General features: G+C 39.6%; 3 protein-coding genes across 4 annotated transcripts; 1 reads left to right on the forward strand and 2 right to left on the reverse strand.

Annotated features, from left to right (window-relative positions):
* The first annotated feature begins 66,978 nt into the window (after nt 1-66,978).
* Nucleotides 66,979-69,882, forward strand: LOC131255159 (receptor-like protein 7). The gene has a single exon (XM_058255857.1). It carries the CDS (start codon nt 66,979-66,981, stop codon nt 69,880-69,882), a length of 2,904 nt encoding a protein of 967 aa, XP_058111840.1.
* Nucleotides 69,883-72,996: 3,114 nt separating this feature from the next.
* LOC131255711 (uncharacterized) lies at nt 72,997-94,834 on the reverse strand. Of its 2 annotated transcripts, XR_009176261.1 has the most exons (9): nt 94,616-94,834; nt 84,481-87,629; nt 82,269-83,871; nt 79,716-80,053; nt 79,416-79,616; nt 77,967-78,145; nt 77,287-77,378; nt 77,070-77,210; nt 72,997-73,146 (listed from the first exon to the last, which is right to left on the reverse strand). XR_009176261.1 is itself a non-coding variant. In XM_058256508.1 (8 exons), exons 1-8 carry the CDS (start codon nt 94,809-94,811, stop codon nt 77,179-77,181), a joined length of 5,790 nt encoding a protein of 1,929 aa, XP_058112491.1. In that variant the 5' UTR covers nt 94,812-94,834; the 3' UTR covers nt 76,749-77,178. The 2 variants fall into 2 exon arrangements, 1 of the variants encoding a protein (XP_058112491.1); XM_058256508.1 differs by lacking the exon at nt 72,997-73,146 and having other exon boundaries at nt 76,749-77,210.
* An 8,052-nt stretch (nt 94,835-102,886) lies between these two features.
* Nucleotides 102,887-111,510, reverse strand: LOC131255712 (tRNA (guanine(9)-N1)-methyltransferase). The gene is made up of 4 exons (XM_058256509.1): nt 110,870-111,510; nt 106,327-106,686; nt 103,266-103,482; nt 102,887-103,164 (listed from the first exon to the last, which is right to left on the reverse strand). Exons 1-3 carry the CDS (start codon nt 111,500-111,502, stop codon nt 103,291-103,293), a joined length of 1,185 nt encoding a protein of 394 aa, XP_058112492.1. The 5' UTR covers nt 111,503-111,510; the 3' UTR covers nt 102,887-103,164; nt 103,266-103,290.
* Nucleotides 111,511-121,896: the final 10,386 nt, after the last annotated feature.

The raw sequence follows: 121,896 nt of genomic DNA on the forward strand, positions 1-121,896 counted from the left end.
TAGACCACAACATGTTCTTGGCAAATTTTTCATTTTACCATTAGCATGGCCTATTTAAGTGTTTCCTTGGACTGTTCTTTTTCCCTTTTTTTTTTAGAGCGATTAAATTTTTTGGGAAAACAATTAATATTTGTTTTTGGGAAAGCAATTAATGACCTTTCTTGGACTGTTCTTTTAATGTTGAGTGAGCATGAGTGTTCTCGGCTAACCGACAAGGTTAATTTCACATACACAGCGTGGTAGGTTCCATCGATGCTAGTTCGAAAGATGTTGTCTACGTAATGGTACGATGCCACATGCTATGATGGTACCTTCCCTGTCGACGAGATGGTAGGGTGCCACATGCTGTGGTGGTACTTCCCTAAATGTGGTTACCTCTCTTCCTTGTACAAGAAGTACAAGAAAAAGATAGCCGCTGACCAAAAGCTCTGCACATGACCACAGACAGATGAGCAATGCCACTACAATCTTTCAAAATTGTCATTTTTTCATGTCATGTAGATGAGCATGTGACACTTCATCAAGTTTGGGCCAATCATACATGCTTTGCGCTGTAAGATGTGATTTTAATCAGCAAATCATCCCACGATGGTCATGTGGTTTCTTAATCATGCAATTGATGATGGTTGTTGGTGACATCTCCATGTGCTAGATGTCTCTTATAAGGCTGAAAATAAGGCGGGTTGAACCCGGCCAACCCGTGACCTACTCAACATTGGGTTGGGCTCGGGCAGGATGTATTGGGTTCGGTCTTAGGCTTGAGCTATACAAACACCAACCCAATTAAACTTGGGTCAGGCTTGGGTTGAGATCTTGAGTTACCCGACCCAACTCAACCCGAACCCGATCGACATATAAGTTACTTATAAATTATAATTGAGTGTGGATCATCTATGTTGAAGGCACCTGAAATTCCAGTGTCGTTGGGTCTCATTGGTCTACGTCATTTTAGGCTCAAGCTAATAAGACACACCAGATTTCTCAATCCCAAATAGATTGTGTGCTACACAACACAACTTTTAAAGAAGTATTTGTCCTATATTTTAGCTTGTTTGTTTAGAAAAAAAAAAAAGGTTTTTTACGATAAATAATTACATATATAATTAATAAAATTATAAATACAAAAAATAAAATGTGTATTGAAATATAATATACTAATGTAATAATGAAAACATTAGCAACCGACCAACCCGACCGAGCTTGCTTGAGTTGGGCTTGGGTTGAGAATTCCTAACCCGAGGTTGGGTCAGGGTTGAGGTATAGGAACCTTGGGTTGGGCTAGGGTTGAGCACCAACCTGACACAACCTGCCCAACTTTCAGCCCTAGTCTCTTATGTACGTTGTGACGTGCTCTCTTTCTCTCTCTAATAGCCTTGGTTGGCTAAGTAGTGTAAGGACCTTGTCACTATTTTAAATTTTTTTAAAGAAAGAAATTTGTATCAACTAAAGGAAAATTGTACAACCATACAACCCTAATTTGGGCAGACCCTCGGTATATAAAAAGACACAGGCCCACCTATCCTTTGCGCCTCTCCCAAAATCTGCCCCTCTTAAAATCAGAAACAAAAGAAAAGTCAACAAAACTATCGGAGCCAAGTTTTCCATTGAGAGCTCTCAGGACAACCCGATTAAGGAATAAAGCCCCTATGCTAGCTGGAGAAAGGCTAGAAGATTACTAGAACAACCTCGTTAGGCCGTCCCTCTTGTATGTGTGTGTGTGTATAGCCCAATGCTCAGCTGTGCACTGATTCTCACAAGTTCTTGTGAGAACTTTTGGAGAACTCATCACATATGATGTGAGCCCAAAATCTTAACAATCCACGTGATGCAACACCAAATAAAACCCCCAAGGCCCAACTTTTACTTTAATCTAAAACTTTGGTGGGCCATGACAAAAGAAAACAGTTTCCTCCCTTGATTTTCATCACTCTTTACCATGGCCCACCAGAGTTTTTGGATCAGGGATGAAAATTGGTCCTGAAGTTTCATGGGGTGCCACATCACATGGAGCATTCAGATACAAACCTGCAATCAAACAAGGAAAAGCTACATGAAGCACTCCAATAGCGAAGAAAAAGAAATGCATTCATGGAGTAATAACCAATTAGTTCCAAGGTCCACTGCCATCCCCCCGTCCATCCCAAAGAGTTGAACTAGTTCACAAGCAATGGATGGAAGATTCTTTTTTTGTTTTCCTCATAACAATCAGTCTGGATTCACAATATCTTGGAGCCTTAAGTTTGAACAAGTGTGGACTATGGCTCAGTGATCCATACCAACTGTCGATGGGAGATATCCCAAAGTTTTCCCTGACTGAACAATCCTCTCTTTCTGAATAGATGAATGGTCCATATTCAAAATCAATGGGAAAACAAAGATTGGATGGTGAGCGTCCTATATGGGAGATTTTGGGTCACGGTCTTTCACCCACTTGTCCCAACTCAAGGCCCGAGCTTACTGAGCATATCCTCTACTTGGGAGCCATATAATTCTGTCGGTTTAATTGATCTTAAAAATCATTCATTTAGTCTAAATTTCATAGTTGCTGGAAATTGTTGAGTCTCAACATAGTGTCGTGAGGCTACCAATTCATGAAAGTGGGGCCATGATGGTGAGCGTCCCATATCAGAAATTCAGACTGTTGCTTTGATGGGCACCATGATGGTCACGCCCAAAAAAAAATAAAAAAAAATAACTGTGGTTAGAATATCCTAGCTGAGCTTTGGCTTTTCCCCATTTGATGTGGACCATTGCAGTATTGCTAACTTAGTGAAGGGTTTTTCATTATCTCATTGGAGGGATTTTTGTGTTGGGTTTATTAGATTATTGCTCTGGACTATCAAGCCCTGAGCCCCACTCTTTACTCAGATTGGGCATCTCAGGACATCCTTGTGCTCATCGCATATTTAAGTCGTCAAAATCAAACCTAATAATCAGGGTGATCCAAAACTTGAGAGAGAGAGAGAGAGAGAGAGAGAGAGAGAGAGAGAGAGAGAGAGAGGTGGGAATGGGGAGGCGTAGAGAGAAAAAAGAGGCTGTTGGTTTTGGGAGAGGAGGGAATAGAGAGAGAGAAGGAGAGAGGGGGTAGGTTTTTTTTAAAAAAAAAATACAGGACCTTCGTGGGCGGTTGGTTTTGTTACTATTGGCTCGTTTCTTTCAACTGCAGGTGTGGCCCATACGAACTGTCGGCGGTGCATGTTAGCCAGGTCAAAAATGTGCCGGCAATGCAGTCGTTTCTTGTAGTTTTTCATACATCTTTCAATGTTTGACCACCTTGCAGTGGATGAGATGAGGGCAAACACAGTATTCTGGCTACACTGCTGCATCGCCTGTTATCCAATGGTTTTGGGAGGTGGTCCAAGGTTTCAGCAAGGAGGATAAAGCTCATCTCTTGCAGTTCGTCACTGACACATCAAAGGTAACTTGTTCTGCACTAAATCTCTCAAAAGTTTCTGTGAACATGGATAGTCGTGTTGGTGGAAAGCTTTTTGGGCTGACCTATGCTTTTGGAGCCTTTACAAGTTTGTCATAGGACTGGCATGAATATGGATTAAGAAATGATGTATTTTATTAAGGGAGTTTGATGTATTTTAAGGCGGGAGTTGATATCGTCCACACCCGACATTTTTCCATTGTGAGAATTGAAATATTATGCTTTTGTACTATTTCAATTCCCAAATGGACAAATTGACAGTATGCTAGTGACAAAGGTGGGTGTAAATTGTGGCTGCTCAAAAAGTATTGCTTGGTAGCTTCATCTGTCAAACATACTTCCTTAACATGGATTTTATAAGATAGTTCCAGAATATACTTGTACTATACTGCATTCGGTTCCACAAGAAAGAGGCATACAACTATCGGGCCTATCTTTCTCTTAGTTTTGACGTGTTAAAAACTGAATCAGCAAACTGAACAATGCAACCAGCGCAGTAAACTGCAGTTAATTTGAATGGAAAAAAAAAAATCTGTTTTGTATACAAGAAGCCAGGTTGTATACACTAAAATGATTATAAAAAAATCTGTGCATGCACTAGATGATAACTAAACTGAATTGGTGCTAGTAGAGAAAATACTCACAAATGTATTAACAGTAAGGTTCTAAAAAGCGATTATACGAGTGAAGCACTCAGCTGCTACAAGGGAATGGAAACAAACCTACTATTTGAGAGATTCTTCAATGCATTAGGTACAAAACTCCTGTACAACTTAATGAAACTGTCATGTTCCACGATACTTGCATTCACATTGGGCAATCAAAAGATTGCTTTCCTTCGCAATAGGCAATTTCTATTAGAAGCAAATTAGAGATCAACAGTTGCACAACAAAAGACTACACGAACTAAACTGAGAACTGCAGTATCATTGTACACAGGCTGGATACAGGACTGTAGAATATTGGTTGAAGCATTTCTTCAAACATGTAGGGGGCCATGGACAGCGGCAGATATGGGTGCCGCTACCCTGGCTGCTGCCCAATTTCTGGCCATCAAAAGAGGAAATGAAAGAGAAAGAGAGAGTACCTTTGATTGCTCACCGTTGATGACCACGCCCGCAAGTTACCAGGCCTACTCAATCTGTAGCTCTAGATCTGATTTAAGAACCCGAGAATGAGAAGAAAGGAAGAGAAATAAGAGAGTAGAGTTGTAAACGAGCAGCCTAAGCTCGGTAATTCACACGACTTGATCGGCTCGAAAAAGCTCGATTCAACTCGGATCGAAACACTGTTCGAATTAAGTCGAGTCATATTTTGAGCGCTCAAAACATTTCAAGTTGAGTCCGAGCTGGACGTAGCTCGATTCGGTTTTAAGCTCGACTCGACTTTAAGTTAGTATATAAAGGATTTTTAAAAAAAATACTACCCAGTCGCCCGACCCTACCTAGTACGCCCAAACCAGCAACCCTACCCATTCTCCCTCCCTTTTGCCCAAATCGCCCCATTTCTCCCTCCAAATCGCCCAAATTGGTCGTTTGGCCAGCTACATTTTCTTCTTCTAGCGACTATCTGGTGACATATTTTTCTTTCAACGTCTATCCAGATGAGCATTTCCTTGTTCCAGCGTCTATTCGGATGAGCTCTGCCCAATACTCTCTGCCCGGTGACATTCCCTCTTCCAACGTCTATCTAGATGAGCTTCTCTTCGAAAGTGAGTCCTATCCTCCACTCTCGCCATTTTTTCCAGCCGTCCGAGTAGCGGAACCCATCCGACCAGCGACCACTGGCCGTGCTCGAACTCGACCAAGCTGAGCACAAGCTTCTGTTCCGAGCTCGAAGGCCGAGCTGAGCCAAGCGAAGCACAAGCTGAGACTCAAGCAGTCCGAGTCGAGCATGAGCTGGGCAAAGCTCGGCTCGGCTCATGTACACCTCTATAAGAGAGAGAATGAGATTTTTTTAATGAAAATCACTTTCTTCTTCATCTTTTTCAGAAAATTGACCACAAGAGAATCTCTCTCTCTCTCTCTCTCTCTCTCTCTCTCTCTCTCTCTCTCTCTCTCTCTCTCTCTCTCTAAGACAAGTTCAAGAAATCTAGTAGCCGTTTCTCCAAAGCAAACGCAAACAAGGAAAAAAAAAACCCATTTCTGGAAAATCAAACGCACCTATTTCTCCAAAAGCCAACGCAAAGAAGAAGACATAACCCATTACTGATATTAAGATAGGAAAAGATTTAATAAAACAAAATCAACACCCAGGAGAATTGAGATAGAAATCCCAGTACAAAAAGCTACCTCACCTACACTCCTTGCTGAAAAGAATAAAAAAGAAAAACTCCATATACAAGAAGCGAAAAGAACCCACCCAAGACAAAACCCATTTACCCTATTTCTACCATTTTCAATCTCTGTTATCTAATTCAACAGAGTAATCCAGACCCAGCATCATCAAAATTCAATGCATAGCTGAAAGGGTCGTATCTGAAGCTAAACCTCCTCCTCGACCATGCTTTCACCTGCCTCCTTATCTCTTCCCGAAATTTCCAAAAGAAACTCCTCTTCCCATTGCTAAATGCCAGTGTCATCAAGAGATCGAGATTTGGAGGCAAGATGGGAGATCGAAAGTTTCAAATCTAAGATGGGAGAAGTGCACAAGACGAGAGAGATAGAGAGATGAGGAAGGGAGAGCGACAAAAGAGGGAACATATAGAGGGAAATGAAAAACCCCTCTGGCACCTTTTTTTTAATAACCAACATTTTACCGTTGGCCATGCCCCAAAATCAGGGGTGGTTTTGGACGGCTGCCAGTGATTCTCATTATCACCAGCAGTTATACATGGGCGCTGGTAAAAATTGCGTCGGTAAAGCCACATTTTCTTGTAGTGAGATTTTGGGTCCATGACATGTATGCAAAGGTACAAAACATGCACAAGTATGCACACATATACATGTATGTATGTGTACACACACACACACACACATATATATATGAGAGAGAGAGAGAGAGGAATGATCACCTACGCACTGGTTCGCACGGCCTTAACTGCGAACCTTAACTTCAAACGCAGATTGCATATTGACAGCATTGTTAACGAAGTAGCTACTGACAGTGCTCTGTGGGCCCCATCATGATGTATGTATCATATCCACGCCTTTCATCCATTTTTCGAACTATTTTATGGCATGAGTCCCAAAAATGAGTAAGATCCAAATCTCATATGGACCACACCAAGGGAAAGAGTGGTGATTGAACACTTACCATTAGAAACTTCTTAGGGTTCACCAAATTTTTTAATAGATCTTTAACTTTATCCAAAATCTTAGATGGATCTGAATGTCGAATGGTCCACAACAATCAAATGATAATAATGATGTTAAAATATGTCACGTGATTATCATAAATCTTAGATGGCCTAGATCCGAACAATTCATTAGCCATCTCCTAATTTGATAACGTGGGAATCAATGGATGTACAGCTTTAATCCATATGTATGATAGATTTGTAACTTTATCCAAAATATTAGATGGATCTGAATGTTGGATGGTCCACAACGATCAAATGATAATAATGGTGTTAAAATATGTCATGTGATGATCATAAATCTTGGATGGCCTAGATCCGAACAATTCATTGGTCGTCTCCTAATTTGAAATCGTGAGAATCAATGGATGTAAAAGTTTAACCCATATATATGATAGATTTATAACTTTATCCAAAATCTTGGATGGATCTGAATGTCGGATGTTCCACAACGATCAAATGATAATAATGATGTTAAAATATGTCATATGATGATCATAAATCTTGGATGGGCTAGATTCGAACAATTCATTGGCCACCTCCTAAGTTGATAGTGTGGGAATCATTGGATGTACAGATTTAACCCAAATGTATGATAGATCCTTGAAATTTTAGAAATAAGGAAAATCCCCAAAATATGCAGAAACGAATCATGTAATCAATTGAAATCACACCTCTATCGATTCGATTGAAGGAAGTTTCGATCAATCAAAAGGGTCAAAATATGTCCAAAGACTTAAACTGTAAAATTTCATTTTTTTTATTCGATTAATTATGGTCAATTCAATCGATAGATCATTCATCGAACTCAATCAATCAAAAGGCTTGAAAATGATCCGATGACCAAACTGTTTTAATTATGATTTTCTCAATTTGATTGATCAGTGATCAATTCGATCAAGGCAATCAAGGGACATTCGATCTGATTCAATCGATCAATAGGTTCGATGGACATATTCCTATATTGATCTATCATATTCTAAAATCTAATAATTGAATTAACAAGTCTATAATACATGTTATTCACCTACTTTAGACTAATTACAAACTGACTTAAGTAAAGGTGGGCCCCAGTATATGGAATTATTGAAACAAATAATAATTACATTTCAATAATTTATTAGGAATCTTAAATCCGAACCGATCCAACTATCCTATGGAATCATCTTTACCGAGCACAGATGAGTGATCCTAACATATCTCCTCTTCATTATGAATAAGATAGATTTGATGTGATTGCTATAATTGTTGTATTGTTTGCTAAATTGTGTAAATGTTGAGTGAATGATTACGTGATTTGTTAAACACCATGAATCATTAGAATTGAAATCTTATATTAATGAAGGCATGAAATCAGAGTTTCCTCTCATAATTAAGGAGAGATGTATGTGATAACTTGTGCGTATTGATGCATTCACGATTAAGCATTCATCACTTGAATTGTATAGTTGTAAGACTCTCGTAACTTTGTGAGACCTTTTGTACGCATCAACTTCGTCACCGGCATGTTTTGGGCAAACCAGATCGATGAGTTTTGATCATGACCCTATTTTAGTACCGCAACACTCCGAAACTTGTACCCTAGCAACCACACGAGCGATATGATTCCAATGTTGGTTAGCACACCTCATTGTTACCCCAAATTAGAAGTTGCGGTTTTGGCACAATCTAAGGTGGGCCTCTCTTGCAAAAATCCAATGTTGTCTAATCAATCAATCAATCCATCAATCAACTCATCACCTTTCTCTCCCCATTAGTCAAATAAGCCGATACACATGCCATGCAACCCACGCCTTGCCCATGTTAAGCCATTCCTCTATGCTTCTCTCTCTCCCCATTCTACCCCTCTATATATTGTTAATGCCCTCTCTATCCTAAAAAATTATACCACAAATCCCCTTAACCCTTCTCATTTCCACACATTTCCTAGCAAGAGAGTAGAGAGATTAGTAGAAAGAAAGATATTAGAGTGATTAATTAGGGAGACATCAGAGAGAGAGAGAGAGAGAGAGAGAGAGAGAGAAGGAAGAAAGATTAGAGAGAAAATTAGAAAGATGGTTCGAGAAAGAAAGAGCTTGAGAGAGATTAGGGAGAAATCTAGAGGTTATGAGGAAGAGATAAGAGAAAAAGATATTAGAGGATATTAGGAGTGGAGAAAAGCATGGCAGGCTATCCAATCGTCGATCCGATTGTTCATCCGTTGTTGTGAGTGCATGGGTGGATAAAACCCTCCATTTCTTTGTGATATCCCATTTTTGTTGGGCCCATAAGAGAATGACCTACCTTGAGCATGTATGGAGTGTATGGTGGACCCCATAGTGGCGTGGGGCCACCCCACTGGCCGGATCTTGATGCAAGGATGAACGTGATGAGGTCGATCACCATCTTCCTCAAGGATAAGTACTCTGAATCCATAGAGCTTCTCTGGACTCCTCACAGAGACTTCTTGAATCCATGAGGAAAAGAAATAGAAATAATTTTAAGATATATGAAAGAAACTTCTTGAATGATTGATTGATGAATGAAATAAACGAGTTCACAACCCTTTAAATAGGGATACCAAGCAATGTGAGAAAATTCAAAAGCAAACTATAACTAAAACACCCCAAAATTTGTAACGTACTATAAATAGTAAATTTAATTTTATAGTAAGTGTCCTATGTAACTTAACCATGTTATTCTCCTAATTATTCTAAGCACCTTTCATGTTGGACACAACTCTTAAAGCCCAACGGATGAAGAGTTATAATCAAACTAAAACTTACTATTTATAGTAAAAACAGAACTAAACATGGAATTCAGCCGTTAATAAGATGGAATCTCACAAATTTGGTGTGGGAAACCCATCATGGTTGGCTAAAGTAGCTCATCCTCCCCAAAATCATATATGGTACGTCGAGTAACTCATTCTGGTTTGTGAGATATGTCTGTTTTAAGGTTCTGACAGTTGACTTCTGCCTCTGATCGGGCCTTCTCTAGTCCATCTTGGATATAAAAGTGTCTGCGACCCGCTCTACATCAGTCCCCTCTACTTCAAAAGAAGTCATCCTCAAGTTCTTGTGCTGCTTTGGTTCTTGATACTTGGTCTGGTGCGCCGTAACGATACCCGGATCAAAAGTTATGATCAATTTACGGTCCACCTTCTTTTGTTCCAACCATGCTAGGAATGTATCTGTGACACGTTCTACATTAGACTCCTCAACTTGAAAAAAACTTGTCATTGAGTTACTCAGGGAACTTGGCTCATGATTCTAAGATAAATTTTGACGCCAATGTTTATTATTCCTTTTCTAGTACTTGGCATTAGGCTCTTGAGTTGACACAACACATGTACTAATGCTCTCCTTGACTTAGCTGGTATGGATCAGTTCCTTCACTTCTACCTTCAAGATCTCACATTCCTTCTGATAATGTGGGCAATTGGGCAGACTTATCCCTGTGACAAGATCAATGTGGTTTTGTATATCTCATTATTGAGGATTAAATATTGCATATTATCCCCCATTTATATCTTGGTTTTATGAACATGATACTATTTTACTCATGTTTGAGTTGCAAGGTGAATTTAAGAGCTTAGATTGAAAACAGTGCTAAATGCGTGGAATTAAAGTTCAAAAGTCACCAAGGAAAGGGGCAGATCTTAGGAAACTAAGATTGAAGAATTCACATGCTAAAGATCCAAGGAAACTAAGTGATAAAGGAAGAGAATCGAAAATTTGAAGTGAAGAAAAAGAATCCTGAATATTGTCCTAAAAACAGATTCCGGAACCAGAAAAGTATAATTCTGAAAAATTGCCAGAATAGATTCGATAATATCGAAGACTACTAGATAGTATCGAAGAACATATCGACGATACTTTGATAGAATCGAAAATTGCAGGATTTCAGGCCAAACTCGCTGGACAGTCTGGACTTCTTTGTCGATAATATCAAAGACTATTCGATAGAAATAAAGGACATATCGAAGACACTTTAATAGAATCGAAACTGCGTAAATTTAAGGCAGTTTCTAGATTTTTCCAAGTCGGTGTGAAAGGAGGTGCTGCAAAACTATAAATAGGAATCCTTAGGACGTTCTTAAAGATTATCTAGGGCTTGGAGGAGCAAAGCACAAGGGTGGAGAGTCGTCACCAAGCATTTTCTTCCTTTCTTCCTTAGTTTTTCATGCTTTCTTCTAAGGTTTTAAATCCAATCATGTTTATGGTTAGCTAAACCTCTTAACTAGGGCTAAGAGGTAAACCTTGTAGCGTGATGGGATGTTTCCATCTATTTTGTTCATAAGGTTACATAGACATAGATGAAGAGAAATACAAAATATTGTATTGATCTAAAATTTCTGTGACCCCAAAAGGGTTTCAATGGCAGATGTCCATTCTTCCAGTTCCTTTTACAATGTGGTCCACTTGATTTTTGGATATGTCTTATTTCTGGCTCAAGCCTTACAACTAACCAACCAAGTGGACGAACGGTTTAGATATAACTCATACCTTATGATTGGACCTACAGAACTTAGTGACATCAACAAATCAACTAGGTTGCTGGTGTGTGGTACACCAGTCCATCCATCGCCGAACTGGGCGCAGGGCAGAGCCAAAGAAGGGACGGTCCAGTAAAGGGTTCGTGGAGCCCACCTTAATGTGTGTTGTTAATTCACTCCAGCCATCCAATTCTATAATTTATTTTAGGACATGATCTCGAAAAGGAGGTAAATAGAAGCTCAGAGTGGAACACACCGCATACAATGGTAGATGCTTAATCTTTATTGCTCCCTAAGGTGTGGTCCACTTGGGCCTTCGATCTACCTCCTTTTTTGGCTCATTCCTTAAAATGAGCTTTCAAATTGGATGGATGACTTAAATCAAACACAAACATTATGGTGAGTGTCATAGTCTACTTTTTTTCTAGTGCACATGCAATACATGATTATTAACATGTTGGGTCTGCCGATGGCTTATTATGATTCGCGACGGCTTTTATCCATCGGTGATGCCGACGACTAAAATCCATTGGGGAAACCACTACATGACCATCGGCGTTGGTCATTTTTTTGGTAGTAATGGATTCTAATTTGATATTTAAGGAATATTTTCAATTTTTAATGGTTTATTGTGACTCAAATTACAATAGATCTATAATAGATTTGAGTATTTTCTTTTCCTGATTTGAGATTGTAAAATTAATAAGTCTTATTATTCATCATCGTCCCATGGGCATGATGGGGTGATGGAATCCTTCCTAATCTTCATAATTTTCCTACTTTGAGATTATGGGATTGGTAAATCATATTGTTTGCTATTGTCTCCTGGGCATGGTTTGGTGATGGAATCCCTGCCAATTATCATAGTTCTCCTTCATTGAGAATTAGGTTAATAGAAGTTCAGATTTGGTGTTATTGATATATCTTCCAATTGGATAGGATAGGACTCCAATTCCAATTGTATTACTTGAATCAAGCAAGAGGGTTCCCTGATCACTACAAGTGAATCCTTAGCACCCTAGTTCCCAACTTTAAATTTATTAGTTTTAATTACTCTAATCAAAATTCTTTCACAATTCATTCAGATTTAGGTTTGTAGCTTCTAGTTCTACTTCTAATTAATTTCAAAAGCATACAAAGATCAATCCCTATGGATTCGACCTCAATCTTACTGAGATTATTACTACATCACAACCTACACTTGCGGTTGTGAACAAGTTTTTGGCGCCGTTGCCGGGGATCTACGGTTGCATCTTCTAAATTTGATTAGTTTTGGAATTATGTTAAAATTATGACTAACTTTTTGTCTTGTTTTTAGGTTAGGATTTTTTCTGAATTTTTTTATAGAAACTAACTGACTTTCTATTTTTAGAATTAGAAACTTTCCTAATCTGTTTTTAGAAACTTTTTTTTTCTATTTCAAGGTTTAGAAACTTTCTTAATCTGTTTTTAGAAACTAACTGTTTTCTCCTTTTTATTTTGCAGGATATTAATATAGAAACTTCTAATTTAGTAACCTCTTTCTAATTCTCTCCCTTTCTATTTTTAGATTTCTTATTGCTGTAGGATTTTCTTTTATTTTATTTTAGAATTGGGTTTAGAATTAGGGTCTCACCATGCAAGAGTGGGAACGTCAATATGCTGAGATAGCTAAGAGATATTGTGAAGGGATGTTTGATGATTACATTAGGAAACAGCCTATGTCCTAAAAATATTTTGAACCCATCATCGAGATCCGACCAGAATATAACGATCCATGGGTTAAAAAGTCCTTTAATGATTATAGGTGGGAGAATAATTGCACTCTACGGATTAGGCAACTGGTACATGATTATTGGAATGAGAATGATTATCACCCATCAGGCAATAAGAAAACATTCCGTGATCATATTACGAGTGATAATGTATACCAACAAACATCTAACTTTCCCACCTATGACCCGTATAATTATGAACAGTAAAAATAGAGATATTGGGAAGATGAAACAGCAACACATCGTAGTGACAATTCTCTTAAATCTTCCTTTGAAATCCAATCAGAAACGATCCAAGAGGATTCACTTCAGAGTTACATGGGCTATCTTGCAGATATTAGAAAAACATTAGAAGCAATTGATTTGCGCATCGATAAGATAATGGAGGCTCGTTCATCCCAGCCACAACCCAATTCAGAAACATAATATGAGGAAAGTGATCCTAACTCACATGTGGAGAACTTGGGAATTTGGAATGAGGAGTTGGATTCTGTTAATAAGCACATGGTTCAATTTTTCGAAGAGTTGATCTCGATGATGGTCTAATATAATGATACTGACACACCTAGTTTCAATGATAAGGAAGAGGTTAGTTTATTTGAACCTCAACCCAATCTAGGAATAGAATGTAAGAAAAGTAATCTCATTCCACGTGTGTACTATACTGAATTGGAAGATGATGAGTATTAGGATGACAATCATGAATGTATAGCTCATATTCCCGTGGATTCAATATCAAGTTTGGCCCATATCAATGATCAAGAAATTCAGGAAGTTGTCATCCATAGTGATCTTCTCCACACATTTAACATGTCTGATTTAAATGTGGAAGATGAACCACTTTCAACCAACCCTTCCAACCTTTGTGAGGCATGTTTAGACCACTCCCTTAAATTGAATAATGATGTGATTCGGGAGATGGACGAGTTGCTCTAAATGACTCTGGAATTTGAAACCATCCGGTTTAAGGCCACCATCTGAGTTGTCAACCCTTGACAATATAATGCCTTTACTGAGTAGTACCGATGAACAGTGTTTTCACATTAATTCTTTGCCTATTGATCTTCAATCTATCTATGTAAGGCAAGACAATATACATCCGGTGACGATTTGTTCTCATCGTGATGAAGAGTAAGAGATCATGCTTCCATCCACTTCCAGAGACGATGGAATCCTTGGACAGATTAATACATACCTCAATGTGAAAAATGAGCCTCTCTCAACTGACTATCTCAACTCTCTGAAAGATTGCTTGGTATATTTTGTGAATTCAAATGATCACATGATAAAAGAAATAATGGATGCATTGTAAAACAATACCTCGGTGTTGTTACTGACCGAGAGAACTCTTATTCAGAAGTCTCTCCTTCTTCAAATCTTAAATGTTTACCATTAAGAGAGGAGGAGATGAAAGTTGAACTGAAGACTGAAATTTATGAATATGTTGAGACTACATCACCTACTGAGAATTTCTCTGAATTTTATCTACTTGTAGTCTCTAATTCACCATGTTGCGCTAACTCTAAGACTTTTTCTGTCTTAGGTGAATCATATAAACTTTGGACACCTCAAGAGATTAAAAGAACACTTTATGTTGAGGTACACAAATTTCTCTAGAAATTCATGCTTCGGGACATCCAAGCTTATTCCAAAAAGGGCTTTTGAATCATTTTGTTGAGAAACCTACTGAGAAATTTATCAAGATATTGGCGGGAGGAGGAACCTTACGACATGACTGAGTAGCTTTTCCCGTGCTTTCCACTATTTAGGATAGTTTTCTTTCTGCTATTTTGGATAGTTTGTTTTCCGCTGTTTTAGGATAGTTTACTTATCATCTGTTTGAGTCTTTAATGCTAACCCATTTTTCACACTGAGATCATTGGAAAAGCCTCAAAATTTCTTCTTCAGGTATTATCTCTCCATCACTTCTCTTTTCTTTCCAGTGCCTCTTTTGCATTACATGCGTATTTCTTTTACATTGAGGATAATGTAGATTTTAGGTTGGGGATAGGAAATTAGGTAAGCTAATCAGTTATTTTCTTAGTATTTGGGCGAAATTGTGAAAAACTAAGAAAATTTTCTGAAATTTCTGTAAATTTAAGTGATTTCGAAGTTAATCCATGAATTAGAATTACAAGATACTTAATGTTAATGCCTTATGTCTCTTGGATTTTGATCACTTGGGAGATCTCAAAATTAAGTCATTGATCCTCAATTAGAAGTTTTAAATATTGATTGAATCATAATTTCATATGTCACATCTAGCTTACACATTAAAGTGTCAGTTTGATATTGAATTGATAACTTGATGATTATTAAGTATGGAAGGAATCAACCTAGGGAATTTGTCCATCATGTTCAATGAGAAGAATTAAAAAGAAGGAAAAAGAAAATACCCAGCTAAAAAATAATTGTCATCGAAAAGGGCTACCTACTGAAGATCATTGAAAAGATTGAACATAGCATGAAAGCCAACGATGGAAAAATTAAAAGTTGGAAGAATAAAATGTTAAACTATAAGGCAAGTTTTGGTTTAGGTTTTGGTTGTCCTGAATGCTCTTTTGATTATCAATATTATCATGAAAGTGAAGAATTGAAGATTTGATTATAATAAGTCTAGACTTTATTATACACCCATGGAACTCAATATTTGAAATTGTTCTAATTATAGGATTAATGTTTTGAACTTGATTATGAAATTTACTGAGTGCTAAAGTTTAGGAGAAGGTAATGCATAACATTAATGTATTATAATATTCTATTATGTAGATTGATTTTAAAACCACTTGAGCTTATAGAAATTATCCAGTGATTCTCGAATTATTTTTCACATACTTTGCTCAGGACTAGCAAAATGCTAGTTGGGGATTGTATTGAGGGTCAAATATTGCATATTATCCCCCATTTATATCTTGGTTTTATGAATATGATATTGCTTAATGTCTTATTTTACTCATGTTTGTGTTGTAAGGTGAATTTAAGAACACTCATCACTGTGGGGAGGCAGATTGAATGAAATGGAGGAACGAGAGCGAGAGCAGGTTCGGCAAGGGGATCGAGATCAGGAAGGTTTGTGGGAGAGGGTTTTTGCCCAAAAATCTCGGCCTTCAAAAACCCATTTCTCCCTCTTTGCAGCAAACCTAACTTTTGATACCACGGAAGAAAATCTGCTCCATATTTTCGGCCATTTTGGGAAAATACGGGATGTTTTCATTCCATGGAATCATCATCTGAACCGATCTCATGGATTCGCTTTTATCTGTTTTTGTTGTGAATAGGATGCTCTCAATGCAATCCATTGTCTTCATGAAAGAAGGATTGATGGTAGGGTGGCTCATATAGCTTGGGCGAAAGGGCAATCTGACACTCGGGTATCAATGCCATCAATTTCCTACCCTCAATACTAGCAGAAAAAGCCTGACTTGGATCGACCATTTGTGGATGCAATTACCCGATCAAAACCAGGATGACCCAATTTCACGGAAGGGAGTTCGGGGGTCACTACCATCGCAGACTCTAGAGCAGTGGAGAATCGGCTTTAAAGGTTGAATCTCGCCATGGTAGGGACAGCAGTAGACCAGGATGTTCGCATTAACAAATTATCAGGACCTTTGAAGAATTCGAATCCAAAGTTCTCTGATGTGGAGATTGTGCGGATCTCAGCAATGAAATTCCTGCTTGTGTTCAAATCAGAGGTAGAGATTGACGCCTTCAGTAGAAACGCTGCTTTACATAAGGAAATGGGGCTCCAGTTGATTGAAAAGTGGTCTCCGGAAGAGGTAATTGGGGGAGATGGTGTCTGGGTCAGGCTGTTTGGTATTCCAGCCCATGCCTGGATTGAGTCTTTCCTTCTTGATCTGGCTAGCTATTTTGGTAAGATCAATCAAATAGATTCTAACTCTAGATTCGGATACTTTCAGGCATTTGCACGGATTAAAGTCATTCCCAGACCAGGAGTTAGCTTCAACCATGTTTTGCGGTTAAAGGTTCTAGGGAAGGAATATCCCATTATTGCAGAGATGGAACCTCTGTTCAAGTTTGGATGCTCTTCATTCATCAGACAAGCTAGAAATGAGAGCACCAAGGAATGGGTTCTCAGAAGATTCCATGATAGTTTAAGGCCCCCATCAGCTGTTTGTGGAAATGCTTCAGTAAGGGTGGAAGATACTAGCAAGGGTATATTAGGCAATCCGTCAGACGCTTACATAAATGTCACTGTGGGTAATGGTGTTCCAATAAATTCAGTTGATTGTGGAATTGTTAATACAGAAGTTTGTGAAAATGTTAGTGCAAGGGGAACAGTTACAAAAGGTGTTTGTGAAAATGTCACTACTCGACAACTTGTCAGTGTAGGTGACAATGTCAGCACAGGCGGAAAGGCTGCTACGGGTGTTGGTGCGACTACCATAATGGGAAATAGGGGAGGAAGAGAAACTTCAAGTCAAGTCCTTCTGATTGGTCCACCTTTTGTTATACCTCCGCTTCCCAGAACCGAAGACACCCATAGGTAGGATGATAATGCTAAAGGAGAACTACGAGAGGTGTGCCAGCTGGCTAACACACACGGATGTTTACAGCCTCTTCATGTAGATTTAAATATGGACCAAGTTACTGTCAGTCAAGGTGAAGTAAATATGCTGGGTGGAATGCAGCCATATGTTCAGCCACAACAGAACATAATTCTCACAGTAAGCCATTTGGATATGATACACCTGATGACTTTGTGGAAAGGAACGTCACAACAGCTCCAGTGAACACGAGGAAACCGCGGCAACCTCATGTTTAGCTTCAGGAAATGATATATCTGTGTGGAAAGGAGAATTGTCCACCACAGTTAAGGAATGTTTCTACATGCAATTCGGTTGAGGTGACGGAGAATGGTGATAACAAAACTGAAGTGCGTATTCTCGGCGAATGCAGAGCTATGTCAAGATGTGGTAGACATTCCTATCCAGCTACAGAATCTGATCGAAGGAAAAACTTGCAGGGGAGAGCTGCCCTCGAGGTGGACCTCTCTCCATATTTCTCCTCTGTTATCAGACCAGTTAGTGAATCTGATGGGAATTCGGAAGAAGAGTATGAGAGCCCAGCTACCAATCAGTGTGTGGGACAGGATCAGAAACAAGATTCAGAAATGGGCCACGATTTTAACTGGGAGTTCAGGCATCAAGCTTTGGCTGAACAAGGGCTGCAAGAGGGACAGTCAATGCTTACTGTGGACAAAACTATGAAGCTGTCAAGAAGACACAGAATTCTTTACGCTAAAGGGAACTGGAGTTCAAGGCTTTGAAGGTTGAAGAGAAGGGCTGTAAATACAGGATGTCTGACGGATAAATAAGACTATTGTGTGGAATGTCCGTTGCATTGGCAATCAAAGATCGGCTAGGACTGCTAAAAGGATTATCAGAAACCATGATCCCCGGATTGTGGCGCCTCTTAAACCAATGCTTGGTGATGAGAAAAGGGTGTAAACAGGTCTATCTTTGGGTTTTCACTCATCCTACTCAAATTGTGATGAGGGAGGCAAGATTTGGTTATTTTATAAGTCTCAAGTTTCTGTTTCTTTACTGTTCAAATCTGACCAGTGTTTGTCGATTGTTACAATAGTACAGAATAGCGCTGCTCTGTTATATATTACTTTTGTTTATGCCAGGTGTGCTCGTGTGTTGAGATGAACTCTCTGGCAGACCTGGCTTCCCTCTCGTCTTCGATTCAAGGCCCATGGGCGGTATGTGGGGATTTTAATGCAATAGTTGACGACTCCGAAAGAAGAAGCAGCAGGGTTGCAGATAGAGCTTCCTCTGTAGAATTTGCTGATGCAATTAATTGCACGGGTCTCCTAGATGCAGGCTTTTCTGGCAATAGATTCACTTGGAATAATAATCATGCGGGTACCTCTCGTGTTTGGGCGAGGCTTGACCGGGTCCTCATCGATGTCAGGTAGTCTATGCTTTTCCCTCAATTCTAGGTTTCCCACTTGCCTCACATTCATTCGGACTATGCACCACTCCTGAGTTTCCCAGAGTAGCAGAACAGTGTTTCAAAACCTTTCCGTTTCCAACGAATGTGGACGAAACATGAAAATTTTATCAGTGTGGTCAAAGCAGCATGGAACAAGGTGGAGTCAAAACATCCAATCTACAATGTGATCTCCAAACTAAAGCAGGTGAAAAATGATCTAAAATTTGGAACAAAGATGAGTTTGGGAACGTCTTTGAGCAAATAAGGACAGCAGAGCGGCTTGTGGTCGAGCTGGAGGTCCAAATTCTAGATTTTAAGTGGTCTGACGGATCAGCTTGTAAGAATGCATAGGAGCTCAACACCAATTAGGCCAGGTTAGCCTCTTTGGATCTTATGCAGGAAATATTCTGGAGCAGAAATCAAGGGTGGATTGGCTGACGGAGGGGGACAAAAATACGCAGTTTTTTCATGCTACTATTATGGAAAAACAGAGGCGTGCAATCATCTGTCAGGTGCAGTTGGAGTCAGGGCAAATTGCAGAAAATCAGGCTGATTTAAAAGATGCAGCGGTAGCTCATTTCCAACAGATTTTTAGTGTTGAGCCGTGTCAAATTGATCTGAATATCCTTCAAAGCATTCCCCAAACCATAACGCAGGCCCAAAATGACATGTTGATGGTGATTCCTACGATGTTGGAGGTTCATTCTGCTATTCAATCCATCCCGACTGATAGTGAGGGAGGGTCAGATGGTTTCTCAGCTAGCTTTTTTCAGTCTTGCTGGGAGGTGGTTGGTCAGGATATTCATAGGGCGGTCGCCTTCTTCTTCCAAGGTGGAAATCTCCCAAGGTCAGTTACATCATCGATCATCTGTTTAACCCCGAAATCAGCCTCTCCTAAGCGTTTCACTGATTTTCGGCCAATCAGCTTGTATAACTATCTATATAAAATTTTCTCCAAGCTCATTGCATCAAGACTTAGTCAGATTCTTCTGTTGATTATTTCACCGTAACAGGGGGCTTTTGTGCATGGCCAATCGATTGCTGAGAATATTGCCTTAGCTCAAGAATTGTTTAGGGAATTGAATAGTCCAGTCCATGAGGGAAACATTGTCTTAAAGTTAGATATGGATAAAGCCTGTGACAGGGTTAGTTGGGAATTTCTAATTCAGGTTTTGATTCTCTTTGGGTTCAGCGGGCCTTGGATTGAGATGGTCGAAAAATCTTAGGCGAACAGTTAGTTCTCAGTTCTTATAAATAGAGAAATGGCTAGCTTCTTTAAGTCTTTAAGGGGTTTAAGGCAGGGGGACCCGATTTCTCCCAGCTTGTTCATTATCTCAGCCAAGGTCCTTAGCATGGGTATTAAAAGCATCTTAACCAGTCAGGTTAGCTGGCCTTTTGCATTATGTAAAGGATGCCCTCTAATATCTCATTTACTATATGCCGATAATACTTTAATTTTCACAAATGGAAGCAAATCATCTCCCTAAGAGATCAAGAAATTCTTGGATTCCTACCAAATTTCCTCGGGTCAAAGAATAAACCAGCAAAAATGTTCCTTTTATTACTCTAACAAGATGTCACTTTCTCGACTCAGGTCAATCGAAGGAATTCTCAGTTTTAGCAAATTGCCTTCTGCGTTAAATTATCTGGGGGTTCCAATAGCGGAAGGGCGTCTAAAAGCAAGAGTGCTTAAGCCTTTGGTGGATAAAGTTGTGGGGCGAATTAATGGGTGGAAGGCCCATATCCTAACCTAGGCAGGGAGAGTGGTTCTCATAAAGAACGCCCTCTCTAGTATTCCGGTTCACTCTATGACGGCGGTCCATATTCATGCTCAGGTGCTAAAGTCAATAGAGAGGCACATGGCAAATTTCTTTTGCGGCTGGATAGAGGGGAAACAGAAGTGTCATTGGAAGGCTTGGAATTTGATGACTACGCTTGATGAGGGGGGTATTGGTTTTAGAAAAATTGCTGACATAATGAGGGATTTTCACCTTAAAATGGCTTGAACAGTTAAATTCGGGAAGGAGGGGAATGTCTGAAAATCATTTACGACGGCGAAGCATCAACTTGACATGTCATTAGGATGTTTGGATACGTCAAGCCGGCAAGTTTCTCCCATGTGGAAGCGAATTAGGGAGCTTATTTCTACGGTGGAATCCTGTGTTCAATGGCAAATTAGTGCAAGTAATGCAATTTCTAGATGGTGAATTGGACTGGGCTGGGTCCTCTCCATCTGCTAGCTGAAGCAGAAGTGCCGGTCGATTTGCTGGATGCCCACATGTGTGACGTGGTGGGACCACTTGGTCCTCTGCCCCCCCTCAGCTGTGTTTCTTCTTCTCCCTCAGAGTGTCATTGATCAAGTCTTTCAGGCAGGTTACTGTACCTCAGAGGAAGTGGATTTGCCATTCTAGCCATTAACCCTTCAGGGGTGTTTTCCTTTAAATCAGCTTAGTCGATCACCAAGGTCCCTAATCCGAGTCGGAGCTGGTCACGATGGGTATGGCATACGAAACTTCCTCCTAAAATTTCCCTCCTCATTTTTAAAGTGATTCAAGATGCAGTCCCGATGGATAGTGCGGTGCAATCCCGGAGAGTTCAGCTTGCGTCTAGGTGTGTTTGTTGTAATTTTCAGATCTCCCAATACTTTGCCATCGAAACTCTTTTTCCCCTTTTCGTAAACAGTACATTGGCGCAGACAGTATAGTTGGCTATTGGGTCTTGGCTAGGGATTAGTGTCATGCCAGCATTCTCGATTGAAGCAAGGCTTCATCAGTGGTGAGCGGTATAGTTTCTTCCATGTAGCGAAGATCGGTAAGCAAAATGCTGATTCCTTGCATTATTATCTGGGAACTATGGAAAGTACGAAATGCTGCTATTTTTGAAAGTCGACCAGTGTCCTCAGATCGTTTAGTTCACAAAATCAAATGGTAGACTGCCCTGCTCAACGGATCAAGCAGTGGCGGTCGTTCGACTAGGATAGGGTGGCCAGATATAGGTGGTGTCTCTCCTTTTATTTCCAGAACCAATAGCCGACAGTTGTGATCAAGTGGGAGAGGCCATTGAGTGGATGGGTGAAAATCAATGTACATGGATTAGCCAGAGGAAATCCGGGGAATTTAGGTGGAGGTGGAATTGATAGAGGGGAAAGAGGTGATTTCATTTTTATATTTTTCTACTGGTTATGGTATCAGTTCAAACACAATTGTTGAACTGCACATGGTGCATAATGACCTATCGATTGGTCTTCAGAGGGATTTTACCCAAATCATTATTGAGTCAAATTCGCGGCTGGTTGTAGACCTGATCAATGGTGTGGCGCAGACAGGTTGGAAATGGAAGGTGTGGTTGTATAGGATTAATCAGTTGAGGAGGAGGGCTACAACTAATGTTGTGCACGTCCTAAGGGAAGGAAATTCGCCGGCAAATTTTATGGCTCGCATAGGAAGTGCCTCTCAGTCTCGTGCTTGTTTTAACAATCAATCAAAGCTTCCTTGTCAGGTTCGTGGTTTCATTTTTCTTGACAAAGTTGGTTTGGGATCAATTAAAATGGTGTGATCCCAGGTGGTGCCATTCTGTAAGTATTTTGCCATTTTCCATGTTGGGTCTCCTATTTTATGTAAAGGAGTTCCCAGTTGTATAGGACGTTTTTTTGGAAATGAACAAAGTCATATTTTTTGGAAACAAAAAAGGTGAATTTAAGAGCTTAGATTGAAAACAGTGCTAAAAACATGGAATTGATGCTCAAAAGTCACCAAGGCAAGGGATGGATCTTAGGAGACCAAGATTGAATAATTCACATGCCAAAGATCTAAGGAAACCAAGTGATGAAGGAAGATAATCGAAGATTTGAAGTGAAGAAGCGGAATCCTGAAAATTATCCTAAAAACAGATCCCGGAACCAGAAAAGTATAATTGCGAAAAACTACCTGAATAGACTTTGGTACTATGAAGACTCTTAAATAGTATCAAAGAATATATCAACGATACTTCGATAGAATCGAGAATTGCAGGATTTCAGGCCAAACTCGCTAGACAATCTTGTTCACAAACCCAAGTGTAGGGTCACGAAGTAGTAATAATCTCGGTAAGACCAAGGTCGAATCCACAGGGACTGAACCTTGTACGTAATTTGAAGGTAACTAGAATTAGAACTATAAGAAGATATAATCTAAATCAGGAGAATTTAAAGAACAATGGTAAATTAAGTAACTAAAACTTGTAAAATTCAAATGTGGGAAACTAGGGTTTCCAAGGATCCCCTTGTAGAGATCAGGGAGATCTATGCTTGATTTATAAACACAACTGGAATCAGAGTCTCATCTTCATCCAATTGAAAGATAATTCATTACAATCTAAATCTGAACTTCCTTTAATTTAGTTTTTAAAAGATGAGAGGTATCAGAATTAGAATTGATTCCATCACAAAACTATGCCCGTGAGATAAAGCAAACAACAGAATGTACCAATCCACAACCAATCTGAGAGAATTATGAACATTAGGAAGGATTCCATCATCCAACCAAGCCCAGGGGACGATGGTGAACAACAGGGTTCCCAAGTTCATAATCTCTATAATGAAAAGAACATGCTCAAATCTATCGCAGATCCATTGTAATTTAAGTCACAACAAACCATTAAAAACTAGAAGCATTCCTTATAATCAAACTAGAAGCAAAGATAGTTCAACTCAAACATGAATTAATTTAGAAAACGCTCCATCACGCTACAAGCTTCACCTCTTAGCCCTAGCTAAGAGGTTTAGCTCATCATAGACATGATGAAACAAAAGGCTCTTAAAACATCAAAGGAAATAAAGAAATTAAAGAATAAAAGGAAAGGGAAAAGAAAATTCCACGCTGATGGTCGTCCACCCTCTCTCTCTCTCTCTCTCTCTCTCTCTCTCTCTCTCTCTCTCTCTCTTCACACATCCCATGATGATCATCTCTCTCTTCTCTTCTCCTTTTATAGCCAAGGGAGGTCGGGTGGAGTCGGTTGTGTGCGTGCGTAGCCCTTACGCACCTTGCGTAGCAGAAAATGCAACTCGATTTACGTTGGATCCCATTTTTTGGATGGCTGAACGTCTCAGCTTGGAATCTGACTTCATGGTAGGGTTTAAGACCCGCTTTCTGAGCGTTTAGATGGTCCAGATCACTGATCTGATCATGGTCAAGATCACACAGTGGCCCACGTTGGTCGGCAGCGTTCGGACGTGCGTAATTGTGCATGCCTTGCGCCATAATGATCGGTGGGCCCCTGATTGGCGTTAACAGAGAAATCCACTCCATCCATTGGATTCATGGCGAAATCTTCTAGCCGTTCATCCTGCATTTGATGGTGTTCTTCATGTATGCACGTGCATGGGAGTAGATGATCACCTTGGGTTTGGTTGGCCCCATGCTCTGGATCGAATGGAAAGTTCAGATCGACCATCGAAACGAAGGTGGTGGGCCACTACACGTCCCAGTGGGGACCCCTACACACATCTGCGTAAACAAGAAGACGAGTCGGGTCAAACTACATTTGACCCGACCCCTAGTCTCGTGTGTTGACTGTGCACGTGTGTTGTGCGCACGCACACCCTCAAGGTGGGGTCTGTGGTGATGTTTTGGTAAATCCACACCATTCATCCATTCTTCTATCCAATTTAAGGGGTTGAGCCCAAGTTTGAAGCATATCCAGAGATCAGGTGGGTCCCAAATCGGTGATTTTGTGGCTGATCTTTTCGTTGGGCCACTTCTACAAAGATTCAATGGCTGAAATTTTACAAGTACGGTTACTTTATGATCCTCAGGCCAGATATAAGGTTTCGAACCAAACGGATGGTGGGAACCCTGCGATCTTGCATTCAGGATGATTTTCGGGCTTTTTCATCTTCAATTACTTGATTTTCTCAGATCTTTAGCATGTGAATTCTTTGATCTCGGTCTCCTATGATCCGTCCCTTGTCTTGGTGATTTGTGAGCATCAAATCCATACCTTTAGTACCCTTTTCAATCCAAACTCTTAAATTCACCTTGCAACAAAAATATGATTAAAATAGGATGTTAAGCATTATCATGTTCATAAAACCATGTGATAACTAGGGTCTAATATCCAATATTTGACCCTGAACACAATCCTCAACTAGCATTTTTCTAGTCTCGAGCAAAGTATGCAATAAACAATCCAAGAACCACCGGATAAATTTTTATAAACTCAAGTGATTTTTGAAAAGCAATCTAGATAATAGAATTCCAAGATACATCAACGTTGGGCATTCCCTTCTCCTAACTCAAGCGCATGGTAAACTTTATGGTCAAGTTCAAAGTATTAATCCATCAATTAGAAAAATTCTTAACGTTGAGTTCCATGGGTGTATAGTGCAACCTCGACTTATCACAATTAAAGGTCTAATTCTCAATTTTCATGACTACATTATAACCAAAAAGAGCATGCCGGATAACCGAACCTAAACCAAAACTTGTCTTACAGTTTAGCCTTTTTATTCTTCCAGCTTTGATATTTCCATCGATGGCTTCACATTGTATCAACCTTTTTCAATATCTATAATAGGTAGCCGTTTTCAATGACAACTGTTTTTTAGTTGGGTATTCTTCCTTTTTTTTCTTTTTTTTTCATTAAACGTGATGGACAAAGTCCCCAGGCTGGTTCCTTCCATGCTTAATAATCATCAAGTTATCAATTCAATATCAAACTAAAACCTTAATGTGTAAGCTAGATGTGACATGTGAAATCATGACTCAATCAATATTTAAAACTTCTAATCATGGATTAATAATTAGAAATTAACTTTGAAATCTAACAAAAAACTGAATCCAAGAGTCATAAATCATCAACATTAAGTATCTTTATACTTCTAAATCATGGATGACTTTCAAAATCACTCGAATTCACAAGAATTTTCAGAAAAAATTTAAAAATTTTCACACAATTTTTGCTTAAGACTGAGAAAACTTATTAGGTCACCTAATCTTCCATCCCCAACCTAAAATCTACATTGTCCTCAATGTAAAAGATATAAGCATGCAATGCACATGAGACAGGGAGATCTATGCAATGCCTTAACTGGGTGGTTCCAAACTCCAGAGTCATATTGGGCAAGTCGTCCATCTCCCTAATCATATTATAATTTAAATCAGGGGAGTGGATTGAACAAGCCCCAAAAGAGTCCTGTGATTCACCTGGAAGACACTCTTCGTCATTTAAATCAAACATGTCATATGGATGGAGTAGAACTTCCTGTGCCTCATGATCACCTTTTTGGACCATAATTGAAGTTGATTCCAATGAAATTTGGGTTGTGCTCTCATGAATCTCATCCCAATACTTATCATCGTCCAATTCATTGTAATTCACAAGTGAGATGAGATTACTTATCTCACACTGTTTTTCTAGATTGGGTTGAGGTTCGAATAAACTAACCTCTCCCTCATCATTGAAACTTAGTGTATCATGTGAGTGAAGTGTGTCATTATCATTATATTTGAAAGATACCCATGTCTCTTGATCATTCTTTTGAATAGTCATTGAAATTGACTCTTCAAGGAATTGAACCATATGCTCATTAATATAATCCTACTCTTCATTCCAAATTTTAGAGTTCTTCAAAAGCGAGTTAGGATCACTTTCCTCGCATTGTGTTTCTAAATTGAATTGTAGCTAAGACGAATGAGCCTCCAATGTCTTATCGATGCGCAATGCAAGCGCTTCAATCATTTTTCTAATGCCAGAAAAATCGTAAATGTCATCCTGCAGTGACTCATCTTGAATCATTTCTGATTTAGTTTCAAAGGTAGAGGACCCAAGAGAATTATCAGTATGATTTATCACTAGTTCATCTTCCTAATTTTGATGTTTCCACTGATCATAGTCATACAGATCATAGGTGGGAGAATCTGATGGTTGTTGATATATATTATCACCCATAATATAATCACGCATTGTTTTCTTCTTATCTAATGGTTGATAATACTTTTCACTCCCATAATTCTGACAACCTCAACATTCACATATTGTTTCCTTAATCCGTGGGGTGTAATTGTTCTCCCGCATATAATCATGTAAGGACTTCTTAACCGTTGGAGCATTATATTCTGGTCGGTTCTCGATGATGTTTCAGAAAAATTTTGAGACGTAAGTTAATTTCTATCATAATCATCATACATCCCTCATCAATATCTCTTATCCATCTCAGCATACTGACGTACCCACTCTTGCATGGTGAAACCCTAACTATAAATCTAATCCTAAAAAAAGAAAAATCTTACAGCAATATGGAAAGTAAGTAGTGGGAAGAAGTTAGAAAGAATTTACCGGATTGAAGAGTTCGATGTTAGGATCCTACAAAAGAAAACAAAACAAGTTAGTTTCTAAAATTAGAAATTCTAAAATTAGAAAGTTTCTAAAAACAAAAATAGAAAGTAAACTAATTTCTAAAAATAAAAGAAATCTTAAAATTAGAAAGTTTCTAAAAACAGAAAAATAAACCCTAATCCTAAAAATAAAAAAGTAGAAAAATAGAAAAATTAGGAAGAGATTACCAATGTAGAGAGTATATATCAGAATCCTACAAAACAGAAAAGTTAGATTAGTTTTTAAAAATCAAAAAAAAAAAATCCAAGCCTAAAATTAGAAAACCCTAATCTTAACCTAATTCTAAAACTAGTCAATCTCAGAAAAATGCAACCATCAATCCCCGGCAACGGCACCAAAAACTTGTTCACAACCCCAAGTGTAGGGTCGCGATGTAGTAATAATCTTGGTAAGACCGAGGTCAAATCCACAAGGACTAAACCTTGTACATAATCTGAAGGTAACTAGAACTAAAACTAGAAGAAGATATAATCTAAATCAGGAGAATTTAAGAGAATAATGGTAAATTAAGTAACTAAAACTTGTAAAATTCAAAGGTGAGAAACTAAGGTTTCCAAGGATCCACTTGTAGAGATTAGGGAGATCTATGCTTGATTCATAAACACAACTGGAATCAAAGTCTCATCTTCATCCAATTGAAAGATAATTCATTAAAATCCAAATCTAAACTTCCTTTGATTTAGTTTTCAAGAGATGAGAGGTTTGAGAATTAGAATTGATTCCATCACAAAACCATGCCCGTGAGACAAAGCAAACAACAAAATGTACCAATCCACAACCAATCTGAGAGAATTATGAACATTAGGAAGGATTCCATCATCTAACCATGCCCAAGGGATGATGATGAACAATAGGGTTCCCAAGTTCATAATCTCTATAATGAAAAGAACATGCTCAAAGCTATTACAGATCTATTGTAATTTAAGTCACAATAAACCATTAAAAATTAATAGCATTCCTTATAATCAAACTAGAAGCAAAGATAGTTCAACTCAAACATGAATCAAAGCATAGAAAATGCCCCATCACGCTACAAGCTTCACCTCTTAGCCCTTGCTAAGAGGTTTAGCTCATCATAGACATGATGAAACTAAAGGCTCTTAAAACATCAAAGGAAAGAAAGAAACTAAAGAAGAAAAGGAAAGGGAAAAGAAAATTCCACGCTGATGGCCGTCCACCCTCTCTCTCTCTCTCTCTCTCTCTCTCTCTCTCTCTCTCTCTCTCTCCACACGTCCCATGATGATAATCTCTCTCTCTCTTCTCTTCTCCTTTTATAGCCGAGGGAGGTCAACTAGAGTCGGTTGTGTGTGTGCGTAGCCCTTACGTACCTTGTGCAGCAGAAAACGCAACCTAGTTTACGTTGGATACCATTTTTGGGATGGCTGAACGTCTCAGCTTGGAATCTAACTTCATGGAAGGGTTCAAGACCTCCTTTCTGAGCGTTTAGACGGTCTAAATCGCTGATCCGATCACGGCCAAGATAACACAGTGGCCCACGTTGGTCAGCAGCATTCGGACGTGCATAATTGCGCATGCCTTGCGCTATGATGATTGGTGGGCCCCAGATTGGCGTTAACAGAGAAATCCACTCCGTCCATTGGATTCGTGGTGAAATTTCAGTTAGGAATGGACGCTTTTCTCGAGTTTGGTGCGGCCCACTGTATCAAATCTTCCAGCCATTCATCCTATATTTGATGGTGTTCTTCGTGTGTGCACGTGCATGGGAGTATATGATCACCTTGGGTTTGGTTGGCCCCACACTTTAGATCGAATAGATAGTCCGGATCGACCTTCGAAACGATGGTGGTGGGCCACTACACGTCCCAGCGGGGACCCCTGCACATGTCTGCGTAAATAAGAAGACGGGTCGAGTCAAACTACATTTGACCCGACCCCTGGTCTCGTGTGTTGACTGTGCACGTGTGTTGTGCACACGCACACCCTCAAGGTGGGGTCTGTAGTGATTTTTTGGTAAATCCACACCGTTCATCCGCTCTTTTATCCAATTTAAGGGGTTGAGCCCAAGTTTGAAGCATATCCAAAGATCAGGTGTGCCCCAAATCGGTGATTTTATGGCTATTCTTTCCGTTGGGCCACTTCCACAAATATCCAATGGGTGAAATTTTATGTGTACGGTTACTTTATGATCCTTAGGTCAGATATAAGGTTTCGAGCCAAATGGATGTTGGGAACCCTGTGATCTTACATTTAGGACGATTTTCAGGCTTTTTCATCTTCAATTACTTGATCTTCTCAGATCTTTAGCGTTTGAATTCTTTGATCTCGATCTCCTAAGATCCATCCCTTGCTTTGGTGATTTGTGAGTATTAAATCCATGCCTTTAGTACCCTTTTTCAATCCAAGCTCTTAAATTCACCTTGCAACAAAAACATGATTAAAATAGGACGTTAAGCATTATCATATTCGTAAAACCATGTGATAACTGGGGTTTAATATGTAATATTTGACCCTCAATAAGTCTGGACCTATTTATCGATAATATTGAAGACTGTTCGATAGAATCGAAGGATATATCGAAGACACTTCGATAGAATCGAAACTGCGTAATTTTGAGACAGTTTCTAGATTTTTTGAAGTTAGTGCTAAAGGAGTGTTGTAAAACTATAAATAGGAGTCCCTAAGACGTTCTTAAATATCACCTAGGGTTTGGAGGAACAAAGCATAAGGGTGGAGAGTCGTCGCCAAGCGTTTTCTTCCTTTCTTCTTTAGTTTTTCATGCTTTCATTTGGAGTTTTAGATCCAATCATGTTTATGGTTAGTTAAACCTCTTAGCTAAGGCTAAGAGGTGAAGCTTATAGCGTGATGGGATGTTTATATTGCTTTGATTCATGTTTATAATGAACCTTCATGGATTCTAATTTGATATTTAAGGAATACTTTTAGTTTTTTATGATTCATTATAACTCAAATTACAATAAATCTGCAATAATTTTAAGTATTTTCTTTTCCTAATTTGATATTATGAAATTAGTAAATCCTGTTGTTTACCATCATCCCATGGGCATGGTAGGGTGATGGAATCCTTCCTAATCTTCACAATTCTCCTACTTTGAGATTATGAGATTGATAAATCATGTTGTTTGCCATCATCTCCTAGGCATGGTTTGGTGATGGAATTCCTGCCAATTATCATAGTTCTCCTTCATTGAGAATAAGGTCAGTGGAAGTTTTAATTTGGTTTTATTGATATATCTTCCAAATGGATAGGATAAGACTCCAATTCCAATTATGTTACTTGAATCAAGCAAGAAGGCTCCCTAGTCACTGCAAGTGAATCCTTAGCACCATAGTTCCCACCTTTAAATTTATTAGTTTTAATAATCTAATCACAATTACTCTCTCAATTCATTCAGATTTAGGTTTACATCTTCTTCTAGTTCTACTTCTAGTTAATTTAAAAAACGTACAAAGATCAGTCCCTATGGATTCGACTTCGGTCTTACTGAGATCATTACTACATCACAACCCTACACTTGGGGTTATGAACACTCGTATGGGAGGCAATTTATTAGGGAGTTCATAGAGCATAATCACCTTGAACTCCCACAACATTGATTTCAAATTCCCTAAGATATTCATAGGCTCCATATATTCTTTCTTTTTAACTAATACATATATATATCTCTTATTTTCTCAAATTGTTTAACAAAAGCATGTTTAGTTGTGAGAGACTATTTCTCAACTTTAGAAGTCTTAGGTTGGTTCTCCGTTCTCATAGAGACGAAGCCAATTTTTCTACCATCTTTAGTAAATACAAATGCGTTATCCCGACCTCTATGCGTAGCAATAGCATCAATATTATTTTGAAATGGTTGACCAAGTAACATGCGATAAATTTTCATGTTGACTATGTCACAAAGTACTTGATCCTTATAGTTTTTACCAATTGAAAATAAGACAGTGTATGTTTTGTTGACCTCCTTTATCCATCCAATCATGTATGGAGATGGATGCTTTTCTATTTTCAGTTGCAGTTTTTCCACCATTATTTTCGACACAAGATTCTCACTGCTCCTGACATCGATGATCAATAAAACCAACAGAATTATAGACTTTTCAGCTTACAATGCACCTTGTTCGAAAGATGTTGTCTCGCTGTAATTCTGTTTCTACCTTTGGCATGTATAATGGCTTCCTCATGATCAAAGTGGTGGCCTGCGATTTACCATCATCTGATGGTGCTTTGCAGAATCGAGGTTGTGTCATACAGCGACCATGGGCAGTTGAGCTTCACGTTGAGCTCGGGGCGGAATTAGTGCATCCGTAATATGGTTGAGGGTTGCTTGTAGTCCTTGCATTGTCAATTGAATCTCCTGGTGGAACTGACTCTCCCGGTGGAAAGCTTCCATTTTTTTCCAAAAGATAATGAATCCTTAGATCAGCATCTACAGAATTTTTGTTCATACCTTCGTTGTTTGCCATCGGCCCAAGGGAAACCCTTCTTTGATACCAATTGACTTAGGAATGAATGTAATGAGGTCGATCACCGTCTCCCTCAAGGATAACTACTCTGATCCACGGAGCTTCTCTGGACTCCTCACAGAGACTTCTTGAATCAACGAGGAAAAGAAATAAAAATAATTTTAAGATATATAAAAGAAACCTCTCTGAATGATTGATTGATGAATGAAATAAACGAGTTCACAACCCTTTAAATAGGGATACCAAGCAATGTGAGAAAAATCAAAAGCAAATTATAAATAAAACTCCCTAAAATTCGTAACTTACTAAAAATAGTAAATTTACTTTATAGTAAGTGTCCTATGTAGCTTAACCACTTTATTCTCCTAATTATTCTAAGAACTTTTCATGTTGGACACAACTCCTAAAGCCTAACGAATGAAGAGTTATAATCAAACTAAAACTTACTATTTATAGTAAAATCAGAACTAAACATAGAATTCGGCAGTCAATAAGATAGAATCTCACAAATCCAGCATGGGCGGCAAAAGTAGTTCGTCCAACCCCAAAATCATATATGATAGGTCGAGTAACTCATTCCGGTTTGCGTGGTATGTCTGTTTTAAAATTTCGACGGTCTTAATGACTTCTGCCTCTGAGGATTTCTGCCTCTGATTGGGCCTTCTCTGGTCCATCTTGGACGTGAAAGTGTCCGCGACCTGCTCTACATAAGATCTCCTCCCCTTGCCATTTCTTTCCTGGCTTTGATGATGCCGTGGGGCCCATGAGTGGGCTATGCTATTGGACAGCGTGCCTCTCATAATATCACAGCGTTGACCACTTTGTATTGCCCACTGTGATATTTATTTTCTATTTATACCCATGGATAGGTGGACGTAGATTTGGATGGTGGCAAGGTTCCAAAATCAGTTTGATCCAAAACTCATTGGCCCACCACAAGTGGGCCAATCTAATGGAAGGAGTAGGTCTAGTAGGCGGGCCCCACTGCCATTTAAATCAGGGAGAGAAAGAGGGGGCAGCGGCGGTTGCCGATGGATGCAACAGCGTCCGGAGACGCTGCCCATCAGTGGGTGCTGCTTGAACGTTGAGGAGGCCACCGTGTGGGCCCACTCTTGGGCCCCACCATGCTTCATATTTTTCATCCACGCTGTCTATTCACTTGACCCACTCGTTTCAGCCATTGATCTCGAAAATGAAGCTGATCCAAAGTTTAGGTTGGCCACAACACATCGACCAATAGCTGGGAAAAGCCTAGCGTCGCTGACGTTGCGCATGTAGAGGGCTACCGAGTGGGTTCCCACCGTGGGAACCACCTTGATGTGTTTCATTGATCACATTGTCCATATGTTTTCGTGGCTCATTTTAGCCGTTGAATCCAAAAACTGAGGCCGATCCAACTATCCAGTAGACCACACCATAGGGAATGGTGGGCTTGAACCCACCCCTCACGTCATTGCGTGCAGACGTGGGGAGAGGTGTCCCCCACTTGTTGACACCTCCTTGGTGTAATTTTTGAATCCACACTGTTCATTGCCATGGGCAGAAGAGTGAGGCAGATCCGAACCTCGAGTGGACCCCACCGCAAGGATTAACACCTGCTGTTGAAAAGTATCAAGGCCTACCGTGGGGTCCTGATCATCCAAACTAATCCAAGTTAGAGCCCATTGGACCCTGCTCGAGCCATCCAATTCAGTGGATGGATCGAATCATCCAAATGGCACCTTGTTTGTAAAAGAAAAAAAGGGAAGTGGCAGCGCTTACGATTGCTGCCAGGTGCCAGCGCTGGAGTGGGGCTACTCATGGGAGCCACCATGATGCATATGTTAAATCTGGATGGTTCACCTATTTTTCTGAATCATTTTATGCCAGGGGCCCAAAAATCTGGCCGATCCGAATCTCAGGTGGACCGCACCCAGAGGAACAGTTAGGCAGGGAGGGCTGCCCCTGTTTGGCAGAAATTGGGGCCCCACTCGTGGGACGCAACTTGATTTTTATGTGACATCCACGCCGTCCATCCTCCCCTACAGATCATGTTAGACCATGAGCCCAAATTTCAGGTCGATCCACACCTCAGGTGGGCCACACCACAGGGAACTGTGGCAGTGGAAACCCGTTGGATTTGGAATTCTTGGATTTTTTAATCCCTTGTATTTTAAATTCATGTATTTTTTTAATCCCTTATATTTGAAAACCCTTGTTTGAGCATCCCTTGGATTTTGAGTCCCTTGGATTTGGAATCCCTTAGATTTGGAGTTCCCTTGGACTTAGGATTCTTGGAATTCTAGAATCCATTAGCTATGGTTGTCACCGTGATTCTAAATCCCTATAACCGTGGGTTATTTATGCATAGTATATTTGTAGGGGTTTAAATTTAATTATTAGATCAAATTTAATATCTCTAATTAGTGTACATATGTAATGTTGACAATACGGTTGTGATAAATTTGTTGAAGCATACACCTTGCCTGAAATGATGAAATCCCAAGACTCAGATGAGCCATAAGTATAGGATCACATACTAGTGACTAACCATCGATCTATAACCGTCGGTTTACGTCAACAATGTTCAAATGGTGCAGATCATCTTATACAAGTAATTATAGTAATGTCTTTGATAATCTAATTGTTTTGGGATATCATCAGTGGGCCATGTGCCCAATAGATTGGTAACCTAGTGGCACACATGTTGCACATGTGGGTGTCCACTCGGGTCATTCCCAGTGGGCCCCGTCTTAGCATATGTATTTTATCAATGCCTTACATTTGGTTACTAGACTTTGTTAATGTATAGGATAAATGAAAGAAATGATATTAGTCTAACATGGGCCACAACACATAGACCTCTATATTTCTAGTGGGGGCCTACCATTCGGGTCTTTGTATATGATGTGTCAATCAAGGACGATTTATCTCATGATATGTTTGATAACACGCTAGTGTACTTGGCCTAATAAGATACACTGATAACATGTTATATGCCTATATGCATCATTTGTATGCATATTGTGTATGATCAATGATTCTTCATAGCATATGTCATTCGACTTGAGACACTTAGGGGACTCTATATAAGATAAGGTCACTCCAGATAATTGTGTGGTATGCGTAGATTTTGTACATGACTTGGATGGTATGACTCATACATTTCGAATCATGTATATCACAATCACTTTTACACCCTAATGATATCAGGGTTGTGGTCTCCACAAGCATATATCGTGGATGGTCGGATTGGATACCGAAAATATCTGTTCTAGCACTTGAGCACTATGGATGTCCTTGGGTGAAAGTTCCTAAACTATGTGGTACCAGTAGGATGCTTCAACGTCAACACTGAATGGATAATATGAGCGTTCGGTGCCAAATATTGGTAGGTCGCATCTCCAATTGTGTCGAGGTCGATTGGAAATGGGTGTGACCTTATCTGCCCAAAGGTAAGGGGTTGTATGTTGGTTGAGTCTGACTAGCTCGTGAAATAGGTTCACTATCGATGAGCCGTGTGGGCATTGGCATACCACTAACAAGGCAGATAGTAAGGTCTCTTCCACTCACTTGGTCATGCGCGTGATGAGCGATCGCCAATGTTGGAGTGTACTAAACCCTGGTGATATTCCAATAACAAACTATTCTGATATGTGGACTAGTTAAGGATTGGCATGTTTGCATTGCAGATCTAGCATATGACATTCGACCAAATAGGCCTTGCATTGTATAGCCTTGGTATAGCTAACAACATTTATGGACTTGGCAGCTTAGCCATCCATCATATTCCACATACTCTAATATCTATATTCTTGTCATATGCACTGTGTGCGCACACACGCACTCTACTGAGCTTCATGAGAGGCTTATGCATGTTTGCTTACGTTGTAGGTGATTGGATACCGAAAATATCTGTTCTAGCACTTGAGCACTATGGCTGTCCTTGGGTGAAAGTCCTTAAACTATGTGGCACCAATAGGATGCTTTAACGTCGACACTGAATGGATAATATGAGCGCCCGGTGCCAAATATTGGTAGGTCACGTCTCCAATTGTGTCGAGGTCGGTTGGAAAGGGATGTGACCTTATCTGCCCGAAGGTAAGGGGTTGTACGTTAGGTTGAGTCCGACTAGCTCGTTAAATGGGTCCACTATCGATGAGCCGTGTAGGCATTGGCATACCACTAATAAGGCGGATAGTGAGGTCTCTTCCACTCACTTGGTCATGCGGGCGATGGGCGGTCGCCAATGTTGAAGTGTACTAAACCCTGGTGATAATTCCAATAACAAACTATTCTGATATGTGGACTAGTTAAGGATTGGCATGTTTGTATTGCAGATCTAGCATATGACATTTGACTAAATAGGCCTTGCATTGTATAGCCTTGATATAGCTAGCAACATTTATAGACTTGGTAGCTTAGCCATCCATCATATTCCACATACTCTAATATCTATATTCTTGTCATATGCACTGTGTGCGCACACACGCACTCTACTAAGCTTCATGAGAGGCTTATGCGTGTTTGCTTATGTTGTAGGTGATTGGATACCGAAAATATCTGTTCTAGCACTTGGGCACTATAGCTGGCCTTGGGTGAAAGTCCCTAAACTATGTGGCACCAGTAGGTTGCTTCAACGTCGACACCGAATGGATAATATGAGTGCTCGGTGCCAAATATTGGTAGGTCACGTCTCCAATTGTGTCGAGGTCGGTTGAAAAGGGGTGTGACCTTATCCGCCTGAAGGTATACGTTAGGTTGAGTTTGACTAGCTCGTTAAATGGGTCCACTATCGATGAGCCGTGTGGGCATTGGCATACCACTAACAAGGCGAATAGTGAGGTCTCTTCCACTCACTTGGTCATGCGCCCGATGGGCGGTAGCCAATGTTGGAGTGTACTAAATCCTGGTGATATTTCCAATAACAAACTATCCTGATATGTGGACTAGTTAAGGATTGGCATGTTTGGATTACATATCTAGTATATGACATTCGACCAAATAGGCCTTGCGTTGTATAGCCTTGGTATAGTTAACAACATTCATGGACTTGGCAGCTTAGCCATCCATCATATTCCACATACTCTGATATCTATATTCTTATCATATACACTGTGTGCGCACACACGCACTCTACTGAGCTTCATGAGAGGCTTATGCGTGTTTGCTTACATTGTAGGTGATGCTCGGGTGTATCAATAATATTGAGCCCAGAGCATGAGCTTGATCTGTTGAGTTCTTGATTATATCTTGTATTTTCCTTCTAGCACTGTACTTGAAGATTTTATTAATGGATATGTAGTGATAATGCTTTGTAACTTGGGTACACTTGTGGTTATGCTCATTTACAAAAACAATTACCCTAAAAATTCTTTTTCTTCAATCCCAGGATTGGAACCTGGCGTATGCAAGTTAGAAGTCGAGAATGGGGTACTATAGAGACTGTCAGCACCAAATTCGGCTGCCGAAAATTTAATAAGCCTGGTTCCCGAGTTTAAGATGTGACAATATATAGCTCTCTTATTCTGATTCCTAAAGGATGCTCTAGATGATTTGTATATACACACTTCATGCCGAGTTCCTAATGAACCATCTCTAGATGCCTATTATATATAGAAGCTTACCAAAGGGATGGATGCAGGCCATGCCCATGCCTACCCAATCTAGTAGAAGCCTACCAAGTACAAATTATGGTTGGCAGATATCCAACCCAAGTAAGTGGACAATTTTTCCACTTGATGCATCATTATTGCATTGCATGCCATCCCTACATTCATACCATTTTTTTGCATTTTGTTGCTTTAATTGTTGTTTTGTACTATATATGTATTGTGCTATCTTAATTATACCGTGCATGAACCATGATGAGTTTACTTACTAGGCCTGGCAAACTAACATATGTTGAATGAAAAACCCTAGAGAGGTGGTCGATCATGATTAGGACTGTAACTCAGGTGCTAGAGAATAAAGTCAAGCCAGTGGACAATCCACAGTAACAACAGCCCTATTTAAATGAAGACAAACTTGCTGGGATGAATTAATTAGATGGATCATTTGACATAATTAAAACCATCACTTAGGAAAATCTAGTTTCTTATATGTTTCCATTGATGATTTGGATAGTTTAATGGTATGTCTTTTGATAGTTTATGTTGAATGATTTTTTATGACAATGGCTGATTAAAGTCCCAAATGGCTACGTGAACTATGTTGAGTTATTAATTACGTATTGTGTGATTGAGGGATGGGATGGTGGTGAATGATGAAAGTCTGTGGAACTATATGATATGTATAGATGTGTGGTTGGTAAATTCTGGAATAAATTTGAAATATAATTAAGTAAAGCCTCCAAACAATTATATGACTTGTTGGTTTGCACTCAGTGTATAAGTTATGGACCATAACTCAGGTTTAAGGGACTAAACTTTGTATCCCAATTGTTCGTTATTTTTTCATATAGGCCCATTTTGTGCAACTAAGTGTGACTGTGTTTGTATATATTAGTAAATTGAAATGCAATAATTTGTTGAATAAATTAAAATTACTTTCTTTTTCAAGAAAGGTGGAACGATGCCACCAACTATCATTCAAGGACTAAACTGTACAGCCATTTTGGGCGGGCCCCAACAAAAAGGAGCGGGCCTCGCCTATCATATGATAAACAAAAGGCAAAACAGCACCAGAAACGAAACGAAACGAGAGAAAAAAAAAAAAACCCGGATAGGAGGGCTTAGGAGGCCCTCAGAGAGCCCAAGCCAACCTTATCGAGGAACACCAAGCCACGTATCGAAAGCGGGAGCGAGGCGGAGCTGGAAAAGAAGGACGAGATTTGGGACTCACTCCCGATGTGCGCCAGACCATCTGCAGGGCCATTGCCTTCCCGAAGGGTGTGGATGAAGGACAGCTGCCCAAATTACTTCATTTTGCAAATTTTCGCTCTCCAATTCTTCCAAATCCAGGAATGCTTGGAAGAATGATTGAGAATATTGACGACCAATCTGGAATCAGATTCCACCACAATCCAAGATAGGCCCAGGGAAAGGCAATGGGTCACCCCATACCAAATAGCTCTGAATTCTGCTTGGTTGTTGGAACCCAAACCGTTCCCCACCGTGTAGGCAAAGATAAACGACCCGTTATCAGCACTGCAAATTCCTCCTCCGCCAGACGGACCCGAGTTTCCCCGCTAGGACCCGTCGGTATTGCGCTTAACCCATCCATTTGGAGGCTGAGTCCACTTGACCAGCGTGGGCGAGGCGCGAGGCTGGATACGGCCTGCAATGTTGAGGCGCCCCAAGATCAGGAATTCAGCTGGCTTGGACGGCGTGGGGGTTACTCGTGATGTGTGAATTGAATGGGTGGAATCGAGTATTGTGAGGCCCACTGATGTGATGTGTGTACTTACAACACCGTGATGATGATCAAATGATAGTAGATCAGTCAAATCCAATCATAAGGCAGACTTCACATGAATTTTGAGGTTTCGGCACGTCTGCATTGCTTTTTTATGTCAGATAGCCCACCTAATAAAAATCAACCTAATTTTTGTTGGTATGATCATCATCATGGTGGGGCACTTGTCGGACGGGTTGGATTCGCCATCTTTCTAGGATGAACTAGAATGGACCAATTAATCCCCAAATATTGTAGCATTTACATGTTTAAAATCTGTCTATCTTTTGTGATCAATTGGATGTTTTAATCTGTGCACTTTTAGGTACAATTGTCTGTCTAGATTTGGATAGATTTGTACATCCACACTATAGATTTGACCTGTAGGGCCCATGGATTGATACGACTACACCTTAAGAAAGAGAGAGAGAGAGAGGGAGAGAGACCAATTGCCGAGGGACCCCAATCAAAAGGGTCGAAAAATCATTAGGTGGTTTTATTATGGGATTTATTTGTGTAATCTTTCATATGTATATTAATATTTTGTCACATTTCACCACCCATGAGATTTATATATTTGCTGGCTACTTTTCACATGCTTATTGATGTTTTTTTTAACTCTCTTGTGAGATTACTTTCGGCCTTTCAGACTCATGCTGATTTATTAAAATACAATGCAAACATAGCACTAGATGATGACATCTTGTAGGGATTTATATTACAACAATTTTACCGGGTCTGCTCCAAACCAATGCACAGTAGGAAACTTGTAAGAATGATAATTTTCCACACTTGTAAGAACAATCATATTTTCTATATCTGCTTGCATTGTATTTTAATGGCAAACTACGAAGCATCACTTGCATTATTTCTGGCTCAGATGTTGGCTTTTTTATATTTCGTTGCTATAAAATTGGTGCACTTTCTCTGGTTCTGGGCTGGGTCACTAAGTCACTGGAGTAAGGAAACCCAGAAATGTTGGTAATGGTTTCTGGACTTGTGAGCTTGATATTTAACTACTGCTTGGTGCTAATTGATGCAGATGAACTTGACACTGAACTCCAAGAGTTTCATAACAATTATGGGAAATACAGGTATGGCTGAGTAATATACTCTCTTAGGATTCGGAATTCCCTTGATGGACGCTAACTTGTTTGTCCTTATCATTTCCTTTTTAGATGTGGCAATTCAATGGATTTTATTTTATTTTTTAATGTATATATGCATGGACTTTTTCTTTTTCTTTCTCTCGTTTTTTAACGCAGTGAATTCCCTTATCATTTGTATACTGGTTTCATCACAAACATACAGTTTGGACGCAAATCTATGTCTTTTTCGTCTCTATCAGGTTAGATACCATTATCCCTTTTGCACATGCATGCATGCATGCATCTTAATTAATGTTTCTATTTCTTTTCATGGTTTTAACTTGTTGAGTTTAAATCCTAGATCAGATTATTTGAATAATACCAACCTCTGATTCGTGGTCACTAGTTTATTGGGAACATGAGATATTAAATTCAACTCAGGTAAAAAGCAAGCTTCACCGGCATGACTTTTAGCCCAACCCGACATTCTATTGAGTGCAATGAAAGGAATGGCTAGCAAGATATGGAAAAGAGACGACATTTTGGAACTTGATAAATTAATTTTATTAAGCATTTCTCAAGGTGAGCTGACTCAAGGAAGGACGTGATCAGGTCGATCACGTATTCCTTAGGGAATAGTTACTCCGAATCCACGGAGTTCTCTAGACTCCTCACAGAGATTCCTCAAATCCACGAGTAAAAAGAAATAAATTCTAATAAAATCGAAAATAAATTAATTAATGATAAAAATGAATTTACAATCCTTTAAATAGTGATATCAAACCTAGTAAGAAGTTTCAGAATCAAACTCTAACTCAACTCCTTAAAAAATGTGACTTACTATAAATAGTAAACTTACTATTTATAGACTATCATAATTTTCACCAGACTTCATGGTTTTCGGCAAAAAATAGTAAGTGTCCAATTTGGCCTAACCATGTTATTCTCCTAAATTTTCTAAGCCATTTTCATGCTAGGCACAATTCCTAAACCTCAAATGATCAAAAGTTATGATGTAATTAAAACTTACTACAAATAGTAAAAATGAAAATAAAATGGACATTCGACCGTCGATCTGATGGAATCTCGCAAATCTAGCATGGGAAATCCAGCATAGTGGGGTTGGTTGGCTAAAGTAGCTTCTCCTACCCCAAAATCATATATTATACATCGAAAAACTCATTTCAATTTACGAGATACGCCTATTTTAAGGTTTTGACGGTCTAGATCACTTCCGCCTCTAGTCCATCTTTGCCATGAAAATATCTACAACCTACATTACATCAGTCCCCTCCACTTCAAAAGAACCTGCCCTCAAGTTCTCGTCCTGCTTCGGTTCATAATACTCGGTCAAGTCCACAATGTCGAAAGTACACGAAATCTCTATGTCATCCGAAAGGTCATCAACGTAAGCGTTGTCGTTGATCTTTCAGAGGATCGATACCTGTCCAGTCTTTTTGTTCTTTAATTTTTCGTAAGTCCTAATCGGAAATCTCTCCTTGAGTAGATGGACCATAACATGGTCATCTACCTTAAACACTTTTTATCGCCAACGCTTGTCGACTTGCTCATTTTACTTGTCGTTCAAGGCATGCAACTTAGCTTTCATATACGCATGAATGCCCACGAATTGGTCTATCATATGTTATGCAGCAATGCTCATGCTCGAGAGCTTGGGCAAAAGAACCAAGTCAAGTGTGTGGCAGGGCACTCAACCATAAACAATCTTGAACGAGGACTTCCCTATCAAGCGGTTTACCATATTGTTAAATACAAACTCCACTTGAGATAAGGCCAAATCCCATTGCTTTAGTTTGTCACCTGAAATACACCGAATGAGGTTTCCCAATGTGTGATTCACAACTTCAGTTTGCCTATCAGTCTATAAATGTTAGGTACTGTTGAATTGAAGTTGTGTGCCAAACCGATTCCACAAAGTCTGCCAGAAGTGGCTAATGAACTTCGTGTCACAGTCAGAAATGATGGTCTTGGGAACCCCGTGGGGCCACACGACCTCTCTAAAGAATAAATTTGCCATGTGTGTTGCATCAAGTGTCTTGTTACATGAGATAAAGTGCGTCATCTTTGAAAAATATATACCACCATGAAAACGGAATCCATTTCATGTTGCATTTGTGGGAGACCAAGCATGAAGTCTATACATAAGTCCTCCCATGAGCTGTCAAGTATAGTTAAATAGGGTGTAGAGACCTGTATTCTAAGACTGTCCCTTGGAGGTCTAGCAAACATGACAGCATTACACCGCTCTACCCACATCACATACTAATTATGGCCAATAATATCGTTCCTTAATAAGAGCTCGCGTCTTGTCTCGCCCAAGATGTCCACTAATGTTACCTCCATATATCTCTTGGATAATCTGCTCCTTTAGAGAACTTTTGGGGATGCACACTTCATTCCCTTTAAAAAGAAAATCATCTTACATAAGTAAGTCACTAGGGTGACTCTCTTAGTATCTAATCCATGCATCTTTGAAGTTGTCATCGTCGACATATATGTCCTTGAGGCACTCGAACCCGACAACTTCATTGCTCATGGTGACTAATAAAGTTATACATTAGGTAAGTGCATCAGCCACTTTGTTCTGCTGCCCAGACTTATGCTTTAGCACGAACATAAATTCTTGCAATAATGAATCCAACTAGCATGCACACGATTCACGTTAGCTTGGCTATTAATGAATTTAAGAGCTTGATAGTTTATTTTAAGAATGAGCTCCCTCTAAATTAAGTAATGTCACCAATGTCATAGTGCCTAGACCACTACGTACAATTTGAGCTCATACGTCAACCACTTTTTGCGTGCGTCACTAAAATTTTCACTGTAAAAGGCTATCGACCTGCTTACTCGAGATAAAACTCTCCCAATTCTGACATATGAAGCATCATATTCGACCTCAAATAGTTTGTCAAAGCTAGGAAGTACAAGAACTAGGGTTGTGGACAATTTGTGCTTGATTTCAGCAAAGCTCGTATCAGCTTTATCAGTCCACTGAAATGGTCCCTTCTTCATGAAATCTATAATTTATGAGACAATGATGCTAAAATTCCTCACGAACTGGCGATAAAATGCCGCAAATCCATGAAAACTTTGTACTTCGTGTATATTTGTTAGAATCGGTCATTCCCTGATAGCTCTCACCTTTTCGTCATCCACCTGGACGCCCATGGACGTAACAAAAAAAAACAAAACAAAAAATAAAAAATAAAAAATAAAACAAAACAAAAACAGCAAGCTATGGGTCAAATAGCCATATTTTTCAAAAAATTGAGATACAACTTGTTTTCAATGAGCACTTAAAGGACCTACTTGAGGTGTTCTATACGGCTCGCTTCATCCTAACTGTATATCAAAAGGTCATCGAAGAAGGCCACTACGAAATGTCCAATGAATGACTTTAGAACTTGGTTCATCAACCTCATGAATGTATTATGCGCATTGGAAAGACCAAAGGGCATGACCAACCATTCATATAAACCCTTCCTTAGTCTTAAAATCTTTCCACTCATCATACGGCCGTATTTAAATCTGATGATAGCCGCTCCTTAAATATAATATAAAAAATAATTTTGTACCCTCAAGCATGTCCAACGTATCATCCAGTTGTGGTATGAGAAATCTATATTTCATAGTAATCTTGTTGATCACCCAATTGTCGACACGTATGCTCCAATAAGGCCGGTACGGCATATGGGCTTATGCTTTCTCATATTAGACCCTTGCAGAATATCTCACTCCTTCAGACTCATTCAATAGCGAGAATGATTGGGTAAGCTGGACTCGGGGACAAGGTCGATATGGTATTGAATATCTCGCATGGGAGGCAATCCATCGTGAAGGTCATCAGTCCAAATTTCTTTGAATTCATACAGTAAGGGTTTTAGTTTCTCAAGAATATTGGTGAGCTCCAGTACCTTCCCCATTATAATTAATGCATTGGCTTGCCCCATCTCTTTAGATTCCTCCACAAATTCCCGTATGGTTAAGAGAAATTGACCCCCCACTTTAGAAGTTTCGGGTGACTCCTCTGGATCCATAGGGACTAGTATGGTTTTTCAATTGTCCTTGATAAAAATGTACACATTATTTTACCCTTTATGAGTGGCATCACAATCAAATTGTATGATCGACTTAGTAAAATGTGACAAGCCTCCATGTCAACAATGTCGCATACTACTTGGTCTTTATAATGTTTGCCACTTAAAAAATATATAAAGCACTATTCAGTTACCTTCGTCTTACTAACTTTCTTGATCCAACCGATCGTATATGGGGAGAGGTGACGCTCCATTTTTAGTTATAATTTCTCCACCATGACCTTTGAGACGATGTTCTCGCTGCTCCCACTGTCAATGATCACATCACAGACTTTTCAATTCACCGTACACCTAGTTCAAAAGATGTTGTATTATTGTAGGTGTAGCTTCCTTGGTGTATACAATGGTTGCCTCACGACGAGCGACTCACCATGATCATATGGAACTCAATCTGTCTCATGTGCTTCATCCTTTATAGCGTGCTTCAATTCATCAACATCTGGGTCTTCATCGGCATTTCAACAATATCATCATTGCTGGTGAGGTTAGCCACTTGTCGCTAGGGGCAAGTGTTTAACAGGTGACCAGGTTGGCCACAACGATAGAAATGGTCGGGCCTTGGTTCGGGATCCTTCTCGGACCGACAGCAGTCATTACGCCCCTTTGGGGCCAAACTTGCCTGCTTCCCGGATCTTCGCTCATAGGTGTAGGAGGTTGAGTATGCACTCCTACAAGTTCTTTCCCTTTGGCTTGTGAAGCTCCCTAAAAAGGACCCACCATGGTGACCCTAGTGGTAAGATAAATCCCTGTGTAGGGACACTCAAGATATGCTTCCGCTCTGGTGGCCAACTTGATCACATCATTCATCATCAACACAGGTTGCATCTGAATCCGATCTTGGATCGCATGCATAACCCACCATTGAATCGGGCGACTTGTTGTGATTCGATTTCAACCAAAATATTGTTCTGTGCCACCAAGTGGTAGAATTCTTCTGTGTAATCTCTCACCAACCGACTATCCTGCCATTAATTTTGGTGTTGTTGGAACAACACCTGATCGTAGTTGTTAGGGAGGAATCGCGTGTATAGCAGCTACTTCATTCGCTGCATTGTGCGGATTGGTGCCTTCATTTGTCTCATCCGTACGAGCTGAAGTTTCTCCCACTAAGTTGAAGCTCCGCCCTTCAACTTGTAGACCACAAGTTCGACCTTCTTCACTTCAGGGATTTCTATATAGTCGAACAATCGCTCAACTTCAGAAAGTCAATCAAAGAAATCCTCAATATGAAGTTGGCCATTAAATCTAGGAAGTTCGACTCTCATCCTAAATTCTCGATTTGTCCGATCTGTTCGATCATCGCCTTGTCTAAATATTAGAGGATCATGTCGTCGACCTCCTCATCGCTAGATCCCACCTCCTTAGGAGTGATCCTGTGGTTCACTGCTGGTATCACCCTGCGATTAGTGCGATTACAAATTCCAACGCCTATTGGGGGCGAATCACCACTGTGAACATGGAGTTACCTCAGAGCCTCTATTATGCAACTGATGACAACCTGCAGCCCTTACACGACTTGCCAATTCTCTCATTGCGCCACTTCAAAACTCGCAGCTGTTAAAGGTAAATTCATTAGAGCACCGTCCATGGGAATGTTGCCCGACCCATCGATAGAAGCCATAAATCTGAGGAGAAAGCCTCACACTAATACCAATGACGCAGGGAAGGATGTGATGAGATCGATCACCATCTTCCTCAGGGAATAATTACTCTAAATTCACGGAGTTCTCTGGACTCCTCATAGAGATTCCTCAAATCCAAGAGGGAAAAGAAATAAATTCTAATAAAATTGAAAATAAATTGATTGATGATAAAAAAAAAAAAAATGAATTTAAAATCCTTTAAATAGTGATATCAAACCTAGGAAGAAGTTACAGAATCAAATCCCCTAAAAAAATGTGACTTACTATAAACAGTAAACATACTATTTATAGATGGTCATGATTTCTACTATATTTCATAGTTTTCTGCCAAAAATAGTAAGTGTCCAATTTGGCCAAATCATGTTATTTTTCTAAATTTTCTAAGCCCTTTTCATGCTGGGCATGATTCCTAAAACTCGAAGGATCAAAAGTTATGATCGACTTAAAATTTACTGTAAATAGTAATTAAAAACAAAAATAAAATGGACTTTCGACCGTCAATCTGATGGAATGTCACAAATCCAGTGTGGACAACCCAGAATAGCGATGTCGGTTGGCTAAAGTAGCTTCTCCTACCCTAAAATCATATATTATACATCGAAAAACTCATTCCAGTTTACAAGATACGCCTGTTTTAAGGTTCTGACGGTCTGGATCACTTCCGCCTCTGATCAGGTCTTCTCTAATCCATCTTCAGCATGAAAGTATGCGCGACCCACTCTACATCACAGGCTACAGTCAATCTGTTGCTTGTCGCTCTTCTAAATCATTGGAAATCACTCATGTTCGGATGGTATGCTTGGATGACAGGTTTACTCGTTGCTAGATGGTATTTACATTTCCTTCTTTGAGTAAGAGTTTGGCTGTGGACCGAATTAATCTGGGCCATTGTCAATCCAGGGGTGTTTATTCACTGGAACTATATAACTGGGCTAACCGGCAACATGCAATCAGGTTAGGCATGCCACTGGCTTAGACTGGAGCTTAATATAGTAGATACCAAATACAGGTACTTTATTTTATTTTTTTATTTTTTAAGAAAAGGTGGAACCGGCCCACCAAATTTTATAAACGAAAAGGATGTACATTCATTCGGGCGGCCCCAACAAAAAGATATGGGCCTCGCCTATCGTATACAAGAATACCCTCAGAACTAAGCACAACGCTTCACCAGCAGCACACCAGGGACCACCTGAGGAAACAGGCTGGGCGACACCAATGCCCCTACCCACCCCAATGAAAGAAATCATGTTCGCAAGTTGCCCAGGCCCGCTTGGTTGAGAACCAAATAGCCCCTAACACATCGAGGCAATTCTGACCGAGTTTTATAGAATTTGTTCGCACACCCTTCACTAGCCAGCCTTGCCAATGCATCAGCCACTGAATTGCCCTCACGGAAAATGTGCCTAAAAGAGATGCTGAGGGAGTGGCTGAGATGATGAATGACACCCCCATTCTATACCATATGTTCCAGGGGCAATGAACCGAGGGATCTGAAGCTGCCTCCACCACCAGCTTGCTGCATAAGACCCATCTATCTATTTGTCTGGAATGATCTGTGCCTTGATCCCAATCTATCTATTTGTCTGGAATGATCTGTGCCTTGATCATAGGCCCATCTATCTATTGATCTATGAAATCATCTAATTTAAAGACATTGAACTGTTTGGAGCAGAAAATAGATAGAGATCTTCTTGGTCATTAAGGCTCGTCTGTTGCAAGGATTAAAATTGGCTTTCCCTGTATCACATCATCTGACTCCCCAAATACCATTTTTTTCCGGATATGAGTTTGCATCAAATGATGATTACTTCTTTTTGTTTGCATTATCAAACGTTTTATTATACAGATATAAATTCAACGTACATTTTATCTAGATTGTTAGTTCTGAAAAACCTGAATCCAATTTTGGAAATAAATTTCCCTTTCCAGAGAATTTGAGGGAGATTTGTTGATTATTTAGAGAGTGTTTCTTCTGATAGCCAATGATCACTTTCGTTTTTGTACTTCCTCTATATCTTTCTGCCTTTTGCTACCATCTAGCTCAGCTGGTTCAGATAGAGATACTATGTCATGAGCTGCAGGTTGTGCGACTGATATACACGAACTCTAGTCTTGCGGTATTAGCGCTTGCCTCCAATGCCGTCCATAAGCTGTGGAAATAGAACTCATAGGAATCCATCTGGGAAGGTTAGCTTTGATTCATATCTACATTTCAAGAGATATTTTTCTAGAATATGCGATTTATGACTGCTCTTTTCCCTATTCTTTTCAGTCCACTGCATTTGTCATTCCTGATCAGTCGTGGCAACCTCTTATGACTTGTGACACAGGTGAAACCTGTTGTTAGATGTCTTCAATCTGACTGAAATCAAGGGTCTGTTGATGGCATCGACAAACCAATCAATCCCATCAAGCATCTACTGATGCCATCAACAAATATGCTCGATCCATCAAGAAATTCCTAAATTTTATCTTTTTCTTTTTAGATAGTCTTGGAGTTGCTACTCGATGCCATCATCTGGTCTTCGATAGCTATCGATTCCATCGAAGGTCTCATTGACAAACGTGCGTGGTTTGACGCAAGTGCGTATTTTGTTTCCTAATTCGGTTGTAACTTTAGATGAGGAGTTGTAAACAGGGAAATTAGGGTGAATTACGTTCAAGGGGCTTCTAGAGAGAGAGAGAGAGAGAGAGAGAGAGAGAGAGAGAGAGCAAAGCTAGGGTTTTGTGAGGGATTTTGGGGTTGTACAGATTAGCAAGTCCATCCATCTCTTGTAAAATTATTTCATAATGGATTGCTTTTCTCTGTGTAATGGTTTTTTTCCTACAAGGGTTTTTCCATGTAAAATTCATATGTTCTCTCTGTGATTTATTTGTGTTTGATTTTGTCTTATTTGATTGAATTCAAGTTTGCTCCCATGCGATCCCCAACAAGTGATATTAGAGCTAACGTTGGGTTTTAAGTTCTAATCTGTAATATGTTGATGAAAGAGTTTAACGTGAATGGAGAAATTCACCGGTAGAAATAACTTTGAACTATGAAAAGTTAAGATGAAAGGCCTTCCAGTTCAGCAAGGATTGCAACATGCATGCTCTCTTTTGTAAGGTGAAGTGTGCATACATGAGTGATGAAGAGTGTGATGAACTAGATAGAGGGTTATAACTTCAAACCAATTGTGAGTAGCGGACAATGTTCTCTACAATGTCCTGGATCAAAAGATCATCACAAGGATATATACAAAACTTAATAGTTTGTACATGAAGAAATCTTTAGGTAGTCATTTGTATCTTAAGAAATAGTTATATAATCTTAAGATGAAAGAGAGGTCTGATATCAATAAACACATGAGCACATTTAATGAATTTCTTTATAAACTGATGAATACAGAGGTTAAGATTAGAGAAGAAGATTAAGCATTAATTCTATTGAATTTGCTTTCACCATCTTATGAGAATCTCGTAGACACTCTAATCCACTGTAGGGATGTTGAGATGTCATGAAATGCATGTCAATTATGATAATTGTCCAAATTTGTACCCGTCAAGCATCTACCGTATGTAGGCATGGGAAATTTACACATCTACTACGTGAGTAGTCTTCTACTAAAGTGAGCACTGGCAACAAAACTACTAGGAAAACCATCCAAGGAGATCTCCCAGAAACCTATGCACGAGGTGTGTATGCAGTCATCTAGAGCAGGCCTCTAGGAATTAGCGTAGAAACGCCATGAATGCATGTAATGCATGCTTAATCCTCTGAGAGAAAACCATGAATTCATGTTATCAATGTTCAACATCTCACATAGTCAATTTACATTAATAATTATTTAGAATGTAAATCATACAATAGGAATCATAGTCACATAGCATCATAATAATTACATCAGTCATGGCAAATATAGCAATCTCAACAGTTATAGTAATCATATCCTCTATCTTAACCGTACAAGTATGAGACATGTTGGGATTCACTTACCAATTCATATTAAAGTCAAATCCGTCGAATAGTCGTACGCTTGGAAATCTAGAACCTGGATCCCTATTAAAATTATTTAACAATTCACGAATTCAATTAGGTTTTTCCATCAAGTGGGATACAACCTTGATCAAACCAAGATGACCCACTAGCTTTATTAATTGCTAACTCAATTTGAAAATCAACAGGGAACTATCGATCAATGTAGTCAATCGATCGAGCCAACTTAATGGCCCTCAATCGATCTTCCGATTAATTGACTATAGATCGATGAAATTCAAATTTTAATATCTCAAGTTTCTGGATAAATTTGATCACCTTCGATCGATCAAACTTGCCTATCGATCGATTAAAACAGGTTGGATTTAATTCAATTTACTCATTGGACATATTTGGCCATTATGGGTCGATGACTTCAATCGATTAAGACCGCTCAAGGATCTCCTCGATCGATCAATCCTCGACTCTGATCAATTGATTAAACTTTTAAATTAATACTTTTGGTCACTGGACAAAAATCAACTTACTCGATCAATCAAACACCTACTTCAATTAACCGACCGAAGTCGACTGAGTTTCGACATACAATCCAATTTTTAAAAAATTTAGAGTTTCTTCTCCATCTCTTAACCTTTTAGGAATTCAAGCAATACAAGGGTTAGGTCTAAACCATCCAATGATTTCTCCATCGGTAAATTGGGAAAAAACAATGGACCATTCATATCTGAAATATCCGGAATCTAGAACCGTTAGTCGGAACCGTTCTGAAAAATAGACCATCGTTAACAACACTACCCATAGATCATTGTGGGCAATCTAGCAGTCAGATCGCTTCCAAATTTAAGGTCATGGTATGGTTTAGTCTTTCTAATTCTCTTATTCAGATTAATCTAGACTGACATGTCTAGATTGCCCACCCGATCTCTGTGACACTAACTCTATGCAAGGCCTTCTTTCTTTCCTCTAAGATCTCTCCATAAATCAAAACAACGGATGTGTGATCCAACTCATTCGTTGTTTAGATCTAGGGTTTACAGAAATTTTTAGAAATGAAAATGGTTAGGGACTTACTGGTGGAGTTTTCTACTTCACAGACCTTCGCTCTCTTTGGCTACTCTTAAGTTTTTAGGATTTTAGGGTTTCTACAAAAAATTCCAATGGATCCCCCTTCTAAATAAAGAAAGAGCCATGAATCTAGAAGATTTCATCGGAATTTTGTAAATTTTTGTAAAAATAAAAAAATAAATACTACGGTTTAAATACTGCAGGGTTAGGACATGATCCTGATCTCCTACCACCAAGGCTACCTCTACCATTGGGTTAAGTTTTTTTTTATTTTTGTTATTAATTCTAGTTAGTCTGGTCTTATGTGGTTTGAAAAAAATCAGGGTTGTTACTAGAGCTATACACGAGTCAAACCGAGTCGAGCTTGGCCTAACTCAGCTCGGCTCGAGCAGCAGGCTACCCCAGCTCAAACTCGGCTCAGCTCGATCCTCGAGCCTATCTAGTCAGCTTGGCTCGGCTCGTTCACCAACTCGAGCCAGTTTGAGCCATGTTCGAGCCAAGCTTAAGCTCGATCTTTTGAGTTCGAGTTCAAGCTTACAAGCTAAGTTCGAATTTAGGTTTTAATATTTTAAATATATATAATACATAATATATGTAATATATATTACATAATATATAATATATTTAAATATATAAATATTTACAAAATATTTATATTAAGTGAACTCAATTCAAGTTAAATCGATTCGAATTGAGTCAAGTTTGAGTTCAGTTTGGAGCCGAGTCGAGTCGAGCTCGGTCTCGCTCAAACTCAGCTCGAGGTTTTTCGAGCTAAAAAAAATTTAGCTCAACTCGGCTTGAACCCAGTTTTGAGCCGAATCAAGTGAGCTTTTTCAAATCGAATCAAGCTAGTTAACCAAGCTAACTCACTTCATGTACAGCTCGTTACACAACCCACTTAGACATCATGTCTAGTTTTTGAGTTGTTGAACCATGATGTTTACTATTGTTAATATACATCCGTAGCATTCTAGTTGTATCATATAAATGATATTTTCTTATCCTAATACGTGTAGCACGTGTACCATGGTGCGTAGTGCGCATTATACCCTCCTGTACATGTAACGTGTGTATCTTTCAGTAAACACGGCTAGCTAATTTTCCAAACTATATACTCACTGTTTGCATATTGTGAAAAAAATTAATAAATAAATAAATAAAAAGAGAAACCGAACTGCCTCGAATATTTGCTGGTTCTTCAGACGTCGGGGCTCACCTGGCTGACAATTCCTTGTCGATCGAGAAAAGATAAACGACAGCTGCCAATATCAGCATGAAGAAAAAAGTAAATGGGCCCCTTTTCCATGAATAAATGGCATCACGAGCGTGATCCGCTGATGATTCGCTGATGATCGTCGCTTGCTTGACCCGGTGAGACAAGTCATTATAAACCTCGGAATGAACGAACACTGAGTGTCTGTCATTATCAATTTCAGATTAGTGATTATAAACGGTGGAACAAATGAGCATTAAGTCTGTCATTATCAATTTCTTCCGACTGTCCATTACTTTTATATCAGTGTCACCAACCAAAAACATCATGAACTGCTTGACAATAGCCTAATTCTAAGTGGGGTGTTGAGATTACCGTGCTTGGAATTCAGAGAGCATTTGGAAATTAAGGCGTGTTGGTGCCCCATCTAATGGCCATTGTCAGTCATGCATTTGTGTTTTGACGCGTGTTTGACTAGGAAATGCTCCTCTTTCGTAAAAAGAATATTTATAAATTACTACCTAATAAGTATTTAATTTTAATCCCAATACTTTTTTTAGTTTCATTAAGTTATATTCGTAATTTAATATTATTTAATAAAGTACTTTCCATCCATAATTTTAACTCTAATTAGATTAAGAAGGTTTATTTTCTTGTTTTGTTAATGACAACACTTATCTTCGGGCAAGAATGCTCTTTTATCAAACAAGTGTCTATTTATCAAAGGGCTCTTGTTTATCAAGTCACCTCACCGGTTCATGGAGCATCTTAGGCCACTTGTGAGATCCAGGACACTCATAGGCTGGCCCATGTCTAGTGATCATGACTCCACCGGCTGATGATCCAAAAAACATCAGATGATTATTGTTGGTAACCATTCCGGCCGAGCCTTGTTTCGACCAAGCAGGTTCATTTACTTGTGATCTATACAGATATACGTATAACAGCTCGGCCAAGCAGGTTCATTTACTTGTGATCTATACAGATATACATATAACAGTCAGAGAATTTCCTACAGATATGTAGGGTTATGTCTGGTAGAGCAGAGCCATAACGTATCAATTACGGCCAAACGCTAAAAAAGCGGTCGAGAGGACAAGCAACTAAGCTTGGATGACCATATGACAAGTGGCAAGAGGCAAGCGACTAAGCTTGGATGACCATATGACAAGTGGCAAGAGACAAGTGACCAAGCTTGAACGGTCACATGATTGGTGGTGAAAGGAGAGGCAAAAGAAGCATAACGTGGGAAGCATCCATGAGCAGAGTAATGGTGAACAGTTACCATAATCGTCAAAATGTGGGAAGAATCCAGAATGGCTAGATCAGAGATATAAATAGAAGAATATTGCAACAGAATAATCTATTTTATACTAAACCAATCAACCAAATCAATTATCTTTCAATTATCTTTTCAAATTACCAATTTCTTTACATTCCTTAGTGTAACCATTTACTTTTCAGCAAACAAATTTACATTCCTTAACGTAACTGTTTACTTTTCAGCAAACACATTTACATTTCGTAGCGTAATCAGTAATGTTAATCAAGTAGCTGATAACTTTTAGCTATAATTTTGGGCTTACACTCATACACTGGATTCAGTTCTACATCGGAGAGGCTATCTTCAACAGTTTGTAGCAACTGACTGTAAGAATTTCTTTCTTGTTTCACTTAATATGTATCGAAAAGTCCTTTCATATATAAGGCGAAGGAGTAACCCATCTTCAGAGAACAAACCCCCACCCTCTGACTATCGCCTGATCCATTTACACATTGAACGAGTGGCTGAATAGGCGGTCGATCTCCTTGGATCTCGATCATACTTTGTGTCTAACTATCTTATCGTGGGTCATTGTTGTTCGATTCAAATTGGAGCTATAAATCCAATTCTTGCATGCCCACATACACTGTGTGAGAAAACAACGTCGAATAATTTTCTGGCATGCCCGGTGGGACACTGTTTATTGACTACCGGTTTGTTTGTTGCCAAAAATGCAAAGAAGAAGTGCTCAAATTGCCAGGGCCGAACCCGCAATGCCGACCGCACCACCTCCAGGTGATGATGTGCAGGTCCAGGAGCCCGTAGAGGTGATTAATTTGAATGCTAACCTGACAGAAAATCAGGCTGGACCATCCATGTCTCGAGCCGTACTCCCAGATGAGGTATCTATCGTACTTTGAGATGTTCAAATGAGCATCCAGATGGTATATAAATATAGAAGGGCCCAAGCGGAGCAATTCCGTGTCCAGGCCGAGACTACCAATCATTACATGGCCAGCTAGACTGAAGCTATGCAGCGATTGTTGGATATGATAACAGAACGGACGCCACCCAGATCCCAACATAACGGAAGCTCGGTCGGGAATGCAGTCCCATTACCACCTATGCCACCATTACAACGTAACCCACCACTAATCCCTCCCCCGGAGGTCAGGAATGCGCCACATCCCATGTAAGTCAGGCGACCTAAATGGGAGGCCACGGAATTCATGCCTGAAAATAGAAATGATGGACCTCCAGTTGGATTCAATCCGTTGCAAAGCCCTAGATTTCAAGATAATCTTAATCGATTTGGGCCATATCAACCGCCGATCATAGAACCTCAGTGAATCGATCGGGACCAGATAATGCAACTTGTTCAAAAGGTTGATGGTTAAGTGTTTAGCCAAAATACTATCCCTATTTATCACAAACCATACCCAGAGTAGATAGATCGAAAGCATCCATTGCTAAGGAATTATAAACCGGATTTCACGCTATATTTTGGTGAGCCCGGTCAATCGACTATTGAGCACATTGGCCGATTCACCATGCAATGTGGTGAGTTAGCCAATAATGACAATCATAAATTATAGTTATTCGTTCACTCATTAACTGTCGCAGCCTTCATATGGTATTCAAACTTACTGCCAAACTCAATACATATATATAGTTGGTAGGAATTAAAGTAGAAGTTTCATACTCGATTCTTCTCCAGAAACAGGGAAATAAGCATGGCCGATCTCATACGATTCCGACAATTGCCTAGCGAACCATGCGAGAGTTATATTATGCGATTCAAGCGCTATAAAATAGTCAATACTGAGGCCAAATTCATGCAATTCGCACAACATGGTCTAGAATACAAGCTCTGCAAAAAGTTTATAGTCACGGAGTTTGCAGATTTATATAACTTAACTAAAAAAAGTTTCTCGCTATGAGGAATTGCTCCAAGAAGGAGCTTGACAAACAAATTCATCAATAGGGACGTACTACAACGAACCTAACTATGAAATTTTGATTGTTGAAGTAGTTGTCAAGAAGCCACTAGTATGCTCGGCATTGGTCAAAGCAGAATCGACCGCGCAAAAGGCTCAGAAGGTGTATACCATCGATATCACTCGAGCCGAAGAAATATTTGATAAATTGTTAGCCAGGAAGTTCATTAAGATTCTTATAAATCATAAACTAACTTCGGCCAATGAATTGTAAAAGATTGAATATTACAAATGGCGCAGATCTCGGTCTCATTCAACTATCAAATGTGTTGTTTTCAGGAAAGTTATTCAGGACCACATGGACCGTGGATTATTGAAGTTCCTAAAGAAGGAAGGCGATGTTGATCGATACCAATCCATTCCCAGCTAACATGAAGGTGAACATGGTCACAGCCAATATGAGGGACTGTCTAAAGCTAAAGATTGATCTCAGCACAGGAAACTTATGAGGAATGAGCGGCCAACCTGTGCAGAGATATTACTGGACCCCTCGTACCCAAAATGATCGGCCTGCCGCCATCCGAGGAAGGTACCAAGGTCCTTGGATTTGCGATCGATGTGCACAGGAAATTGGGTCTCTACCGAAAAATCCTCCTAAAAAGGAAAGAGAATATCGCAACAACAGTCAAGATAGCTATTAGTCGGCGTGCATACTCGGCCTCCAATCACCATTCACATTGGGGACCTCCCCTAACAGGGAGGGTCAAGCCTCCCACACCACACAAGAGGGAGTATGGAAGTGAGTTATTCACCCAAAGTTTCTAGCAATACCAGAAGCTCTGAGAAAGACTCAAAAGCACAAGTTGCAAAGACAAAGGGCCACTGCAAGAAGAGAAATCGAAGAGGAAGGAATGCTCCCTCGGCTAGAAGCTAAACTTCCCCATCCGTTTTGGAAGGTTCCCGTGCTTGATGAGCAAGTGGCAGTAAATGCGGTCGAATCTGTATTACGGCACAAAAAAAAAAAACCAAAATGCACAAGATAACATGGCTCCTTCGGAAGATCTCAAAGATGATAATAGTTGCGGTAATCTATCGGACTACCTCAGCGAAGATTGCTTTCTAATAGAGGAGTGGTTAGCCCATGAACTCTCGTCATCTGCAGATACTCAGGAGAATTCCTCGACTATCGATCTCTCGGCCAAACCCATGGCCAAAAAACACCTTAGTTAGGTTAAAGAAGTCAAGTCTGAAACACTAGGGCGCAGGGTTTGAGTGGTAAGATTGTGTTTGGTTCGTGTCACCAGTGACTTTTCCTTGTAACATGGTTTTCACATTGCCATCTAGCTTTTAGGCATGGCCTACTCAACCAAACACAATTCCACGGGATGTAGAAGAGTACGCTCCCCCGATAAGCATACAACATGCTTTTTTTCCCATTTGAAGAAAGTAAGGAAGATGAAGTTAAGGTTGGTAAAAATTACAAGTCAACATAGTCACCATTGCGACCAACGGTGCGTTCGAAAGAATAGTTATCGACAAACCGACCAAAGATATCACACAGCACCTTAAGCCACTATATAAATCAGCCCACTTGGATGTCCCATGACCAGGACTTTGGTAGATAATGGGGCCACAGTGAATCTATTGTCATGGAGAATGATGGCTAAGTTAGGAAAAACTTCGGCCAATCTGATCCCATCAGAAGTAACCGTTAATAACTTTGCTGGTCATATCACGAACACACATGGTGTCTTACCGGTCGATCTAACCATAGGAACCAAGACATTTCTGGCACCATTTTTCGTAGTAAACACTTTGTCAAGCTATAATGCATTATTGGGAAGAGATTGGATCCATTCCTTTGCGTGTATTCCATCTATCTTCCATCAGTTCGTGATTTTCTGGAACCAGGACAAGGTTGAGTTGGTCTCGGCTGATAATAAACCCTTCTTAGCCATATCAAATGCCAGTAAAGCTTATTATTATGGTGAAGAAGTGGGCCCCATCAGGTTCATCAGGAGAAATAAGCTCGGTCGCCCTACTGGGATCACAGTGAAAAAGAATCCAGATAGTATTGTGCAAGCTATGCCGAAAGTTACCCGGACCAGTAATGCTCAACTGAAGAACATCGTCCCTTATCAGCTGACTTCGCTATGTCATCGAGGAGATCCCATGATTAGAACATCAAGAAGTGAAGTCCACGAGGCCGACTTCAAGACCAGAATAAAGAAGCTTGAAGAAAGCCTAAAGAAAATTGATGAAGGTAGTTTGGTGAACTTGGCCGAGATAGATGAATCGGTCGAAGAACATAGCTTTAAGCTTGAAGACCTCTCAAAAGAAAAAGAAGATAGTCGGCCGTAGGTCCAGAATCCGCTGGTCGAAATAAACTTGGGGATAGATCAGGATCTAAAACCAACTTTCATAAGTAATTTGTTACGACCGCCTGAAAGGGAAATGTTAATCAGTTTGTTCTTTGAGTTCACTGACTGTTTCACATGGGATTATCATGATATGCCAGGGCTTGATAGATCCCTAGTCGAACATAAACTACCCACGGAAGAAGGCTATCGGCCATGCAAGCAACCACTAAAGCAAATGACAGTTGAAGTCACCCTCAAAATTAAGGAAGAGATCGAACGACTCCTAATGGCCGATTTCATCAGAATCTGTGAAGGAAGTGGAATGGAAAGAACTTGATTAAAGGGTAATTAACTCTATCCAATTAATCAGACGGCCACAGTGGACTATGAACGAAGTTGGAAAGTTTGTACATGAGGAAATCTCTCAAACTATCTAAATCTGAAGAGGTAACTATATAATCTGAATATGGCGGAGGAGTCGGATCTTGGTGAGCACATTTATGCCTTCAACAAATATCTTAAAAATGAAGTGCACATAATATGTTTCCTTTGTATAGGTTCCTAAGCTATGTGCTATCTAACTGAACTAATGTAACTATATTCAAATTATGCATAACACTTAGAGTGTATGCAATGATCATTTCATCAAAGTTCAAACACTCCTAAATATTTCGAAATTAGTCTTAATTAACAGCTGGTTGAAGGGAAATTTAAAAAAAAAAAAAACATATTTTAATAATTTTTTATTAATTATTAATTAAAAAATAATTTTTATTCTCTAAAAATTAACAAGGACTAAACAAATCAGTAGATTAGCCCTCATACATGCTGATTTCATATTTAGAGTGCAATTTTGCTAGGAATTTGGAAGAAATTGGAAAATTTTTGAATTTTTCCCATTTTTTCCAAATTCGACCATCTATATTCAAATTTTGAAATTAAAGCGTATGTGATGATCATTTCATCAAATACTCCTAAATAAGGATAGACCATACACAGTTAAAATATTCGTGGCACCACAAGTGCATTAAATCAGGCTAATATTTGTGTTTTCAGTTCATCTCAGTAGGAATGACGTTACGAATGGTATCGATGGCATGTAAACATCACTATTGACCCCATGGAGGTTTCAATGGTAGAAATTTTTCTACCTACATTTTCCTTTAATGCAGGCTACTTAAGTTTTTATCCTGCTCATTTTTAGTATTAAGTCCTAAAATGAGCTCCAAAAACGGATGAACAGGGTAGATTTCTCAAAAATATCACGTTGAGCCCCACCTAGATTTCCAGTGCAGGAACTTCCTGCGAAAGGCTTTCGCAGGAAATCCACATCCTTCCAGCGGAAGCGATTGCGTCCTACCCCCGCCTGGATGATAATCTGTCTAGGCAGAGCTCTGTGGGGCCCTCATGATGTAAACGTATTATCCACGCCGTCCATACCTATTAACAGATCATTTTATGGCATGATCCAAAAAATGAAGCAGGTCCAGATCTCCAGTGGACCACACCAAAGGAGGCGGTGGTGATAATGACACCAGCCGTTGAAACTTCTCTAACGGCCACTGTGACGTTTTTTTACCATCCAACCTATTCATAAGTTCATGTAGACTCAGATGAAGTGAAAACACAAATATCAGCTTGATCCGAAACTTTTGTAGCTCCCAAGAAGTTTTTAATGGTGACCCTTCAATCGCCACTCTGTGGCCCACTTAAGCCTTGGTTTTGCCTCATTTTTAGGTTAATACCGTATAATGATTTGTAAATAGGGATGGACGACATGGATAAGACGTTTGCATTACAGTGGCCCCACAAAGGTCTGACCAGACGGATTACCGTCCAGGCAGGGGTAGGATGCAATCTGCTTCCCCTTCCAACGCGGTCACTTTTGATGCGGATTTCTTGCGAAAGCCTTTCACAGGAAGTTCCTGCATTGGAAACCTAAGTGGGGCCCACCATAATGTTTTTGAGAAATCTACCCCGTCCATTCATTTTTTGAGCTCATTTTAGGACCTGAGACTAAAAATTAGAAGGATGCAAGACTTAAGTGGGCTGAACTAAAGGAAAACGTGGGTAGGGAATTTGCTACCGTTGAAACCTCCCTGGGTTGACAGTGATTTTTATTTTTTTATTTTTTTTTGCCATCCACACCGTTTATAATGTCATTACCACTGAGATGAACTGAAAACACAAATATTAGCCTAATTCAAAGCTTCTGAGCCCAAAGAATATTTCAACTGTGTGTGTTCAATCCTTACGTTTTCGGCCCACTTGAGTATTGCATCCTTCTCATTTTTGGCCTCATGTCCTAAAATGATCTCACAAAATGGATGGATGGATTGGATTTCTCAAAAACATCACAGTGGGTCCCACTTAGGTTTCAAATGGAGGAACTTCCTGCGGAAGGCTTTCGCAGGAAATTCACGTCCGGTGACTTGGGAAGCGGATTAGCTACGGATAGGTTGAGCAGCCAGACTCACTACTAAAGTGATGTCACCAGGTTCTATGGACCCCACCATGGTGCATATTTTGTATTCAAACTGTCCATCCATTTGGAGAGATCATTTTAGGTCATGACCCAAAGAATGAGCCACATACAAAGCTTTAGTGGACCCACCACAGAAAACAGTGGGGAGAGTGACGCCCACCATTAAAAACTTCTAAGGGCCACTAAAGTTTTTGATCAAGCTGAATTTATGTTTTCCCTTCTTTCATGTCTGCGTTAACTTACAAATAGTTTGGATCTCAAATAAACATAATGGTAATCCTTAGGAAGTTTCCAACAGTGGGCGTCACTCTCCCCACTGTTTTATGTGGTGGGGTCCACTACACCTTTGGATCTGCCTTATTCTTTGTTTGATGCCCTAAAATAATATCTCCAAATGGATGGACGGTGTGGATGTAATACATACATCATGATGGATCCCACAGAACTTGATGACATCAGTTCAGTATCCAGTCACGCTACTCAACCTGTCAGTAGCTAATCTGCGTCCGGTAACTTCTCGCGAAATTCACGCGGATCGCGTCCTACCACCGCCCCTCTCCAGCTATGAATGGGCAGGAGCTTTGAGTCGTCACGTGATGTATGGGTTTTATCCACACCGTCCATCCATTTTCCTTGTCATTTCAGGGCATTATCCCAAAACTGAGACAGATCCAAATCTTAAGTGGACCAGACCAAATGAAGCAGCGGTGATAATGATTCTCACCATTAAAATTTTTTAAGGCGCACCATGATGTTTATTTGACATCCAACCTGTAGATTAGGTCATACAGACCTAGATGATTGCAAAAAACAAATATCAGCTTGATCCAGAATTTTGGTAGCCCCAGGAAGTTTTTAATGGTGAGAGTTCAATCAACACTGTGTGGCCCACTTGAGATTTTGATCTACCTCAGTTTTGGGTTCATGTCATAAAATTATTTTTAAAAATTTATGGACGGCGTGGATTTATCACTAACATCTTAGTGGGACCCACCTAGCATCCCAACAAAAGAACTTCATGTGAAAGGCTTCCACCGCATCCTTTGGAGAGTTAGAGAATAGGTTAAAGAGGCGTACCAGAGAAGGAAACTCACTCTTTCAAACTCATGCATAAGAGCGCCTTCATCTAGACCGTCTGCCTTATCCAACGGTTGATGTACGAACCGGTGCACAACTGAGCGTCTCTCTCTCTCTCTCTCTCTCTCTCTCTCTCTCTCTCTCTCTCTCTCTCTCTCTCTGTGTGTGCACCAATTAGGATTAAGTGGGCCACACATCTCTGCTTTGCTAGGGTTCTAAATCTGACAAGTGCAGCACATGGTTTAATTATCTAGGCCGTTAGTCTGTCACATGGCAACAGTAGATGAACCGTACGTGCACCAAAACTCTACTGTATCAAAAGATCGTCACTTACAATCTCGGGCCTTTCTTCAGTCGAATGGGGACTATGCATTCTTTCTTCATTTGTTCACCAGTTGGCCACAAATTTAAAGGTTCGAATTTCCCCACCGCAGAGATTTCCTAGGCAAAGCCTAATCATACATGGACCAAGAAGATCAATGGTCTGATCACCGAATGACTGGCTCTACTTGAACCTTGACTGTTTGAAAAGCTTACTAATTATATACGGTCATGATTTCTACTAGACTTTATGGTTTTCGGCTAAAAATAGTAAGCATCCAATTTGGCCTAACCATGGTATTCTCCTAAATTTTCTAAGCCTTCTTCATGTTATTCACAACTCCTTGAGCTCAAAGGATTAAGAGTTATGATTAAACTAAAACTGATATAAATAGAAAAAACAAAATTAAAAATGATTTGTGACCATCAATATGATGGAATCTCGGAAATTCGGTGTGGGAAACCTAGTATAATGGGGTTGGGTGTAGCTAAAGTAGTTTCTCCTACCCCAAAATCATATATGATACTTTGAATAAGTCATTCTGTATTGCAAGATATGCTTGTTTTAGGGTTTTGACAATCTTGATTACTTTCGCCTCCTATCGGGCCTTCTCTGGTCCATCTTGGATATGAAAATATCCGCTACCCGCTCTACATCAAAGACCAGTTGATTGAAGTCGATCGATCGAAAGGTTCAATTGATGGTTATGCATATTTTGTTTCCTAATTCAGGTGTAACTCTATGTAAGGGCTTGTTATTGTGCAAATTAGGGTTAAGCACGTTGCAACACAAAGCCTAATGCATTTTAGAACGTGAGAGAAAGAGAGAGAGGAGCTAGGGTTTTGAGAAAGATTTTTTAGTTTTGCACCCGTAAGTTGATCTCATCTATCATCATTTGTTTTAATAGTGAATTGCTAGTCCCTTTATGTTCTGATTTGTTCTCAGAAGAGTTTCTTCATGTAAAATTAAATTTGTGTGCTCTCTATATTTGCTTTGTTTGTGTTTCCCTATTACAAGATTTTGTAATTTAACTCTAAAGTTTCTTCCACACCCCCAATACTTGGGACACTGTTCAAAGAACACAAATTCAATTTCAAGCAAAGTTATTCAAATCATGTCAAGACTTTTACAGTTCAATAAGTTTTCTATTTTATTTATTTATTCATTTATTATATATAGTTTAATTAGATAGATTCTCACATCCCAAATTCCAACCATATCAAATCCCAAAATTTCTCATCGGATCATCAAACCTTGCATCGCTTGGGACCCATCCTCAGTCATCTTGTTAGCTTGAGTACCGTGGGCACCAAAAAAAAAAAAAAAAAACTAAACAGACCCAAGGAACAATGCCACGGCACAAGCAAATGACAGGAATAGATAGGGTCGCTGTGCACCTCGATAGCACCTTGATGGAAAAGCAAAGCACTCTGAAAATAAGGAAGCAGGACATCAATACACAGACATTGGCAGGACTCCAACCGGGGCCTATGCAGCTGCAAAAACTCTCTTATTTCAGCCAGTATAAACTGTGAAAATGATCTTGTCCACGTATTTTTGGATGCCATCTGATTGGCTGGTTTGGAGCATCCCATTAGCATGATTTTTTCAAGGCATGATAGGAATTGAGTACAGAGGCTTACGGATGCAACTACTTGCATAGAAAGTGACACAGGAATGTATGTGGTGAGGTTGAGCAAGGTCTTCCTAGGTGATAATTACTTTGTATCCAGGAAGTTTCTCTGGATTCCTCGTTTAGATTCCTCAAACCCATGAGGAGAGATAGAAAATAAAAATAAATTATAAACAAATTCAAAATAAATTGATTGATTGGTGTCCTTTGTGTATATGCTTCTATTACACCATTAAATAAAGAAAAAAAAAAAATCAAAAATCGTAATTACCAAAAATAGTAAAATTCTAACACTAATAAAAGTCCTAATTCTAGTAAAACTCTTTTAAATCCTAATTTCTAAAAATAAAAATTATAAATAAACTTTGCTAGAACAATCCTAACATGATTATAAGTTATTTCGAAAAAATGAAAAAAAAACCTAAAACTCTAAAAATGAAAAAAATATTTTAAAAAATATGAATTACAAAAAATAATCATTTTTTCTTAAAATTTTATTTTTGAACTAAAAACGCGCATTTTCTGACAAAACAAACAGACACAATCCACTTTGTAAGTCGGTTGGTAGGTTGTACGCTCCATAATAATACCCAGATCAAAAGTTATAGCCAATTAACGTTTCACCTTCTTTTGGTCCAACCATGCTAAGAATGTGTCTCTGCCACGTCCTTCATCGCGAAGGTTCATGTGCACTTAGCCCGTGAGATTAATACTCTATAAGTAATTATATTATGGGCATTATGAACTATTTATATTAAGAGTATTATATCCAGAGTTCATTATTTCTAATTTCGTGATCTTTTTTAGGGTTTTTCTTTTATTTTATGGATTTAAAGATTTCTTTTATTATTCATTTGAAGAAAATGATGCTTTCTTCCACCCTTTTCCACCCCCATGTGCCATTATCCAACCCACCTAGACATCATGTCAAGTGGAGTTTTTGAGTTTTTGGACTATGACATTTATGATTGTTAATATAAATCCGTACGTAGCATTCCAGTTGCATCATGTAACCAATATTTATCTTATCCTATACAATAGCGTGTAGTGCACGTTACCCTCCTGTACATATAATGTGTGTATGGTTCAATAGACACGGCTAGCTAATTTTCCAAGCTGTTAGTTTGCACAGTCTGCAAAAAAATAAATAAATAAATAAAAAGGGATCTAACGGCCTCAAATTTTTGCTGGTTCTTCCAGACGATGGGGCCAACTGGACTACAGCATCAAGAAAAATGTGAATGGAATCTTTTTGCATGAAAAAATGGCATCACGTGTGTGACCCGTTTATTCTTCCCACTCTATCTGGAGTCGCTTGACCCGGAGAGATAAGTGATTACAAACCTTGGAATGAACAAATACTAAGTTTCTGCCATTATCAATTTCAGATAAATAATTATAAACGGTGGAATGAAGGAACATTGAGTGTCTGTCATTATCAATTTCTTCTCACTGTCTATTACTTTAATACCGCTGTAACCAACTAACTTTGGCAATCCAGATCCAACATCATGAATTGCTTGAAAATAGCTTAATTCTCAGTGGGGTGTTGAGATTGTTGAGAGAGGTTTTGGAAATTAAGGCGAGTTTGCGCCGCATCTAATGGCCACAATCGAAGTCATGCATTTGTGTTGTGACCCGTGTTTCACTGGAAGTGGTCCTCTTAAGAAAAAGAATATTATAAATTACTACCTAATTAGTATGTAATTTTAATCCTAATACTTTTTTAGAAGTTTTTCATTAAGCCACATCAGTAATTTAATGATTTTTAATAAAGTACTTAATTTCCATCCACATTTTTAACACTAATTTTTTATTTTTTTATTTTTTTTTGGGTTAGCTTGGTACACACCCATGCCAGTACACACACTCCATGTTAGCCACCCCCGCTAGGATCAATACCAAGACCTCAAGTGTTGAAACGAGGCATCTTTCACTCAGTCTACCACTTGAGCTATGGATCAGGGTGTACATTTTTAACACTAATTAGATTAAGAAGGTTATTTTTTTTGTTAATGACTTCCAGCAAGAATGAACTCTCATCAAACAAATGTCTACTAATCAAAGGGTTCTTGTTTATCAATTTACTTTTTCCGGGCTAATGATCTAGAAAATATTGGGTGATTACGACCATCCACTTGAATTTGGAATGAAATTCAATGTTTTAAAAAAACAGTTCACTTGTACAAATTCAGTGGTTGTTATTGGACTGTTAAGATATACTGATTAATGTGATTTTTGCTGTACTCTGTGAACAATGAGGCCCATGATTTCAACATCCTAGATTGATAATTATATGCCAAGCATAGGTTAATGAGCTATGAGTTATGGACTCGCGGCTAATGAAAGGACTAAACGGTAAGAATTCTATAAGGTGGGCCTTATTGATCAATGGTACTCTAAATTACCCTAAGGGTTGGATAGTGTGATCAGAAATACCAGTGGACCCCACTCAGTTGTGATTCATCTAAAATCATATGAGAGATGGTGCGCCAAACCGCATTGTCCCATGTGTCATCTAGGCTATCTAAATCATGGGGCAGTTTTTATTGAGAAAATCATATAAGGAAATTAGTCATAAGTCGATGCAACGGATGAAATCAGATAATAAGAAAAACCCATCTTACAATCTTCTTTTCAGTAGTCCAATTAATAGCCTCCCATCTGGCTGGGATTTTTTGATCAGTGTGGTTTCTAAACTGGCAAGTTTAAATGGACAGAAATTCACATTATGTTCCTAACTACTTGGCAGCCAACGAAAGTAACGCTAAAAGGTGGGCCCCACATCTTGATGATTTAGATAAAGAATTAGGATAGTTTACTTACCCACATAGTTTACAAAACAAGCAGCGGATTATAAATAATAAATAAATAAATAAATAAAAAGGTTGGCCTGATTTTCTTAAACCTCCCACAAGTTTTTAATTTCTGTCCATTTTATGAGTGGACCATCCTGATTCTACGCCAGGGCATTTGCACAGTAGCTCCTGTATAACAGATGGTTTGGCCTCTGACTTTTGAATTCTAGCTTCTGATTTATTTAAATTTTTTATTTTTTTTTTTTTAAAAAAAGGCATTATCATCATAGGGTAACATTAATGCAAACTAACTTATTTAATCTAACCTCATTAGAAAAATTCTGTCCAAAGGTTCTATAATGAAACTTACCTAAATTGATGATGCAGCTTAAACAAAACCTTTTTAAAAGTTACCCAGATGTAAATTGCATGATAGATCGGCAGTAACTTATAAAGATCTCTCAAGAATATTGGATTGATGGTATTTGCAAGATAGACGTTTTTAATTGTAGGCGTTCAATCCCCACTGTTTTCTGTGGTGGGGTCCACTTGAGCTTTGGATCTTTCTCACTCTTTGGCTCATTCCATTAAAATGATCTCTCCAATGTACGGTGTGCATACAACACATACATCATGATGGGGCCCATAGAATGTGGTGACGTCACTTCAGTAGCGACACTGCTGCTGTCGAGTTCAGTAGCTAATCCGCGTCCCTGAGACATGGCATCTACAAAGTGCTGACCGGCTCAATGAGTGGTTCCCGTGTGAAAGTTTCACACGTATGAGACTTATGAGTAGGAAAGCATATTGAAGCTCTTCACTCGTGCCTATATATATACCCCTCATGCTTTCTCTTCTTACACAATCCAACTCCCAATTAGCAATGGCTCGCCTCTCCTCCAAAAACCCATCATTTCTGATGCTCTTCCTTATCTCATGCTGTCTTCTTTTCCAATCTTCTGTCTTTGCAAGTACCCAAAAATGCATCCATCAACACTTCTCTGCCTTACTCGACTTGAAGAATGGCTTCGACTTCTATCCTTCTAGCTTCTCTACTCTTTCCACATGGAATTCAAACAATACCGATTGCTGCTCTTGGGAAGGCATCACGTGCGATGGAGCCACTGGTCACGTGATCAGCCTCGACCTCAGTAGCTTCCATATCTCAGGTCGGATTGATTTTGAAAGCCTCTTTCATCTTTGGAGCTTGCAGAGGCTCAGCCTCGCTGACAATTACTTCGATTCCTCTCCAATCCCTTCTGGGTTTGACAAGCTCATCGGTTTGACCCATCTCAACCTCTCTCGGTTGTATTTTTATGGCCAAATCCCGCTCGAAATATCACTCTTAACCAGTTTGGTTTCTCTCGATCTTTCTTTCAATTATTATTACAATGAATCCGGGCTTCTAACCCTAAAACTCGAAAACCCAAGCATTGCAGTACTCTTCCAAAACATGTCGAGTCTGAGAGAATTACACCTTGACAGTGCAAACTTCCCAGCGGAGGGTAGTGAGTGGGGCCAGGCCTTATTCTCCTCACTCCCTCGTCTCCACAAGTTGAGCTTACAGTATTGCGAGCTTTCACGCCCCATCCATTCTTCCCTTTCCAAACTCCGTTTCCTATCTGAACTCGACCTCAGCTATAACAATCTCTCATCTGTGATGCCCAACTTCCCAAGGAATCTCCGCAAGTTGAGTTTACGAAATTGTGGTCTTTTAGGCCCCATCCATTCTTCCCTTTCCAAACTCCATTTCCTATCTGAACTCTACATCAATGGAAACAATCTGTCAGGACCATTACCATCCTTCCTTGTGAACCTCTGCAAACTAGAGTACTTGGATCTTTCATTCAATAGTTTAAGCGGCCCTATTCCTTCTTCCTATGGAAACAAGCTTCTGAATCTCAAAGTGATCATCTTAGGGAGTAATTTGCTTAATGGGACCATTCCATCATCATTGTTTTCGCTCCCTTCGTTGCGGATGCTAGATCTCAAACGTAATGAATTGGGCGGCCGGCTTGATGTTATCCACAATGCCTCTTCTACACAGTTGGAGTTCATTTATTTGGGTGACAACAACTTGCAGGGAATGGTGCCGAGCTTTATCTTCAAACTTGCGAAGCTTAGAACCATTTCCCTTTCTTTCAATAATTTCAGTGGTGTTGTGGAGCTAGGGTTGTTTCAAAATCTTAAGAATCTCTCTCTTCTCGACCTTTCAAATAACAACTTGTCAGTCAAAGATGGTAGTAGTAATTCTTCCTTTTTCGACTTCCCCCAGATTATAGAATTATCACTGCGTTCTTGCAACATGAGAAAGTTTCCAAATTTCTTGCAAAATCAGGAGCAGATGCAATCTCTGGACCTTTCCAACAATAGAATCACGGGTGTAATACCCAAATGGATATGGAAGGTTGGAAATGAGACTTCGTATTATTTAAATCTTTCACACAATGCACTCCAGAGAATAGAACCACCATTTTCCCATGTTCCGTTGAGTAACTGGGTTGTTCTCGACCTTAGTTCCAACAGGCTAGAGGGGTCACTTCCAATCCCGTCACCCTCTACCTCCTTCTTCTCTCTTTCCAATAATAGCCTTAGTGGAGAAATCCCTGTGGCAATTTGCAACATAACATCCCTTCAAGTCCTCAATCTATCCAGAAATCGGTTAACTGGTTGGATTCCGCGATGTTTGAGTGAAATCAGTGATGTCCTCAATGTGCTAAATCTCCGAGGAAATGCATTTAACGGTGCCTTGCTTCAATCTTTTAAAGAGGGATGCAATGTACAAACACTTGATCTCAGTGAAAATCAATTAGAAGGCCAAGTGCCAAGGTCTTTGGCTAATTGCACAATGTTGGAGGTATTAAACCTTGGAAACAACCAAATAAATGATACCTTTCCTTCATGGGTAGACGCATTGTCCCAGTTGCGCATTCTTGTCTTGAAATCCAACAAATTTTATGGCCCCATTACACTTCGACGAACAAATCAAAGCTTCCGAATGTTGCAGATCATTGACCTCTCTTCCAATAGTTTTATGGGTGGTTTGCCATCTAACATGTTTCAAAGCTGGAAGGCAATGATGGAGGAGGACAAATCTCAATCTAAGTTCCTTGGTAGAATCGTAACTTCGACACAAAATACGGTATACTATCAAGACACGGTGACAGTAATGATCAAAGGACTAGAAAGGGAACTAACAAAGATCCTGACCATCTTCACAGCAGTTGATCTCTCCAACAACTATTTTCAGGGGGATATTCCAGCATCTCTAGGGATTCTCAAGTCACTCCGTCTGCTCAATATGTCGCGCAATGGTTTCACAGGCCAGATTCCAACGTCACTTGAGAACTTAACGGTGCTCGAGTCATTGGATCTCTCACAAAATTATATCTCAGGTGAGATTCCTTGGCAACTGACAAAACTAACATTCCTCTCAGTGTTGAATCTTTCACAGAATCACCTTGTGGGAAGCATACCGCAAATTAAACAGTTTTTTACATTCACAAATGAATCATTCCAAGAAAATTCGGGATTATGTGGACCACCACTATCAAGAAAATGCATTGCACCACCATCAGTAATACCGACATTTGAAGTTGCAACTTCAAAATTGAACTGGGAATTCATGTGGATAGGATTTGGAGTCGGATATGGAGTAGGAATGGGAGCTTTTTTCTGGACTCTAGCACTATGGACAAAGGGAAGCATTGAATACAACAGATTTATAGATCGGATGCTTTCATTAATTTTTCCCTCTGCAATATTTGCCCCAAAGCGACGACCATAAGTGCATTTAAGTTATGGCTATTCATGGTGCCTAACTTGTCTGAGAAAAGTTATGGCTATTCATGGTTCCTAGCTTGTCCGAGCAATGTTCGAGCACGTAGGCTGTTAGATTTGTTTGGTTCAATCTTGTCTTTGTTTTGATTTTTTTTCTCCCTAGATAACCTTAAGTTTGTTTGAGAAATGTTCTCTCATAAGTGATGGCTTTTATTTTTCTGCATTTTTGTGTGTTGTGCTCGTTATTTTTCATATCAATAAAATTACAGGTGGTGTGCTCCCACCTTTCTGTAAAAAAGAGAGAGGGAGATTAAAAAAAAAAGGTTGGTGATAGAGAGACTTGGTCATTAAATCGTTTGTCATACTGCTTATGTTTGAGTGCCTAACTCTACAGGCATGTTAGATCAGCATAAGGGAAAAAGAAGAGCTTATTGATGCATGGAATATGTACCCAAGTAGTTGCCGGGTTAGATATCATTCTTTTGCCATCTCATTTACAGCCCTGCATACTTTTAACTTTTTATACGCTTGCTAAGCTCATACCTCTGTATAACAAAGTTCGTATACATGCCACACATTTGCTAACGTGGCATGGTGAATCCGAAATCCAATCTATTCATCAGAAAGGCACCACCATATTCATTCCCTAGTCCAAGAATCTGGTTGATCCACTTTTAAGGTGGGCCATAGTTTATGGATCTCGCTGAAATTTCCTAACCCCTGTACCGGGATCCACCACCACCTGGACTTAGCGACAGATGTACGGTCCTGACAGGGGATCTATGGGGCCCACTGTAATATGTATGTTTTATCATGTCGTCCATCCATTTTGACAGATCATTTTTCACCATAATCCCAAAAAGGAGGCAGATTGAATGCTCAAGTGGACCACACCTCGGGAAGCAATGGGGATTGAATTCCTAATGTTGAAAACTCCTAAGTCCTACCGTGATCTTTATTATTTGCCATCCAAGCTACTCATAAGGTTACATAGACCTCTATGAAGGGAAATCATAAATATCAGCTTGATGCAAAATTACTGACTCCCCCAAGTTTTGGATAGTAAGCTTTCAATCCTTAAAAAAATAAAAAATAAATAAAGCTTTCGCCCCCCACTGCTTCCTGTGGTGTGGCTCAAAATGATCGCATGAGGTCGAGCTATGTGGGCCCCACCGTGATGCGTGTCAACCATCAACACTGTGCATTTGATGGGTCCCCTCTAAATTATGGGATATCCCAAAAATCAGCCGTATACGGAACTCAGTTGGACCATACCATCTAAAACCATGTGAAGACATGCCAAAAACATATAAAAGCACTTGGTGGGGCCTACCTGAGTTTTGAATGCTGCTGAAACTTGGTCTGAACCCTCATCCAAGTGGGACACACATAATGGATTGGCTGGATTTGCAAACCACATCTCGGTGGGCCCAAAAAATGATTATGAATGTTTTAATGGTACACGGCCCCTCTCCACTTCTGTATGTGGTGTGGCCCACCAAGTCATGGATTGACTTGATTTTTGAGACCTAGGCCCACGATGGAATGGTGCATCTAACTGATGGGGTAGATGTTCAAAACGCATCACGGTGGGACCCACACAGCTCAACCTCATGGGACGGTCTTGTGAGGTCGAGCGCATAGTACCTTTTCCCTATATATATATCACTGTCGGCCCTATAGATCCCCTGACAGGACCACGGTGAGGGTAGGTATCCAATCAGCACGCACCCTCCCTGCGTTCCCAATCTTGGAGCCACATGCTTAGTGGACCAGATTTATTTTTGAGAAAACGTGTAAAAGGCTGGACCAATCTAATGGATGAATTGGATCTTGCACCCATGTTCCATGATGGCAACATGTTTGGCTGTACATGAGCTTGCTTAGCAAATAGGACTATTTGCAGTCATGGACAGTTCTGAGGGCCAACACATGAAACTAGAGGTTTCTGTGCTTATCACAAAGTTTGGAATTTTCGAATTTCTTACCATTAGTAAGAATTTATAGAGCTAAAGTGAGAGTGTATATGGCACCTATCCCTAAAAAGGTAGGTCCCACCTTAAAAATTATTGGGCACAAAAATAATTTTATAGATGCATTTATATACAGTTTTATTAACTATTTAAATAGCTTGAGCGAATCCGAGGATCCACTGGTGTCCAAATGGATCTCGGACTGTGGGGCCAACGGAAGAGAGATGTATGTTCATTACGTCGATGATGTCCACCCACTTGGACAGATAATGTAAAGTTTGGACGGCCTGCATGTCTTGAAAACACATCAAGGAGGGCCCCACTGTTAGGGTTCCTTAGCCAACTCGAACAATCCGATGATCCATCGAGCCCCCTAATGCATGAAGTCTGCATTGAGGCCACAAGTAGGGCAGAATGATGGTGGCCCGCTCACTCTCCAACCCTTAGATGTGTGCCGATTGAGTGGGGACTACTCATTCAAATAATCGAACCACAGCTTAGGGCTGTGAGTAGAGAACATGAATGTCAAAATCGGTACCCTGTCGTGGTGAACAAAAACCAATTGTCAAAATTTGTCTTGGAAATTTCATCGTCTACGAAACATGCGAACTCATGTTATCATGTAAATACGTCTTCATCCAAACGTCGCAATAATCCATTACCTTACCTTAGAATTCGAAACCCCAAACATGGCCTAAGACGTCCTCTTGCTTTATTCCATGTACAGCTATGACTAGCACTTAATACAAGTCATGGTTAAGCCCTGGGCCACAGATCTCTCTGCTTTCGTAGGGTTCTAATTCTGACAAGTGCAGCACATGGTTTAATTATCTAGGCCATTAGTCTGTCACATGCAAACCGTAGATGAACCATGCACCAAAACTCTACTGGATCAAAAGATCCTCACTTACAATCTTGGGCCTTTCTTCAGTCGAATGGGGACTGTGCATTCTCTCTTCATTTGTTCAACAGTAGGCCACAAATCTAGAGGTTTGGATTTTCCCACTGCGGAGATTTCCAAGGCAAAGCTGAATCATGCATGGACTGAGAAGACTAATGGTCTGGATTACCGAATGACTGGCTCCACTTGAACCTGAGTGTTTGAAAAACTTCAAACTCAACAAAACTGGGGAAAAAATGCATGTAAGAGGATAGAAGAGCATACACTATTATTAAAGGATTTTCCTGTTGATTACAGAGTGCGGGTGGGGGAACATTTGCGAACAAAACACAAGCATGGTCCACTTTAGTTTCAAACCAGCCCATCTTACGCTTCTGCTCCATAGCATTTTGCTCTCCTAAATACAAAAGAAAGAAACTCCCGTCAAGAGCCGCAATTCACTAGATCATAGCAGCTCATCCACGGAAAAATGGCATACATGCAAATGCCCATTGTGGATGGGAGTAAGCTGAAGATCACATTGATTGGACAATTCTAACCGTCCATTGACTGGCATCAAATAATGTTCGGGAAAAAAAAAAGGGTCAGTAATCTGATTTCAAAGTGTTTGTTTTTTCAGCCATTGTTTTTGTTGAATCTTAACAGCATCTAGGGTCTATTTGGGTTAGGGATAGCACAAAATTGGGATTAAGACTAACCCTTATTTTAGTGGCTCCATGCTCTCCACATCAGAATCACCGCTCTTTCCTCCTCTTAATTGCAATCATGGAAGTCCTAGAAGAAGAAGGAAAAAAAAAAACATACCAATATACAAAAGTGACAAAAAGTGCCTATGTAGTGTGGAAAATTTGATGTGGAGGGCATGGAGCCCGCTAAAATCAGGATTAGGCTTAATCACAATATTGCGGGATCCCCTGTACTTTACTGGACTTTGTAGATTCAGGAAATTGCAATGATAGTGACTAAAAATCGAGTGAGTTTGAGGTGGTGGTAGTAAAATCAGGGTACTGACTAATTGGTGGTAGAAGACATCCCATGGAGAGAGGGATTAAAAGGCAAAGGTTCAGATGGATCCCCATCATTTTGTAATTTGTGTGATGATGTCCACTTTAAACAACGGGTCCAGATGGTCCGAATCATGAGGCCCATTATAGATGAGTTACACTGGCCTAATGATCCTAACCATCGTATTGGTGGCTACTGAATGGATGGTTACAGTTAAAACATCCAGTAGTCCAAATTCAATGAGTGAAGTAAGATGGTTAAGAGACTCAAATCAATGAGAACTTGGCTATGCTTTTCCTATAACAGGGTCCAAATTTTGGATGGCCCAGAATTTACTTTATGATGCATGTATGGTGGATGCCACAACTTGAGAAATGGTGTTGAACTTTCACCGGAGTCCAGCCCCTGCTGCTGTGCTTAGACTATGTAGTGCAACTGCCACAAATTACTAAAATTTGATGACTCATACTTCACAGGCAGCATGTGTTCTTTGTCAATCCAGAGCATCCAAATTGTGGGTCCCACAATGGGTGGAGCACAGACCAAGAATCATGGATTGGATGATCACAACAATCCAGTTGGTGGCAGTGAAGAGGACAGTTGACAATCCAAATTTAACAAGAAAAATGCGATGGCTAAGAGGAGTCATCAGTGTCATTTTCAGGCTACGATCCGACCAGAATAGGGCCCATGATTTGGACAATATAGTCCTGTGCAACTGTGTATGATAGACGAATTGCCCACAACTGATGGATTATAATCAACACACCGGCTCTAGGCCCCGCTGCAAAGGTGGAAATCACGATCACGAACGAAATTCTAAAGAGTATGTCTGATAGTCCTAACTGTGGAAATGTATTTTCAATCAAAGTCACAGCTTCATCACTTAAAGGGGATAAATGTCTTCTTTATCGAGGTTTGTTGTCTTGAGTCTATTCAAGTTGAGTAAAAAAACTTGACCAAGTTGAACTGATTTTTTTTTCTTTATCCTATTAGGTTTCATATTTTCATCAATTTATGAAATTATAATAGTTATTAATTAATCAGAGGCTTTTAACTTTAAAGTTCAGCTTCGGTTGAGTCTTCAAGCCAACTTAACCAGAAGAATTTGGAGTTGAATCGCATCAATTATCTGGGTTTTTTAACCAAGGGAAACAGTCCAATGAACTCCTGGAAGATAAACAGGTGAAAATCGCAACAGGAACTGATTACTTCGAAAGAAAATTTTCAAAGAACATCTACTGAAATAACTCTTTTCTAGGTTGAGATCTTGGTGACATGGGCTCGTGTTAAAAGAACAATAACAACAGGCATGAGCAAGCACAAAATTTCAAGATGTATAGGATTCTTTACATGTGGAGCCCATTGTTCCCCACTGTGGATGCGGAAATCTGTTGGATCTTCCAGGTGGAAAGTCCCCAGCCCAATGATCAATGGACTAATTTCTGTTGAGTGTGTGCCATGTCTGTAATTTATCGCTATTTTGGGCTGTTGATCAGTGTTCGAAATATCGAAATTTCATTAAATATCATATCCTTGGGATACAGATATGTATCAGTTATCGCACGGGATATATCGTTTGTACTGGGTAATTTATCGCACTTTTTGGAAAACATGGGGAAACATTGGGAAATGGTTGAATTTTTCAATGAACAAAACGACCTTAATACACATTTTTAAATCATAACATCTCAAAAAAGAAGTGCACATAATATGTTTCCTTTGTATACATTCCTAAGCCATGTGCTATCTGACTAAACTAATGCAACTATATTCAAATTGAATGCATAACATTTAGAGTGTATGTGATGATCATTTCATCAAAGTTCAAACACTCCAGAATACTTCGAAATTAGTCTCAATTAACAGCCGGTTGAAGGGAAATTTTGAAAAATAATAATATTTTATTAATTTTTTATAATTATTAATTAAAAATTGATTTTTATTTTACAAAAATTAACAAGGACTAAACAAATCAGTTGATCAGCACTCATACATGCTTGATTTCATATTTAGGGGCTGTTTGATTTTTAATTTCCCCTGGTAAATACACGGAATTACCTGATTATTACTTATTACACCTGTTTGAAAGTCGCCGGGAATTACGTTTCAAAAATCGGTCCACACAAACCTTTTTATTACTGATTTAAATATGTGGGCCCTACCATGATATATATATATATGAGTTATCCACACCATCCATCCTTTTAAAAAATACATTTTGAGGCATGATCCCAAAAATGAGTAAAATCCAAGGCTCAAGTGGACCACACCTTAGGAAACAAGGATCATTAAAACGTCAATGGTTGAAAGTTGTTTTCTCCCTAGGGCCCACAGTGATGTTTATTTGTCATCCAACCCGTTAATAAGGTCACACAGTCATGGATAAAGTGGAAACAAAAATTTCAGTTTGATCCAAAACTTCCAGGGTCTTCAAGAACCTTGCAATGGTATGAGTTCAATTCCCATTGTTTCTAGTAGTGTGGCCAACTTGATCTTTGGATCTGCCTCTTTTTTTGGATCATGCCCTAAAATGAGTTGGCTAAAGGGATGGACGGTGTGGATAATACACAAACATCAAGGTGGGCCTCACAATTTAACTTTTTTCTCCTCGGATGACGTGAGGAGTGCTATAAATGAAAGGTGGCGGTCAAATCACCTTGGAAATCCAACCGGAAACACAGAGGTAAATAATTATTACCCATTTACCTCGAATTACCTAGGTAATTAGAAAATCAAACAGGCCCTTAGAGTGCAATTTTGCTAGGAACTTGGGAGAAATTGGGAAATTTTTGAATTTTTCCCAAATCAGACCACCTACATTCAAATTTTGAAATTAAAGCACATGTGATGATCATTTCATCAAATACTCCTAAATACTTCGAAATTAGTCTCATTTGATAGTTGGTTGAAGGAAATTTTCAAAAACAAATTAAAAAACCAGTGGATACCGAAATCAAAGCTCCAACTTCATTATTTTTCATGCGAAACATGAAGAACCAATGGATTTGTAACCATTTAATACTCATTTAACATGATATCAACAAAAGGGGGGGGGGGGGGTCAGAAATTGAAAATGCTCACTGGATCGAACATGTGGGATATATCAGCACTACCTGTGTGTTTCGTATCACACAGGTGAGATACGAAATATATCGTGGGATATATCGGCTGATATCGTTGATATTTAAAACATTGGGATAAATGTCTTCCTTGCCGGCATGAATGGGATCAAATGTCAGAAAATTGTACATTTACTAATTTGTAGGACCCTATAATACCTCCCAACTAAAACCCATGGAGCAAAGAAAATACCTTTTTGCACAATAGGCATACCCCACAAAGCTTTTACCGTGTTCTTCTGTCCAACCTTGGCCATCATGCAAGCATTACACCATCCTGCTATGTGCATCAAAATCACCACCTATGATGGCTTTTGCTTCCGAGGTAAAAGAACTGAAAGAGAAATGATTAAGTTTTTCTTCAGTCTAATAGTCATTATAAAATAGACAACAGAATTCAAGATGATCACCTTCACTTAATCTGGAACATCTTTCGCGAAGAAAAATTCCAGTTGGATCTATATGTTTAATGGAGAATAGACTTTGAGCCACGCATTTTCCCCTGCAGGAAATCAGTGTCACGACTTCATTATCGGAAATTCCTGGTAAAATAATTCCACAAATAAAAGAAATATTACAAGCTAGGTGTATATACCTAAAATGAGGAACTGTGTGGCCCCTGACCCAAGGATACACGGAGCCATGTGCAAGTGGGAACAAGTTCAGCAATCAGAACATTGGTAGAATGGGACCAATCCTGGATGCGTTATGCCACAAATATCCCAGATCCCAAGATCTTCACCCTCCAAGCTTTGGTCCCTTTTTCAGTTCAATGAGGATATTTGCTAGTAACTGGGTATATCTTCAGGGCATGGTCTCAGCCACAGATTGAAGAATTAGAATGGCCCAACTGGGTATATCTTCAGGGCATGGTCCATCCACTGTAGGGTTCATCAGATCACCAGTATGGTAAATAAATGTGGGCCTCAATCATGTGAACAAAGAAGCTGAGGATATTATGCATACCCTTGGGTCAAGTCATATGATTCATTGATAGAAATATATGTCCAGTTGTATTGATAGAATTTAATACATCAATGATCTCTCATATACTTGGCAGATATTATTTGTGAGAAATTTCGGTTTTCACCTGGCCCACAAAGGGATACATTTCTTCTCAGATATGTCATTGTTATCGTCCTCTTCTTCTTCTTCATTGTCTGAACCTTGATATGGAGAAATTACATATGACTCCAGTACCTTGATTCCTTCAATGAACGAGATGCCATCTTCAGTTGCCTTGTGTAAATTATCTGATGTGTTGACCACCTACAAAATCAAGTACCAAGAAATGTGAAATAAGAAATATAAAGAACATTCAGACATGGGGCACCTACGCAACAGCCCCTCTGTCAAGCTCTTTCCATTTTTCTCCCTTCTCTCCCTTTTTTTTTAATCCCAACAAGGAGATTATCAGTAACTGCTTAGGATGGAAAAAATAACTTTTTGGAACTGGTGAAATTCTCAAGGTGTTCTAACAAAATGAGCCCAAATGCCCCATGTGATACAATCATGCGATTGGTGACCACTTGATGATTGGCCTTGCTTCACTTTTGACCTGCATATCTTACAAGTTGGTTCAATCAAGGAATGGTACCAAATCTCATACGAGTTTGATGTTTCACTGTGTGTGCAAAATGCTTCCTTCATCTTCCATGAAGGGATAATGTCAGCATTGCTCTTTCATAAAAGTGCACTCAACAATGGATCATCGGCCACGATACATACACGGTGGGGCCACCCCTTGAATGACTTGAATCTTGCACAGAAATTTCTGCACATGTTGACATCTTTATGCCGCCAGGGTTCATGTAATTCCTAACTATTGGTTAGTATATGCGTGTAAGTAAAATGTCAAGTTGTACAAAACTATGAAGAAGTGATGCTGCAGGACATTTTCTTGTGATCACTAGTTTTGTAGCTTCTACATCCATAGGATTCTGAAAACCATATAGAGGTATGCAGACTATCAGGAAGCAATGACTAATCATTGTGGCATATTCTAGGAAGCCATGGCCACTGGTTATCCAACACCTGCTCAAAATAACTTCCAGAGGACGTAAATGGCAAGATTTGCTGAGCCCACGCACCCTCACATGTGGCAACATGGCACATGCATGGGACATCCAAACAGTACCACATGTCGATAACCTGTCACAAATAACAGTCTATTGTGCTCATCAGACATGCACAAATGTATGTTGAATATGCGCCCTTGGGATTTTTTTTTCACTGCTCCTTTGTTTACCTGCTTTTCATGTCTGTGCCTCATTTTTTGTCTTTGTCACCTGCAAGATGGACCGCCTGATGCATGACCGGATGGACCACAAATTTAGAACAGTGGCTGCATGCGTGGAGGTGTGTGTGGGCTTAGTAAAGCATCATAAATAGTTCATCATCATCTAACCCTTATACCCTTATTGGTGGCTACAGATTCCTGTACATCTCCTTTATTCTTATAAATAGTTACCTTTTTAATCACTGATCACACAGTTACTGCTCAATAATATGCAAGTTAAAATGATCAGTAATCTCTTACCTTTTCAATATGATTAGGCTCGTTAAAAGCCTTACGATCTTCTTGACTACTGCTTCCTTTTATGGCATTTCCCATCATGGCATTGGCAGGCCTTGCTTCAGATTCCATCCTTATTGTAGACCCGGCTCCTTCCCTTCCTTTTTCTCTTTTCTGCTGCTTTCTTGCCTCTTCTGTTAATTCTTTCCTCTTACGCTCCTCATCCTATAGAAGATAAAAAAGTAGTCAAACAAGCAGTAAAAATGGGGGGGGGGGGGGGGGTCAACATCAATAATTAATTTGTTGATGGAAAAAAGATCTTACAGCAGCTTTTCGACGCTGCTCTTTCTCCTCTTTCTCGGCCCGTACTTTCTCCTCTCGCTCTTTCTGCTGCTTCCGCACATCTTCGATACACTTCCTTTTTCTTTCTTTCTCCTTCCTTTCTTCTTCTTCCCTCTCCCTCTTCCTTGCTGCCATAACTACTTCTTTTTTCTTCTTTTCCTCCTCTTTCTTCTTCAGCTCCAATTGTTTAACAATTTCCTGCTTCTCTCTCTCAAGCTTAGCAGCTTCTTTCCGCATTTTACGCTCATTTTCTCTTTTCTCTTCAAGACGTTTTGCAGCCTCGGCAGCCTCCAGGGCTTTCACTTTAATGTCTCTCTTCCCTATAGAAGAATGTAAAAAGTGTCAAGCTATCAAGTTACCACCAAGAAGCACAGCTGTATACTCCACATCTGTACACGTGCCTAGCAGCCCAAGCTAATCCATCAGGTCAGGCATAAAAGAAAGTAGTCCAAATATATGTAGATGTTCAAACAAGATCATTTCATGATGAAACCATCGGATCCAACTATAGGGGTAAGATGTGTTTGTCTAACAATTGGTATCAACGTCATAAAATGTTCAGATAACTAAATAATTTGGCTGCTTCAGCACAATTACGATAAAAGGGTGGCTTTTCTAAATTATTAGCAAGATGAGTATCTCTATCAATGTTGTCAAAATTGTTATCATATCGCAAATCATAATAGGAGTTTGAATCGTATCTAATCACAAATTGTGTCGTAAATTGTAGGATTTTTTATGATTTTCTTAAAAATATGAAAAATATAAATAAACGGAAAAAATTAAAAACTTAGCAATCATCCTTTTACCTGCAATATGCACCAAGTAATACCATGTCATGATAGTGTTAAAGGATTCTTATCTTTCCTTTTTTTCCTACTTTCAAGAAATTTTCCTTAAAAACATACAAGGATCCTTTTATAATGTATGTTCATGTTACCTCTCTTAAATGTAGAATCATATTGGAAAAGCGGCATTTGATTATGTAGACCAATCAAAGAAGAAATTTTGATTGCTAACCATCATTCCACAATAAATAAGTCAACATGATTGTAACCATCCATAAAAACATTCTAGATAAGTCATACATCAATTTGGTGTTTCAACCAGTTAAGAAGTAAGCCATCGTAAAAGGGGAGAAAAAAACTCTATAATTTAACGTTGAAGAGAATATATATCATTTAATCTCTTCTAAAGAACAAAATAAAATAATTTACCTTTTCTAAACGATTCTTTTTTTCTGAAAGATTTTTTTCTAAATGATTTTTAAAGCCCAAACCAATTTAAAAACATAAAATGAAAGTCAAATGAAGCTTAAAATAGAAGAAATCAGTTATAATTTGAATCGTATATTGGGATTTGAATCGTAAATCGTAGGATTCATATGAAAAAGGATTCAAATGTGGGATTCAAATCGTTTTGCTTAAGATTCGATTCAAATTGTATATCATAAATCATAGGATTTTGACAAAACTGATCTCTATAAATATATTACACCCACGTGTATGCATGTGGTTAAAAATAAAACTTCCTAAATTCTTTTTATGTGCCACTAGATTAGCTTTAGTTACTCACACGTGTGCCTAAGATACCTGGATGGGCAGACACTTGTGTCTGCTCAGTGTACTGGTTTCGACATGGCACACTGTTAAAACCAGCATGGATCATCCTAGGATGTGCTTCATTTGAATCCTGTTTTATTAGCTTCAGTGTTTTCAAACACCTACGAATTTTTTATATGATAGTCATACACATAAGAAATCAAATGAATGCTGTAAAGCGCCCTATGGAAATAAGTTATGTAGACATTAATATTCCATTTAAAGTTAGCAAGCCAGAAGCCTGAAACAGTAATAAAACTAAAGTTTATGTCAAGGGTGAAATTGTGGGACTAAAGGCAAATATGAATATAGTATGCCATGAATAGGATAGGTGTAACCGTGTGCTGTCCAAAAATTTGGGAAATGGAGCATTATATCCTCGTTTAACATATCATGTCCACATCTAGGCATCATAGTCACACACCCAAACAAGCAGCAAACTTGAAATCTCATACAACTTGCTATTATTGGATAATTACAAGCTGAACGAAATATAATGGTTATGAATTATGATTTCTATTTGAATATCCATATGGTATAATATCACGATCAATATGAATGCATTATGGTTCTAAAACATTACTGAATCTCCCAAGAACCTATCCATGGCTCTCACTTCCTACTTGAGATGGTTATGTGATCCGTATAGGAAGCAATGGAAGACTATTTCCCTTCAATGTATTAGAAAATAGAGACGCGAGATAGAGAGAGAGAGAGAGAGAGAGAGAGAGAGAGAGACTCAAGAAAGAGTACAGCTCAATGTCAATTTTTCTTGCCTTTTTGAAACTGATTCGCCCAAGTTGTTGTGTATTGTTGTGTCCTTTTCATAAAGGTAATTAAAGAACTGCTAACAATATCTTTTAGAAATGGATTTACTGTATCCTTGACACAAAGAAGAAAAGGTAATCTGCCAAATAGAAAAAGAAAAATTTACCTGTCAAAGCTGCCGCTGTTTGTTGTTTTTGCTGAACAAGTGGGATGAACGATGAAATGTTAGAAACAATGTTCATAGGCTTGCACCTGTTCTCTGAGAAAGTTTGGCTTCCCTTCTTCTCGCTTGCTTTCCTTGATAATTTTGGTCTACTGAACCTGTTCTGATGATGTTCAGTGGCCTTTCCTGCATCATTTCCAACTAGTGAAGGACTTCGGTTCTCCTTATCCTCATTCTTATATTTTCTACCGTTTTCATATCCATTTTCAAGGTTTGTCCTGCCACCCTTTTGTGCCCCGAGAGAGTTGAGTTCCATGTTCATGGAATCTAGACTTCCCCTGTCAAAAAAATTCCCAGCAGCAGAATCCAATTTCGGTGAGTTGTGATATTTTGAGCTCACAACAGCAAGCGCTTCTCTCTTATTTGGAATATTTTCTTTCCTTGAGTTGCTTCCTTTCTGGAATTGATTCACCACCTCATCTAGATGCATATTTTCTTGATTAATGGAAGTATCTTCATCAATCCGGAAACAAGTAAGTTCTGGATTTCGATTGACATGTTTCTCCGAACTAGTACTCCAGCAAAGTTTCCCAAGAGGGGGGCTATAAGGAGGTCTAGTAGCATCGCACCCATATTGAGCACTAGAAGAGGGCATGCAATCAAAATAAGATCTTCCCAGCAAAGAACCGTCTCTTTCTGTTCCAACGCTGCAATAACCATCAATAAGCTTACCATCTTCACTGCCATTAGGTTGCTTAACATGACCCAAATTGAACAGACGAGCTTTCCTCAAATCTTTGTGCTCCAAAAGCCCATTAGGTAAAGATTGGCAGACATCTGGCATTGTGTGCATTTGATACATTGTTGAAGGATCAGACATTGGGGTAAGCATACAAGTAGATCTGCACAGCTGCTCAAGAGCCCTAACGTGTTCTTTTGTTATGCTTGAAAAATATTGATCATAAAAGTTAAATCCTTCACAAACAACTGAGGGTGGTCTATTCTCAGGAGGCACACTAACACTAAACCCCTCAGACTCTGGCATGGTTTTGTCAACACCAAGCAAATCTAGATCTTCAAGATACGAGGACCTTGCTGAAAAGGATGAAGACAAACCAAGCTCTCCAAGGGTGGATTTGATCTCTTCCATGGTTCCTTCAGGAGAATCAGACATGTTTGGCCCTTCCTGTCTTAGCATACCACCATTGAACCCCTCAAACTCTGGAATGGTTTTGTCAGCAGCAAGTAAATCTAGATCTCCAAAATATGAGCTAACTGAATAAGATGAAGACAAACCATGCTCTCCAAGGGTGGATTTGATCCCTTCCACAGTTGAATCAGACATTTTGGTTGAATCAGACATTTTCAGGCCTTCCCCTCTAAGCCTACCATCAAAACACAGAAAATCTAGAGCATCATTTGAAGTGCGCTGTCTTTTGGCATCGAGAACAGTAGCAGGTTCTGCTGTTTCCCCTGCATCCTTTAAGCAACACGGCGAATCTTCATCTGCTCGACTTCTCACACTAATGTCAAGGGAAGCCTCAACATGGGTCTCTTTAGATGCCATGATTCCACTTTGATCTTTCCCTTTCATCTCAGTATCACCCTATCAAGCACAATTTTAAACCATAAAATCCTGAACACGAGTTGCTTTAATAGGAGCAGGAAAATATTCTATTCAAAACAGAAGAATGTTTTGGTCATACAATAAAGAGGTTAAATAACAAAGGCATACTAATAAATATTTGCAATAATCTACCAGAAAATTACTTAAAAACTGTTAAGCATGCTTAGAAAGAAGAAATTCATGTTGAATTTAAATGGCGAGAAGTATAGACTTCTCTTACTTTAGCATTGTTACATACTTAACATTGTACTCACTAATAAGAAGATTGTACTTTTGATTCAACAAAAAATTCACTTATAACCAAATTGGACAGTTTCCTTAGGCCTGTTTAGATGCACTTACTGAAAAGGGGGTTTCAAGCCTGCCTTTTGTGCTGACTCAGCATCTTTAGTGCCTATTTTGACAAGTGGAAGATGAGACGGAGGTTTGCAAACTGCGTCTAAAATGCGCAACACCAACTGCTGTTTAGATCGAAATGGTATATAGTATAGGCCTCAAACAACCCTTCGAAAGGTGCATCCAAACGGGTCCTTATTGGACTTGGACTATTGATAAATTAAAAACGATACCTCGTAGAGTCAAAGTTACCTCATAGTCTCGTAATATAGAGAATGGTAATTGCAGCTTCGGAAATGTTCTGGTTTCCTTTGTGATACGACGTTTCTTATTCCGATGCTCCTCTGCCCCATGGCTCTCAGTGATTACATTTGATTGTTCAACTTCCACTTCATGAGATACAGGGAAATGCTGACACTCCAGGATAACCTCCGAAGCATCTTCTGAACTTTTTGATTGTTTACTGAGACAGTTCTTATGCCCCTGCAGAAGTGGTATAACTCTTCTTATCCTTGGAGAAGTATTGAATATGTTATCTGATTGCCACTCAGTCTTTCTCCTCTTATGCATAGGCCATGAAGATTGACATGCATTACATGCAGATTTTGCCATTCCTCCGGACTTCCTGACAGCATGAGGTCCATTTGATTTTGAAGAATGAGGTTTCTTACTGTAACTAGTAGAGCTCCTTAGGAAGTACGTAGCTTCTTGCCTCTGAATTTGAGAACCCTTTGGTGTAATTGTCTGCCTGAGAACACTTCTCCTTGCTGCATCTGTTACAAATGTAGCTTCTTGCATCTGATTTTCAGCACCCCTTGGTGTAATTGTCTGCCTGAGAACACTTCTCCCATTTGCTGCATCTGTTGCAACCAAGGAAACCCCACTGTCTTGAGCTTCCAAAAACATGTCAGGTTTTCTAGAGACAGGAAAAGCAGTACCATCACTTAAATCTGTGCTTGTTGATTTTATCAGACTGTTATTTGCAGCAGCTTTGAATTCACAATCTTCTAGCAATGTCTCAGTAGGTTCAACATGCAGCTCACCAATATGTTTGTGATCAGCAACACTTGCTGTTTGTGCTACTCCTGGCAGATTGAAATCCACTGCACTCAGCAGCTGGCTTCTCAATGAGTTTTCTCTACCATCCTCCTGCAATGGAGATAAATCATCGGTAGTTATTTGTGTCTGGTGGTTTGACATTGCATTACTTACTGGGGATGTATCACCTTGAGCAACCCCACAAACATTCTTAATGGAGATAAACATTCTGTTCTTCAATGACGAAGTAGAAAATTTTAAAGGCTTGCAAGTAAATGATGCACGGGAAACATCACGTTCATCTGCCTTTGTCGCTAACAGTTCAAGACTTTCCTCTCCTTGCCTTTCATCAATCAAAGTCTTCCCAGCTTCCTTTTCTCTGTTCAAAATTTCTATACTCTGCAAAGCTTCCTTCTCCTGCATGAGCCCATTTGCCTGCGGTACTTCCTTCTCCAGAATCAGCTCATCTGCCTGCAATAGTTCCTTATTCTGCACCAAATCATCCACAGAAACACAATTCATTTCCTGGAAATCCATTGTTACAGTAACTTCCTTTAATGATTGAGCAGGCAGCAACTCACTAGCTACTTTAGGCAGATTGGAATCCATGACACTCAGCAGCTGGCTTCTCAATGGGCTTTTTCTTCCATCCACTTGAGAGGGAGATAGATCATTGGTAGCTACTTTGGCCTGGTGGTTTGACATACCATTGCTTACTGGGGATGTATCACCTAGTGCACCCACACAAACCTTTTTACTCAAGATGGACATTCTGTTCTTCGATGATAAAATAGATAAATTTGAATGCTTGCAAGTAAATGAGGAATGGGAAACATCATCTTCAGCTTCCTTGTCTCTGTTCAAATACTCTATCTTCTGCAAAACTTCTTTCTCCCACACAAGCTCATCTGCCAGTGGTACTTGCTTCTCCTGCACCTGATCACCTGCCTGCTCATCTGCCTGAAATAGTTCCTTATCCTTCACCAGATCATCTGCAGAAATACCATTCATTTCCTGGAAATCCATAGTCTTGGTAACTTCGTTTGATGATTGACAAGGCACCAATTTGCTAACAGCTCTCATTTCCAAAGAAGTCTCCTTCTTTTCTTCTTCCAAGGGACGACTAACAGCCAGCATCAAACTGCAGTCTTCTATGTCATCAAAGACAAGCTGCTTCGGCTCAATAAAGGTGTCAGCATCAGTAGGAGGCCTCGAGACAATAAATGCCAAACCAACTTCACTGTCAGCACTCACCATCTTCAACTCAGAACAAACAGAGGGGGATGCCTCTGGTGCACCTGAAGCAAGCTCAGTCACTACAATTCCAACAGTGCAAGCTTGTGGGTGAATATCATTGACATCATCAGACTGGATAACTTTCTTCACTCCATGCTCTGATAGAGCAGCCATGTCAGCACCTGCTTCCTTTTGGGGTTCATCCCCTCCGACTTGGTTTAAATGTTCTGCTGGTTTCAATGATTTGTCAGCATAACAAAGTTGCCTAGTGGATCTAGGCTGCGTAATTCTCAAATTATTTTCACTGGTGATTTCTGAGGAACACTTCGGTTTCAATGACTCCATGACAGAAGTAGAATGCAAGCAAGAAGTTCTGGACCTTGTAACTCTACCAGTATATTCATTGGCAATATTTTCCTTGAGGGAACGCCGTTTTGTTTTTGTTTTAACACTACTTCGGAGCTCCAGAGCCTTCTGCCTTGATCTGGACCGTTGGAATCTCTGCAGTGACTGATCTGGTCGAAAGAAAGTATTAGAAGCTTTTGCATCCATCTGAGCTTGAGGAGAAGCTGGAATAGGATTTAGCTGAGGAACATCATTTGGGATATATTTCTGGCCACACTCACTATCATTGAGTGAGCTCTTCGGCAGCAATTGATCTGAAGTATCAGCAATTTTAGTTTCCATCTCAACTTGAGGAGAAGCAGAAATAGGATTGAGAATCGGAACTTCATTTAGGATATTCTGCCCAAGTACATTTTCAGTGAGTGAGCTCTTCAGAATCGTTGACATGGGATCTGGTTCGGAATGAATCTCAGAGGTTCTTGCATCCGTCTGAATTTGAGAAGTGGATATAGGAGGTAACCTAGGAACTTCGTTTACAATAGATTTGTGGCCAAGCTCATTGCCACTAAGTGAGCTCTTCGGTACTGCTATTGACCTGTCCACTGCGTCAAAACATTTATTTGAACCACAGGTTTCTGCAGCTGAGCTGTCAGAAAGTCGCCGATCATCTCCCTTAACAGTGTGCTTGCTGTAAATAGTGCAGTTACCAGTAGATAAAGGAACAGGACGTGGCCGCGGTGGTGGGAATAGGAGGCCTGAAATCAGCTCTTCTTTCTTCAACTCTGCCATGAGATTAGTGATTTTGGAGAACATGGATTAGACAATAGCAGAAAATGAGCATCAAGCACACACCAGAATATCTTGATTTTGGGCAAACAATAAAGAAGGGCAAGGCTAAACAATTTTTAATTTCAGTTACCCAATGCATACAAAGGAAAGTTTTGCAACTAAGACACAGGTATTGGACAAGACAACACCAAACCACGTTTCGACTTTCTTTGGTAGTTGTCTTTTTTGTCGAACAATAATGTAATTTTTTAAAAGATGAAAATCAAACAGCAAAAAACAGCTAAAAGAGATCAGAAGATGAGGGATCATTAATCCCAAGAAGGGATACATCAGCCCTCATTTTTTTCCATTTACTATCTACTATTTTTTTGAAACATTGGTGCAGACCCATGGGCCAGATAGGCCCACTGTAGGGCCCAACACACTTAAGCCCACTATATGGCCCCACGACGTGGGCCCATAGCCCACCATAGGCCCAACATGTGCTGTTTTTTTACCAATTATTTACAGATTTGGGGGCCTAAATCAATGATTATAATTTACTATTTTTGAGAGATATGAGGGTCAATTTAAAGATGCAATTAAAATGATTGAAGATATAAATTGGTTTTTGAAATATGGTTACTTTCCATGTTTGCTTTTTTTAGGCTTTTACCATATTAAGGAATATTAAATTGGTTTGTAATAAATTGTGATTGATTTTCTTAGTTGGAGGGATTTCAATCAAAGATTCATTTAAGATCTAAAGGGAGTGGTAGTGTAGGAGTTAGTCATTCAAATATTTTTAATTGTGGTTTTTCTTTAAGTTTTGTAAAAGAAGAGGTTGATATCAATAAAAGTTCTCTCCTCTCTACTCCATTGTTCTTATGACTTTTTTGTTCTTTGCAACTTAGGCATCGAGATCTCATTGACTCAATAACCGGATTACACCATTTTGGTATCAGAGAAAGGTTGTCTTTAAGGATGTTTCGACTCTACGTCATCCTCTATTGGCTTCGAATGGGGTGATACCGAAAGAGTTTGTGCAAGTAACTCAATTGATCTGCACACTCACAGAGTGAGTAGATCAACTCATGCATGCAACAAGCAACCTCACTAATAAAGTGCAAGAGCTCCAATGTGGAGGGAATCCGAAGACCGAAGTTAGATCAACCAAGGTATTCAAAATCGGTTACATAACGACCATAATGGCCATTACGTAATGGTAATGGTCATAACCGTTATGCCTTACGGGGTCGAAACGGCCGTAATGGCTATTACAGAAAAAACAAGTCGCAAAGGCTCTGTAATGGTCCCGTAACGATCCTATAACAGTTTATTTCAAAAAATAAAAAGGGTCGCAACGACCGATACATGGGTCGTATCGGCTGTTACGACCCATATCATCACGGTAACAATGGTGGCCGTTATGGCCACTGTTACCGTTTTGCAACACCTTGCTACTAACACTCGATGGGGACAATACAAGCAATACTTGATGAAATGCAAAAACAAGCCCAATTCTAAATGCACATGGATCACAGGCGATGAATTGAAATATATATACATAAATACATACATATATATATAGCAGAATGCTCACCTGCAAACTAGTTCGTATGTACTACATACGAACTTTTTTGAGAACTCATCATATCTGATGAGTCTAGAAAATCTGAATGGTCCACATGAAGCAGAACCTCATGAAACCCCCTGGTACGAATTTTTACTTGGAACCAAAACTTCAGTGGGCCATGAAAAATGCAAACAGTTTCTTCCCTTGATTTGAATTTCTCTTTGCTATGGCCCACCAGAATCTTAGATCAAGGTGAAAATTCACACCCTAAGGTTTCATGGGATTCCGCATCTTATGGACCGTTCAAATTCGACACCCATGACACGTGTGCAAAGGTGCGCACATGCGTAGGTGAGCATGCCCCTATATATATATATATATATATATATATATATGGATTTGGACCTCTACTATTTGTATGAAGCATCTAACTCGTCGGAGTTAAGTTCTTTCTAACCTAGGGGGAATGATGTAAGCCCATGGCCCAATTAGGCCCATACAAACCCCTGGTAGGGCCCAACCCACTTGGGCCCATATAGACCTACTGCATGGCCCAACAAGATGTGGGCCCATAGCCCACCATAGGCCCAACATGTGTTGATTATTACAAATTTAGGGGCCTAAATAAAAAATTATAATTTACTATTTTTGGAGATATGGGGAGCTCTTTTAAAGATGTGATGAGGGTGTAATGGATATGATTAAAGATATGGGCTTATTTTAGAAATATAGTTAGTTTCCATGTTTTCTTTTTTAGGTTTTTACTATATTAAGGAAAATTAGATTGGTTTGTAATAAATTGTAATTGATTCTCTTAGTTGGGGGGGATTTCAATCAAATATTCATTTAGGATTTAAAAAAGGGTGTGGTAGTTTAGGAGTTAGTCATTTGAATATCAATAAAAGTTCTCTCCCTCTCTATGCCATTGTTCTTGTGAGTATTTTTTTAATTCCTTTACAATTTGGGTGACGAGATCTCATTGACTCGATAAGTGAGTTGCACCAAACTTCTCATATTTATGTGGATATAATTTTATGAGCGCTAACATCACAAGCACCTCCATAAGGACACATGGCACACTTGAACAAAAACCAAACCCCACATTTTGCAAGGGCCAAAATGGATGTAAGAAACATAGCACAAAAAATCACAATGTGTTCTTCCAATTAAGGGTCTGTTTGATTTGCTAATAAGTGTTTTTGTGTGTGTGTGTGCGCGCACGCATGAGAGAGATTTTGATTTTGAAAATCACTTTTTTACACTTTATGTGTTTGGTTAGCCACTTGATCAATAAATTTTACAAAAATAATTTTCCAAATCTATGCCTTTTTCCACAACACCTAGCCTCTCATTTCCTGCAATTGTTTCCACTTCTACAAACTTTGTAGAAAAGCACTCATAAAATTGAAGATCCCTCTCTCTTGGTGGAAGGTGTTTTAATTGCACACGAGTGTAGAGGCATACACCAACACACGACTGTAGAGGCATACACCTGCACACATGTGCCATCATGGCACATAGACCCTAGATCAAATCCATCCACTAGTTGGTCTTACCATGTTTAACCTAAAATTAACTTGGTCCACTCAGAAGGTGGGTCCCAATATTGGAAACAAGTGGATGGGTTAGACAAATTCAACCAAGTGTTTTAGAGCTATATATTTGTTTTGCAAACTGTGACCCACCTAACGAGCGGTCAACCTAATTCTTAGGCCAGGGAATCAATATAGTGGTACGTTTCTAATGGATGGATTACATCTCGAGCCTACATGTCATGATCGCAAAAGTGTGACGTGTACGTGAGTTGTATTGCACACACGCATGGGCTTGGCAAATCTCATCAGTAAAGAAGTTGGACGAACGCGACTTTCTTATAACCCCATTGCAACATTGTGGGGCCCACCACGATGAGAGTGCAACACCCACTTCGTTCATCTGTTTCACCATATCATGTTAAGTTATGACTCCGAAATGAGATAAATCTACAGTATTGAAAAACCATAAAGGCCTTTAAGTAAATGAAACGGTCACCCCCGTTACGCGATATGAGGGTGAATCAGTCTGTTATGAAAAAATGGGTAGTATTGGCTTATACGGGTCGATACGTAGTTACAGGCCAATTCGACCATAAAAGCCCCATTTTGAAAAAAAAAAAAAATTCAAATTTTCTCTTGTTTTTCCACTTCTTTATTCATTTCAACCTTGAAGGAAGCTTAGAAACTAAGTTTGAATTATATGTAAGATTATTTCAGAGATCAAAACACAAAATTGAGTGTGATTTGATGAATTGAAACAGAGTGGACCATGTTGGGAAATATTGGAAGGGGTAAATTATCATGTTTTTTCTTTTTCCTTTTTCGTTTTCTTTTTTCATTTTTCCATCTTCGTTTGTTGTACTTATATGTAATGGGTCCCAATCCACCATATTATGCTTGACTTGTGTTTGGAAATTAAATATAGTGATTACATAACGGTCTATAATTGTGTCATCAACTCATCGTTATTCATATATAAAGTTATAATCTTAATTATATATTGATATTAAACATTTAGAAGCCTAAAGATGAGAGTTTTAATGTTTTAGAGTTAGTCTCAGGTTAATAGTATTAGGCAGCCCAAGACAACATTCTCACTAAAAATGGCCCCTTACACCACCAAATATTTGTTCACTAAAAAAAGGCCCCTTACCCCATCAAATATTTGTGTTCAAAACCAAAAAAATAAAAAATAAAATAAAATAAAACTTATTTGGGATCCTCACGTTTTCCTCATTTTTTCCATTATTTCTTTTACATGTTTTCCTTTTAAAAAAAAAAAAAAATTTGAACCTTACAAGGCCATAATGGCCGTAATGGGGATCGTAAAGGCCATTACAGCCGGTATCGTAATGGTCATATGGCCAGTTATTACTATTACTGAATACCTTGGGTACATTAAAGATTTGAGTGGGCCATGCCATAGGAAACAGTGGAGATTCAATGATCAGTATTGAAACCTTCGTGGGGAAATTGCTTTTCTTATGCATGTTTACCAAACGTGAATTTCTTTTCAGATAAGCAATTCTCAAGAAACAATTCCCGAAATTGTTTCTTGAGAATCAATTCTACAGTTGCTAGAAGCAACACCAAACAAGCCCTTAACACTTTGGATTGTTCGATCAGTAGGCCCATTTTCTATTGGACCCCTGGATGAACAACCTGGATATTGTCCATGTATACCATGTATGGTGCAGAAGAAAAAAAAAATTGTGTTTCTGTGAAGTAAAGATCACCTGAAACCCATTGTATAATAAGCAAGCATGCACCCTTCTTTTCTATCAACAAACATGTATAGGGCATCCTAACAGAGAAAAATACGGAGTCACCATGAACATCATCTGACATGAAAGTCAGGCAGATCACATTGTCGAAATCAAGTAGGTGCAATCTAAGTCATGAGTGGATTGGCCTAATATTTGCACCAGGTGATCTTTATTAACTGTGAGGGCATGTCCTACACATGACAGGAAAGAAGGTGTTGAATGCAATGGGTGATTGATTTTAGAATGGAGAGAGAGAGAGAGAGAGAGAGAGAGAGAGAGAGAGAGATTGTTTCAGGGTTTAGATAAATTGAGCGTGTTCTATGGCTTTGGTAGTTTTAATTTGGGATTGAATGTTTAAGATAGTTTTCTGCTTTCTTATATGTTACTTTAGTGAGATTTAATTTCTAAGTATGTTAGTTTCCTCCATGGTTAAGGTTGATGGATTTTAGTAATTTCAATAGTTAGGAAGTTCGGGTTATATGGACTTCCCTATTTACACTAGGCTTAGAGTTTTGAATGTTTGGCTCCATTATAATGAGCCTTTTTAATATTTGAAAAAAAAAAAAAAAACACTTCTGATGTCTTGGGTCGATAATAAATAGGAAAAGAGAGATTCAAATGAATGTTGCTTATAGAATTAAAGTTGGGTAGATGAAGTGCAGGTGTGCCAATGGAATTTTATGTAATAACTGCATACCAGGGGAGATTTCATAGGATAACTATCAGAACAGCCATGCTTTACGGGACATGATGTAGGGTAGTCAAGGAATAATACATTTGTATATTGAATCTAGTTGAAATGAGGATGTTGTATGGATGCATCTCAAGACAAGGATGGACAGACCTAGAAATGAACACATTCAAGGAAAGTTAGGAGTAGCCTCAATAGATAGTAAGATGAGGGAAAGTAAGCTTAGATTGTTTGGTCATGTTTATTGGAGGCAAAGAATGGTTATGAGTGAGTTGGTTCAAGCTGAAGGCTATAAAAGGACAAGGGGAAGGTCCACAACAACATGGGTGAAGGTAGTAAGAAGCGATTGGATGACTTATGGTTTAACCAAGGATATGGTCTTTGATAGATTGGAAATGCAGAGCAGGATTTGTGTAGCAAACCCCAATTAGTTGGAATAAGGTTGGATGACAATGACAGCGATGATAACATTTGAAAGTAAAAAAAATAAAGCACTTGACACCATCTGGCCATGCATCAGATGAGTCCACCATATACATCCCATGGCCAGAAAATAGCCAACTGATCATCAGGTGGCCCACGTGTACAAAAAGAAATGATGATACAAAAGGACAGACCATTGTCCACATTGCACCCACATCTCCTTTCCTGATTACTGGGCCACAGCAGAACATACCTTGCACACATATGCCATATCAGCACGTATCAAAACGGAGTATTCTAAGTAGGGGGCCGCATTGAAATGTACGACAGAAGTGACAAATGTAAGCACCCATGAGTGGAAAATAGGTTTTGCCGCTAACTATGGTTCAAAAGAGGACACACCACAGGGACAAGTTCGATTCCCCTAACCATGCTTTACCCGATGCATGTGGTTTTCAGGTGATTGCGTGCATCCGCAGGGACACCCTGTCGTCATCAAAAAAAAAAAAAGAGGAAACGCCCATCCACAGTGGACCCACCAAATGAACGATCCAGACAGTCAAGAAGATGCATATGGGACCCAGCATTGCATCCCCATATCACAAAGAAGTGATCCATTCTGCGAATTCCCCTGAAAACAGCTAAAACAGTTTGCTTTCCCACCAAATTTCAAGCAAGAAAAGGAAGGCAATGAACAGGGGAGGGGGGGAAGGGAATGAAGCCACTATTTACAATTTTAAACTCACCCTCTCCACTTTTAGTAATAAAATAGTAAAACATTGCACTATTTATAATCGAAGGCGGAAAAGAAAGGTCGTATTGATCAATCGAGCGGATGAAAATATCATTTGCGGAAGAAAACCTCCCCCAAAAAAAAAAAAAAAACTATGAGATTATAACAAAATCTAGCAATCTTTTAACCAAATTGCAGGCAGAAAAGGCAAGAAAACGAATGCAAGAGGGGAAAAGAAAACCCTAGAATGGCGATCGATAAAGAGAGAGAGTGCACCCCTGGGATCGGCTTTTTGGGCATCGGATCCAAGGGTGGTGGAGTTCCAAAGCCAGGAAGGCGGGTGTATGCCGTTGATTAGGAGATGAGACGCAAGGGACTGGTCGTAGGATTGTCGATGGGGTTTGAGCTGATGATCGACGATCCAGGTCCTCCGATCAAAGATCTGCATGAACAGGTTCTCAAGGGTCGACATTTCATTGCGAGAGAGAGAAAGACAGACAGAGGACGGATTTTTGAAAGTTTGAAACCGCAGGGTTGGGGCAGAAATGAATTGCAGTTATTTGGTACTCCGGCAGAGTATGATAGTTCATACACATCTACTCAACGATTGGACACGTGGCGTATATTTTGTTAATAAATCATAAAATCGCAGAATCCCTCGTAGATAGTTTAATAAAACCAAATTAAACTTTATTGAATCACAATAACCTCCGATCGGTATGTATTGTTTCGTTGAATTTGGACGGTTGAATATATGTCATTCAGATGGTCCATTAAAATGTCCACCAATCGGCTAGTTAGGATACTTTTTAAGTGTAAACTTTGGATCGTGGAACATTTAAAGTGGGACCCATACAATGGACGGGCTAATTTGGCTTACGTCCACGACACACGTGTGATGGTTTTTTTACTACACACGTGTGATGTTTTTCAAGTACACACCTTGTAGGAGTATCTAACTTTATATCGACAATGGAGTGAATCGTTTTCCGGCTATAGCAGGAAACGGATTGGCTACTCCGCCTGCCACCAGCCCGGTGGCTGATGGTCGGTGCTCTGTGGGTCTACCATGATTTATGTGTTTCATCCATTCCGTTCATCCATTTTAACAGATCATTTTAGGTCTTCAATACAAAAATGAGAAGGATATATATCTCAGGTGGACCACACCACAGGAAAACAATAGTGATTAGATATCCACCATTAAAATCCTTCTAAGGCCTACTGTACTTTTTATTTCTGTTGATTAGGAAATACAGACCCAGATGAAGGCCAAAAACAAAGATCAGCTCGATCCAAAACTTTCATGGCCCCCAAAAACTTTTTAATGGTCTACGTTCATTTAACATTTTTTTTCCTGTAATGTGGTCCACTTGAGATTGGGATATACCTCATTTTTGGTCTAATACCATAAAATGATCTAGAAAAATAGATGGACGGCATGGATGAAACACATGCATCATGGCGTGGCCACGGTGATGTATGTGTTTTATCCAAATTGTTCATTCATTTTTTAAGATCATTTTAGTTAATAAGACCAAAATTAATGTAGTTACAAGGCAGAAGTGGATCATACCACAGGAAGGAGCAATGATAATGATGCTCACCGTTCAAATTTTCTTGGGCCCACCATGATGTTTATTTGCCATCCAACCTGTTTATAAGGTCACACGAACCGGACCGTCTGACCAGATATGTTGGAGGACCACGTAACGTATCTGTTTATCTGAGCCACGACTCAATTTAGGACCTAATGAGCTGATCTGAGTTACTGAGTCTTTTAACCATGGGTCCAGCGGCCCAGACTACAATGGACCAGCTTTGGTTTGCTTTTTTAGGCATGTAAGGAGAGCTTTGGCCCATTGCCCCAAAAAAATAATAAGGTGGGCCATTGTCTGAATTTAACAACATTTTCTATTAAATGTCCTACTAAGATAGTCTCTAGGCCTGCTTAAATTTGTGACAGGCCAACGCCGTCCTAATTTTTAGAGAATACCAGGTCATGCCTAAGTTTGAATGGGCCACGTAGAGCTAATTACGGCTCAGCTCAATCATTAATCCTTTGATAACCTTACTTGTATGGGTAGAGCATGGACCACTGAAAGCTCTATAGGCCCCACCATGATGTATTTATTTTATCCATGCCATCTATCTATTTTGCCAGCTTATTTTAGAAGTGGGCCAAAAAATGAAGTGGATCCAAATATCAGGCGGACCATACCATAGGAAACAGTGGAAGTTGAATGCTTACTGTTGAAAACTTCTTAGAGGAAACAGTTGGAAGTTGAATGCTTGCTGTTGAAAACTTCTTAGAAGCTACAAAAGTTTTGGATCAAGCTGATATTTGTGGTTTCCCTTCATTTGTTTGTGTGACCTTGTCAATAGGTTGGATGGCAAATAAACATTACTATTTTCTTATGATGTGGTCCACTCGAGACTTAAATCTGCCTTTTTTTATTGGGCTCTTGCTTTGAAATGAACTAGAAAAATGGATGGATAGCATGGATAAAATACATACATCATGGTGGGGCCATACAGCTTTGACGCCAGCTATCTGCCTGGTGTTAGGGTCACAAAGCCTTTGTTACGTGTGCTCCCTAATATACATGATTGATGTAGGCTAAACCATGTAGAGGAGAAGATAGGGAGCAGGTTACTTGCATGGATGAACAAAAATAATACAAATGCCTTCATTCAGCGATTTGTTTGGTTAACTTGTGTTGACAGGAACCATTCTTGAAAAAAGAGTTGATTGTGTAGTAACCTTTGTGGGCCCACCATGGTGTATGTGTTTCATCCACACCGTCCATTCATTGGTTCAATTCATTTTAGGACGATCCAAAGCTCAAGTGGGTCACACCACAGAAAACAGCGGGAATTGAACTCCTATCATTGAAAACTTCTTAGGCGCTACAAAAGTTTAAGAACTACCCCAGTTTATGGTTCATTCCCAGAAATAATCTGACAAAATGAATGGACAGCATGGATGAAGCACATACATCATGGTCTGGCACGATCAAACTCTCTTTCCCTGTCAACATCGGTAATTATCAAAGTCAACGGTCATAACTTATTTTCTACTAATTTACATTCACTTTTCTATTAAAATACCTTCCGCATAAATAATTATATGTGAGCAGGAAATGTTTCAAAAGCCGATATAGTTCATGGTTTAGCTTAGGTATTAGAGATCATAGTTTATTGTTGGTTGTCAGGATTATTTTAAATTCCAAAAACATCTCTAATAATAATTACAGTGAGCTAAATGAGAGAAATTCATTTGTAGTTGGCACTTAAAAAGGTGCATTGTCGCGTGAGCATGACCTTCACTGACAAATTAGGCTCATCAGTGCGTCAATCGCCATAGTGGGCATCGATGGATCTGTTGCATTTGTCCGACAAAATTGAGTTGAAGTTGTTGCTATCCAAATATTTGTTTGGGATTTCGTAGAGAAGGAATTTGGGCCATTCTCTTGTAAGAGAGTTGAGAAATTTTGTCTTTCAAAAAAGAAATGAGACAATGTTATCAACGTTATACCATATTTCTGAACATTCCTAGAAATCAAGAACATAAACTTGTCATTGTAGGACTTTCTGTTAAGTGGCTGAGATATTCAAAATCCAAGTGCAATACACGGTCGAGCAGGGAGAAGAACATGGCCAAGAATTCAGATGCAGCACGCGGTTGAGAGGAGAGAGAAATGCAGTTGAGTAGTTCAAGATACAAAAGGAAAAGGCGAACAAGAAACACAGAACTTGGCCGATAGAAGAAAAACAATTTAAAAAAAGAAAAGACGTAATAAGAAAAGAATTAGAGAGAGGCTCTTTGACTACTATAATTGCTGGAGTAATGAAAGAAGCATCTGCAAGAATAAGTTGCATAGCAAAACTCTATAAATAGCAGGCGTAATCTATGGAGCAAAAAAAAAAAAACAAAAAAACAACAACAACAACAGCACAAACCCAATAACATCCAACAATTAAATTAAATTTATCTTTTATCTCAGTTATTCTAGGAGCAGCAATAATCAAGTAGCGGTAATTCTTAGCTATAGTGTTTAGTTGTAATCCAAATCTACACTAGTACGCTGGGCTTATCCTTTATCTAATATCACGCAGTTTTTTCAAGAAACGCATTCTTGCAACAACTTCTAGTAGTTGATTGTGAGTTTTTCCTTTTGTTTGATTTGCATTGGTATATTGAAAGTCCTTTCTTGTGGAAGGCAAAGCGTAACCCATCTTTGGAAGAAAAACCCAACCATTTGACTATTGCCTGATCATTGCAAAATTCTGTAAGTGGCTGAGTAAGCGATTGATCTTCTTTTATTCTAGTCATATACGTTCATATTGTACGTATATGCTTATTTCGGCATTTGGGGTTGAAGTTGATCGGTTTAGATCGAGCCATTATATTGATTCTAGCACGCTTGCACACATTACACATGACAGGAAATAAACCGAGCGCCAACAATTTTGGCACGCCCGATGGGGACTAATAACATGAGTCAATATGAAAGTCAGGAGAAAGCGAGATACTTGATAGATCTTCTACAGATAATGATGGCTAAGCTACGTGATAGGCAAATGGCGAATTAGCATATGGCAGAGTAGTTACAAACTCAGGCCGAGCAATCACAAATTCAGGCTGAAACCTTCAACTGATGAATGGCCATCCAGGCCGGAAACTCGAATCGGTTGTGTTCTAAAAGAACACCTACCGCGTCGCACCAAAACGTGCCTAAGTCAATTGTTGATATTAATTCTATCGGAAATCTGGCACTAATACCGCCAGCGTCGCAGTTACCTCTTCCACAACGGAATATTCATCTAGCCCCAATCCAAGAAATATGGAACGTTGTGATACTTGTTGAGTTTCGGCGACCTAAATGAGAGGTCAGGAGCGTCGTTCCTGAAGAAAGAAACCATGATATACTTAAGGGCAATCCTTCCCTGAGAATCCACCATATTATGAAAACAAAACAAGGTAGACCCTAAGCCACTTCCAATGGTCGAATCTAATCATTTGAATCATAACCAAAGTATTCAAATAGCCCAGGAAGTAGCAGGCCAATTTCTCGGTTGTACTGCTACCTTGGTCAACCATAGGTTCTAATCAGAATGGATATTGACCAACAGTCTTCATTGTCGCGGCTGACTTTACCGTTTTTCGATCTAGATGGTCAAGTTCGACCAAGACTACCGAATTTATTGTTTTTCGACCAAGATGGCCACATTTGATGTTTTTGTATCGGTCAAGCCAAATCAATGGGGAATTGATATGTGGAAAGACGACGATAGCATTAATTACATTGGACAACGCATCAATGTCACTTTCACCTTTTACCCAAATGGGAAGCAATGTGGAGGGCAATGTTATACCTTATTTTTGTCCATTTCTAGAAATCAAGAATGAAAACGTGTCATTGCAGGAAGCACGGTGAAGCGATCGAGATATCTGGAATCCATGTGTGGCATGCGATCGAGCAAGGAGAGGAACACAACCGAGAATCTAAATGTGGCACGCAATCGAAAGGAGAGAGAAACATGGTCAAGCAATCCAAGATACGGAAGGCGGTTGAGAAATACAGAACTTAGCCGACATAAGAGGAATAGCCACAAAAGGAAAAACATAACAAGAGAAGAATCTAAATAGAGGCTCTTTGATTATTATAATTGTTGGAGTAATGAAAGAAACATATGAAAGAATAAGTTACGTAGCATAACTATATAAATAGCAAAAGATATCCATGAAAAAAAAAAAAACACGACTTAATACAATCCAACAATCAAATCAAATCGATCTATCTTTTATCTTGATTATCTTAGGAGTAGCAATAATCAAGTGACAGTAATTCTTAGCTATAATTTTTAATTATAAACCAAATCTACACTCATACGTTAGATTTGTCATTTACCTAATATCACACAGTTCTTTTAAGAAACGCATTCTTGCAGTCGCTCATAACGGACAATTATGAGCTTTTTCTTTTATTTGATTTGCATTGGTATACCGAAAGTCATTTATTGTAGAAGGTAAAGCGCAACTCATCTTCGGAAGAATAACCCCACCCTCCTATTATCGCGTGATCATTTTAAAATTCTGCAAGTGGCTGAGTAAGCGACCAATATTCTCAAATTCTAGTCATATACATTCATACTGGACATATCTACATATTTCGGCGCTTGGGGTTGAAATTGATCGGTTTGGATTGAGGTGATATATCGATTCTAGCATGGCCGCACACATTACACGTGACTGAAAACAAACCGCTAACAATCAATTTTCAAGTGGAACCTTCCTTGCTGATTCTTCCCCATCTTATAGAGTGGCTTTTGTTAGCTCACAAATTGGTTTGATAAGCTTTATCCGTTGAAGAATTCCAAGAAAAAATTCTATTTATTTTTGCCTTCAAGGGTTCATACGTACGGGAAATGGCATCACAACTAGGGGTGTTGTACCATCTTTTGCGCCAATGTGCTACTCGTGTAGGACGCCAGTACCATGTAAAGGTAGACCCTACTATGAAAACTACCTTGGGCACAAAAAGCAAGCTGGTATGTAGTATGCTCATCATGTGGGCCACACCTTCGGAATTGATAGAGAATTAGCTTGACTAAACGCGTAGCAGAAAAACACCCCTGGCATATTTGATGCAAGCAAAGCAAAAGCATAAGTGGAAAGAGGCAAATCAAAACCCAAAATCCAAAGAAGAGAAAAATAAGAAACAAAGAAGAACAAAGAGAGACGTAAGAATTCAAACTCTTTTGTTTGTCAAACATACTTGTTTTAGTACATTCTCATATATTTCTAATAAATTTTACTAGATTCCAACGCTTTTTTGCTATCCATTTGTTCGATATTAATGCATATTTGACATAAAAAAGATAAGAGATGCGGTTACAACAAAGACATGCTATGCATGAGAAAATCACGTTAGTCAATTTTTTTTTATTAAAAGAAAAAACTATTTCTACTTTTTTTAAAGGTAACAAAAGTATATTATAAACATGTGCCAAAAAACAAAGGACCATACAAAGAGAAGGCAAGAAGTATCCTGACTATTTACAGAAAAAAGAATAATTAATTCATCATTCCTCCCCAAAACCCGAAGCCTATTCAATAACTAGGCTTCTACTTTCAACACAACCCAACCTAACAAGTGGCTCAAATTTCTAAAGCACCTTCCACTTCTTTCTTCCCAAATAAGCCCCGCCAATAAGCATAAACGCTGTGAGATTTACAACTCCTTTTTTACAATCACCACATACCAAAACAAAAACAGAATAGATCAATAAAATCTAGATAGGTCAAGAAACTTGGAACAAGGATAGGATACTATTCCAAAAAAAGGATGTTGTTGGGCAGTGCAAAAAGAGGTGATTAATTGATTCCACATTTAACAAACATTTGGAATAGTCATTCCCCACTTCTGAAAGTTATCAATTGTCAAAACTTTGTCCCGACTGACCAACCAACCACACAAACGCCGCTACTCTTGAAGAAGCTCCATAATACCAAATAAACTTGGTAGCAACCACACCATTCATGCACTCACTAGGATCGTGGCCTAAGAGCAAGCAATAAAAGGATTGGACCGAGAATCATCCAGACTTATCTATATGCCAGCACATCTTATCCTTTTCACTAAGAGATGGATAGCAAAATTTATAGTGATGTCAATTTCCCCACCTCTTCCTCAGACAAGAAACGCCAGCAATGAGGAGTCTACATTATACAATCCCCGAATCAAGAGAAGCACCGCTCTACCAACACCTCTCAGTCTGCCGATGAGCTTGCAAGATCTTGAGCCGAGTTACTGAGTTCTAGAATTATAGAGACCATTTACAAAATAACCATCTGTGTGTATGCACTCTCTACATTTTCTAATTATGATTGATGTTGCAGTTTTTCAGGGATGACATGAAAATCCAAGTCACAAGGAACGTGATATCATGACAGGACTCACTTGAACCTGTGGTTTACAAAACTCATAACTGGCTTTTCTTTTCTTTTCTTTTTTCAAGGCAAACCAAATTAAACATTATTGTTTGAAAACAAAAAAAAAAACAATTTATTTAAAAAAATGAAGGCAGCTCTAAAAACAAATATTGGTGATTGTTAAACACGAATAGAATTGAGAAAGTTGAATATTTTTAGTGGAGACGATATTTAATACAAGGATTACTTGACAATAGAGGATTTGAGAGATGCAAAGAATGATATTAGCCAAAAATTGCTTAACCATGTACATTATCACTCATGCATGCAGCCATGTGCACATCTATTCATTTTTTCTGAAGTTTTGTATTTTAATCTAATTTATATACAATACATCCAGATATGTGGGTGCATATATACCTGTTTTCTCCCTCCATTTCTTTTGAGTTGAAACCATATTGAATCCAGACTTTTCATTCTCCAACTTTTTGGTAGTTTCGTTTCTTTCACCGAATTTTTCGCAATCATTTTAATGGTACAAGCCAAATCAGACTACCGCATTTTTGTGGCAAGGCATTTTGCTAACTATACTTTAACCCTTGCTCATATAGCCGCAATAAAAAGCTTTTCTTTTTTCTTTTTTCTTTTTTATTTTAATTGTCTTGTGGGAAACACCTTTGATGGAGAACTTGGATGTTAGTTTGCAAAAATTAGTAGTTACAAGATAACCATACACACCACGTATGCATGTGCATCTATGATCACCGGTCATTTTCTTTTCATGGATACGTTCAACCCAAAAACGGTAATGCATCAACCATAGAACTCCTCAAACCAACCGTATCATTGCAGTATCTCACCATTTCCAGTACATAGTTTTTCTTTCCTGCATAGAAACGGGCAATAACAAAAGCAAATACAAAGGAAAAGAGAAAAAGAAAATATACAGTTGCTACTGGAAAAAATATATTTGATCATAGAACTCACGCAACGGCTCCAATTAGTAAAATTGCTATCCGTCATCTGAAGGTTCCTCTTCAATACATTTCCTTTTCTTCTCACCATCTTCTTCTTCATTATCTTCTCCAGCTTCTTCACATCCACCTCTTTTTCTTTGAGGAATCACTTGAAAGAATGAGGTCTTCCAGTCCCTTGTTTCCACGAATTTGAGCAGAATCTCAATCACTTGGTTCACAGTAAGAACCTGCGTCACCAGAATATGGCAAGAGATATTACAGAAAATAGAGGACATCAAGCAATGGATGCATCCAGCTTACAGACATGGGTGGGTTTTTTTTTTCTTTTTTGGTCTATCCAAACCCAAAAAATATAAACACCAAAAAAGAGGGCCCCAAGGCAAAGAGTTCACATAGCAGCCAGAGAGTAACATAACCACAATCACCCAAAAAATATCAACATCGAGCAGGTCAGCCAGGAAGTCCAGAGCACGGATCCACAACCCGTGAGGAGAAGAGGGCCCACACAAACCCTCTCTGCAACCAAATTCTTGTCCCTGCTAACATGGGGCATCAGTGGCTACTGGACCATGGTTAGCAAAATGCCATTAAACCAAAAAAGGTAGAGGAAATTTTAGCATTTATTTCAGCTTCGATCATTAAAAAAGGGTGAAAATTCGTCAAAGAAAGAGCGGAAACACCAAAAAAAAACTGGAGAATGAAAAGTTCGGTTTTAATATAGTTTCGACAAAGAAGAGCGAGCGAGAGTAACAGCTATATGTGCAAATAGGTGTGGATATATTGTATATGAACAAGATACACAACTTCCACTAAAATGGATAGAAGTCTATATGCATGAGTAATAATGTACATGTGTAATGAAATGGTGGGTTAAAATTATTCTTTGCCCCTCTCAAACCCTTCATTTTCAAGCAATCCCTGTATAAATCATCCTTCTCTGCTGAAAATTTTCTCTTCTACCCACTTCTGCCAATGGATTGCAACCACCAATCTCTGTTTTCTAAATTGCCCCCAAAAGATTTTATTTTTTTTAATCAATCACATTGTTTTAAAAGAAATGTGCATAATTAGGTTTGCTATTTAAAAATTTGTTTTTTTTTTTTGCCTATCTTCTGAAAGATGTGGAGTATTGAATGTTTAAAAAATTATACGAGTTTTTCAACAATACAAAGTTTAAATTCAAGTTTGGCTAACAATGATTTGGACTTTGTTACTTCAACATGCAGAAACCATTTGTCATCAGACGTGGAGAGAGGTGAAGCAGTTGTAAAAAGAAAACGAAAAGGAAAAAGAAAAAAAAAGAGTTTCTTTTGATGAGCTCTCTCTTTCAATTGTTCACCACCATCTAAAAATGACAGCGACTCTCGAGGTATTCCAAAAAGGTCACATAACAGCCATTATGTAACCACACTGGTGGTAACCGTTACACATTATGGGGTTGTAATGGCCGTTACGGAAAAAAAAAAATGACCCCTAAGGGTCCATTATGGGGCCAAAATAGTTAAGAACCGTATAGGCCATCACGGCCCCGTATTGCAACAGTATCAGGGGTGGCCGTTATGGCCACCATTACCGTTATGAAATACCTTGGTGACTCTTCCATTGTACACATGGCATACTTGTATGGCAATCCAAACCACATAAATTGCTGACCAACTTTGGATGGAGCACAACCTGAAAATTGCACTGAGGATATGATGTTTGCCATCTGATTGTGCTCTTGGAATTTGGACCACTTCCTGTTGTACTCCTAACAATCCATTTGATCACCATCAATTGGATGGTTAATATTGCTTGATTGATGTGATTTTAGAGATACACTCCAACAATGTGACCCACAGTTTTGGTGGCGCAGATAGCCGTACATGAGTCCCAAGTGTGAGGAGATAAGTCACCAACAATTTCAAAACAATGGTGAATTATTGGAGTCTAGCTCTCTTTTTGTGGAGAGAGAACTGAATTCATCTAACATACGGCAATACCTTGTAAATTGGCAAAATGCCCTTTGAATTAGATTTAAAACACTTCCAATGGCCATTCATAAGGCAAAGTTTCTTTTTTGAGAGAGAAACCAATTGTGTATAAAATTTAGCCCCGGTTAGGGCTGTCAATAGACCAGGCCTTTGGTCATATTCAGCCCAGGTTTTGAACTACACGGACCAGGCCCTGCAGGCAAGCCTATTCAAAAAAATAAGTTTGCTTGGCCCAGGACCAGGCCAAGCCAATCAACAACCCTGCCCCTAGCTACTTGTATTATCTGTAGCAGAGATGCTTTGAATAGTCACACTCACATATCGAATAGTATGCTTTTGCTTTTCAGTACTTGCTATGGATATCAAAGTTTTGTTAGTTCCAGATCCACGTACCGAGACAGACATGCCAATAAGGAGTGTGTGTGTGTGTGTGTGTGTGTGCGCGTGCAAGATCTGAGCTTTCCAGAAGGTAGGCTACACTGTTTAGATCTTATGGACTAAAGACCAGGCCATTTCATTCCTCAGGCAGGCCACAACATACAAAACAAATAAATGGCCAGAGAGAATTGTTCAGTTGTCGGTTTAGTTTGCGCATTGTGGTGCACCTGAGTGAAATGATCTCATTTTCTGGGCAGAAGATCTAAGCATAATTTTCAACCAGATGGAAAGCTCAGATCTCACACTGGAAATGAGGCCACGTTTTGGTGATCCAAGTCATTCACATCGTGGCCCCATCATGGATCAGCAATACCACAAAATCTTTCCCCATTGGATTAACCTAACCATCGCATGTGGACTTTGGTCATAACTAATCCATTTTCAAGACACCAACAGATGGCTACGATCATCTGATAGGAGAGCACCTGGGCTGTTCAGATCACCAAAAGGGGGTCCCACCTTAGTGTTTCTGGATCAAGTGAAGAAATGTCATTCTTTTGGTCAATCATCAGGTACCAGGCTTGACAAATATTTGTTGCTGGCTCTGATATAAAAGTATGTTCAACTACCAGTTAGCATTAGCAACTGGTTAGGCAGCCTAAAGACTCTTAAACTTCAAAGACGATATGACTGCCATTGGTTTAAAAAAACTTAATATACCTGTGAACTTGACATCTTTAAGTAGTTTGCAATTGGCAGCTTCGCAGATTGGATCCCCTGCTCTTTTGCTTTCTTCAAGGTTATCCCCTTCCATCGGTTCCGGTCCACCAAGCCACCAACAACATATATTTTCTTTGGATCAAGTACATCCAGTACAGTTTCTGCATCTGCAGTAAGATACACAAGATTTTCTTTTTGATCTTTCAAGACTTCAATATACGACTGACTCTCTTTCTCAATAATCCATTTATCAAATCCTGGGAGCCTTTGTAGTTGGGTCTCGATCTCTCCCCTGCATCCTGTCAACCAGAGATGGCTCGGTGAAGTACATCTTCCATTCACTGCATAACAATACATAATCTGCAATTTCCATTAGTCAATGAACAACACGTTTTCCACATCACAAACTTAACAGCCTGTTCTGAGTGGAGGATGAATGCCAACTTTTTCAAGATATTTATCCAGTAAGATTTGAATAGGAAAGATAAGGTGTTTGGTTTCCCAAAAAGAACCATGCAAAAGAGGTAATTTCTCAAATGCATCTTCTTCTTCTTCTGTTCTCTTCTTTTTTTTTTTTTTCTTTTTCAAATTCCTCCCATTTTTTCTCCAGCCCAAATCAAATTGGATAAGGGCTATCCTACACAATTCAATCAAAGTGTCCCATCCAAAGAGGCCCTATAAGAAAACAAACCACAGTAACAAGTGGTACTGAGTGCAAGAAAAGGCAATAGGAGTGGTACTAAAAGGTCCCCTTCAATACATCTCTTTGTGAAAAATAAAGCTATTTTAGGACCTGATTCATCTAAGAGCACTGATATTCTGAAAAAAGAGCAGCAGCCTGGGCAGAAATTTATCAACTGCAGTACAGTGCAGTGCTAGGTGAATGGCCGCAACAATTAGCAATCTTTTTTTCTTTTTTCTTTTTTCCTTTTTGGAGACTATTCAAGTAATAAAAAGGTAGTAAGGACTGTGTCCATCAGATGGAAGCCAAAATCAATTCTACCAAATTGCAATTAGTTGAGATTCGAAAAACAAAGATCAAACATTGTTGGTCTGAATTTGTAATTGTATACAGTGAGATAAGGGATTATAGAAGTGCATGGAAAATACAATAATAATAATAATAATAACGTGAGAAGCAGGTATGTCAGTTGTCAATGGTCTAATTTTATGCCTAATAAGTGGAATTCAAGAATATGTTAGGAGAAAGGCTGAGATGATGAGGATAAGTGGAATTCAAGATTATGTTAGTCATTTGTAAAGCGTGTTCAAAGACCAGATGAATTAGGATATCTTGTCAATATTCAAAGATAATTCATTTGGCCAAATAATTGATGATATGGTCCTCGATAGAGTAGAATGGCAGAACCAGGATTCATGTAGCTGACCCCAAGTAGTTGGGATAAGGCTTAGATGATGATGACAATGATAATGATGAATTCATTTGGCTGAAGAAAATCTCATGCAAAATGCCTATGAGGGAATTTTTTATTTACTTTTGTATTTTTTGAAAAGAAACAAACTTTCTTCAAGAAGAACATGGTAAATCAGGGAAGATGGAATGCATTTGCAATACAATAACTCACGCTTCTCAAATCTTAGTCGACTATAACTCTAGTGTAACCATTTACGTGGATAAACAAAATGCTCAAGACCTGTTTGGATGTACCACATAATGGAAATTAAAATGGAATGAAACCGGACTAATCCTCATTTTATAGAGGTTGAGCAGTTTGGTGCCACCTACAAAATACAAACAGCGCGATGTGCTAAATATTTATATCCAGAAGATTGGCTCCAAAATGAGAATGCAATATGTTTGGTTGGTATTGGCTCCGAAATGAGAATGCAATATGTTTGGTTGGTCCCATTATAGTGACATTCTCTTTCTGGCAGGGGAGTCGCTGGCCTGTCCGCATTTTTAGGTAATACCAAAACAAGCTCTTAGCATAGAGGCTAAATTTTTTTCGGGGGGTGGGGGGGGGGGGGGGGGAGACGACCTTCGCTAAGAGCAATAGCTGCAGCTTCATTAGAAACTCTCCATACAAACAGAGACATTCTAACTACGGAATGTTCATTTGCCCCTTCCAATAAATGGCCACGATATTGCACACATGTGCTATGTGTCACATAGCCAGATCCTGTTAGCAGGGCTCCAATCCAATTCCAATAGCCAAATGGTCAACCCCTAAGGAAGGCAAAGGTCCCCTGATACTGGGCAGTCATGAATATCACCAAACCAATTGAGGATAAACTGACATGTGACTGGAAGGAGTACCCCATAGAGTGCTGTAGTCGCTAGAAGGGACGGAGACAGAGAAAAAGGGGGGGGGGGGGGGGGGTGGGGTGGAGCCTCTTTGTTGCTGAGAATTTTAAATTTTGACTGTTGGGATGTACTCAACTTAAACGTAAGTGAAATCACTTCTTCTTTTTTCTCAGTATTTCAATAGGGATCAAAAGCTGTAAGTGACTTGCAACTTTTAACTCACTTAGAAGTGAAATTTCCTATCCAAATGGCACCTATGACTTGCCTGTAAACCCGTTACAACTAATAAAACTTAGGGGTTGTTTGGATGCCTGTAAGTTATTAGTAACTCAGTTATAAGTGGTGTTTGGACAGAATTTTCGCCTGTGAGTTACAAGTTGTAAGTCATTTATGGCTTTTCACCCCAATTGAAACCCTAAGGAAAAGTAGTGATTTCATTTGCCAATAAGTTAGATACATCCCAATGATCTCTACATGACTGCAGCCCTTCTCAATTTCAGAGAGAGAAAACGAAGAAGAAAAGGGCTTAATTTCTCTCAATGACTATGGCCCTTCTCATTTTCAAAGAGAGAGAAAACAAAGAAGAAAGGGGGTTAATTTGACTCTCAAGCATAGTGTGATGCAGTGTTCGAAATATCGGTATCGTGTTACATATCGCATTCTTGGGATACGGATACATATTGGTTATCGCATGGGATATATCGGTTGTATCACGTAATGTATGGCTATTGTTGGAAACATGGGGAAACATTGGGAAATTGGTCGAATGTTTTAATGAAACTTTAATGATTGTTAAAAAAGACATCAATACACTATTACACTTATAAATCAAACATTACAAAAAACAAGTGCACATAACAAGTTTTCTTTGTATGAGGTCCTAATATATGCGTTGTCTAACTGAATTAATGCAAGTATATTCAAAGTCTATTCATATAATTTATAAATGTACGAAGACATGTGTAAACACAAGTAATACTTTCAAAAGCAAAAGAAGAATCACTAGCTCAGGTTATATATATGTTTGATTTTATGTTTGGACACAAAGATTGCAACCAATTTGTAAGAAATTGGAAAGTTTTGATTTATTTTTTTTTCAATTTTCCGCAACTTGGCCCATCTCCTCTAAATCTTAAAATCGAAGCTCCCAATACATGATTTTTCATGCAAAACATGAAAATTTATGGATTTGTAACAATTTGACACCGATTTAACATGATTTACAAGAAAAAAAAAAAGGATTAAAAATCGAAAATGCTCAATGGATTGAACATGTGGGATATATCGCACTACTTGTGCGTTTTGTATCGCACAGGTGGGATAATAGATATATTGTGGGATATATCGGACGATATCATCGATATTTAAAACACTGGTGTAATGGTGGATAGACATGCACCTGGATTTTGGGGCCCAGATGATGTGCACAATAAATCCAATCTGTGTATCATGTGTCTTGCGATGTGCTCCTGGGGCCCCAAAAAATCAAGCTAATAAATTAATCACATCCACCCAACAGGGAACAACTGGATGGGACACCCACCTTTACAATCTTCTAAAGTTTGTGGGGCCCGCTACTATGCGCATAGGAATCCAAGCCATAGTGTGCATCTCCCGGATGGGGCGCAAAAAATATCAGCCCGATTGACTGATAAGGAAGGCAACATGACATGGAGCAGATCATTTGAATCAGTGGGCCCACTTTTGTAGCCCATTTGTTGATTGGTTTAGCCTAAAAAACAGCTCAAAGGATTTATCTAAATGGACGCAACCCAATGGCAGATCCTATGTCAACCCTTTTTTATGTGATTGAAGATTTTGAAGCAATTTATCCCTCCAAGCTCTGTTTGGTGTGAAATGTGAATACACACTTTGTACCCTACAAACATTTTACAGGTTACCCAAACACAGGAATAAGTACTTTACACCTTATAGCCAAATAGGATGACGTCTTAACAAGTTATACCTGAAACTCACACGCCTTTTCAACTTAAAAAGTTACAGTCATCCAACCAACCCCTTGTACATCTAACTATTAGATCTATGGCCATTCGTTGGACGATTAAAAATGAAAAATATTTCAAGAAACCAGTGTCCAAGAATCAAAGGTTAGGATTGTTCGATCAATCTAATTTTCAGGAGGCAATACGGGGACAGTGAATTACACAATTTAGTCAGTTTAATTTGAGTTTATATATCCAATATGTTACATTTATAAGTGTACGCGTATCAAGCATCATATGCAGCCAGAGTATCCGAAATAAGAAGAAGAAGCACCTGCTGGACGAGGCTGTGAATCTCGTTACTACTCATCAAATCAGCGAATTCGAGATCAACGACGATCTTCTGCCCCGCCTCCTTGGCCCACCTCAACCTCTCCATCTTCTTCTCCTTCTCTTCCGACCTCTTCTCCATCCGCTCCTTCCTCATCTCCCTCCTCGACTCTATCAGCTTTGTCTTCTCCTCCTCCGACACGCTCGCCAGCTTTTCCTCCCATTCCGACCGCTTCCTCTCCGCCTCCTTCTGCTTCTTCTCCTTCTCCAATGCCTTCTTCTCCGCCTTCTTCGCTTCCCATCTCTGCAGCTTCAGGAGTTTCTTTTGAGCGTTCTTTGAGAGCTGAGGAGGATGAGGGCCGGGATCGTTGCTGTCGTTTGTAGGGGCAATTTGGTCATTTTCAGCGGTCTGGGTCATTTGCGATTTTGCTAGGGTTTTTGACTTCTTAGAGCTCCCGTCCGCCGCTGGCGCTGCTGCCAATCGAGGGGAGTTTTCTAAGCTCGGAAATTTTAAGTTCGTGATGCAACCGAACTGGAGGAGTGTGCTTACGCGTCCGTTTTTGTACAAGTGGGGTCCGTCTTCCAGTGATCCATGCCGTTGGTTTTGAGGGGCCCCGCTTCGATGGGGTACGATCATGGCCGGGATTTCAGAATAGGCAATGTGTACATTTTGGAACGCGCTTGTTATAGGACGGGGTCGCAATGTGCCGGGCCTGGTCTGAGACCCCTCAGCCTGGCCTGGACCCGCAGGCAATGTGTAAGGAAAAGGTTGAAAGGATCAAAGGCTTCAAACTGCTGTATCTAAAAAAAACAAAATTGAATATCTCTTACAATCGCAATCAGTCTCAATCACATAAATGGCTTTGACCATTACAACATGTCCCTCACAAATCGGATGCTGTTAAACCATATATGGATGCGTGCCTTGTTGAGTAAGACCAGCTCACAAATGAGGCACGTTTGGATCCTAAGTTACTTGAAATAAGTGGCTTATACAGCTTAGCTTACCTTGGTTTCTACTTATTTGCCACGTAACTAGATTGGTCAACATCATATCAATAAAGATATGAGATGTATGTTTAGTTTTAGACACCATGAGTAACATATCAGTAAATATATAGAGAAGTATGTTTAGTTTTAAACATCATGAGTAATTATCCATTAAGTTTGTTTGGTCTCCTTCACATCCACCTCCATCATGTGGGGCCATCCTTCTATGTGGAACATTCATTGTGTGGGGCCTACCTTTGATGTAGGCCATCCATCATGTGGGACCCACCTTAGATGTGGGTCATTCATCCTCAGGAGCTGACTTTTAATGTGCATCTTTCATTATGTAGGGCCCACTTTTGATGTTGGTCATCCATCACATGGGGCCCACCTTTGATGTTGGTCATCCATCATGTGGGGCCCACCATCAATATTATTGTCCATCTATGGGGTCCGCCTTCAATATCCACAGCCCATCATGGGGGCCTCACCTTTAATGTGGACCATCCATCATGTGAGCCCACTTATGGTGCGGGTTGTCCATCATGTAGGGCCCACATTGGATATGGGCCACTTATCATTAGGGTCAACCTTTGATGTGGACCGTCCATCATATGGGGCCCACCTTAATGTGAACCATCCATCATGTGGGCCTTACCTTGATGTGAATCATCCATCATGTGGAGCCCACGTTCGTTATGATTTGTCTATCATGTGAGCCTCACCTTCAATGTGGGTTGCCCAACATGCCGGGCTTGCGTTTGATGTAGGTCATTCATTATTAGGGGCTTACTTTGATGTAAATTATCCGTCGTGTGAGCGACCTTTATATGGGTTATCCACCATGTGGAGCCTAGCTTCAATATCCATTACCCATCATTTGGAACCCGTCTTTAATGTGGATCGTCCATTGTGTGGGCCCCACCTTTGAAGTGGATTGTCCATCATACCATCCTGCATTGGATGTGAGTATTTATCATTATAAGCCAGCCTTTGATGTGGACCATCTATTATGTGGGGCGCTCATTAATATGGGGTTATCCATCTTTGATGTGAATCATCACTGGTGAATGTAGGCTTTGAGTCTTACTTAATCCCTAAGTTGACCTCCACCAAAGGATCTTGAACTTGGGCCCAAGAGTCCTCTAGCTTATCAGGGGCTTCTTTAAGCTCCTCGTCCTCTTCTTTGACATAAACATCTATATCAGCAATGTTCGTAAAACAACCATCGTTAGCTTCTCTCAATTCTTTCTTGATAATCGTTATTTTGGCTGTGAATTTAGCCTGATACTACTTATCTTTTGATATACCAATCACAAGACTTCTTCGATGGCACACAATGGAATCGACCAATGAGAAACAATATCCGACAGCGAGTTACCAAGCAGATGGATTATTTTTGTAATATCTTGCACAACACTATCTGCATTATTTTTAACAGATATTCCAGTTGGTTGGCCAAACTTGTTCATCATAATGAACCGAATTGGCCATATTTCTTCACTGTAGTAATATGCTTCATTTTGCATTCGAAGTGGCCAAGGAGGGTTTTATTATCAGTCATGACTAATTCAACTTTATTCCGATTCCAAAAGATTATGACCTAGTGTAGAAACGACGGGGATACATGCAAATGAATGAATCCAATCTCTGCCCAATAGTGTGTTGTACCTGAATGAAGTATCAAATACAAGAATGGGTCCAATACTATTTTGGTCCCAACAGTTAAGTCGACTGGCAGAACCTTGCGAGTGTTCATAACATTGCCAGTAAAATTATCGACAATAACCTCCGAATGTATCAAATCGATCGTTGTCTTTCCCACTCTTGACATCGTTCTCAGTGGTAAGAGGTTGACAACGACCCCATTGTTGAGCGGGATTTCGGTGATTGTGCGTCCTTCAAGATAAGTAGGTATGTACAACGGCTCAAGATGTTGCATTATGCTGTGAGTGGGTCTTTCTATGACTACCATTTCAGACGTGGCTCCCAATTCCACTATGACTGTGTTTACATATGATAATTCATCTGACTCCGGTTTATTTTTGGTCGTCTCCTCATATGGAAAAGAATCATGATGTATTATCACCGGGGGACTGAATTCTTCCACATCGCCCGCCATTATACTTGGCTTAGCCTGGCTTGGCTTAAAAACTAAAAAGGCAAAGTAAATACCACATTGTAATGGAACACAACGAGTAGCAATGTCCCAAACACAATCTATTTACGCGGGCATTGCCCCCCTTAGTGTTTATGAATCCATTTTCATATCAAGGTCTTCAACATGCTTAACGCTTTCATCGGCCATAAGGTCGTTCGATACGTTAGTTGGTAAGTGACGCAGGGGAGGACGTGAGGTCGAGCACTGTCTTCCTCAAGAGGATAACTATTCCGAATCCACGGAACTTCTCTGGACTCTTCACAGAGACTTCTCGAATCCACGAGGAAAGAAAGTAGAAAATAGAAATAAATTCTAATAAATTCGAAATTGATTAATGAATGAGTAAAAACGAGTTCACAACCCTTTAAATAGGGGTACCAAGCAATGGGAAAGAAATCAGAATCAAACTACAACTCAAACTCTTAGAATTTGCAACTTACTATAAATAGTAAACTTACTATTTATAAACAGTTGTGATATCTACTAGTGCGCAAGGTTTTCGGCCAAAAATAGTAAGTGTCCTATTTGGCTTCACCAAACCGTTCTCCTATCTAAGCTCTTTTCACGTTGGGCGCAACTCCTAAAGCCCGATGGATGAAGAGTTATAATCAAACTAAAACTTACTATTTATAGTAAAAATGAAATTAAAACAGAGAAGCGACCGTCGATCAAGGGGTTTTTCGCAAGTTCGGGCTGCGCAACCCGGCATAGCGGGTTAGTTGGCTAAAGTAGCTCGTTCTACCCAAAAATCATATATTTTACGTCAGATAACTCATTTCAGATTGCGAGATACGCCCAATCTAAGGTTCGATGGTCCGGATCACTTCTGTCGTCGACCGGGCCTTTTCTAATCCATCTTGGCCATGAAACTGTCTGCGACCCGCTCTACATCAGTCCCCTCCACTTCAAAAGAACTCGTCCTTGAGTTCTCATCCTGCGCTGGTTCATGATAATCGGTTAGGTCTGCGACGTTGAAAGTCCGTGAGATTGTCATGTCATCTGGAAGATCAACAACATAAGCGTTGTCATTGATCTTTTGGATGATTGGTACCGGTCTAATCTTTTTATTCTTCAACTTGTTGTATGTTCTAGTCGAAAATCGTTCTTTGCGCAGATGGACCATTACTTGGTCGTCCACTTCGAACACTTTTTGTCGCTGATGCTTGTCCGCTTGCTCCTTGTACTTTTCGTTTGAGGCATGTAGCTTGGTTTGTACCTCCGCATGAATGCTCATGATCTTGTCAGCCATATGTTCCGCTGCAATGCTCATGCCTAGGAGCTTGGGTAGAAAGACCAAGTCTAGTGTGTGGCGAGGTACTCGTCCATAAATAACCTGGAACGAGGATTTTCCTGTCGAGCGGTTCACCATGTTGTTGAATGCAAACTCCGCTTGAGACAAGGCCAAATCCCACTGCTTCGGTTTTTCTCCTGAAATACATCGAAGGAGGTTTTCCATCGTGCGATTCACAACCTCAGTTTGACCCTCAGTCTGTGGGTGGTGGGCGCTGCTGAATTAAAGTCATGTATCGAATCGAGTCCACAAAGTCCGCCAAAAGTGGCTTATGAACTTCATGTCATGGTCAGAAGTAATAGTTTTGGGAACCCCATGTAGCCGCACAATTTCTCTGAAGAATAGATTCGCCACGTATGTTGCATCGAGAGTCTTCTTGCATGGAATAAAGTGCGTCATCTTGGAGAAACAATCTACTACCACGAACACTAAATCCATGCCGCGTTGTGTTCATGGGAGACCAAGCACTCCATAGATAAATCCTCCCAAGGGCCGTCAGGCACGGGTAACGGAGTATAGAGGCCTGTATCATGAGATTGCCCCTTAAAGGTCTGACAAATATAACAACGTTGGACTGTCTTTCCCACATCACTACCAATTGCGGCCAGTAATACCATTCTTTCATAAGAGCTCGCGTCTTATCTCGCCCAAGGTGTCCACTGAGGCCACCTCCATGTAGCTCTTGGATTATCTGTCCCCTTAGCGAACTGTTTGGGATGCACAGTCGATTTTCATTGAAAATGAACCTGTCTTACATATGTAAGTCACCAGGGTGACTTTCTTGGCATCTAACACATGCGTCCTTAAAGTCGTCGTCATCGGCATATATGTCTTTGAGGCGCTTGAACCCGACAACCTCATTACTCATAGTGACTAACAAAGTTGCACGGTGACTCAGTGCATCAGTTACTTTGTTCTGTTATCCTGACTTATGTTTTAGTACGAACGTGAATTCCTGCAAAAACGAGATCCATCTAGCATGCACACTGTTAATGTTAGCTTGACTATTAATGAATTTGAGAGCTTGATGATTCGTGTAAAGTATGTATTCCCTTTGAATCAAATAATGTCGCCAGTGTCGCAGTGCCTGGACCACCACGTATAACTCGATCTCATATGTAGACCACTTCTTGCATGCATCGCTAAGTTTTTCGCTGTAGAAGGCTACCGGCCTACCTTCTTGAGACAAAACTCTCCCAATTCCGACATATGAGGTATCACATTCGACTTTAAACAGTTTGTCGAAGTTGGGAAGTATAAGAACTGGGGTCGTGGATAATTTGCGCTTGATTTCGGCAAAGCTCCTGTCGGCTTCGTCAGTCCACTGAAACTGCCCTTTCTTCGTGCAATCTGTGATTGGTGACATAATGGTACTGAAATTTTTCACGAACTGATGATAGAATATCGTCAGTCCATGAAAACTTCGCACTTTGTGAATATTTGTAGGAATCGGCCATTCTCTGATTGCCTTCACCTTTTCCTCATCCACCCGAATGCCCGTGGATGTTACGACAAAACCCAGAAACAATAGGCTATCAGTCATGAAGCTGTACTTTTTTAAATTGAGGTAGAGTTTATTTTCAGCGAGCACTTGAAGGACCTTCTTGAGATGTTTCACATGGGTGGTTTCGTCTTAACTGTATATCAAAATATCATCGAAGTAAACCACAACGAACCGCCCAATGAAAGGTTTTAGAACTTGGTTTATCAATCTCATAAATGTACTAGGCACATTCAAAACACCGAAGGGCATGACCATCCATTCGTATAATCCTTCCTTGGTCTTAAAGGCCGTTTTCCACTCATCACCCGACCGTATTCGAATCTGATGGTAGCTGCTCCTTAGGTCTAATTTAGAGAATATTTTTGCACCCTCTAACATGTCCAGTATATCGTCCAATCTTGGTATAAGAAAACTGTATTTTATGGTGATTTTGTTGATGGCTCGGCTGTCGACACACATGCGCCAACTCCCATCTTTCTTTAGAGTTAATAGAGCTGGTACAGCACATGGACTCATGCTCTCTCGAATAAGACCCTTACGGATGAACTCCTCTACTTGTCCTTGCAGAATCTCACACTTATTCGGACTCATTCGATAATGGGGACGATTAGGTAAACTGGACCCAGGGACAAAGTCGATATGGTGTTGGATATCCCACATGGGGGATAACCCATCGGGAAGGTCATCGAGCTAGATTTCTTTGAATTCATGTAGCAGGGGCCTTAGTCTTTCAAGGATGTTAGTAGGCTCGAGTTCTTCCCCTTTTACAATTAATGCATAAGTCTGTCCTGTTTCTTTGGATTCTTCCATGAAGTCTCGTATGGTTAAGAGAAAATAGCCCTCCACTTTAGAAGTTTCAGGTGGTCCCTCTGAATCCATAGGGGCCAATATGGTCTTCCGGTCGTCCTTGACGAAGATATATATATTATCTCGCCCTTTATGAGTGGCGTCACGATTAGATTGTCAGGGTCGACCGAGTAGTATGTGACATACTTCCATGTCAACCATATCGCATACTACTTCATCCTTATAATGTTTGCCAATTGAAAATGATATGGTGCACCGTTCAGTTACCTTTGTTTCACTGACCTTCTTGATCCAACCAATTGTATATGGAGAGGGATGACGCTCCGTTTTCAATTGTAATTTTTCCACCATGACCTTAAAGACGATGTTCTTACTGCTCCCACTGTCAATGATCACGTCACAAACCTTTTGATTCACCGTACACTTAGTGCGGAAGATGTTATGTCGCTGTGGATGCACTTCTTTTCTTGGCGCATATAATAGCCGCCTCACGAGGAATGACTCGCCGTGATCTTGCTGAACCCAACCTGAATCATCTGCCTCGTCCTCGGTGGTATGCTCCTGTTTTTCAATATCTGGATCTTCGTAAGCGTTATCAGCACTACCATCATTGATGGTGAGGTTTGCCACTTTTCGCTGGGGATAAATATTTGATAGGTGGCCCGGTTAGCCACAACGATAACAGTTATCGGGCCTTGGCCGAGCATAGGGTTTCGGGATTCTACTTGAACCAGCAGCAGTCAATACGCCCCTTTGGGGTCTAGCTTGCCCACTTCCCTGATTTCGGTTCTCAAACGTACGAGGTTGAGTGCGTGCTCCTATGGGCTCTTTCCCCTTAGGCTGTGCAGTTTTCTGAGGCAGACCTGCCATAGAAATCCTTGCAGTAGGATAGGCCCATGTGTTAGGACATTCAAGTTGCGCTTCTGTCCGAGTAGCCAACTTGATCGCATCATTCATCGTTCAGACGGACTGCATCTGGACTCGATCCTGGATAACCATACGCAATCCACCGTTGAATCGGGCGACTTGCTGCGATTCAATCTCGACCAAATCGTTACGTGCCACCAGGCGATAAAATTCTTCTCCATATTCTCTCACCGACCGACTACCCTGTCAACAATTTTGGTATCGTTGAAATAATAGTTGATCATAATCACTAGGGAGGAATCGGGCACGTAGTAGCTACTTCATCCGCTGCTAAGTGCAGATTGGTGCTTTCGTCTGCCTAGTTCGTGCGAGTTGCAGTTGTTCCCACCAAGCTGAATCTCCTCCTTTCAACTTGTAGGCCACAAGCTTGACCTTCTTTGCTTCAGGCATGTCTATATAGTCGAAAAACCGCTCAACTTCAGAAAGCCAATCGAGGAAATCCTCAATGTGTAGTTGGCCATTGAAGCTAGGAATATCAACCCTCATCTTGAATTCTCGATCCGTTCGATCTACTCGATCGCCACAATGTCTGAGGTGTTGGAAGATTATGTCGTCGATTTCCTCCTCACTGGAGCCCCCTTCCTCAGGTATGACCTTTAGGTGCACTGCCGGTACTATCCTGCGATCAGGGCGATTAATTGGGGGTGGAGGATTGCCAACAGGAACACGGAGTTGCCTTAGGTTTTCCTCTAAGAGATCCAGCCCTTGCATGGCTTACTGATTCTCTCGTTGAACTACTTCGAAAGTTGCCGCCGTAAAAGTTAAATTCCCTGGAGCACCACTTATGGGATTGTTACCCGACCCGTCGTTAGAAGCCATCAATCTAAGGAGAAACCTCGCTTTGATACCAAACTGACGCAGGGGAGGACGTGAGGTTGAGCACCGTCTTCCTCAAGAGGATAAGTATTCCGAATCCACAAAACTTCTCTGGACTCCTCACAGAGACTTCTCGAATCCACGAGGAAAGAAAGCAGAAAATAGAAATAAATTCTAATAAATTCGAAATTGATTAATGAATGAGTAAAAACGAGTTCACAACCCTTTAAATAGGGGTACCAAGTAATGGGAAAGAAATCAGAATCAAACTACAACTCAAACTCTTAGAATTTGCGACTTACTATAAATAGTAAACTTACTATTTATAGACGGTCGTGATGTCTACTAGTGCGCAAGGTTTTCGGCCAAAAATAGTAAGTGTCCTATTTGGCTTCACTAAACCGTTCTCCTAATTATTCTAAGCTCTTTTCACGTTGGGCGCAACTCCTAAAGCTCGACAAATGAAGAGTTATAATCAAACTAAAACTTATTATTTATAGTAAAAACGAAATTAAAACAGGAAAACGACCGTTGATCAAGGGGTTTTTCGCAATTTCGGGCTGCGCAACCCGACATAGTGGGTTGGTTGGCTAAAGTAGCTCGTTCTACCCCAAAATCATATATTTTACGTCATATAACTCATTCCGAATTGCGAGATACGCCCGATCTAAGGTCCGATGGTTTGGATCACTTCTATCGTCGACTGGGCCTTTTCTGATCCATCTTGGCCATGAAACTGTCCGCGACCTGCTCTACATCAGTAAGACAACTTGTAATACATCAACAGTTATTACTAATTCGTTCACTAGCGATTCATCCCTTGGGAAGTATTCATCGTTGATATAATCTGATAAATTATCACTATTATCTTTAGCTTTTGAGCTAACCGACCAACCAAGTTAGCCGAAACCTCAGAATCATGGTCACATAACATGGGAGATAGGACTGTTCCAACTGTGTTTACAACCATTGGTTATTCAGACATAGGAATTATCCGGAATGGTCACGGTTGAACTACTTCTGGCCAAGGCGGGTCTGTGACTTTTTCTAATCCTCTCCTTATAGCAGCTCGACACCTCTGCCATCAGTGTTTTTTAGTTCGAGTTAATGCATCTGGTGCTGTCGGAAATTCCATATGCATAACCTACTTCCATACTCCTTCCCGAGTCGTTGAAGGCATGACCATTATTTGGTTAGGTACCTCACTTCACAAGTAGTGATCATGGGTTGTTCGTTGTGGCCAATACTGATTGTTCGTTTTAACTTGCCTATGAATCATGTAACGACCCTATAACCATGATTCGGGAGGATCTCCCTATTCGGGATAGTCCTTTTAGCACATCGCTCACATAATTGTGACCCTCACTTGTCTTACCAAATCATGTTCGGTTGAGTGACGCTCAAATGAGAGGATCAACGTCACCCTTCCGATGTTCGTCATGTATGATTGCTTGGTTAGTCGAACCAAGATCAAACCTTGGCCATGACCGATTAGCCTTCCTTAGATTCATTGTAACTATGTTGACTTCAAGGTTAGACAAGAATAAATCTGCGTCGATCGACATAGCCCCATTGCCTCTCTCGAGGAACTTCAAATGCCACAGTCAATATTATCCTAGATCGTGTTCCTTAACACAACTCATTTATTAGTCAAATGATACAGAGTTCCGTGCCATTTACAATATTCAATATTTTATAATTCGTCAGCCGAATGCATCTTATGATCTATGAGAATCTCGATAAACTTTTTAACCAACAAAATTTCAAATATCTCATCAGCTCTTATGATGTCAAAAGTCTAAACCTTTTGAGATTTTTATATAATCGACTCGGTCGATTATGCTTTAACCGGTGCCGAGCATACAAGTTGTTTATTATCTACTACTTCGGCAATCATGACTTCATAATTTGAGTCATGGTCATAAGTCTCCATTGACGAATTCTTTTTCCTAGTACCTTTTTGCAGAAGTTCCTCATAGCTGGATACCGTCCTAGTCAAGTCATATAGGTCCATGAACTCTATCCTGATAAAATTCTTACGAAGTTTATACTCAAATCCGCCTTATACAAGTTAAATAAATTTGACTTCGGTTATAACAATCTTATATCGACTTTTTGCCCTTTTAAACCAAGTAATATAGTTCTCACAAGTCTCTCTTGGTAATTGTGAAAAATGGGCCAGATTGGCCATAATTATTTCTATATTCATAGAGAAAAATTGTGCATGAAAATTTTCGTCTATTTTATTGTCAAATGTGCACTCATTTTTGTAATATATTAGAATACTGCGTAAAAGTCATTGATGTTAGTGAATGGCCAAATAATTTCAACTTATGATAGTCATCATTCATTAACTCCCCACAATGCATAGCGAATCGGCCAACTCGTTTGATAATCAACTAACCATGATCACCTAAAATTAGGGCAAAATTTGGTCAATAATTTCGCGGCAATAAATGTTGCCGATATATCCATTCGGGATAGGGGTTGTGGTACATTGAGATAGTATTGTGGTCAAGTACCTTGCTTGCGACC

Source organism: Magnolia sinica, chromosome 9, assembly GCF_029962835.1.
Source record: "Magnolia sinica isolate HGM2019 chromosome 9, MsV1, whole genome shotgun sequence".
NCBI lineage: Eukaryota > Viridiplantae > Streptophyta > Magnoliopsida > Magnoliales > Magnoliaceae > Magnolia > Magnolia sinica.

Excerpts from the sequence above, each read along its gene's own strand:
- LOC131255712 (XM_058256509.1), bottom strand. The coding sequence starts at position 111,502 with ATGATCGTACCCCATCGAAGCGGGGCCCCTCAAAACCAACGGCATGGA. Across the intron at positions 106,687-110,869 it reads TTCACAGCCTCGTCCAGCAG|ATTATGTATTGTTATGCAGT; the intron begins GTGCTTCTTCTT and ends TGGAAATTGCAG. Across the intron at positions 103,483-106,326 it reads TAAAGATGTCAAGTTCACAG|GTTCTTACTGTGAACCAAGT; the intron begins GTATATTAAGTT and ends CTGGTGACGCAG.
- LOC131255711 (XM_058256508.1), bottom strand. The coding sequence starts at position 94,811 with ATGTCGACCCTTGAGAACCTGTTCATGCAGATCTTTGATCGGAGGACC. Across the intron at positions 80,054-82,268 it reads AACAGCGGCAGCTTTGACAG|GGAAGAGAGACATTAAAGTG; the intron begins GTAAATTTTTCT and ends ATTCTTCTATAG. Across the intron at positions 77,379-77,966 it reads TGTATCCCTTTGTGGGCCAG|GGGAAAATGCGTGGCTCAAA; the intron begins GTGAAAACCGAA and ends GATTTCCTGCAG.
- LOC131255159 (XM_058255857.1), top strand. The coding sequence starts at position 66,979 with ATGGCTCGCCTCTCCTCCAAAAACCCATCATTTCTGATGCTCTTCCTT.